The following is a 144179-nucleotide window of genomic DNA, read 5'->3' as shown; positions in this document are numbered from 1 at the left end:
CTGAGGTACAGCATGAAGGTTTAAATTAAAGAGACATCACTAACTTGAAACCCAGTAACTCAAAAAACCCCTTAGTAGTAGTCTCAGGATCTTCGTCAATTAACCTATTTAATGAAAATATTACTTTCTAAATATTATTGATTTTTTTTATTTATAAAGTGCAGGATGTCTGGAAATGTATAAAGAAATTGAAAGAAGAGGGTCATTTATCAAGGTATACAATTTTTGTGTTTTATTTGGAAAAAAATGGACTTTATTTCTCTTTTAATATGACCAGACAGTGTTTTAGCAGTCACAATAAAGGAAAACACTAGAGAAGAAAGAGAAGTAGATAAAAAGTTAAAGGCAAAGTGTGATTACTGCTAGTTATACCTCTGGACACTTCCTCAGCTAAGGCATGTATTTATAAGATGTATTTTTTTTTTTTTTGACAAAAATGTAAACCACACAAACAACATAATTTTTCACTGATGTTTGGTTTAAAAGGGTCAATTTCATAACTGTCAAATAAAAGCCCAATTTTCTGGAATGTGCATAATTAATTTTATGTGTAGATAGAAAGACAAATGAGATTTCATCCTAAATTTTTAATTAAGGAAGGATTTTATTCAGAAAGCTCTCAGGTATTTTTGTTCTTCATTTCTCTGCATTGCTGTTTTAACTCTATTACCATGAAAAGAATCAGTCATAGAAATTCTTATGTCTAATCAATATGAGGCTTGAGAAAGTTAAATCCAAAAGGGGTTCAGTGCAGAAATCATGACAGGTTCTTCAAATAGGATCTGAAATCTGCAGTGAAATATTTAGGAGGACTAAATTTATGCATCATGTTAAACACACTGTAATGTTTAAAAAACATAAAGACAATTCTTTCTCTTTATGCTAAATCATAACTTTTTTTTAAAATGTTACATTGGTATCAAATTTTCAAAATGAATGGACTTATTTTTGCTGAGTTCTTAACTTATATGGCCTTGCTAACATAGGTCTTTGGTATCAGAAGTCCAACGCAGACTTCAGAATAGTTGCATACCTGCATTAAAAAAGTCATGCTAAAAGGATTGAAATAATTGATAAAAACCTGAATATAGCTCCTAAATACTCTCATAAAAAATACCATTCATGGATTGCACTGAGGTTGTGGATCATGAAGCTGATAACAATAAGGCCAAATTTGTGCCAGAAAAACAAGGTGGGCTGTCCCACCCATTCATTTCATTTGAACAGAGACCAGAAAGGGGATGGGTGGGATGAGTTTAATTGTTGTTATCTTCAAGGAATACGCAAATGTTTTGTGACACCCCTGGATTGCCATTGCCTTGATCCCAAGAGAAGCCCAGGTATTTTTCAGAAGAGAATAGCCCTCCTTCACCAACTTGAGATAAACCCTAGGCACCACCGAGAATGTGATGCGTTGGTCATCCTTCCCCTGCGCTTCCTTTTCCTATCCTGTCTGCTTCCTTAAACATCCTCTTTTTTTAATTCCCTATGTTAGAAAAACTCTGATTTAGCTGGTCAAAACTGTTTTCAAACTCCCTTTTGACCAGACAGGAATATCTAAACCATGTTACAAGCAGTGCCGAGCTAGCATGCATTTGCCATTCTCAAGGAGCTGACAAGACCTAGTGGTCTGCCTGTCTTTCCTCCACAGTTTGTCAGGAAATGAAAGACAGGTCTGAAAATATTACCTGCTGTCTTGTCACTCCTTTTCTCATCCCTATTGTATTGTTTTTCTGGTTTTGACATCAGTGAAAGATAGTTCTACCCCACCTTTAGGTAATCTTTTCCCCCTGAAAAAATAACAGCTATTATTATCTCCTACCTATAAAGCAGAAAGAGATTTTACCGAACTTCTCTCTATTAAGGGGGCAGGGGAAAAGACTTATTGCCAAAATTTGTTGTAGTTCTAGTTCTTTAAATACTGCTGCTGCTGCTTTTTCATCTGTATCCTTAAAAAAAAGGTTGAATATGCTTTAAATGGAAGCTATTTGCCACAGAACTAATTCAGCTAAGGTTTATGAACTCAAACTCCAAACTTTATTCAAGTACTTGCTATAATACAATGAGAAGGATCATGTTAAGACCACTAATCGCTCTATTCCACCAAAATCAGCCCAGTGTGAGCCAATACAAGCCAACTGAAATGGTAAAAATGTAATTATTTACTTGTCTGTCAAACAACTTGCTTTCCAGTTCTTAATCAGAAGATGTGGATTTGCAAGACAACTTGACAAATCACCTTTAAATCAAATTAAAACACTGCCAGCACTAAAAAAGGGGCAAGTTGTGGCTTTACCCTGATTAGCTAGTTAAAGAGCAGCTGGAAGGAAGCCAGGCACTGCCATGACAGGGCATGGATGAACCAGTATATCTTTAACAGGGAACATCATGCCCACAGTTTTCCTCCCGTTAGTGCCCTGTGAAAAAAAACAAGCCCTGAAACCACAACAGTCTGGGGAAGATCTCAAAGGAAGCAGGTTGTGTATTTCCAGAAGTATCGCTCTTCCTCAACCTTTCCAGGGTATGTCAGTAACACATTTTCTGCGCAAAGCGTTTTTACTTATTTCTTGTAGCATGTGTCCAACATTAGAGCTGGTGTTTCTGAGTAGTTAATAAAAAGTTATGTCTATAGTAGGACATTTAAAAACAAATAGAATTTTCAAACAGAAGCCATTCAATGAAAGGACACCTTTAAAAACAGAGATTTATTTTAGGCATTGAATGAAGCAATAAATGTTTCATGGAAAGCTTATAATTATGTTAAGGACAGTAGACATTTCTAACATGCACATGTGTTGAATAGCATCACCGTGATTGCTTATGGAGAACAATAATAAATATATGGTAAAACATATACTATCTAAAATCTGCTGTAATAAGAACTGTGTAGTCAGACCAGATACATGTTAACCAGATTTCACTTTCACCATCACTAGATGTTTCTGATGTGCCTCCTTTACATGAAGACTTATAAGCTCATTATTATGCTTTTCTTATGAAGAAAACAGGCATTTGCATGACAACAACAGAAGTTAATGTCAGTTTATGACTAATGGGATTATCAGACTTTAAAGCTACTTGGATATATGTTATTGGTTTCTAGGTACGTATTCAAGACAAGGGTAGAGCAGACTTGAAATAAGGAAATCTAAAAAAAAAAAATACCCGTATATGTATTTTTATCAGATACATTACTATAATGCTATTAGTTTATAGCCAAACGTTAATGTGTTTAGCTAATGATTCCCCTTTCCCCCTCCATTTTATGACTCTCATAAATGCAATGCATTCCTGCTTAGAATCAATAATTTGATGTGATACGTTTCATGTATCATGAAACCTTTAATAATATGAGAGGTTTAATGGCAACAGATGAATCCAAGCCCTTTTCCTTAAGTACAACAAATGAAGACTGACAGGGGATAACAGCATAAAACAGGAACATGATAACTGGGCATTGTAAGATCACGTGAGCTTTTTACTGCTAAGAACTGCAAGATGGAACCAGTACTAAGCCTTCAAAAGACCAAGGCTTCAAAAGAAAACACCTAATTTATATTGATGGTGTCTAAAATGTAAGTAGGACGTGAGCAGTATGCTCTTCAAAGGGTGGCAGGATTTGACTGGTCTGATAAAGATCCTTTCAGATGTGATTTCTATGAAGAGCTGTGAGTTTATGGATTACTGTCTAACAGATGAATTGTCCATTGGAATACTATATAAGATGATTTTCATAATCGTGAATCTTGGTGATACAAAAGCAACAATAGCCAACCTTTGGGTTGAAAAGATTCCAAACTCATATTCAGCCCGAGAACGATCCAGGATTTTACCTATTGATTCTAATTCCATCATTTCTAAAGCAATCAGAACACAACATGAAAACTGATAAATTGTTTCTCTTACTAAAAAAAGGTTAGTATGGAAGGTCAGGTAAATAGGTTCTGAAGATATTTAGACCTGGGGTTTTGTGTCAGGTTTAGTACACTTCTATATTTAAAAGTACTTCAGAAACCGGAGAACGTTCTGATCAGGTTCTGTATTCTTCTTCCATGAGGACCGATGGATCTCAAAGGAAAAATACATTAAAATAAGACAGGCAGAAAAAAAAGTTTGTAGAGACTCTTTCACTGTTATTTTCATTCTAACAACATACATATTCTCATTACAAGTATCAGTCAGTATTATAGATTTTTTAGATTCTATCACCAATACATATCTAATACATGAAATATGGGAAATATTTTTACAGCCACTGGTGAATTATAATCTGTGTTTCTTACAATCTCATTGGAAATTAAAGTATCTTAAGTATCTTATATAAGGAGAGTCTCCATGCAGAGTTAAAAACTATCTTTTAAATGTTAAAAATTCTTAACCATTAGCCAGGTAAAATTTACATCCAGCACACACCCCACCCCCCCCAACTACAATTCCCAACCGCCACAAAAAAAAAAAAAAAAAAAAAAAAAAAAAGAGAGAGAGAAAAGTGAAAAAGAGGAGGGTTTTTTTTTTTTAATGTGGGTTTTCACATAGAAAAGGTCTGCAGTTTTGTTTGTGTAGTTCATTGGTTGTTTTTTAACTAAACATCAGTTACTTCTTAAAACGGTTTTCCTCGTCAAGAAATCTTTATTGTTATTAGTATGCTCCAAAAGAATAAAAAACCCCAAACAATTCAAAACAAAAAAAAACCCAAAACCCACCAAACAACAGAAAACAGAAAGCATAAAAGAGAACATCTTGGCCAAGAAACAGGGAAGGTGACCAGTTTGCTGGCATTAATTGTTTGCTAAACTCTGTTGCCTCAATATTTCTGTAGGATGTAGAGTAAACATGAAGTGAAGTGAAAACTTTGAAGTGAAAGCAGTCATATGGCACTCGTCACTGCAGCATGCTACTTCTGCTCTATAATTAATACAGTTATTATTACAGCAGCCTGTGGGATAGGGAAGTCCTATACTTGAATCTCCAGAACTGGACTATCCTCTGTCAAGTTTTTGTGCCTAACATAGTTATCTTAGAAATCAAGATTTTTATACTATCAGGTAGTAGAAGTTTAAAAGCAAACACTTTTAGGAGGTATGTAGTGATGGGAATATGGGAAATCATTGTCTGTAATGAATAAGCGTAGGTTTGAGGACCTAACCCTGGTGTGATAAAGAGGTAATAAGGAATTATCTGTCATCGTATTTAGCAAAATACTGTGGGTATATGAAGAATTACAAATAGTATTGTAGTAGGTCTTCCTGAAAGCGTGTATGTTGGAAGGAATTCACTCCTATGGCCTGCCTTGGGTGTGCATGTGTTTGGATAAAGTGAAAATGCAAAATTTCATCTTTTAACCAGTAGTAAAAAAAAACAACCCAAAGCAAAACAAACCTGTTCACAGTTTATCTTTCACATAAATAAGCATTAAAGCAGGCGGCACAATTTAATGATCTTATTTCTTAACCTGATTTTTGTAGAGCACTTCTGGAACTATCAACCAGTGTTGCCAAGTGAACTTCTTTGTGGGAAGAGAGATCCAGCTGCGCTCACGGGATGGCCTCAAACCATCCAGTCCTCTGGGGCATTCATACTTAAGGGCGTACTGCCACATTACACAGTAGGTTGTGTTGAGATTAGAGGAAGGCATGAGGTTTCTGCTGAATCAGGCTCCCAACACAGCCTTTTCTAAGTGCGCACAGTAATTGACAGTCAATATTGTGTGCATTAAAATATTTTTTTCTTAATCTTTATGATAAATCTAATGAGATTTTGGTAAACTTTGACATCTTATAGAGGGTTTTCATAATGTTGTCGTCTGAAGTGTATTTGTCTTTGAAAATACAGTAATACCTTCAGGTCAGAATAAGACAAACTGCAGAAAGCAAAAGCTGTCAGCTCAACCAAAATGTAGATGATAAACAAATAAAAATACAGATGCAAACCAAAAATATGTACATTTTTTAAAAGTTTACTTTTGTTATTTCAGTTGACATTTTACTGAATGTCACTGAGAGTGAATAAACAAGCTAATGAGGTTTTAGCTAAATCTCTGCAAACAAGTTGTGAATTTGAAAAAAAAAAAAAAAAAATCACTCATCCCTTAATCCCTGACTTCCTATTTTGGGACTGTTCAAGTGTCCCCTGGTTTGCAGTGATGCATTCATTCAACATGTGATCAGCATCAAAGGCATGAAACTCTGATTAACCATTTTTTTGGTACCTCACCTCTTTCCAGTTTGAACTTGGAATCTCCTCCGTGCACAGACCATTAATGAGGAAATCCTTGCTTATGAATTCAATGCAGAATGAGAGGTTGTTTTTTTTTTTTCCTTTGCATAATGTCTGCTTTGAAGTCAGGCAGTCCAAGAAAGTGATTGATCTCACCCAAGTTCATAACTTTTTCAAAGTACTGCTGATATCATTAAATTTTAATTAACCCTTTGAGCTCCTTCTATGATGTAAAGATGAGGGAACATCAAAGGCTTGTGTGTTAGAGCAGCAGTGAAATCTTTTGAGCTGGCTTAGCCTTATTGAAGAAATCTAAGCTGCAAAATATTCCCATTCTGTAGTCAGCTCAATTCTAGTTACTGCCTCTGCTCTGTGTTGGAAGAGGCAAAGCAATTGTTACATCCTCAGCTAGGGCTACGTATATACTGTCATACTGAGCACATCTTCCTGTAAATGTTCTTCCTCCTACTCAAAAAAGTAGTCAATCTTTAAGCAAATGAATAGAATATAATACCTTATTCTTTCTCTGTTCATTTATGCTTGCTTTAGCTATTATTATCCTGGTTAGTTGTCTTAGAAAAATGCACTGAATAGGGATTAAACAAATAATCCTCCATTAAAAAAACCCACAATTCTAGGCTTCATATTTTAAAATTCATCCTATGCAATTCCTTCTCTTGACTGGGCAATTTCAGTTAAAAGCAAGCTTCATATACTTCTAACTACACAGCCACTTTCTCACAGCAAGTGGATGGGGACCTCCAGAAGGCTTTGAGAGGGGCTATGTTTTCAGGGCAAAGCTCACTTTTGCCTCGATGCTGTGAAATTATTTATACTACTGTGAAGTAGGTTTGAAAGTATTCTGAACCAACTGTACATCACGGTAAAGGAATTCACAAAGCAGTAATAAGTAGGTTTTGCTTCTTAGGACAAAAAGAAAGACCTGAACAGAGAAGCACTCTGCTCTGCTAATGTCAGAAAAGGCTGTTTGGGATGCAGAGAACAAGGTGAGCAAGAGGGGAGAGAAGAGAAGGAAATACTCCCCAAATTCTTCAAATGAGGAAAAGGAAAGGTTGGAAATGGATACCTTCTGCTGGATATGGCAGCCTTTGATCTCATTTCCTGCTGATTCTACTACGGAAATTGCTGGTGAGAAGATAAAAGGGTCTATTCTTCCTTACTAGTCCTGCCATTAACAGTGATTGTGATAGAATGAACTTTTTGATACACAACAAAAATAAAATAGTAGTCAAAGCACGCCACTTCTGATTTAAAAAAAAATGCATTACTTTTGATGATTCATGGAGAAACGGGTATGTGTTTCTGTGGGTTGGAGGATATTTCGTCAGTCTAGGGAATTTCCAAAGAGGATCACTTGCAACTGTGTGAGGCAGGTTGCTTGACAACATTGTGTATTACATTTTCATTTCACCTTTAATGTGAAATGTAGGTTAAACATAAAATGCCACATTCACATTTAATATTATATATACCTGGGTAAAACAAACAAACAAACAAATTACTTGATAAGCCCAGCATGGTTTTTCTTGTCTATTCCTGGCACATGCAGCACATGTTGACTTCAGAGAGCAAATTCTAAGTTGTGGAAAGGCTTTTCCTGCTTTCAGGTGCGTCTGGCATTACAAGTGAATTGGTGCCTTCTGGGTGGATTACATGGGCCGTTCTGTTGCTGTCAGACAGCAAAAATGAAATTAAGGCAACCGTTGCAGTGTTACTTCACTTCAAGAGCAGTAGGCTTAATTTCACTTAATCAAAATAGAACTGATTAAACCAATATATTATCAGCAGGGATGAAAGTTTTCCAAAGGATTGTTTAGCTGGGACAAAACTTTAAACATTCCTTTACTACTTTCTAAGGTGACAAGAATGTAGGTAATGAAGGGATTACTAAAATTACTTTTTCCACTTGTCATCCTTAAATCTGTTTTAGGATTATAGCAAAGAATAGCATTGAATCTGCTTTGTGATTCATGAATAAAAGTGAAGTTGTGACATCTGGTAAATATGGAGTGAAAACAGACATATGGAAATGGAGGATTTATAAGGGACTGTCTCCTTCAACAGTCAAAATTTTCTGAGTTGTCATAATGGCTTATACCTGTGTGTCCATGTCCCCATGCATATATGTGGGTAAACCAGCATTTGTCATTTACTCTTAGTACAATTTTAAAATTCCACAGCAAACCCTATTTTTTCCCAAATGTTCTTACTGTATAGTTATTTTTATTGTAAAAGCACGTACAATGTTTATGTAAAATGTAAAATAATGTTATTAAGTTGGGGAGGGGTGTGCACAGAAAAAATAGAATGCCTTCCAAAAGGGAAAATGAGTGTACAGAGTACAGACAGAGGCAGTTCGAAGGTTTATTTTCTAGGCTTTGATGAAAAACTTTCCTTACTACAGAAAGAGGTGGGTGTTGGTAAGTGTGTATGTATGAATGATCTGGGAAATTAGAGTATTTGTTTGAATCTGCATGATTACTTGCTAATGTTGATTTCTATTTTTTTCCCCTACCCATACCTTGTATCACGCTTATTTCAATAGAGAGGAGAAAACCAAAATATCTGAGGCATTACTTGGTTATATATATATAATTTACCAGTCATAGTTCTAAAATGAATAAAGCTAAGTTTATTTAATAATAGGTAACCAGTATGGAATATAACATATACTAAAGAAAAGCACATGTTGCAGAAGTAGAGAAACTTGGGTTTCTTTTTGTTTGATTAGGCATGTAAACACACATTGGAATATGTAAACACATTTGCAGATTATTGTGGCAAACTTGTTTATATATTTAAAAATCATACTAGATAAGACTTTTAAGATATTATGAAAAAAACAGGAAGACTTCTTTTGGGTGTTGAAAATATTTGATTACTCAGGTGTCAAAAATTTGAGGGATGTACTGCATTTGAATTGAAGATTTATTCCTAATAATAGTTTCATTCTGGCATCTAAACTCCTTTTTGACCGCTTTTAAGGACCATCAAATGGATTCAGTGTTGCAAGGAACAATTCCAACATTGTACAGAAGCTCTGAGACTCGCTTTATCTCAAAGTAAAACTATGAAAATCAAAGGCCACTGGTCAGTGATGAATTGGCAAGATGTAGGATAAGTAAGGGATAAAAACTGGTTTTGCCTAAGCCAGGCTGAAATCACTCCGCTTTTAGTGAGCGTGTGTGTGTCTGTGGTGTCTTCACAGGCTGTCTTTGCCTGTTATCTATTTCCTGACACAAAGAAAGAGGCAGCGGATAGATTCAAGAGCAGTAGATAAAGATACAACATGTTAAAGAGGATATTCAGCTTTTCAGTATTATGGATCCTGTATGCCTAGTTTCCTAAGCACTTTTCTTAGAAGGGGTACCTGAATGTCAGTTGCTGAAATCAAAAGAGCTTCAGTAACACTTATTGTCAGTAAAAGCATTGTTAGTATGGAAAACATTACAAATAAGAGACCTAGAATATCAGAAATGGCTTCTTTTTATTTCATTCATTGCTTTTATTTCAAAACGTGAGTTTAGTGCTCATTAAAGATGGTGGTTGGACAAGCTGGGATGCTTGTGGGGTTTTTTGGTGGGGGAAGGGACAGGGGTTTTTTGCTATTTGGTTCATTTTTTGTCAGCAAACACTACAGTTGCTCAGTGCTAGCCTTCCTTTGTGCATCAATGCTGATGTGGCTAGGTAAGCTAAAATAGCAGCATAATCTATTATTCCATCGCATACATACTTATGTACAGTACCTTAATTATTTATTCTTGATTTGTGATTGCATTTTACATTTTCCTGACTTTAAGAAACTTCCTGATCCTTAGGAAATTAGTGTGTGACTTTGAGATGTTTTTGGATTTAGGCGGCTACGGTCTTCTAGATAACATGAAAATATTATGAGGATGGGGTCTATGTGTAAATAAGAGCTATTTTAATTCATTCTCATGGAGTACTTCAACAGCAGAGACTGAGTGCCAGTAGACTCTATTTAGAAAACAATTTTGCCCTTGAGAAGGTGTAGAGACTTCAAAAAGGACAGGAAGTAAGCAGACTTCATTACAGTAATATGAATTACACTTAGATTGGCTGGAAAACAAATGGCTGCGTTTGCATTTTGCTGCTGTTGTGCATTTCAATGATCATTTGCTGCATTAATATTGCAACTGAACTGCTACAAAGCAATTTGTGTGTAGTCCCAAATAATCAGGTATCCTAAATCTAGCTAATGGCAGTGTTAGCCACGTGATTCCAAACTCTTGCGTTAAGAAGTATAACTAGATCTAGAGGAATAGTTATGCTAATAAAATAATCAAATGACATTCAGTGACTGAAGGACTAACCATCAATGTTGTGCCGTTCAGTTTTGTTCCACGTTCACCCCTATTCTTTAAAAAGAGATCTGTATTTCATTTAAGGTAATTAAGTACATCAATAACAGCTTAAACACAAGTCCCAGTATTGCTGCACATGACTGCAACAACTACAAATATGTCATGTCCTCTAAGTTCAGGAAGTTTTTCTGGTAAATATTCATTTGCTAAGAAAAATGTGAAATTTTAGGGGTTTACAGTGCTTTTTTTGTTGGTCTCCATCACTTTGTACTTTGACTTCTGAGCACCATCACTCTCAAAGTGGTTTTCCCAGACCATAAGGGAAAATTAGCTACCACACACATCGAAATTTCTTTCCTTTTTTTTTATTTTTTATTTTTAATTTAAACAAACTGACAAAATTGAAGTTATTTGTTCTAGCAAAGCTGCACCTGCGTAAGGCTCTTTCCTTTGCATTCATTAATCTATCATAAACAAACCAACAAACCACAACAATCTTTTCCAGCCTTGCATGTCTGTTATTCCTGGAAAGTCCTGCCTCAGGGCATCTTGGCATGTAGCCCTTATAACAGCCATACTCCCTGCCACCCGTTTGGTAAGGTGCTTCATACAGAAAGGCTAGTTTGGTTACGATCCTATCGTTAAGGCTGCATTTCCTACAGAAATCTTTCCTGCAGTTTTGTCTAAGCAATGTTCTTCCTTCTTGTATCTTTTGCTTATTGTTCCTCTGTTTCACCAAGAGGTGGTTGCATTTTGATGGCAGGTTTAACGATCCTTTCATGTAGCAGAGTAGTTAGTTTAAATCTTGGTTTGGAAGCCTGTATTAATAGCATTTATTTACAATTCATGTTTAACTGAAAGACGTAACAGAAACTGAAGACAGTTTTAAAGACAATTATTGTAAATGAATTACTGATTGTATGTAACTGTCAGCCTAGTTTCCTGAAACTGTCAGAAAACTAAAGTTTAAAGAAGGAAGAAATCTGAACTTACAGCATGACGTTTTCTTTTTTTTTTTTTTTTCTTTTTTTTTTTTTCTGGAATAGAGAAATAGAGAAAAAATCTTTCTATGAAGAATGATAAGACTTAAGTATAAATATTTCACAAGTTACACAAACAGTTGCTAGATGAACAATCTACTCATGTTTTATGCCTTATAATGTATTTTTGTTAGGTTGTTTATAACCAATAGAAGGAAAATGACAACAGCAAAAATTACAGAAGGCTAATTCCTCTACTATTTAAAGTCCATTGATATCCATGGAGTTGTACTATGAAATTTATCTCTCAGTTAAAGGGATAATACTAAAGATCAGTATTCAGTATCAGAATAGCACAATTAATAGGCAGCTTTATCAACCCTGCAGGGGCAAAAATACTGCTTCATGTTACAAATGCAATATAGTGTGGATTAAATTGGCATAAAAAGCATTAGGAATATCACTGTACTTTCACCATAAATATGCTGTGTTGTAAAACACAACTAACACTGAAGCACACAGCTAAATATTCTCCTTGGGCTACTTATTCTCTTTTTAAAACATTGTGTTAAAGCAATCTTTGTCGTATTTGCAGTTGCTCAGAATCATGAGTAAATATGATGATTTTTGTATAATATAAAAATTAAAAACATTCCCTGGATATTGTGTACATTATCCATGTGGCACTCAGGAGTCTGATCTACAGGTATTTGTGCCTCTCGTTCACAGTGACTTCAGTGTGAGTGCAGGGCAGGCGTGGACTGCAGGGTCAGCCTGAGACGAATAGTGCTAACAACAGTCATAAAACCTTAGAGCAGAGGTACTGTAGGCAAACCCTTACTGCCTGCTTACTGCGCCCTGAATTGCTAATGAATAGTATTTGAGATATTTTTTTCTCTGTGGACAAAATGAATCTTTAGAGTTAATCTGTGCTGTATATAGCTGTGAAGCGGTATGACCGCTTGGTTTATTCAAACATATATTTTGCATTTCTAACCTGTTTAAAATATATTGTCTTTATTAAAAACCCACAAAGAGGTGGGCATTGAGCTTGAGATGCTTATTGCTGCAGAGCACACAGAGTTTGGGTATTTAGTTGACAATGCGCCTAGCCCCCCACTGGAGACTGCAGTTTGTATGGGAGGGGGAGAATAAATCAGCTTTACATTTCCTGCCCTGAGCTGATGCCTAGGTAAGGGATATAAATTAATTGCAGGTGAATTTTCACAGTATTTTAATGTTCTTCTGAAGCATTACTGAGGACAACACATTGTGAACAAAGAGTTCAGGTTGTTTTACATAATTTGTAAGATATTTGCAAATAAAATAATAAAATAGAGCTGGTTAAGGGGGGAAAAAAAAGCAGTTAGATAAAATGCAAGCATTTCTAAAAAGGCAGCTTAGCTCCTGGCATTACTAGCTTCAAATGATATGCCCACTGAGAGCAGCTTATTTTTATGTAGCCAGTTTCATAAAAGCTGATTCGAGATTTAGACTTTAAGTAGGTCTTAAAAAATGAAAAATAAAATAAAAAGTACAAAACAATTCTGAGGGTTTACTACAAAGAACTTTTTTGGACGCAGTCCTATTTTATTTCTTATATGAAAAGCACCGATAATTCTTTTGAAAGTATTGTTTAAAGAATACAAAACCAGCTGAATGTGGCGTCAAACATGACATGTTCCTTAGGCTGTCAAAAGCTCAGCCTCTGACATTTTACATTTTCACCTCATTAGAGATATGTATTTATTTATTGTAGATTAGCTTTGTCTTTTGCATCTTGCCAAGCTGCTCTATCTAGAACTCAGGAGAAATCAAACAAAAACTGCGGTGTAGTACACATCAATACTCTTGTTCTTGCCCATTCCATTTTAAGGGGGTGTTGCTGAATTCCCACATGATAGCAGGTAGGATGTTTTGATTATACTGTGTATATACACACGCATTCACATACATATATTTATTTTTTCACTAGTGCAGTTGTTACAGTTATGATGGAAAATTCCTTCATCTTTTCCATAACCCAACTGTTCTAATTACATTTATCTAATATTTGGGATGCGTTATTTAACAAACTGAGGTAACTGCTTAAATGACACTTTTCCCATAGCTAAGCTCAACCTCAAATGACACTATCACTCCACAGCTCAACTGCATTTATCCTGTTTAGTTTTAGGGACAAACACAGTCAGCTTACTCTGCTGGAAAAACATTACACTGGTCTATGCAGAAAAGCCAAGTATATGCAAAGCATTCTCCACTTTTTCATAATTACGGTAGCTGCTTATCCAAAGGGCAAACTGTCTACAAAAGATTCAGATCAAATACCCTCTCTTCCAATTGACATTTACCTTTATATTTTAGCAACTATGCTATTTCTGTATGATATAATTTTATATGACATGCACACAAGGAAATAGCATTTCTGCACCACAATAAAAATATGTTTTTGTGAGCCACCAGCATTTTCTGGCTTAAAAGCACTTTGACAGAGAGGAGGCTGAACCAAAATGGTTGAATTCTGAGAATCTAAAGATCTGCACCGCTTACATCCATAACTAAGTTTTATCCATTCTTCTCCCCACAAAATAAATTTGTGTGCGTGTCTGTCTATCTGTTAAAAGCCATCAAATAGGAAACATTAAAAAAGATTGTTATTCACAACAAAAAATTTAAGAGTCAACCTATATAAAGACAGAAATAAACTGAGAACTAACAAATATCTGGCAGGCATCAAATGAATAGCATTTCCTCCAGCTTTGCTAGCCTATAACATATTAAAAGGAGTCTCAAGAAAACATTTCAGTATGATTTATATTTTCTGTATATTCTAAGTCATCAGCTGCCATATAAAACAATGTTGGGTGTATCTTGCTTTCAGATTCAGCCCTTTGGCTATCAGTATGCTATATTTATAAGGTTTCTGATTTTTGGTTTATATTTTGTCTAACAGTAACTGTAAACCATCTCACTGAGGTGGTTTTTAGTATCTGCATAGTTTTGTATGCATGTTTGCATGACAGTACAGAAACAAACTTCATAATTCAGCTACATTCAGAATGAATTCCTAAAACCAGGAAGCATCTTGGTCCTCTCTGATATAGGAGATCCAAATGGTCTTGTAGACCCTTTATTCTTGAGTAGGCTAAGAGAACATTTCTTTCACAGTTAATAGACTTAATCAAAAGGGTATACCAGGCTCTAAAAGTTCAGATATCCAAGATTTTTGCCATTTATGGTAAATGTTTATCTTAAGTACCTACAAGTCCTGTTGAAAACTGCATAGTAGAAATTTTTTAATGACAGACAAGGCAGCCTATGTTGAGCATAAATTTGCTCAGGAACACATAAAAGATGAGGTATTCTAACTGCTATGACTGGTATATTGTATTGATATGTGTAGCTCAACTCAAACTAGTGAACGCATGAAAAGAGAGGATGACTTGAGGATTAGAAGAGTCAGGGAAATGGAAAGGATCAAATAATGAGAGATTATAAAATAGAGCATAGGCATCGCCCTTTTGTGAGTAGCCTCTCTTATACTTCACTTTGTCTTTTAAAATAATTAGGAGAACATAGTAAAAAGGTATTTCTTTTTGCATCCAAAATTATATTTTATACTGATTTCAACATTTGCTCCCAGGAGAGTACTGGGTAGTCTTAGGTTGCTGATACGGCAGACTAAAGAGTGTCATCGCACTTTATGTCTTTATATCCAGGTTTTGCTCCTCTTAAGCTAGAAACTTTCTAGCAATGGACGATTATTATTTTTTTTTTTTTGCTACAGTTTTTGAACAGCATACAGGAATTTACTGTGGGGATTAAAGAAGTCCTGTCCCATTCTGCCCATTAGCATTGCAGAATGTGGCACATGCTTACAGCTACACAGTCATTTCTCAGCACCCGAATCACTATCACAGCAAGGCTCTTGTTTATAAGTATAAGTCCTAGATGCTCTGGTAATACAAATAATAACTACACAAAAATTGTATCTTTTTTTTATTAAATGTCATCCTAAATAGACACTTCAATTAAGTAAGGAATGAGGAAGGACATCTTTCATCTTCTTCCTTATACTGCTGGTAAAATGCAAACCACAGTTTAAAGAGTAGAACTGAATATGTCAATCTTTCATATCAACCCCCTGCTCAAGTGATTCCAGAAATGACTGTTTGAATTAAGGAAATAGGTTTTACCTGTCACCCACCCCTAGACCTTCTTGCTGTTCCTATAGATTTTTTCTTTTTCTTTTTCTCCATACACTTGATTGAAAAACCAACTGTGTTTCTGCCTTTTTATATTCCAGGATTCTTTGACTCTTTACAAATGCCAGTAGTCACACAGCTGTGAAAGAATCTTTTGATATTCACATTTATTGTAATATAGAATTCAAATTTATTTTCATTCTGTCTTTCATGCTTCTCAAGCTTTAAATCCTGTAGAGAAGAAATATAGATGTGAACACAGAAGAAAAAAGAAATCACTAGTTTGAACTTGAGACTGTAGCCAACTCATGCAGTGAGAATTATTTCATTTGGGCTGAGGTGTGTGTGCATCTGTGATGAGATGGATGAAAGGAGATCAAAGTGGAGAGAGACAAGATCTATGTACACACATGTGTCAGAATATGTATATATTTTTTTATATATTCTTCAGAATATGCATATATTCATAGTCTACATGAAACAGTAGTGTACACTATGTTGATAACACATATAAGAGATATTAGGCCAAATTAATCATTTTACTTCAGCATTTTATACCTACAAAGCATCTGGATTTTATAAACATGAGTAGTTGCAACTGTTTATATTTTAGGCGACATGCTTTCAGATTCCTAATATTTAATTATTTTCCTGACCAGTAAGTTGATTTTTCCTGGGGTTTTGAAGACATCAGGCTTGCAACTCCTAACTGGTGACTATTTTGGGGAAAGGAGATGTTTTTATTAGTTTTTTCTGTCTGTGCAGCTGTAAAGGCTAGCTTCCAGTTACCAGAGCGCAATGATGAATTGTAAGTAATAGAGTTTACACTGATTTACAGCACGTTACTGTGAGGTAACAGAAAAGTTTTCTACCACTACTATTTTAAGTGCAGTATACGCTGAATTCATCAATATAGAATCAAACCTACCATGCTCTATAAAGAAGCTGCTGGCTGTGCTATACATGACACAAGCTGGTCATGCTTTTCAGACCTTTCAACTCACTGAAACTTGTAATTTTAACTGAGAAAACTGGCTCAGTTTTCATATCACCATGTTTCAGGATTTTACTCGTGTAGAAGGTTTCCCAGACAAATATTTCAGGTGACGGATGATGTTGTTGTGCCCCTTCTAAGCAGTATCAGCACCCGCTGGTCTGTAGAGAAGTTTCTAATGGCAGCACCCTGCACTCACAGGCTATGAGACAATTATGACTGAGGTACAAACACCTCATTTTTTAAATACTAATTTGTGAAGTCTGTTTTTGTTTAGAAGCAGCTTCAAATTGTTCCAGGTACATTGTCAACTTGAAGTGAACTGTGGGACTATTAGCTTTCTTAACTAAGGACTCAGTTTTTTATAATTTCATTCAAGCCACAGAGAGTTGAGGGGGGAGAGGTAACCTAGGACGGTTTCCAAGAAAAATGGCAAGAACATCTTCATACCAAAATATATTTAATGAACAATAAAAATGTTTTTGCAGTATTTTCTCAGGATACATAACACAGTGTAAAGAAACAATAGTTTGTGCTAGTAGTGCCTGAGAATGTTACAGTCTAGAATGGAGTTATTGTCTGCTGCCAAGGTAGTCTTGTGCATTATAGTATCTGTCTGTTGTACTATTTGTACCTGTCCAGAGAGGTAGGTTATTACACACAAAGAGTGTATCACACAAAGTGATAGTGATAGGCTTTTATAGCAAGGACTAAGTTTTATTCCACCTTTGGTGGCAAAACTTACATTAAAAAAATAGATATTATACTAGGGTCTCAGCTCTGAAAGCGTTTTCCTGGCAAGTGATCAACGTGCAGTGTAACACTACAATTATTTAAAAGCACTTTAAGGAAAGATATTAAATTAATGGTTCAAGAAAAGAGAATGTATTTGTCTGAGGTGGGAAAAAGCCTCATTTCCTAAGGGAAATCCTTCAGTGATTCCAGCATCAATAACATGGTTTGTCACTTACTGAAAATAAAAATAATTAAATTTTATTTAGAGTATGCAGTTTATCTGATCTTTTCAGTCTTTATGGGCACCAGAAGAAGTCATGTTTTCTGTGATACTATTACTAGAGGAGGGAAAAAAATGGAAGTGGATAATAACTGACACTAAAAATCTCATTTGTTATTCCCATATGTTATCTGAAAATCCTTAGCAGGTCACATAAAAAAGGAATATTACATTATGGAACGTTCTCTAGTTATGTAATATTCAAAAGGGCACACTACATTTATTGGATATGAGGAAGAATTTTTTTTATGTTGAGGGTGGTGAGACACTGGAACAGGTTGTGCAGAGAAATTGTGGATGCCCCATCATTAGATACGTTCAAAGGCAGGTTGGACAGAGGTTTGAGCAACCTTATCTAGTGAAATATGTCCCTGCCCACAGCAGGGGGTTGGACTAGATGATCTTTAAAGTTCCCTTCCAACCCAAACCGTTCTATGATTCAAAGCTATTGATGTGTTGTCAATAGTAATGGGAATTGGTGTGCTCTAGAGTTGGTCAAAGTACTGGATTTTTTTTGTTTTACTGTTTTTAATAGAAGTAATAAAATTATGTGATTCTCACTAATTACAAGTATTTCAGCAAAAGAATTCTACAGGACTAAATCCTGAAATTGAATAAGATGTTACTACTGTGTTGCTTCCTGCTCGATTCATCCTGAAGTCACCATATTCCTTCTTGCAAGTATGTCACTCACTGGCAGATTTTATCAATCTTGCAATGCATTGATCTCCAATTCTTAATCTCCATTAACTGTCAATTTTTAAATCCAGAGCTCCAGCAAAATTTCTTATAATTAACAAAAATTATGAAATTATACACTATTACACTTCCTAACTTTAATTCAAGTTAAAAAAAAAAAAATCATACTTCTTTTTTTTTTTTTTTTTGCTTTTTTACACTGTGAAAGAAGTTTGTTCTCTCGGCAAGTCGGTGCAAACTATTTTGTGTCCACCTTTCTAAAAACTAACACCCCTTGAAGCAAACTGGTTGCATCCACATGGATATAACACCTAGCATGGGTCTACTTAACATCCCTGTAGCCCTGAAAAATAAATTCTTTTTGTACGTTTTTTCTATGCAAAGTGCCTGGAATAATGAGAAGGCTGTATCACTGCCCACCGATGTAGTGTTTTTAATAACACATCGCAGGGTTTGTGTTGGAAGCCCTGAGCATTTGAAAGCACAGACCTTCTATGATCTTGTTGTGGCCAAATGGGGGGCATTCACATCCAAGCTGCATGTCTGGAGCGGAACCTACCACAAACTAGATTACTCAGCTTGTTCTGGGAAAGAAGCCCAGAAGCAAACTAATACACATGTTCTTGCAGGCAGTCAGGGGATCGAGAGTTCAAAGTGACACTGGGAATACTGCAAACTGACAGGATAGACACTAAGATGCATTACTACTGTTAATACTTCTGAATCTGAATGATCTATGAATTTCATGAACACCCTTTTTTTTTTACTCTTCTGCTTAAGTCCCCCAGGATCAATCTTTCAGGACCTCCACCTTTGAAGCTCCTTCTGTCCATCCTAAAAATCCAATGTAGCTATTTCCATTTTTAACAATTTACCAGCTTTCCAGTTCTTGTATTAACCTCCCTATCTCCAGTAGTACTATGTGGCAATATGTCAATGCTCCTCTTACATCTAGTTGCATTATCTAGTTTCTGGTTGGTGTGTCTAAAACTCAAATCTTGAGTTACACTGATCTAGGCATTTGAAATCAGGTAGAAAAATTTCTCAAGGTCAGACTGATAAAAACACAGAGAATGAAAGGGGAAATGTGAGGAATGTTGTCTTCCTATCTGGGTGGGGATTACGTTTTCTATGATTGTCTGGGATTTTGCCCAATCCTATAATACTGCAGGGATGCTTTTGATTATTTTTTTCTGCTGTGCCATATAAAAGCTGTTATTTTTTAACTGGATCTGAACTTTGTTATAGGGTATGGAAAAACATGTGTAGCTGCAAAGCATTACTGAATGCAAGCTATATGTCCTGTGGAACATCTTGAACCAAGTGTTTACTGCTTGTCTTTACTGTGATTGAAAGGGACTGATTTAAATAACTTAGGTGGTTCCCTCTGGTTCTGTCTTCATACACTTTTAATGACTCTGCATTTAAGTGATAGCATGATTATTGTTACCTCTGCTGTGTTTTCAGAGTACTCAGTTCCTTGTTCTCTTTCACTCTGTAACAAACAAACAAAAAAACCCCAACCAACAAACCCACAGAAAAAAAAGCACAAAACTTTTAATTTATATTGTTTCTTTCCCTTTGCAAAATCCAGTTCATTAGGATTCTATTCATTTAACTTTTCTGCAATGCTTTCTGACCTATTCTTTTTAATTATTCCTCCTTCAGTGCTTTGTAGATTCATTGCTTATTCTTAATATTCTTTTTGAAAAGCATACTTTGGACCTTCTGTATTTCTACTTCCTTGGAATGCAAACTCCAGATAGCATTGGAGCTTTGGTCTTACAGGAATTCAGCATTTGTTCACATTCAAATCGAGTGAGATTAATTTTTCATACTCAAGCCATTTTGCTCCTTATCTAGACAAATTCTGTTAGTAATTTTTGTGGTTTAACTCTGTTAAATTGGAAACTTCAAATATTGTCTGCTTTGAAATTCAGCATGAACTGCGTTATCTCATATTTAGAACTCTGTTGTTCATAATAATAAAAAAATAAATATATTGAAAAACTAAGAAAAATGCATTTTTGTAGAATAGGTAACATTGTAATTTAAGATTTTTTTTCACGATGGATCACATGGGTCAAGTAATATTTGTTGTTTAAAAGTTCAAAAAAGTTGTATAGATCAGACCCAAATATGCACTGACTGTAATTGCCAGCTGAGTGCATGTTCCCAACAAATGTCTCGTGTGAAAGGAGCATAAATTTCTTAGCAGTAGAATGATATAGGAAACAAGATTGTTCCACCTTTTTGATGTCTGAAATTTCAAGATCTGCTTACACTATTCTTTTAGAACTTGAATTCCAGGAACAATACTGATTTCTGAAGGGACAGTAATTAAAACTTAGTAGTATAATTGGGAATCTTTGTAGGTATTTCAGTGGACTTTGGTCCAGGTCATCTACCTGATGTTGGAAAATGCACATACTGAGTGGATTTCAAGACAGCAGGAACTCCTCAATAGAAAACACAGAGGCTGTGAAGAGTAAAAGGTATACGATGCATAAAAACTTTTTTGTCAGATTTGCTGATTAGATATGCTGTATGCATTTGTTACCTCATATCTTGCTGAAGACAAAATGAATGCCAAGTCATCATGACATAAGATGGCCCAGCAGGTAGCACAGATGCACTATAAAACCTTAAAAACTCCAAGGATTCAAGAATAGCAATACAAGAAGAATTTGTTACCCTTTAGTCACCAATACTTCCTAGATGTATAACACATGGTTAAGCACAACATGGCTAAGAAAAATCTTTCTTGTCTAAAATATTGTCTGATCCAGCATTTCCAGCTGTCCGCTATCTTATCTTTTGACCTCTCAGTCACCCTGTTAATAGGATTTCTATAAACCAGCACAGCAGTGGACTTCGTAGCTCAACAGATTAGTTCATAGGCTTTCATCTCTGGAACCTAGTTCAAATTCAGTACTGACCAAATGTACCATAATCTTTTTTGGGGGCATTCTTATTGAAAAAGGGAGTATAGACTACACTATCTTCTATAACTCAACTGCAAACTGTCCTCTGTACAAATGTCATTGCCTAACTCAGATATAAAACTTTTTTTTTTTTAATTAAAAGATATCATGCAAGCTTTGCAATGCATTTGTTTTTCCTGTGCCTCTATAGATACCAATTATAGTTTATCAGAAGTTAACAGATATGCAAAAAAAATGTTTCATTAATTTTTCATTTTGAAATCTAATGGGATCAAAATAGTAGTATTAGTCAGAACAACCATTTCAAAAAGAATGCTTGATTTAAATTTTATTTTTTTCTATTTTAAACTTTACGATTTCTATTTGAAAATGAGTATAATTATACTTTTTAAAGTGTTTACATATTGAAAATGTCAAATCAGTCTATGGTTTAAAAGCTTCTTTCTCTCTTCAATGCCTACAAGCTTTCTAAAGCTTCAGTCTACAGTGTGTTTGTGTGCATGTCTAACATGATCCACAAGTTGTTTCACTTAAAGACTCTCCATATATGCAGGAACTTGATAGATTACAGCCTACATAATTTTGTAATCTCCCCATACAATGATCTAGTCATTCAAGAAGAGGAATGAAAGGGCACCGATTAAAAAAAAAAAGGAGAGAAAGATAAGATCAAGGTAAAATGTGGTGGCAGAATATGGATATAATGTGGTTAGTAAGATGAGAGCAAATCATTCCTCTAATTGCATTGCTTCTCTATTAATTGTGTCCATACAACATACCTCATTTTCTTTCAGATTTTACATTTCCAAAGTACCAAATACATTCTTGTAAGACCTTGTTAGCACACTTGGGGATAGCTTCTCACATCAGAATTTATAGTAAAAATAATTCAAATATTTATCTGCTTGTCCATTCTCAGCAGGTGCACTTTTCAATTAATTATTTATATTCTGACTTATTTTTATTTGTTGTTTGGTTTTAGGAAAAAAAAATACATACCAATCTCTCTCAGTCATTTCCTACTGTTGAGCAACAAGTATCACATCTGTTCTGTTCGTGTTGCATGATTAGCTGCAGCTCTGATCAGTCTGAGAGTAGCATTCATAAGGACCACAAAATCTTAAGGTTTTCTTTCTGGAAAGCCACATGACAACCATACAACTGTCTCGATGTGAGGTGTTTTCTCCGTCTTGTATACTTTCTCAGGTAGAGACTGTACTTGAAAAATAATTGACCCTTTATAGATGATGTCATACCAGTATACTAGTTGTTCTTCTCCATGTGAAATGTGAATTAACCAGTTAGTCTTGTTTCAACAAATACCTGCAGCATCATGCTGGGCTTAGGGAGCATTAACCATAGATGGAGCTATGGTGGTCCTTCGTGCTCCCTGCCACTTCGATGCAACGATGGAGATAATCACCACTACTAGATGCAAAATGTGGTTAGGAAACTAGATCTTCTTCCTCACAGTTTGATGAGCTGTATCTGTCTCCAGGTGAGAAGTCACACCACACGTACCAGCCAGGAAATCAGCCTGCACTTAAGCTCAGAATTGCCCCTGCAGCTTTCGGCAGGTATGCAGCGTGGAAGGGCACTAGGAGCAGCACCAGGGGCTGGGAGATAACCCTAGGGAACAGGGCAGTTCTTGGGTGTTTAGACACAAAGGTTTAAGAATCCAGGTGTTGTCACTTCCACTGCTCATAGAGTAATTCGTTAACAACTAAAATAGGTTTAATTAGCATTTGATAATAAATCACAAGGAACTAGACTAATTGTATGATGATTTAAATTTAAGCTATTTTACAAGTAGCTAAGCCAAATTTCTCTATTGCATAAAAAATTACTTTATAAAAAGCTAATGTATATTGTGGTTAATGATATTCCATCTAGCATATAATTATGCTAGATCTCTCTTGGTGATATTTTGGGAGCTGTATGGAAGATGTATTTTTCTCTTTATTTTTTGTATAATCAGAAGATACCTCTGAATACATCTATATTGCCAAGCTTCTTATTTTTTATTTTCTCATCTGAACTTAACTTCTTCATTTATACTGTGTAAATGACAAGCATACTTTTGCTCTGATCTGTAACGAACCAAATAATGTCCTCAGCTGAAAAAGCTAACACAGAATAGATTGCCAAAATCCATCCCCCAAAGGCAATGCATAATCCACAGTAGCCACCAGAACTGGGAGTCACTTCCTCTATGCTTAAAATGTAACACCGCAGCCTTTGCTAACTCAACCTTATTTTATTCTTTCTTTTTTTTCCAACTTATCTGATCTAGCAGTCTTCCAACTTCTGATCTAACAATATTTATTAAATACTGTTACTAAGTAGATGAATCATATTTTATTCAATAAATCATACTGATAGTACTTCAAAATTAATTCTGTTTCAATTAAAATAGCAGTGTAGTTGTTTCTGAAGACAGTGCCTTGATAAATTGACATAACTGAGACTCAGCTCTACTATTTTGTTCGTATTGTTCTTTTTGTTCTTACAATATTAAGTAGCTCAAAAAAGGATGCAGACTCTTATTGTCTCACCTTAGAAGCTGTGCATACCTAATAGAAATTCTTATTCATATGTATATGGATATATGTGAATGTGTATGCATATAAATAGAAAATCACATACATTTTTATGCATTTCCTCCAAAAGGCTGACTCTTTGCCTCTCTGACTGATATGTTAATTACTTTTTTTGAGTTCTAATTATTCTGAGGCAGACACACCCTTTTTTACTTTAATCTGAAATCATGAAGTCAAGGAAAAGGTTTCTATTGATGATATAGATGTGCATTGCTGGATTGTACCACTGGTATGTTTTGCTGTAACTTGCTCTTTATTATTACTTTGCATGACTTCACCCTCTTTATTAATTATAGCTATAATGAAATATTTTCATAGTCTCATTTTTGTCTTCTCATGGATTGTAAACAGGTGAAGCTGATGGGGTTTTGGGGGGAAGTGAAGTGTTATGAAGTACATTCAAAGATCATTCAACATATACAGGGTTTTTTCTGTATTATGGTAAAAACATTTCCTATCTGAAGATCTTGTTAGTAAAGAAACATTTAAACAGGCCTTTATTTTTAAGAATATTAATTCTTTGACATTATGAAAGCTTTACAGAATATAAAATGACTGCATAGGAATACAGATCTGTGTTCTCTTGGGGTAAGTGTCCATGCTCTAGAATTGTTGTTGAGAAAGGCCCAAACGTACCTTTTAAAACCATTTTGATCATTTTGACTTCATATTTACTGTTATTTGTGACTGTAGAACTACTTTTACTATTGAAGGGTCCACCATTAACTGGAAGATTTATACAGTAGCTCATTGGTCTGGGAAGAGGCTAGTTCTTGTGCTAAGAGAGCCCCCCTAAAAAACAGTGCATCATCAGGAGGTCAAGTCACAAATAGAGTTTTGGTCATTTAACCAATTACAGTATAACCAGGAAGGGCGTAGAGAAGATTAATGTAACTATATTATTTCATTGCTGCATTGATTTACAAAGGTTCAGAAAACAGAAATGCATTACTTATTGTTCTAATAAATTCTAAAATCTCATGCAGAGTTTTGACACCATTGCTGTATAGTCCAGGATAAAGAGAAATCTCCTTGCCCCAAGTACATGTTGCAAGGGTAAATAGTTTGGCAGCCCTGAACTGTGCGTATCCTTTGCAGAAATATGAGTTAATCTAATCCACTTTTTTAGCATAACATTAATATATGGTTCAGATGGGTCAGCTGTGAGCAACTACAGACAGATAGCAGTGATGTGGGGTCCTTGTGGAGAAAAGGGAATTTTTCCTGAGGCAAGTGACCATAACTGGGTGCATGGACATTCCTACTGTCCTGAAGTATGAGGTAAACAGAGCTGTTTCTCTGTTTCTTCATGATTTTTAGGACAAAATGGTTTTTGGTTTTTTTGGGGGGTTTTTTGGTTTTTTTAATGCCACAGACTATTTTCCTGTGCTCTCCTGAACAGGAGAGTGGGAATATAAATAGCCTATAGCAAGTTGTAGCTAATGTAGAATTCACAACTTCTGGGGCTTTCTTCCCCACACCTTCATGACAACAATGGTAGTATACCTGGTACAATTTTTTAATAAAGGATAAAATAAAAATAAATCATTACATAAATTTACCTCATCCTATATACAATGGCTAGGTTTTTATACAATGGTTTCTCTTCAGAAAAGCAATTTCAGTTCTAGCTTCAAATGTTAATATTAGTCTAGAGATCTGGTTTTGCAAGCTGTTAATAGGCCAGTTCTACATCTGTTGGTTTAGATAAAAATCTGCATGGAGGTAGGAACTTTATGTACATGGATACCTTTGGAGAACAGAGGTTGCAAGTCTTGCAAAGGTTATTCTTGCCAAATGTTCTTGTATTTATTGTGACACTGTCTTTGTTTAATTCATTGAATGCAACTCCTCCCTCACCATCCATTTGATTTGCAAATGAATTCTCTTCAACTGTATTCACACCCCTTCTGTATTTGCTTTCCAACAGTATTCCAGCAAATTACTTTACTGGCAGGAACATTTAGTAAACCAGCCAATTTTAAGTATTGCTAGAATATTCACAAAAAGCAAAATTCTCATTCATAACTATGAGCATTCACACACACATTTTTAAGATAAACCTAATCTGAAAAAGGTAATCGGTGAGTCAGCACAAACATGTCTTATAAATTATGTCTGTGGTCAAAACTAAACTTTGAATGTCAAATTATTTTTATGAATGGCCTTTGTATATGCTATAGATCAAGAGTTACTGGCAGAAATGTCATTAATAAAAGTGATTTCTGTTTGAAGATAACTTCTGATGAGAGAAAAATTACAGAATTATTTCAATTTATCTGCTTGAACCTAGTGTGTCATAAAACAGTAGAACTGGACAGAATAGTTGTAGTGATCCTTACATTTCTTTCTTTATCAGTGGATAAAAGAAAATAATATATAATATTCAATGACCAGTGAGTTTTGGATACTATAATACTGGTTTTGTTGCTTATCCGATTCACTGTGTTTTCATTTTATCCAAACGTGAAGACTTGGATATAAAAATATAGCGTATTTCTTCAAATAGTTAAATCTGCTTTCCGTAGTCACTGACATGACTCAAAATTTCCCAGTGCAATTATTTCCACTTTCTTGAATACTGTGCCTTTATTGTCTGGAAATGCGGTGAAGACAAAATACTGTCCTTTGAACCCAAGGGTTACACAGAAGCAACCAACAGCAATAACTATATGCATGCAGCCTTGTGTAATTTGTGGAGGTCAAAACTCTTTTGTATCATTCCTTCTAGATAACTTTTTTTTTTAGGAGAGTATATCTGGACATATGCATTTTTTTATTTTGAAAATTTTCTGGTTCCTGTCCAACTTTTCTCTTTATCTCCTGCATACCAGCTTCCAGGTATCTGTCTCCTGACGGCAAAGATGTGTAGAGGATTAGTGTCTTGATTGGCAGGTTGGCTAACATTACAGTTCTGTTCATATGGAGCTTTCCTTCAAGTTCTAAAAAAACTACCGCAGACAGGCCAGAAAAAATCCTGTTTCCCTTGTTGCAAAACAGCACATGCAACCTTAAATTCAAAGTGTAATCTGAACTAGGATATCTTTATATATTTAACATACCAATACAGATAGAATTATGGATGAAATAATCATTTTTGGCCTTATTCAATAACTTAGACGAAGCTGTGTAACACAGAGGGAATGACAGAAAGCTCATGATCATTGATGGTGTCTTATACTGCTAAATTAATAGATTGGAGTACTTCAATAAACAGAAACCAGGAGCATTGTTTTTCACAGTGCAATCTATTCTATAGCACTCAGTTCATGTGTGGCTACAGATATGTGAAATACCGAGCGGTAAGCCATATATGGCTATCTTTACATGTATCTCCCTACATAATACCATTTAAACAGGATTCAATCATATGGAAGGTATGCTGTGTAAAACAAAAGTTCAGTATTATAAGCAGCCATCATGAGCAAAAATTTTGAAATTATTTGCTTTTCATAAACTAACTTTCTTCACACCCAGCAGGGAGACCTTCCTAAAACTTAAGACGGCTGTCAGTCCTAATGTGTTCATGATCTTTTCTGTATCTGGGATGTCAGCCAGGCACTGATGTCTCTCAGGTAAAGTAACAAATAACTAAGCAATGTTACTTTAATATTTCCCCAATAATGTGGACAAGAAGGGAGTATCCCTGTATTATACACCACCATTTCCAAGGAGTATCTTGAAGGCAAAACTGTTTCATTACAAACTGATGGAAACAGGACATACAAAAGCTCCTCTCCAGTATGACTGGAAAGGAGCTTCATGGTTTTCTATCTGACTTGCAGATGAATTGTGTGCCTTGTTTTTGTGCAGAATGAACCCATTTAACATACTGATAAAAACAATGTTCTGACTAAGGTCTGCAGACTGATACTGAGAGCTGAAAGACTCACAGTACTATGAGATGATGAGAGCACTCCAGAATCAATAGCTTGTGTTCTGTTATCTGGATCAGAAACAAAAAAGGACTGCTTGGTACAAAAAGCCTTTACCCTCACTCCACATATCTAAATTTATCCTTTTCATAATGCTATTGCATTTCCTACTGTACAACTTGAACACAGCTGTCCTTAACTTCCATCATCTTCCACTATATCATATTTTCTATTTTAGGTCTTAAAATTAGGAAATGCTATCTTCCTTGAGCATTCTGTTAATGTGAATAAAATATCTTAATCACACTTCTCCATGGCGGAATTTTTTTACAAACTATTTCTTTAAAGTATTTCCATTTTTCCCACCTGTAAAAGTATTTTATATGCCCTGTATTAAAATACAGAAAGGAACCAGATTTAGTAAGTTTCTTATCTATGAGCATCTGAGTGACCTGGGTCATTTATTTGGTGTGTCTTTAGTTTGCATTCAGCCTTATTAATTTCTACCAATTTCACAGTAATCTTATCAGTTTTCATAGTATCTGTTAGTTTTATGTACTTATTTTTAGCTCTAAAATCCATGGCTCTTCTGCTGGTACACTCCTTCTCAGAGTGCTCAAGTTGAATGAAAAGAGAAAGTCAACAGAGCTCCTGTTCTGACTTTAATGTAAACAGTTAGTACATTGCTATTCACTGAAGTTTTCTTGTGGGAGGAAATAGTTCTGCTGTTTGGATGATGCTATTTTGAGCTCCTTCACTTGAATCTCACTGCTGGCTAATTTGTAAGAGTTCAAGGAAGGCTGCATATTATTTATACACTTTATGTTGCCAGAAGCCCGCTTACAGTTTTAAGACTGGTAACTGAAATAAACTGAGATCCAAAGTGGAAAGTGGTTCCTTTAACAGAGAATCCATTAGGAGCTGCTTTTAGGAAAATTCCATTAACCTTATCTTTGCAATGTCTTTTCCAAATTGCTTTTTTGCAGGTGGCAATTGCAGTCAAGCTCTTTGTGAATGTGAGGTTCTAACATAGATTTGGTCATGAAAGCCCTATGCCTCTATCTTAGCTTGAACCTCATATCATTGACTCCTGATTGTTGTTTCTGTCAGCTGCTGCTACTCATTCAGAATTCATGTTAAAGGTCTCCTTTGGAACAATGGTAGTAATTCAAGAAACAAAGGCACCTTATTGTGCATTGCTGTTCTCAGACTTGTTTGGATCTGAGCCACTACCTTACTGAGTGGTTATGTGATTTCTCAAATGCATTACAGAAGCAAAAATTATACTAAAACATCATTTTTGACTGTTTGGATTGCAAAATGACCAAATAAGAACATCACACTAAAAAGCAGCTCAGTTGCAACTCCAGATGGAATGCCTACACACACACACATACACACTACCCGCCTCCACCAGATGCGGTCCTGTTTTTTCATAATTGATTAATTTGAATGACCCTTACATACTCTAGGAGTTTTCTGCACCCTGAAAAATTTTAAATGGTGCATCTTTAGCTAGAAAGAGAAGATGCTTTGCTCTTCTCAATAACATAATCAGAACTACCTTTCAGGATTAGAGGGGGAAGCATTGCTAGTAGGAAACTGACAACTAGCAAAATACTGCAACAGTACAAAGTATTCCCTTGATAATTGTCCTGATTCAAGAAGGTAGTCTTAGAGGTGCAGGAGCAGGCAGTCTTGATGAGCCAGCAGGGAAGAAGACCAGCCTGGCTGAGCAGAGAGCTTGGGCTGGAATTCAGGGGAAAAAAAAGAGAGTTTACCACCTTTGGAAGAAGGGGCAGGCAGCTCTGGAGGGCTACCTGGATGTTGTGAGGTTATGCGGGGTGAGGATTAGAGAGGCAAAAGCCCAGCTAGAACTCAGGCTGGACACTGCCATAAAATAACAACTGTTTCTACAAATATATTGGCAGCAAAAGGAGGGCCGAGGATAATCTGCATCCTTCATTGAATGCAGGGCAGAACATTGCCACAAAGGACGCGGAAAAGTCTGAGGTACTTAATGGTTTCTTTGCCTCAGTCTTTATATGGCAAAACTGGTTATCCTCTGGGTACTCAGCCCCCTGAACTGGAAGGCAGGGATGAGGAGCAGAATGAAGTCCCCACAGTCCATGAGGGAAATGGTCAGTGACCTGCTGCTCCACTCGGACACGTGCAGGTCTCTGGGGACAGATGGGATCCACCCAAGGGCACTGAGGGAGCTGGTGCAAGAGCTCGCCAAGCCACTCTCCATCATTTACCAGCAGCCCTGGCTAACTGGGAAGGTCCCAGCAGACTGGAGACTAGCCAAGGTGAGGCCCGCCTACAAGAGGGGCAGGAAGGAGGATGCAGGGAACTACAGGCCTGTCAGCCTCACCTCGGTGCTGGGGAAGGTGATGGAGCAGATCATCCTGCGTGCCATCATGCAGCACATGCAGGACACCCGGGGGATCAGGCCTAATGAGTGAGGGAGAGGCTGTGGCTGGTGTGTCCTGGGCCTTAGTGAAGCCTCTGACACCGTCTCCCACAGCCTCTCCTGCAGCCACCGGCTGCTCATGGCTGCCCGGGGGGCTCTGCGCTGGGGTCAAAGCTGGCTGAGCGGCCGGGCCAGAGAGCGGTGGGGAATGGAGTCACATCCCACTGGCGCCGGGCACTCGGGGGGTTCCCAGGGCTCAGGGCCGGGCCCGTCCCTTTAACATCTTTACCGAGGGGCTGGGCGAGGGGACGGGGCGCACCCCCAGGCGGGTTGCAGGGACACCAGGCTGGGGGACAGCTGATGTGCCGGGGGCAGCAGGCTCTGCAGAGGGACCTGGGCAGGCCGGGCCGAGGGGCCCAGCCCAGCTGGAGGAGGTTCAACAAGGCCGAGTGCCGGGTCCTGCCCCGGGGGCACGACAGCCCCCCCAGCGCTGCGGGCTGGGGCAGGGGGCTGGGAGCTGCCCGGCGGGGAAGGGGCTGGGGGGGCTGGTGGCCAGCTGGGCAGGAGCCAGCAGCGTGCCCGGGTGGCCAAGGAGGCCAGCAGCACCCTGGCTCGTAGCCGGGACAGCGTGGCCAGCAGGGCCAGGGCAGTGCCCGTCCCCCTGTGCTCGGCACTGGTGAGGCCGCCCCTCGAACCCTGGGGTCGGGTTTGGGCCCCTCACGGCCAGAGGGACATGGAGGGGCTGGAGCGTGTCCAGAGCCGGGCACGGGGCTGGGGAAGGGGCTGGGGCACAAGTGCTGGGAGGGGCGGCGGGGGGAACTGGGGGGGTTAGCCTGGAGAAGGCTCCGGGGGGACCTTATCGCTCCCCACAGCTGCCTGACAGGGGCTGTAGGCAGGGGGGGTCGGTCTCTTCTCCAGGTAACAAGTGACAGGACAAGAGGAAACGGCCTCAGTGTTACACTGGGGGAGGTTTGGATTGGAGATTAGGAAAAAATTCTGCATGGAAAGTGTGGTGAAGCATTGAACAGGCTTCCCAGGCAGGTGGTAGAAACACCATTCCTGGAGAGTTTTAAAAACCGTGTTGATGTGGTGCTTAAGGACATGGTTTGGTGATGGACTTGGCAGTCCTGGGTTAATGGTTGGACTTGATGGTCTTGAAGGTGTTTTCCAACCTAAATGATTCTATGATTCTAATTAAGTTGTTATGAAAAAGTCACCAAGTGATTTAAATCCCAAGGGAAGGCTTGCTGGTTTTTTTATGAGATATTCCTACCAATAGCCAATCCTTTGAGCACTCATGAAACACAGTGTTGCATGAGGTGCAAATTAAGATTTGTTGTTTTGAAGTTGCATCAAATAATTGATCAGAAACTATAACTGGGATTATAGAACAAGATCAGAAATGAAATTTAGCAAATAATTGGAAAAATAATTGAAGTTACAAATCCTGAAAACTGGGAAGCATTTTCTTTTAATGCCCACAGGGATAGGTCTCGTGGCTTTGATTAGGATTAACACCAGGAGATGGGGTGAATGAAAAGAACAGAGTGAGTCTTAGGTTGGATTAAAATTATGACATAACCTATTTTAAGAAAGAAAACAAAACTTTCCAATCCTGTATAAAAGGAAATTTTAAGATAAAGGAAAAGTGTTATTTCCATTTCAAAGACTGCAAATACTTTGATCATTTGCGAATGGCCAGCTAGTAAAACCTCAGGTGTCACAGTTCTAGCAGCTCTTTTAGGTTCTTATTTAAGCACCTTGTGTCTGCTTGTTGATGTACCGAGTCTGCTGTTCACTCATCCATTAATACTACATATTAGTAGACTAAATTCCTAGTTATGAGGAAGCAAAGAGATTTTTATTAGTCATTTTTATTTGTTTCATGTTAAGTTTGTCTCAGCTTCCAGTCACTTTTGAAAAATGCTGCAAACTTCACAACAAATTTTGTTTTCAATAACATGATTCCTTGGATTCTGTTGCCAGAGATGTAATCCTACTTTGTTGAAAACAACTGAACTATCATTATTTATTTGAATGATTAGTAATTTAGGCTCGCTGCTATAGATCTGTGAAACACAGTGACATCATGCCAGTCTGCTAAGTATTAGCAAATTTTGTTTGGATTTAATTTGAACAATCTGAGGGAAACTCATCCTGTATGTTAATCAAATGTTTTCAGAATCACACATACAAAAAAGAACCCCAGAAGACATAAAGCTAGAACACATATATTGTGCATAGCCTGGTGCATTTTTATGTATCAGTTTATCTTCTTTCACAAACAATATTGCGCAGGAATAGGTATTGGGTGGAATTCTTGTCTTATTTTCAGCAGCAGAAGTATAAACTAATCTTAAGGATATGGAAAAAGAAAAAACTCCAAACCCCAGAGCAGCCTGTTCAATGATATGGTATCCTTGCCAAAAGGAGTGGGGAACCATTTACCCTCAAATTTATTTCCATTTCCTTTTACTTTTCTGTCACTGATTTTTAAAATTTCAGAGTTGTTTACTTGACTTTAAGTGGAACATTAGAAGTATTCTAACTACTCTTGTTATTTTCTGTTAAATAGAAGTTTAACTGAAATTATGAAGTAATGAAATGAAACCCAATTATTTTTGCCTTGCTGAAGCATTGTTACATTTACTGATTCAGAGTAAGGAAAAACTGAAATTTTCTTGTAAAATATTGTGATCTTGATAAAACAACATTTTCAGAAAGAAAACTGTTCTTTCAAAACATGAACAGTTCTGATCTCACAAATGCTTATTTAACTACATCTAATTCCATGTAATTTGAAACTAGAATGAAATCCAGAGGGTGCACTATGTACCAGAATTTCTGCATGACTAATCCTTTGCAGTTAATAAGGTTGGGCAGCTCTGTGTATAATTCATGGCCACTCAGAGCATATCTTGGGTCTTAAAGTACAGCCTCATCTCTCAGAATTGAGATTTAAGTTTTGGTGTGAGAAACAGCACATAGTTCACTTCTGAACTACTGTTGTTCCTTGAATAGGGCAGGTCTCCAGTTGCTGATGGAAGAGGTAAACAACTTTAACTAAAGATCTTGATTAGAGTAGCCCTTTGACTCTAGAGGTGATCAAAGTTGTAAACATGAAGTTGTCAGCAGACGTTACAATTAATAACACTTAGCTACAAAGGAAAAATCTAGTGGCAGAGAAAATCTGAAACAAATAGGATGTGTCGGGATACATATTAAAAGGGATAATGTCTCATTCCTGTAATTGAAACGCTTATGGAGAATCTAATTAACCTTTCAAACGCTGATTCCGGAGTATTTTTGGCATCAAGTTCTATTTCTTGAGGAAAACATCAAATGCCAGCACCAAAACGTTTTCTTCTGTGTTTCATCTATCTTTTGGGGGAAAGTTTAAGCTCAGCTTTGCCTTCACATCTATTTTGTTATTCTTGGTGTCCATTTGTGACATACAATTCAGTTTAGTGTTATTAACTAAATTATACGTAGTGCTTGCTCTTGTGGCCTGCTCAGCAAACTTCATCACCAGACTTTCCTTTGGCTGAGGAGTCCTGAGGGAGTTTAGCCAACTAAGAGAGATTTTATTGATATTATTATTATCACACCCCACACCCCACCCCACCCTCCTTTCTCTGCAAGTTAGTCTGTTGTTTTCTATGGCTCAGAAAATCTGTAAAATACTTGGGAAATTCCTCCGGAGTCAGGTGTCCTTTCTGAGTGTGGTTCTGTGGACCAGTTAATTAATCCACACTCGCCACCTTCTCCTCAGAAACATGGGGGGGTTTCACCTCGGTGAGGCAAGGGCGAGCTGGCCAGGGCTGGTGAGGCACGCCTGGCCCCGGCCGCTTCCCGCCTGCCGCCGCGGCGCTGAGGTGAGGCGGGCCCCCCGCGCCCGTCACCCCACACATGTGCAAGTTTCCTGCATTTTTTCAGTCAAACGTAAACGGAGAAGCACCGAACCCCCGGCGCGGAGCTCAGAGCTGCCCGCCGGTGCTGCCTGAATTCCCTGAGGAGGGGGGAGCGGGGCTGAGCCGCCCCGCAGCGGGAAATGGTGGGCAGTGGTGCCCGGAGGCGGCGCTGGCAGCCCGCGGGGTAGGGCGCTGCGGGGCGAGCTTGGGGCTGAACTGTCGGCCCGGCCAGGGTGCTGCTGCGGTGACGAGCGCTGGGGGGATTAATCTCGAAAGTTCTGGGCCGAGGGGGTCCTGCCAGCCACCGCCTGAGGCACGTTGTTCCGCAGGCTACCCTCTGCCGAGGAATGAGCACTGCTCCAAAGCGCCCGTGTCTTCCCCCCGCCTGCACCTTCGTTGTCAGGGGGTTGGGTGTTGTTCCGTGTTTGCCGCAGTGTAGATGGATGAATTTTGCCCTGGTTAACATAAGTAGAAAGTTGCATGAGAACTGCATCACAACAACAAAAAAACATACTACAGTTAAGGTCACAAATAGCTGTGAATGTAAAGTGAGCTTAACATGCCTGGGAACTTCTGTCTGTGGTGTATAGAGTAGAAAATAAGATTCAGCTAGTTAGATTTGTTCAAATGCAAAATTTCATGATATTGTTATTTTGCAGAACATTGTATAGTAAAAAAATAACTGGTTAGGACTAAAAATAACCAAATGAAATGGAAGGAAATTAGCAGGCCTTCCACTGGCTTCCATCTCCATTACCTACTTTCAGCCGGCGGACTATGTGCTTTACGGAGATAAGCCGATCCTCAAGCTGCCTCGGTACTTAAGTGGTTAAATTGTCCCTTTTGGATCTTGCAGAACAATATCAGTCATCTTATGTTAAGGGAAAAAATTGTCTAATCTTTGACAGAAATGAATTACTTCATACAGGACAGCTACATTTTGTCTGATACTTGTTGTCAGCTTTCACTGGGAGACGAGGAACTAAGAAATAGATTTCATCAAGTTCTGAGATGGGAGGAAATGAAATCTTAGCAAAGAAAACAAGTTATGCCTCTAAAATGGATTGTACAAGCAAGAAGATCTATCGGGTGAAAACTGAATGTTAAAATCATTTGCCAAAAGATGACTTAGGCAGTGCAGGGGAGACAGGAAAAGGTGAAGGGCCTTAATATTCCTTGTTTATCAAAAGCCAGCTTAAGACATCTAGGTTTGTTGCTTTTTAGCTTTTTTTGTTGTTGCTGGTGGTTTTTTCTTTGGTTTTGTTTTAATCCCTTATAGGTGTTTTCTGATGTTACACTTTTGTGAAACTCACTTGAGTTACTTGTTCGCTTCTCTCTTCAATCTACAACACAAATTTAATGATTGCGCTGTAGTATACCCACCTTTGCGTGTAGTTGTCCTCCTAATGATCTCTTCTTTCTGTTTCCTGTGTCACTAAGAAAGGGACTCTTCCTATCTGTCTCCTGACAGACCAATAGTTTGAGCATACTACTGAGGCGTGGCCTCTTCCCTGGATTCATTTTAGGCTAAATTGAAAGACAGAAAAATAAACAAATCTCTGGTGTTTTGGCCTGAAAAGTATCCCAATTTGTTCAGTTTACAAAAGCTTTCTCATTGCCTTCATATCACGGTGCCTTTTCTCCTAGTATTAATTTTTCTTTATTCAGCTACAAGGTCAGACAAATAAAATTAAACAAAACAAACAAACAAACAAACAGATTTGTTCAGATTCAAAAAAACTTAAAAGTTCACAGTATGAGGTTAGTTTTTATTTTTCTGCTTCACTTCACCTCTTCTTGATAAAGTATTTTTAGCTCTTCATGACCTCTGGAAGATGGAGCAAAAGGGAGACCGGGACATGATTTGGAGAACTTGGCAATGCATTATCCAGTTCAACAAATATAAAATCTGTGAATGAAACGTAGCTGTTTTACAACTGAGGCCATCTTTTCTGAAGGATAGCGTGTGAAGTGTTTTCCAAAAGGCAAAGGCAGAGAAAACCTCCAAAATAAGTTAGTTTCCAAATGTGTTAATTTTCATTCAGTGTTAGTTCAGAATGTGTTGTCCTCATGGCCAGTGAAAAATAAATTGTAGTTGTCATCACACACAAACACACACGTGCGCACGCTGCCTCCTGCCCACCCCCCACCCCCCACCCCCCAAATTTCACCGTGTGATACAGGATCTAGATTGAGTGAAACTGTTGTGTGGTTTATTAGTTTGTTTTCCATCAGTTGTGAAACTTGGACTTTGAGTAAAACATGAAGCATGTTAAGAGGAGTAGATTGTCGATGTGTTAATTCGATGCAAACTAGAGTTCAGTTTTGGTTTTGCTTCTTGACATCTGAAGGTAAAGCTGAAAATATTACTAGTTCTCATTTTTTGTCCTGCTGCTTCTAAGACGTTACTTTACTGAAAGTGTGCATCACATTAGTTATTTTCTGCTTAAATGCTGTTGCACTTACAGAAAATGCACATGCTTGGGAAATGAATTTTTCTCTCTCCTAAAACCAGGACCAGATTCCTTGAGTGACCTTCGTGTTTCCAGTCAGCTGGTCTCAGAGGGATAAAAGCATGGATAACTTCAGTTGTTGTCCTGTTTTACTAACTGTTCTCTCCCCTGAAGAGAACTGGTGTTCCTGGCTGAAGTGTCAGAGTGGAGGTGGGTGGGTAAAATTGCTTTTTTTAGGTTTTTTACTTATAAAAAATGTCCAGGTTTTGTTGCTCATCAAGACAGAAGTAATTCTGATTTATTTACAGGCTAAGTAAGGCAAATAAGACTGCTTGCACTAAGGTTTTAAGGTACTGAGGGGGGGGGAGGGGGAGTTACAGCATATTTTGTATTTCTTAGCAGGATAAAAAAAAATAGTGAATGTTGTTGTTTAGTTCAGTCTGACTGAAACAAGCAGCAGCTGGGGAATTCATTTTGAAATATGGCTTACTATATGAAATATTCTACATTTTCTGCCTGTGTTTGAGAGCTCACGTAAGTGCCTAGGGAATTATAGCACATGAGAATTATTATCAATATACTGTCAGAAACTGGGAATGTAGTAATATAAGCCTGTATGGTTAGCCTGTGTTTCAGGATACGATGTGAGAGGATGGGTCCCTGTTCTTCATCACTTGAGGAGATTTAGTTGGGCACAACTAAAATAGGCAATTAGACTTAGTGGTTGTGTTGTCTTGTGCAGCTTATGCAACAGCTAGGCAGAATATACCCCGTATTAGCTCTTCATTCAGTGCAAGAGACTAGGTGCTAACGAGTGGACATTGAATTGGTAGGATCATTTTGGATTTTCTGTGCAGTTTCACTGTTTGCTGTCTCCAAGCATGTATTGTGTGCTTGTTTATGCGATGCTTGTTTTACTGCAAATTTGATAAAACACTGCAAAAGTTATGTTTCTATGATTTTATACACTGTCTTTTTGCAAATGAATTTGTGATTGAATTTCACTAAAAGAATCTCTGTTGGTGTTCAGTTGAAGAGTACTAAGTAGAGCTGCAGTCTAACATACCACTGCAGAAAAATCATGATTCAAATTGCCATGTAAAATGTACACAAAATATCAGAGAAACTATTTTTTCTATTAGTATTTTGGGTTTTAATAGTACAAAATTAGTGTGAAGAAATACAACCTTTCTCTGCTGTTAATGTTGTCCAGAAATGTTACAGCAAGAGCAAAGTAAGTGTCAAAACCTGATAACCAAGGATTGAAGGGTGAGAAGAAGGTAAAAAGGAAAACAAACAAAAAATTGTAGATTGTGGCTGATGAGTACCCTGCAGCTGATTGTATTTGTCAGAATGCATAAAGCTTCTTCCCTATCAGCATGGTAACTCTTCTCTGGGATTTACATTATGGTACTGTATTTACTTATTTTCTCATCTCAGGTTTGCTGAAATAAAATATTTGGGTGATCATGATGTTTAGGAGTATATCATTAGATTGATCTAGAGAGTGCAAACATTTAGTAATAGCTGAACAAGGATTATATATGGTACTTGGGAAAATGTATAATTCTCACATCAAAAAGAAGGCTACAGCAATGCAAAAGTGGTGAGAGTTTCTTTCATTTTCCTAAGTTTGGCTTAAATCTGTGATCCTGTTGTGTATATCTTAGAGTTTTTAATGTTTGATTGTCATAATGCCAGACTTTTGTCATGCACATTACAACTTAGTTTTTCAGTGGAAGCATAATCATTCTAATGGAATAGTATTACAGCAATTTAATAATTTCAAACAACTATTTCAGATATATAGAATTATTTCTTAAATGGACCGTACATATGTTGGTATTCTTGTTAACCATTGTTAAGGCAACAATATTGAATTTATGTCTAACTGTATGTACAGTATGCAGGACCATGCATACCCTCTTACACTGGGTATCTAAATGCTCTATTCTGTACAGCTTTGCTAGTTCTAAGGCTTAAAGTCTAGTGATGGGGCAAAACAGGAAACATTTTGAAAATACAGACTTTCAAAGCAGATGAAAATTGCTGCTGGGGGAAAAAAAAAGAAGAAAAAAAAGAAAAAGAAACAAATTAACATATCCTAAGGTGTCATAAATATTACCTAAAACAATTGATATGTAACTCCTAAAATATAGGTCAGTGTCATTAATGTTGACCAGTGCTGTACTCAAATCCAGCTGAACTATATTGTAAACCAGCTTTGTGTCATACTCCGGTTGTGCCATCAGATGGGTGTTTTGGTGCCCATTAGTATCTGGCTTGCTCTACCTACAGTGTCTTCTTGGAAGACCTGCAGAGTATTTGAAGTTATTGGTCGTTTTGTAATGAGACATTGATCCTTATTGCACCTGAAAACATTGATCTTCAGAAGAATTTGTCTGAGTCTAGCCTGTGTAAGAAGTAATTTCTCATTTGTCATAGTTGGCTATGTCTTTCCATTAGGACAGAAAGTGTTGGTATACCCAAAAATACATAACTGTAAACTGAGAGTCTTGGACCGTGTACTGTCCTGTGATTTCTGCAGTGAAGATTGTTTTGGTTTATTTCCTTGTTTTACGCATTGTTTCTTAAGGGTTTAGGGGTTGACTGTTTTTTAATGTTTCTGTGGTAAGCATTATCTTGTGCTATCTGTGTAGTTAGTCACATTCAGCTCCTGACATTTTATTAGTATTTCATATTTTGATCCTAACTGTATTTTCACACTTCCAACAACTGCCAGACATACCTTGTAATATTAAAACAGCTTAAAGGCTATGCTTGAGTCAGCACTTCTTTGGCCTCTTGCTTGTGCCCTGTCATTGACTAGCAATTATACCTGTGCAGGTGCTGCAATGTCCCCTAGGCATAAAATCTGAATGAACTGTGGCTTTTCTTTCTCTTTATAAATCTGCTGAGTGCTCCTACCACAGAAGTTTTCTTAAGTGGCAGGGTCAATAGAAAATGCCAAAGAACTAAGATTGTGGAGTGTTCAGCAAAGAATGTGAATCGGCGGTTTCAATTCTGCTTCTCTGAGCTATACATACCTGAATAGTGTATTCAGGACCATGTGATAAGAAACATCGCTGCTTATTGCAGAAACTCTGATACCTGAGAAACTGCAGAAAGGATTCCTTCAAGCAGTATCTGGTGCTTTGAGAAATGTTGATAGTGATGGTGTGGATCAAAAGCATTTTCTTTTCAAAACTACTGTGAAGTACATCTGTGATAAATTTAAGCATTAGCAGATGACATCTGTAAAATCTGATGGGGGAGTATCTGTCTCCAGTTTCTGAATATTTAGGAAGGGTGGGCTCAAAACCACCAAACTGATTTCAGCTCAATACCTCAGACTGCCGGGCTGCTAAGAAGAAAACTAAAAGAAGGGGATTCTGACACTTGTGAAGTGAGATGAATGCCAAATGAAATACTTGGAGCTGAATGAATTGCAGATTCTGAAACTATAATGTTGAGTAACTCAAATGTCTGAGGTGAATCAGAAAACTTTCTCTTTGGAGAACACTCATGGAAGAGGCCATCTAATTAATGTAGTTAGATTGAGCAGTTCTTGTAACTCAAACTAACACAGAGATACATTGTAGATTTTCTGTCGCATATGTATTATTTGTACATATTAGCCATACTAAAATTCTGAATGAGAATTTGAGTGTTCTGCCTGTCTGTGTAACAAGGCCCTTGCAGACTCTTGTATTTAAAAGCAGAATTATTATTTTAAGCCAGTCTGTGGAAGATTGAAACCCATAAAAGCCATTAAACTGATTATCATCCTGTAACACTGTCAAAAATTATCTTAATTTGTGAGCCATCATCAACTAACAGCTTTTTCTCTTTAATTGAATTTTTGCCAGATCAGTGTCATTGAGATTTTATAATGAACATTTTTGTTCCTAGGGTGTTTTTTGCTCAGATGTGATGCTGGGGGGTAAGACAGTGTTTTATTGTGGCTACTACTGAAGGACTGCAAGTTTTCAAGTGATTAGCATGGTAGCTGATAGCAATTGAGAAACTGGTACTGAGAAATTTGTCCTGAATTGGTGGTGTTTGTCACTATCTGCTAGTGTCTTGATGCTGTGTATTGTTTCTTCAGCACTAGGTGCTTCCCATTTATTTTATTTTTATGTTGATTTTTTTTTTATTTATTTTGGGGCAGAGATGTGTGAGGAAGGTAATCATATTCACAGCTGTGCCTCTCTTCTCCTGATTGCAGCTAAGAAATGTGTTATTCAGACAAATACAGCATAATCTTTAGACCAAATTTGCTGTATCTCCAGCTGTTAGTCTTTGTTTGCTTGGGGTTTTGTTTGGGTTTTTTTTGTAGTTTTTTTTTTTTTTTTTATTTTTAATAAGTTAGCCTGTCAACTGATTTAATCTGAACTTTTTGCAGATAGGTCCCAAAGACATAGTTTTTGTAATAGCTGGAGCTATTGGAAAGTTGCAACTTGCCTTGTTAAGTTCCTATTTTTTCACTGTATTTTGACATTGTTTGACCATACTTTTGAGAAGTGGTTTCATTTGTGGTCAGTTTCTGGAATGATCTGGATGTCCTGCATCTTCCTATCTGCAGATTCATACACCTGGATGGAAAAAAAAAAAGGTCTAAATAGATTCTTTTTCTTCTAATATGTACAAAAAAAAGGAAGGTCTCTGTGAAATATTTTGCATTTTCCTTCATTCCAAGTAGACTTTCATAAAAGCCTCCTAGAACCATTACTTTCATGGAATGGCTTTATTTCATAGATCAATCAGAATGTCTCAATGCATACAGAAGGTGTCTGTTTTTCACTTGCCAGAGAGCTCTTGCTTTTGTTTGTTTGTTGGGTCATTCATATAAATTCCACCAGTGGAAATTTATTACCCCTTCAGGGCAGATTATGTATCAATATGGAGTGACAATTAATGGTTGTAATGGTAAAAGTTTGCCATTTTAACTTCAACACTTGCAAAAAAACCCTCTAATATCTACAGACATATGACCTGGAGAACAATATGCTCTCACATAATGATATGATAATTATATGTGTTAATATTTTAGTGCCCTGTTTGCAACAGGAACAAAGCAGAGAAAGAAGTACAGAGACTTGCAGGAAATGAAACCTTAAATTTATTCTGCTTTGATTTTGCAGGATATGTAGCTATTTAATTTTGTTAGTTGTGAATCAGAATAGAGTTAGATGGTAATTATTTTGTCAAAATTTGTAAATTTTTCTGTTCTGGTCCATGTTTACACTTTTAACTGTAGACTTTTCAGCTGGAAGTAGTAATATGGCCTCTTGTAGGAGATGCTGCATGTCTCTTAAACTGGGGATAGAGGAAGTATTTTTAAACGTGTTCAGAAAAATTGAAAATTCATTTGATTATGTCACTTAGTTTAATTATAGTGAAATCCAGCTCTATGACCTGTTGGTCTGCCCTGCAGATTGCCCCTCTTTTTTGCCTATCTTAATTAGGTTTGGAATCTTTTTTGTGGCATTTTGGTTTTAATATCCCTAACCTTTCTTTTTTCTTCATTTCCCTCCCCCCTCCCCCCCAAAGAAATGGTACGCATAGGAGGTTTCTGAAAGTAAAAAAAAATAATTACAACTTTGGAAAGGTTCTGATTAAAAAAACCTGACTTGATTCCTATTTAAATAAATAACAATATATGGACTTGATTAAAGCACTGTATGTATCTTTGATGCATTCATCATGCACATTTTCACCCTTGTAAAACATGTTGATTCATTCTTTTCGTTGCTTTTGTTAAGGTGATAACCTGCTAAATGCTACAAACCTTCCTCAGCTGTTAACAATACTTTCCTGCAGTGAGGGTTTAGTAAGATGTAAATACTGTTTCATTCAGGGCTGATACCATCTTTATGATAAGGTAGCATTTGTATGAGGGATGCTGCTTGCACTGCAAATGTGAATGTGCTCATAAATGTAAAATAAGGTGGTTGGATCCTTTTTGTTGAGTAAATGTGTATGCTTATAATCTATCAATGATATATTACAAAGCATTAATGATCATTTTTCCTGTTGCTGCATACTACAGGATGGAAAAATACACATTTCTGTAGCCAACTTTAAATTCATTTGGGATAAAATGCTTACATAGGAAACATTTGACTTTAATTAAAAGGGCTGTGCAGCTGCTGCTTTGAAGTCCCTTTCTAGACTTTTTTTCTTTAAAAGTGTTTTAAAGACTTAAAAAAAAAGTAACTTCAAGTATCTGAGGTAATGTAATGTTAACTTTTAAATGTTGTGCAAACTAGATAATGAATAACTCCTCAGAGGAATTAAAATAGCTTCTGTCCATTCATTTTAGCTGAGGTTATCATTGAATTAAGTGAACCAGTGGTCTCTGCAAAAATACATCAAAAAATGCAGTGTTTGTGTATCATGCTACTTTAAGCACTTCCTAATTTTGATATAATTAATAATCAATTATGTTCACTATTTTGATGAATGAAAGATAAATATTGTAAATTCTATTAAGTTTTCTCTACACATAATTTGATCTGTATTCAAACTGAAATTAGCTTTTTTAATTCCTTGATAGAATGTACATAAGGCACTCGTTATGAGTTGTATACAAGACCCTAGAATTGTGTGGTGGATTTTTTTTCCTTTTAGTCAGTTTGTGTGGTCATAGACGTCATGAAGAACTCTCAGATGTAAAACTTCCAGATGTCAAAGTAACTTTTTTTTGGAGAATATCATGCATGTAGTATAAAAACACACTTGTAATAGTATGAAACAGTACTTGCTATACAAATATGCCTGAAGTGATGTAAAAGAGAGGCTGCTTTGGAAATAAACTGGAGACTGTGAATAGCTGCTTTGTATTTGGAGATTAGCCAACTCTTGGGGAAATGTAACATGTAACTTGTACTATTTGCTACTTGTTAAACTGTCACCTGGTGAACATAAGGTTACACTGAATTCCAAAGCTTACTTGGCAGTGGAGTACAGCTGTGGCAAGTTGGTATTGTGTAACTAGAAAGATTTTGTGCTTATTATAATAAATAAGAACACTTCCAAACAGCAAGTGAGCTGTGCTGTATTAGTGAAAGTTGCCACTGTCTGTATTTGAAATTCGTACAGCTGCTACACCATTCTCTCTTAAACAATACTGAAGGAACTGTGAACGAGTCCAGCTCTTTAGTGTAGCTCCATCACAAAAAGTGCTCCAAGTCATTCACTTTTTACCATATTGTGCTCACAAATACCACAGCTGATGGAACAGGTGTCAAACATAATGCTTCAAGTGTAGTGGGTACAACTAGAGACAGATCCAAACAGTGCATAACAAGTTGTTTGAACAGTACCTTTTATTGTCCATTGCTGTGTGTTCTTTCAGTTACTGTTACATATGTCAGATAGTATTTCTTTGTTCTCTTTGCTACTCCTAAACCACTTGTGTGGAGCTCCAGGTCTGCATTTTTTTAATTGAGTATTGATGAGGTGTTTATAGCCAGGGAGCCTCCAGTGCCAGGTCTGTGTCTCATCTCCTATGACTCCATTCCTGTAGCCCTCTATGTCACACCCTGTGTCTTCACTTCTCAAGGCCTCAATAATCAAGGTCCCTAAGTGGGTCCGTTTCAGACTATAATACTTGAAATAGCCTGAAATGGACCACTTATGGACCTTTTTTTCTTGCAAAATGTAAAGATACTGTCCTAGGTTTGACACCTACTCCTGAGATGTGTTTGTCTGCAGGCAGATCAAAGCAAATATTCTTCAGTCCATGAAATATCATATAGGGGATTAATTCTGGTAGAGGACGTTCTCAGTTTCTTTGAGTGGAGGCTTGCATAACATCTAGTTTCACTCAAAGTGAGGTCTGAGATTATAATGTTTGTGAGGTAAAACCATGGAGAATGCTCTGCAATCATAGATACTCTAATAAAGGCAAAGAAAAAAGCTGCATGCTGTAGTAATGTATCGCTAATATAAAGGAGAGATATTTACATGTGTTAGAGTTGTGTACTTGGAGCTTTTTCACCAGTCTGTTAATCACGATATCATGAACGATGTATTCAAAAAACAAATTGTTTTTCGGCAACCTTCCAGCAGTTCTAAGTGTGCCTCAACCTTTACCAGTACAAAAGGTTTGCAAGTCCATTTACAAATTACAAAAAATTATTTTTAAAAAAATGCGCTTACTATGGGCAAACTTTGACTATTTTGCAAAATGAGTGTTTTTGTGAATGTCTCCGTGACCCTTTTATTAAGCAACAAGCTGTGCTCAGTAGCAAAAGTGTTTTTAATTGTTTCACAGCAGGTGAAATGATTTAACCTGAAGCAGAGCAATTGTTTTTATTAAAAAGGGCACATACCTTTCCTATGGACTTTCTTTTTCCAAATATAATTATGGCTATGAAAATGCAAATGCAATTTATTTTTTTAAACAAAATTACAATTTCTGAAATATCCTACTTGAAGGATGAAAAGATTCTTTTGAGCATAATAATAATTCAAACCCCAGTGTATACATGGCATGAAGTAAATTGCCTTAACAATATAATCAAGAAAAAGGCAAATCTGAATATGTAATGTTGTAATTTTTTTTCTCCTGATAAAGTTTATATTATCAAGCATCTGATGAAGGCTTAATGATTGGATTAAGAACCTCTCCTTTAAAAGTCCATTTGTATAATAATTGCACTGCCTTGCTTACTACTGATGTCCCTCCATCTACCAGGCAGCCTTGGTAGCAATCACTTGTGTGCACTCAGACATTTTCTTTTTGCACACAAAGGCAAAACGAGAACTAGCACTGAAGTCTGTTAGCATTTATGGAAACATTTGTCAACAGAGAACACTTGGATGGTGACATAACTTTTAAATGCAGCCTTCTGGGAAATTGTCCAAGCTAGGCAAAACCAGCTTGGCCAGGATTTCAACAAAGCTCAGAAAAAGCATTGTAAACATGCAGTTCTGGACTGTGTTTCCTTGTGACTGAGTTTAGCTAAAAGACTTTGTTCCTTTTGAAATTAGTTTTTCCCAAACCGCATTTCCCTCTTAGCTTTCTCTGACCACTTTTACCATTCTTAATGTCTGTGCCAGTATTTGAGACACTGGGGAGAAGTGTTGTATATGGGGTTTTGCGGGGGGGGGGGGGGGGGGGGGGGGGGGTGTTGGTGGTTTTTTTTACAGACACTGAACCGTTATAGCGTAGAAACCATATAAGAGAAAAAGATATAGACAGTAAAGAATACAATACATTGGAAGATGTCTGATTAAACATAATATGTTCACATCCATCAACTCTCCTTCTGCATTCCTTTAACTATTAAATGTCACAAGTGTAGCATAACTTGCAAGAGGAAGAATACAGAGATTTAGTCATTCGTATATAAATATGAGTCTAATAATGTAATTAGGAATAAGATAGTTCATTTCCAAATCCTACTGATTTTTTCAGTCAGTACAGGAAACTGAAAAAAAATCTTGACTGTATTTTTGTATAGTTTAGGATGTTGCTGTGATATTTTTGATTTTATTTTTTTTTCTTGTTCTTCTGATCAGATGGCACAACAGAAAAACCAGAAGGGAAATGTCTTTAGTTTGTACAAGCTAAAAAGAATGACGTTACCAGTTGGTTTAATGCTAACTAGCGCCCTTGTTAACATATTGTAATTTTTGTATCACAACAGTGTATTGAGAGACAGGCATACATTTAAACAGAGCTACTGGAACTATCATTTCTTAGTGATATATCTTACTGCAGAGGAATGTCTTCAGAATTTTCACACTTCTTCGTAAGTCTTACAGACACTCACTTGAACATATCTGCAGTCTAATTATTTGTAGTTCTTCCAATAATAGTGCAATGTCTCGTTTATCAGAATCCAGCTCACAATACATTTAAAATCAGTTTCTCCACCTGCATATTTCAAGTATTTTAGTGGTAATAAAAGAAAAAGTTTGGCATAACTGAGACTGAAAAGTTTTCAGACACTGACACCTGCTTTCCCAGTCATGGTGCATTACAGCTTTAAAGGTTAATTTAAAAGCCTGACATGTCATGATGGAATTTGTGAAATTTTAAAACTTTTTTCCTTACTGAGTACCTGGCAGCAACTTAAGCTTTAGATGTCTCTTTCAAATGTATTGGATATATATCTGATGACTTTCAAACAATTCAAAAATGATAAGAGTTTTCAATGAAATAGTGATAAGCAAGTGGAAGCAGAAAATCCTAAATGCATTTCAAAGTTCTATGGAATCTTACTATATCTAGGATACAGTACAGCCAAGGAAAAGAAGTACTTTCAAAAAGGATGACTCTAGTTCAGGAGTTATCTTCATGAACTCAGCAGAACAGTTATCCTCTCAGCCCTCAGTTGTTTCAAATCCAGCATCGAGAAATCTCACTTTGGCTGTTTCCACCGTGCAATATTGAATAAGCGTAAGTTTAAAAATTGCACTATTAATAGTTGTGCAAATACTTGTGGTTCTTCTCAGAGTAACATCAAAACTAAAAATGTGGTTAAAATTGCAGGGGTTGTGGTTTGTTTTGTTTTGGTGTTTGTTTTTTTTTATTTGGTTTTGGTTTTTTTTTTTTTTTTTTTTTTTTTTTTTTTTTTTTTTATGAAATACGAATTTTTTAAAAAGCTGTTGTTTGGTTTTTTTCCAGTCTAACCAAGAAGTTTCTTCTAACATAACTTACCTGTCAGAAAGTAACCCCCTCTCTCTGAGCTGATTTGTTCAGGTAGGTTTTAAAGTGTGCGGAGAGACCAAGAAAGAAAGGTACACCGAAACACAAAATGGTTATTTAGTCTGACAGACGCAATAAGAAGCTAGTACTGGCAAAGCTAGTAGGCTGATGTTGTGGTTTAACCTCAGCCAGCAGCTAGGTACCGCACAGCCGCTCGCTTACTCCCCCTGCCCACCTCACCCCAACCCTGTGGGATGGGGAGGAAAATTGATAAAAGATAAAACCTGTGGGCTGAGATGAGAACAGTTTAATAACTGAAATAGAGTAAAATATAATGATAATAATAGTAAAAAGGGATAATGAAAAGAGAAAGAAGAATAAAACTCATATGAAAAACGAAGTAATTCACAGCAGAATTGCTCACCTCCTGTTGACCGATGCCCAGCCAGTCCCTGAGCAGTGAGTGGCAGCTCCCAGCCAGCTCCCCCCAGTTTATATACTAAGCACGATGTTCCATGGTATGGAATAACCCTTTGATATCCCTTTGGCTAGTTCGGGTCAGCTGTCCTGGCTCCGCTCCCTCCCAGCTTCTTGTGCACCTCCTCGCTGGAGGAGCATGGGAAACTGAAACGTCCTTGACTTAGAGTAAGTGCTACTTAGCAACAACTAAAAAACATTGGGTTTTTAACAACTTTATTCTCATGCTGAATCCAAAACACAATACCAGTTCCAGCTACTAGGAAGAAAAATGAACTTTCATCACAACCCAGACCTGGACAGCTGGGTGTTTATGTGAAAGGATTGGCCTCCACTGCTCCTTAGAACAAATGAATGTCAATGTCGTTCAGTTGCTCGTTTTCCAGTTCTTCGCTTTTCTTCCTTAGGAGTTTTATACTCTTCCTTGTGAACATTTTTCTTCAGCAACTAAATATTACATTCTCAAAAGCTGGCATTTTCTTTTTGGTTTTAGTGCTTTTATCTTGCATTCCCTTAGATCACATATACTCTCGTAACTTAACAACAGTTTCCTTAGCAGAAGTGAGGCAAGGTCACATACCTGTGCTGCACCAAACTGGGCCTTCATTTGCAGACAGCTGAATCCCTGGGTTGAGGGTTACAAGAATGCTTCATTTATCAAAAAAGAGGGGAAAATGTTTTTGCTTGAACACCTCAGGAGCAAGCTTTTCACTGAACTTGGCACATAATTTACAGTAGTTCTCTGGACTCCCCTCTTCTCCAGCAAAGGTAATGTTTGTTCAGATTACTTCAGTCATTCTGTTGCTCTCTGAAGTAATATACAAATATGGGAGAAGTAGTTTTGTTTACTGTTATCTCATAATTATCTTTTTTTGTATAGCTGAAAGAAATGAAATGTTTGAAAGAAAAATGCAGGTTTTCACAATTGGCCTCTAACTTGGAATTCTCACTTTCAGATTAGTCACAACACTTTCTGGCATGTGTGCTAGTAGTTTTGTTCTGAGCAGAAGATTAATACATTGTGTAAGTAATTGTAAAAACCTTAATTTGGTGCAGGACCATGGTAGACATCCATATATTGAATCTTTGCCAAACACATCTCCCTCAAATGGCTCCTTGAGGTTAGCTTCAAAAGTGCTGTATAAATCTGTTGTTTCAAGTTGCTCCATAGCTCATGAAACTTTTGAAGATACTTGGGTTACGTGCGCTAAAACACAGCTATATCTGATTTAGAAGACTTGTGTCTAAAGGTATTCAAATAAGTCAGCTGAGCAAAGTATTTAGTGTCAGGACTTTGGAATCCCCATAGCCATCTGATGTTAGCACAGGAGTTGTAATTGGTTATCTTCTATAGAAATATCTTTGTGGAAGATGGAAGATCACTGCTGACTTTATTTTACTCCAGATTTTTAATTATCGGTTGTATTTTGAAGGAACTGAGGTGAATCACCTGCTTTGTAGATCTGACCCATTAGTGTCAGGGATATCACTTTTCCTAAGACAAAAATTGGTTCCAGAATTGTATCTCATGCATCTTTGTCCTGCAATATATCTCTGTCTTGAATTTGCATATAGATTGTGACACATGTAACAAGCTCAGCAGAGATAGACATGATGTTTCTGTTGTCATGTTAGCTAGGTTTACTGGAACTGGTATTTTACTCCACCCTAAAATAAACCCAAACAAAAATACTCAGTAGCTGCTTTCCGTGTGAAGGCCATTATGTCCAAATTCTTTCGTAGATATTTGACATAACTTTATGCTAACATGCAAGATAGCTTTATTATTGATATATCTTTGTGAATGGAGTTTTAGTGTAGTAGCCTCACCAACTCCAAATGGCAGAATGTAGTTCCTTTGGAAAGTCATGCTTTGAGATGTTTGGTTCATTTCAACAATGAAATGAAGGCAAAAAGAATTGGAATATCTGTCTCCTATTTCAGTGTTTCTGAAAAGGGATGCTGGTTTTCCTTGATAAGACTATTAAATCTGATATGATCTTCCACAGAAAAAGTTCTTAGCCTGGAATCGTGCATAAAAAAATTAACGTTTGCCTTCCAATGATATTTTATGTGAGCTGTTAGCTCTCACGACGTGCCAAATGAAATCAAAACCGAATGTCATATATACTTCATTACTGTACGTGTTTTTCTTCAAGAAATAAAGTAATTGTTTAGTGGGCTTACTAGGCAACTAACAGAGTAAGTAGACTTAGTCATTCAACAGTCTCTGAAATTAAGTCTTTGCCTAAGAAATGAAATGGTTGCTTATTGCAGCTGAGCTGTGAGGGTGGATGAATGGAATTGAATGCTTAGCCAGGTGCTGGAGCATGATCTTCCAAAGTCTTCATTTAAGAATCATTTCGGTTTCAGTGATTCTAGTGGCTGTTGAAAACACCGATAAGCATTGTGCTACATAGGCATGTTACCTGAAGTGGATTGACAGGATCGTGAAGATTTTCTGTAATATGACTGTATTAATTAAAGAGGAGTTGAAAGAAACTTCTGAATTGTTCATCCCCATGGGTCCAAGGATGCTTGGGATAAATCAAGATGGTTTTAGGCTTTCTTATGCTGCTTAACACACTACATAATGTGGTTTATTTCTGACTTTACAATCATTTACACAGGTTAAAACTATCTTTTGCTGATATCATATAACTTGGTTTGTGAGTTTGACACAACTGCTTAGTTTCCTGGAGCTTTTTTTCATATGAAATTCTGTCTTTTCAATATTCACCTTCATCCACATATTTGACTTTTTGAGACCAATTTTCATCCTGACCAGCCATAAAAGCGATTACTTTTCTAGGAGTTAACTGGTAAATAAAAAATAATATTTTCATAGTGGCTGGTTTAATAGTATTTACATTGAAATAGCATTTCAAATGTTTGTCAAGTTCTAAATAATGAACAGGGGTCTTTGGGGTTCTATTTTTTTATTTCTCTGGGGGGGAAGATTTTGTGGAACCTTTGAGGAAAAGTCATACCTTTTTATTCTGGAGAGTTATTTCTAACTAGCTAGATTTGTCTGAGTCTCATTTTAATCTGCATGTCTTGGGCTTTGTGAATGTGTTTTTTTGATAATTGCTTTGTTAGTCCTCTGACACTGAATGACAGTACTTTTCAGTGCTTGACAGCCAAATCTATTGGCATACGACAGTCCTCATGCACAGTGAGGTGTTTTCTTTCTGGCTGGTGACAGTAAGAGCTTCCAAGTTGACAGAGGGAGGCAAAGACGTCTTTGCAAGTGAGAAGAAAGCTGAGAGAGGATGAGGAGGTTCTCTGTCAAAATAAAAGCATTCATTTAGTTCATCCTTCCTGCATAATGAAATAAATAGGAGATCTGATAGCTACATGTTAAAACAAAGTTTTATTTATGTGCTGCTTATAGAATATTTTATCACTTAGCTTACTGTCAGGGTCCTCATGACTCCAATTCTTACATTAAAATTAACAAATAGTTTTTCTTCTAGTAAGGTGATGGGTAGTTTGATGTAGAAAGAGTATATTTGCATGTAGAGATCATTGCAATACCCTCTAAGAACCAATCTGTTCATTATGTTTTTGTAGTTAGTATAGAATATATATGTATTTAGGGGCTTTTTGTATACATTCAATTTTAAAAAAATGTTTAAGATGAGTTTGAGAGCTGTAAATGTTTTACAGTACTCCATGTAATTTGCTGCTTTCATTTTATGCTTTTGACACTTTCCCACTAGAAAATGGGTTGGTTAGTCAAAACTTCTCTAATAAATTCAAGACATTCTAAGAAATTAGGTAGGTAATAGGCAAAAGGATGCCTATGCTAAAAAAGTGCTTGTTGTATCCATGGGGATGATAATATTAACTGGTAATATTAACTTGCTGTCTTTAGGGGAAAAGAGGGGATCCAAAACAAAACAACAAAAAACCAAGCACACCTCTGGCTGAGCTTACTCACTTGGCAGTTAATTGCCCATCAGGAATAACTGTTCAAAGAATCAGAGATGAGTGGTTTATGTGATCAAAGGGAAAGAGGTTATTATGGATGAATGAGGTTGATTACTGGCTATTTGTTCTGTTTCTGGATGTTCTACTTGGATATTCAGAGAGCATCTCTACTGATTTTTCTTTGCAACTGGATTCCATTGTATCAATATTTCATTTGTATTTGTCCCTTCCATTCATGGTTGTTTTCCCTTCCCGTTAAAGTGCAAGAGTTTAGACATGTTTGGGAGACTGTCTGCAGCTTCAGTTATTGATGGACTCTAAGATCCAAGAATACTTCTCAAATACACTTTATGTGTGGGGGTACACTCAAAGGTATGTTTGGCAATGTGCCTTTCATCAAGTAGTTCTGGTATAGATGCCCTTAGTTTGAGCTCAAATACATGGCAGCAATCACCTCTTTTACAATTTTAATTCTTGAAGTACTTTTTACGGAGGACAGGGATAAGTTACAGGGACACTTCCCCCACAATAGGTGTTAAACCACATTTTATGTTCTTTTACTTCTAATGAAGACACTTAGGAAAAGCCTGTATGCTTTTAGCCTGTGTAATACAGCAGTTTTACAATATTCCTGTATTGTAAAAGAATGCTTTTCTGAAATTAGTTCTATAATAAATCTGTTAGTGTCCTTACAATAAAGCCTGATAACACTGACTTCTGTCTGACTTGAGTGCTGCTGTTCCTCACATGCATCTAATCATTAAAAACTTTATGTTATCAACCTTCATGGTATTTTGCAGCTCTGAATTTCATACTGCAGTTCTTAAGACACCTACATCAAGGGTGCAGGACAGATTTTTTTGGTGGGGAATTTATAGTCGGGCTTTTCTTTTGCATCATTTTCTAAAACCTGTTTTGTCAGAGTTAATACTAATCTTAACTCAATTTTGAAAACCTAGTCCATTCCAAGAAAATAACAGGTGATTTAAAAATTTATTTTGAGGATATATGATTCTGTATCTGCTCAGTTCTTTGCTATTTTGAAATACCTGAAGACTTTGAAATGCACATGGACTTCAAATTAAAATATCCTATTATTTATGCCACACTACTGTCTTAAATATTTAATGTTTTTCACAGCTGCCTCCATTTTGACATCATTCTCAACCCATTACTCCCACTTTTCCTTTTGTTTCCCATTTTATTTCAAGCTTAGGCAAGTATCACAGGTTGGTCTGCCAGTTACAGTTATTTTCAATAGCAAATTAGTTGTTCTTGAATTAGTGGAAATATTAATTGCTAAACGATAACAGAGCATGGCCTAGTGTTTTAAAAAATCAGACTGCAGAGAACCTAAACCAGCTTATACTGATTAAAAAGGCAAGAATAACATGTTTTAGACACTGTCACAGTGATAGCTCCATAAAATATACAATCCTTCTCTGCTGCTTTAAAAAAAAATCCACACAAGTTTAAAACAGGCTTAATTTTTTGTTGCTCACAATTATGTAATTAAGTCTTCAGATTGATTCATTCTAAAGAATTATTTTTTTTTTATTTCTGTATAATTTCTGTCTGTTCCCAAGACATCTTTGCTTGAAATGTAATGTTTTGTAAGACTGAAGATAACTTAGAATGATGTCATTTTTTCAGGGCATGTGCTTAGGTTTTTTGAAAACGAGAATTTAGTTCACTAGTAGGTTTTGAAAGTGCTGCTGTGCAAGTTGATTATTCTTTATGTTCTTAGGCTTACCTGAGTTGCATGTAAGCATGTAGAATTCTGTGGAAAATGTGTGATTTCACCTGTGCCACTTGAAAGAAATTGGCTTATTCTACTCTGTTGTTTTCATTAACCACATAACACTGACATAAAGGTTTGGAGCCTTGAAATGTCCAACATGTTTTGTCTTAGTGTGGTTTAATTTTAATTGCAGTTTAAGAAAGAAGTGGCCCTAAAGCATCTTGCATTATGCATTATGTCAATTACCTTGGTGGAAGAAACACACAAAATATATTTAATTATAGGTCATAACCCAGCAAATCACAAAAATCCTGTTCTGAAATAACTTGTTGCCACTAATTAGCTCTCCTCTTTGCCAGTACTACAATAAATTCAATTCATGTCTTGCTAATATTGTTTTTTTTCAGTGAATCCAAAAGACATAAAATACTGATGTGTTTGGTCACTGAGGATTTTCCTAATACTAAAGGATATATAAATGGAAATCTGTTCATAATAGCTTTAAATACAATATGCTGAGGTCAATTGTCTTTTACTTTAAATTAAATCCATGTTTAACCGCATTAAAATCCAGCAAAGGCATGTGCTATTTCAAGTTTTGGAGGTTTTCTTTTTTTGTTGATGTTTTATTGTTTTGTTTGTTTCTTGTTTTTCTGTGGGTTTTTTTAAAGTAAACTTCTTGGAAACACCTACTGCAGTGGAAGTTAAGGAGTAGCAAAACTTAGATATTTAATCAAGGACTGAAAGCAATATGACATTGTTCATAATTGGGTAACAGATATTTGACAAATTAAATCAAAAGGATCCAAAGTACAGAAAGATTAAATAAATCTGCACGGCATATCAGGGACAGTGGTTTGGTAAACAGTGTGGGGAAAATCCTAACTACTGTCCATGGTATTTCACTCACTTTGTGTGAACAGGATTTCTTGAGTCTTTTTTTTTTTCCCTTTTTTATGTTTCTTTTTTTTTTTTTTTTTTTTGGCAGAACAACTCTTGGAAGTGCTAAACTGGCTTACTATCTGATCTGATTGTCCAACTGCTTACTTAAGTGCCAATGAGAATTGCTGATATAAAGCTAACACAAGTGAAAGGACATACGTACAGTACACTTAGGAGATGATATAGATGCATAGTTCAATAAAAGTTATTCCTGGTAGAAAACAAAATAGTAGTGTGCATACTGATCAAAAGTTTGAAGTGGCTAATGTTGGTTCCTGAGATTACTGAACTGCATCTCAGAATTAGAGATCTGTGTGCGGTTGCAGGGCCATGATTTCATTGTAATTACAAAAAAGTGATGGGATAGCTCGCGTGACTGGAATGCTCTTATAGATGGCTATGTACTTTTTCGGAAAGACAAGCCAGCAAGGAGTGGTGGTGGAGTTGCTCTCAATGTGAGTGAGCAACTAGAATGTATCAGTTCTTTCTTGAGAGAGAACGAGTTGAGACCTTATAGGTAAAGGTTAAGGGGCAGACCAACATGGGGGGCACTGTTGTGGGTGTTTGCTACACGCTACCTGATGAGGAAGAGGAAGCTGACAAAGTCTTCTACAAACGATTGGAGGTAGCCTCATGATCACAGGCCCTGCTTCTCATGGGGGTCTTCACCCTTCCTGATGTCTGCTGTAAAGACAACACAGGCTAGGCACAGGCAGTTCAGGAGGTTTCTGCAGAGCATTAATGATACCCTTTTGATGCATGTGGTGGAGGAGCCAACAAGGTGAGGTGTGCTCCTAGACCTTGTACTCAAACAACGAAGGACCAGTTGGAGATGTGAAGGTTGAGAGCAGCCTTGGCTGCAATGACCACAAGATAGTGGAGTTCAGGATCCTGCATGGAGGAAGCAGGGCAATAACTAGGACTGCAATCCTGGACTTCAGAAGAGCTAACTTTGGCCTATTCAAGGACATACTTGGAGGAATCCCATGGGTTAGGGCCCTGGAAGGTAGGTGGTTCCAAGAGAGGTGGCTAGCAAGCATCACTTCCTCCAAGCTCAATAGGTATAACCCTATGAGTAAGAAATCAATCAAAGGGAGCAGGGGGTGTGCATGGATGAGCAAGGAGCTTCTGGCAAAACTCAAACAGAAAGAGGAAGTTTATTGGATGCAGGAAAAGGGACAGACCACTTGGAATAAATATATGGATCAATTACTTTTTCATCAGTAATTGTTCTTAACTTTTTTGGTACTACGTTGTAAATGTCAGAAACAAGAAACAGGATGAAACATTGAATAGATTTCTGCTGTGAAGTAAAATACAGAATACAGACATACCAAAAGTAAATGTATATGCAACATTTTTGGTTGGCAATAGGTAGTGGTAATGTGATCTTTTTTAAATAACAAAAGTTTTTTTAAAAACAAGAAATGGGAAGCTTTTTTTGTCATAGCACAAAAAAGGAATGTGAGTAGAGGCAATGGGACTGAATTAATAGTTATGTAGAAAGTTGTCAGCTCTGTTAAGTCATGGAGCACCTTTTTCAAATTATTGTGTGCATTGAGTCTATCCTGTAGTACACTCTAGATGTCTTATTTTCGAAGGGTTATTTGAGCTGTGAGTTCTATGAATCCACTAGGCAACTTGTATAACATAAATAAAGTTGCTACCTAAATCAATACATAATAAAATCAAGTCCAGTGTAGCCTGAAGTACAATGATAACGTGTTATCATGTGGAGTTCACAGATATGGGAAAATATCTTTAGCCTAACAAAATATGTAGTCATAACTAATCCCAATATCTGAGTGGCAGTAAATACTTCACATCAGTTTCTTGTGATGCAGTTTTTAGTTTTCATTGGTGTTGCTGCAGATTCACATGGATTTATTTAGGATTTTTGTATTTTAGGCCTACTCTGTAAGTTCAGTAAGATCAGTGGAAGCCATCTCATGTATTGAAGTCTCTGCGTAGTTAGTTGGTGACATAAGAAGAGGCAGAAAGTCTATCAGAATTCATGAATGAAAGCATGATAGGCCAAAAAAAAAAATCTTTCCTGAAATAGTATCTCAAATAAAATGCTTATAATAGAAAATAAACTGTAGGTTTGCTTCTGCAGCCCATGTTTACTGTCCAGCTCTGCTCCTTAGCAGTATTGGCACTCTGTGCAATACACAAGGCAATATTTAATGATGGTTTGGAATATTTTATGGTAGTGTTTTACAAATTACTCAAAGCAGTCCAACTGCAGTCTTATTGAAGCTGGAAGAAGTTTTATAGAAGATGTGAAATGGCTCAGTTTGCAAGTGGTGAGTGCTTTTGTAAGATAACCGATAGTGCTGTAGTGTGGGTTTGAAAGTCATCCAAGTTTTATTATTGCAATTTACTTCAGCGTTTACCCTAACAGACAACCTTTACGGTTACCGGTCAGTATGCACTCAGGATTCTGTACTGTTATGAAAATTCACACTCTGCTTTTGTCCATAGAGAAAATCTGCATTTGAATGTGGTCTGGATGGTGGTGGTTTTGTTGTTGTTGAAGATTTGACCTGGTCATGTGTGACATTTCGTACTGTTCTCTTAAAGCGCCACAATTCATTGTTCTCAAGTAAGCTTCAGATAAGGTCTAATCATCTTGCTATGAGAGAAAGCATAGCAAAGGGAAGTTGTCATTCTGCCTTTCAAAGAGACATCAGGAATACAAGGTAAAATCTCTGTCTACTACTGCTCTGGAAGGGGCAAAGATAAGTTTTTTTGAATATCCTAGCTAAATGTCCCACAGAAACATGCTGTATAAAGTAATAGATATTTTGTCTTTCTACACTTAATACTGCCATGCACATGAATTGTTGAACCTAGAATTAATGTTTCTAATTATATTCCATTTCTGACTGTATGAAACACCTAGATATTGAGGTGATTACAAGGCTTATACATTCTTGCATTGGTGACCTTGATAACAGAATAGAATCTAGAGGATAATCTAAAAAAAATGTATTCTATTTCTTAGTGGAAACAGTAGGTGAGTTCAATGTCTCTTATTGCAGAAAAAAACCCCAAAACTAGAAGAGAAGATGGGAAAGTTCAAGATGAGAAATTACAGGGCACTGAACATGAAGTAATAAATCAACCCTTACAGGATTATAGCTACTTCTTTAGGAAAAAAAATCTATGTTAATCCATGTAGGGAATCCAATATCGAGGGACTGGAAGGACCAGAAACAGGCCAGAGAGACATCACCATCTTTAACATGGATTAAAAACTGGAGGCATGATCTGTACTGCTGAAGTAACTTTTGGGTTTTGATGTCCAGAGAGGTGTTGTCACCTTGAAGATGACAAATCCATAGTTAAAATAAGTGATCAGCATATTTGCTCAGTGTTTCTGAGATTTCCAAAATAACATAAAGGATAGACTATATAAAGTTATGGTGCTAGAAGAGAATAATTGCAAGAGGAATATATAGTTGATTGATACTGAGTAGGTTCATTCACTCTTGGAACAAGTTAAATCATACAGCAGTTCATAGTGAAAAAAATAGTAATGTTGCTAGGTGGAGCCAGGACTCACTAGGAAACACTTTTTTAAATTGTACAAAAATACAGAGGAGAAAGTGAGGCAAAAGATGTATTATGTGAGTTATTTAACATGTTTTAGTGATTGTATTTTTAAATAGATAAGGGAAATCGAGAAGGAATGATTTGGAAGTTAAAGCAAGAAAGCATGCATAAGGAATCTTGTTTAGTGCTGGTCTGCTTTGAACCCTGCTGTATAATGGTAATGAAAACATGCAGGGGCTGTTTGTTGAGAGGGAGGGCTAGATTCAAACCCTTTGCAGGCAATTATAAATTTTTAAAACTTTGGAGTCTTTGAGTTTCAGAATTAAAAACATTACAAAAATACGCTGTTGGCCTCATGTTGATAGGGTAAGTGATGATCTTGGACGAGAAAGCAGAGCAATATTTTATTGTAAGTTCATGAATCTGGATGGGTGCTGCCACCTTAGCTAGACACTAAACTTTGCAGACTCTATGGGATGAAGGAAGTTGGGATGAAGGAATTTATTGCAGACAGGAGTGGATAATGCATGGGATTTGATAACTCAAACTAGATCTACAAGATTAATTTTCATATCTGCATTATTTGAAATCTTTCTCATACGGTTTTTCCTTCTTGTAGCAAAGGCAAACAGCCCTTTACATTGGACACTACATGCTGGAGACTATAGTAAAATAGTTTCATACTCCCAGGTCTGTGTAAGAAAAGACCAGTCTCCTAAAACATTATTGTTTGGTGGAATCTAATGGGAAAAAAATCGCATGCATTTGTATTGGTTGTTTTACTCAGAGATGAAAAGTGAAATAGATACATTTAAACTACTAAATAAAGGCTATCACATGGTGCTATTTTATATTTTTTGTTTTCCCTCTGAAGTGAATGAAAGTGTGAATTAAGGGTTAATTTAGTATAGATAGGACTAAAATCAGTTAATACTAAGGGGGAGGGGGGAATGAGATCAATTCAGTGGCATATTCTGTATCAAAAGCAGGAAATTATTTAAGAAAAACAGTATTAGAAAAGAAGGAGGAGAAAAGTGCAGCATTACTCTATATGAGCATTTAGTGCTAATGGAAGAGTATTAGTAACAGGTTACTGCCAAACATTTGAAAAAACACATCTAAGGCAATACATGGACCATTTTGTTTTGCAGGTTTATGTGTTCAAAGCACCTGAGAAGCTGTGTTAGATACTGATAGGATTCAGAATTTGAACCCTAAATGAAATTGAAAACAATAATATAAAATTTGTTAGGCATGAGTAGATCATTATTTCAGAGTGCTGTGAAACTGGGAGTTTTCTGACCAGGAGTGAATGTTCTTCAGAGAAGGCAAATGCTAGCTTTAGAATAATAGCAAAGTATGACAGAAAAAAACCCCATAAAACCAGCAAAAGTATGAACGTTTTACAGAATCTTTGGATGATTACTTAAATGATGATAACACAATGAGTTTCCAGTTCATCATCCAGGTTATGTTATGTATTGCAGATTTTACAAGTTCTCCAAATGTGTTATTCGTTATCACTATTTATCCTCAGATTCATATCCTGTGTGGGCTGCAGAAAATCAGTCAATTAGTAGTGGTAGGTGGGTAGATGTCTCAGGGATTAAGGCACTCAGATATCTATTTGTTAATCACGCAAATAAATAAGGAAAGGCAGATGCAATGATCTGTTGTTACCTAGATACCAGGGACTGTGACTCAGAAGTTTTTGATCTTTTATCACTGCATAGAAGTTTTTCCTCTGGGTCTGAAAATAACTACTTTTAACTTTTAATACTTTATTGGCTTTTTTTCTGATAAGAATTAAAGAAGAGTAACTGGTATTATTTGTGCAGATAAATGATAACTCTAATCATATTTTAAAAGCTGATTTCTTTTGAGAGTTTCCCTGTTCTCATATTATTATTTTTAATCCCTGCTTAAAATGGGATTTTTGTCAAACAAGAATAAACTTAAGTAAAACCTGTATGTGTTTTTGTCCAACATCAAATTGTTATGTTTAGTTCTTCCCATGAAAATAGTACTATAATCTATCTTGAAAGAAGCTGTGGTTATTACATATGAAGGACAAGGAGAAAAAATTAGGAGGTAAACTTAAGAGGTACAGCTGTATCTTCTACTGTAAGTTTATTCTCACTGACTGTAAAGAATACAAGAATTAGAGATGAAGAACCAAAGGGAGCAAAACCTGCAAAAATCTGCTGGAAGATAATACTGGAATTATTGTAGTTTATGAACTTTGAGTTAGGTTGACTTGTATAAATGGCATGTCAGTTTTTGTCTTAAATATTATAGTCCCCTCCTCTTCAAAGGATCAATGTCTTGTTTCTTTATTAGTATTGTTTTCTCACATAGCTATTGCAGTGTTTAAAATTTTTGTTTTGCATAAAATCAAAAGATAAATTGGAGCCTGATGCAGGAATTTAACATGGGAAATATCAAACTAAGCTTCCAGAAACAAGGTTGCATGAGAGACAATATGAGAAAAATATTTTTTTTTATTTTTTTAAAAAAACAACTTATTTTGTAGAGCCAGTGATGTCCAGTATCTTAGGAATTCTTTCTGGGGCTACCAATTAACAGTGGTTTCCACTGGAAATGTGATTAATGCTGTCCCAATACAGAAAAGAAAGTGTTGAGTAGAAAAAGAGAAAAGCTCTTGTCGTAAAGCTCATTTTTAATGTCATAGTTCCACTTGGGTTATAAAATGCAGGAGAATGTGTTTGTAGTAGGGATATGGGAATAACATTTTTCTGATAGTGTAGATTGCCTGTCACCTCAATGGAGATAAGCTGAAATCTCTTTCAATGAAAGACAGAGTATGCAAAGGGCAAATACTGGAGACAACTTTGATTCAAGTTCAGGATAGATTATTAAGTTTTGGGTTTCAAGGGTTTTGGTTGGTTGGTTGGTTTGTTTTTATTGTGAAGCAAGAAAAGAGGCATCCCAAATTAATGCTGGGAAGTTTCATGCCATATGGTCTATATGTGCCAGAATTTACTTTTTCTTTAGAAAGTACAACTATAGGGTGTTTCTAAAGTTTGGTTTTTGTTATAAATCTCAATGTAAACTATCTCAGTACACAGGCCTCTGAAGAGTTGTGGAAAAAAAATAAAATCAGAAGATTACTGCCTCTATTTGTTCCAGTACAATAATGTTAGGAACTTGGAAGCTTATTAGGGTGAGACATTTAAGGATGGGAAACAAAGAAAATAGTCTATTCCTACTTATTTACTGATGATTTATCTGCCATTTCTCACCCAAAAAATGGCTCCAGATAGAGCTATAAAACTACCAAGGAAGTCAAAATTGTCCAAAAACCTGGACAGTTCTAATTTTATGTCAAGGAATTGTCACTGGAAGAATCTGAGAGGAGGAAGACATCTCTTTTATTTCAGCTGGAGGCTGTTACATTGATGTGGAATGTTAGAAGTAATTGGTTTTGAAAAGATGGGAGGGGAGCGGGAGTACAAAGTTTTACTGGTTTGTGCTCGTTTGTGTCTACCATCCATATGGATAGGTCAGAGCCTGCTAATTTTATTACTTGGATGAGTAATGCCAGACAGTTAAGCTACTGGATTGAGATCAGCTGAATCCAAGTAAGACAGTCTTTTCCCTATTTGTTTTCCCATGATTTCTAAGGCTAGGGAACTTAATATTGGAACACTTGAGGGGGTGAGGGAGGTAGCTAATAAATAATAATAATCCTGTCACACAATTTTTATATTTTTTGCTAGTGTATCTATATATGTGTGCATCAGGTATGTAAAGGGAAGTCTTATATCAAGTCCCACTGTTGATTTAAATTCTTTGTAGCTCTTAATGTTATTTTGAAAGGGCAGAGAAAAGGCTTTTTTTATGTTTAGCTTTACTTAAGATGTCACATAGGATGACCAGTGAAATGCCTGCTGAATGACAAATAAAAGTTGGTGTGCTACAAAGAGAAACAGGTTACCCCGACAAAATCCAACCTCTGAAAGAAAAAAAAAAAAAAAAAAAAGTTTGACCTTGTAGTGAAAAGTTGGATAGTAGTGTCTAAACACTTCTTGTCATTAGTATGACTAATTCTCCTCTCTTAAATCACCAGGTGGATGTCTAAGTTCTAAATCTGCTTTTACAAATACTTTTTTTGAAAACATGTCCCTTTATATATATTTGCAATAAAAGCCCTTTTGTTAGCTTAGTCAGAAAAATCACCTATTTTGTAATTATCCCATTTTCATTTCAGTATAAGCTTAACTCTCATTTCATAGAAGTTGTAGATTCAATAACTACTGTTCTATTTAGGGTATATGTCAAAGAAATGTTACTTAACTTTTAGAATAAGTCTGTGGATCTTCCAACTGCTTGGCATATTTCCTTAGAAAACAGCAAGGATTATTTCTACCAGGAATAAAACCTCAACTCTGTAATGGATGTTCTTTAAGGGTCGGTGTTCTAAAACTGAAGAATATTATAAGAGTGGTTTGGTGTTGGGGTTTTTTCTTTCTTTCATTCTGTGATATCTTAAATATAAGGGGAAATGTAGACTTGAAAATAAATTATAAAGGTGCAATATTTTTGGGGGCTGGAAGACATCTGGAAAGATGGTAGTATAAGCTCATGCTTCTTATGTTTGTGGTTAAAGAACTTACCAGTGTGTTTGGTTACATTTAAAAAAAAACCCAAAAACACAGCTAAACTTTTTTTTTTTTTTAAAAAAAAAGTCATCCGTCAATCTGTCATGTTATGTCCTCCTAGTATTCCTTTGAGCTTTTAGGTATCATCAGGTTTATTTGTCACATCTTCCATAAAAGCTCAGTACCTTAAATGCTGGTTTTTTTGTTCCTTGTCCCAAAATACACAATTGTATCAGGAAGATTTATTTATATGTTAGCATTAAATAGAAAAACATAACTGAGGTTTATATATATATGTATATACACACACACACACATATATATATTAATTAGCTTGGCTGTTGTTGTCCAGTTGTACAATGCGTTGTTTTTCTGAGCTACTTTGTACCTTGTTTTGACAACCTGTATGTTTGAAACATTTAGACCCACTCAGTGACCCGGTTAGGGTCTTGAATGTCACCACGGAGTGATATACAATTGTACATCCTAATGGTGCTTCTCATATTTTATAGACTTGTCTCTTTCTATAATTGTTTTCTTAATGTTCTTTGCACTGCTGCTTCCATATGTGACCCTGGGAAACCACTGACACTAATAGTTAAACTGCTGGCAACAGGAATTGTCTACATGAACATGAAAGCTGTTTCTGGATTGCCAGCCAATAGGAATTTCTTTTTCCATTAATAGTGGCGGTTTGTGTCAGTGTTGCCTCCTCCACAGGACAAAACAAAAAGCGTATTGTGTAAAGGAAGTAATTAGAGCATAATTAAACTGATTTATGTGTTAGGAAGAAACTGTTTGAAATGTGAGAATAACTTTAAAAATAACACAGTGAAATTAACTGGAGAATCTCTTGAAATAATTGTCTCTGAAAGCTGCAGCAAGTAAATACTTTTGGATCAAAATACTGTTTGCAAAATACCACCAGATTACCTGTACTTGCCAAAAGATTCAGATTTAAGTAAAGTGAACTTTGTTTACTTCAGTAGGCTCTATTTGGCTATTCAGATTAAGTAGGGGGAAAGACAGAGACATTTTCTCCTTTTTCAGTGACGAGCATTCCCAATTAACACTTGTAAAATGATCAAGCATGGATTCCTTTTTTATATTCTAAAAAGGTTAATTTTATGGAGAGGTTAACAAGACTGGTTGGACTTTTTAACCAGCTTAGTTGTGAGTCTTTTTTTATTAATCCCAGAAAATACAAAATATTTTCTTAGAAGTTGCTCATTGTGCATTTTAGTTCATTTTGCAACACTGAAGTTTGAAGACTGTAAGCACACGATCCTCCTACTGTGGTGAAAAACACAGAATACTCCAGTGAATCCCTGCTATGCATTTGTCAGTTGTGATAGTACTCTCCTTTGTCAGTGTGCTGCAGTCAGATCTACAAGGTTCTCTACAAAATACTTCCCTTGCACTGTTAATCTCAGCTCTGTAATAAAATCTCTAAAATTTGATTGTGAAGTCAGGGAAAGTGGAGTGGCAGCTGTCTCCAACTGATTATTTTTTATTTTATTTTTATGTCCAAGAGATTAGCAGTTGATCATATGAAAGTCATTAATAACACAGTGGATGCATTAGACACGTTTGTTAAACCCACCTAGTACCTGCACTGCAAAGGTTTTCCATACTGGGACTCTGGACATGGCAATTTGATACCAGTGTACTTTGCAAACCAGTGGTGAAAATTCTTGAAGTCAAAGTAGCTGTGGAAGGAAACCTTTTCTATGTCTACCTTTCTGTGGCTTTATTTCACTCTTCACACCTCTTTGCAGATGATTAGCTTCCCTTCTTTGCCTGACATGTATTCAATCAACCCATTTCCAACTGATGAATGCAGAAAGTTGGAGCCCATGGTGACCGAAGCATTGGTGCGTGAAGTTCGTGCTCATTGTTTAAGTGTTGTGCCATACATCTTATTCCCTGAGGCAACCAGAGAAGTGGTTTTTTTTACATACTGTCAGGCCAAGTCACCGGAGGGAGTGCAGGGCATACAGCCTAGCTGCTAATGTAGCACCTGTTGAGTAAGAGGTGAGCCAGCCTTACCTCCTCACTCCTGGGCAGCTTTAGTGCTGGGTTGATGCTGGTCTGGGAACTTGCTCTCTCATTGTTTTTTGGTACTTGGGTGGGAGCTTTTTCCTGAGGGGATGTGGGGAGAGAGGAATTTCCCATCTCCAGCCTGCTTTAAGAAGTGTCATTATTATCAACAGGACGTTGATGTAAGGTGAGAGGACCTAGAGAGCAACAAAATTAGATGAAGGTAAATTCTCTTACACACACCCACACCAAAACACCTATTCATGTCCACGAAAAAAATAATTGTATTTATATTGAATATAGTCAATTATTTAATCTGCAGAAATAGAAGTTTTGTTCTAGATGAAGAATAAAACAATTTTTTTTCATTTTATGAAATGTTGAAAAAAGAACCCAAAGCAAAAATTATTTTGTTAAAATTCCCTTCCCTGTTAGCCATTTAACCATTTAAACAAACAAAAATTACCATGTCTGTTAGCAATCTGTCAATAACCTGTCAGTCTTCTTTGTTTCTACACATCATAGGAGCTGTGATAAAGAAGTTGTCTTTCCCAGTAAGTCGAAATGTTTTTAGTAACAAAAAACCTGATAATTTTAATTTTTATTAATAGAAAACTCTATAAGATTAAGCATAATTTTTTAATATATCGAAATCATAAAACATACTGTCAACATCTTCATGAAGTAAGATTACTCCAACGTTGTATTCTCTGATCCTTCTGGTCTAATGCAACACCTAGAGAACACTTTAGCTACCGTTACAGAGGGGAAACCAAAGTGTCATAAATTGATTTATACTTTCAAGAATTCTGCTTCTTTGGTTGGCAGCCTTTCATTAAGAAGTGTAACTCATCACTGGGCTGAGCTTGTAGGAGTGCATCTCGTTTGAGTTCAAAGTAGTACGAAGCTAACAACATTCAGAATGAGTGTGCAGGGACTGTGTGTGCCCGTGGGGGTGGTTTTGGGGTTCTGTTTTGTTTTTTTAACAAATGTACTGTTCAGAGTTTGGACCAGTACTGCTTTCTCTGTTCATTTCATGTGAAATACTGGACAGGACCTGTATGTGGGTAATAGCTTCATGCTTTTACATAGAAAGGTTAATTAACATTTTTGAGAAAGTCAGTTTTCCTTTTTTTCACATGCTGTCTTTTTTCTCCCAAAGTAAAGAGCAGAGTGGAAGGATGTTTCTCTTTGACAAGATAGTCTTCAACAAATTATCTAAACTGTTCTATAAATCTTTGTAATATGAGATCATTATCTTTATGGAGGTGGTGGTTTTTGTGTGTGTGTGTGGTAGCAGGCCAGAAACAAGGTAGTATTCTGAAATACAGGAGAAATATAATTTCTCCATGCTTTTCAGAGACATCAAGGATAATATAAAATTATTCACAGTTCTATATTAAAGCATATAATTAAATATTTAAAAAGCAATTTTGTTATAATATGACAAAGCAAGCAGTGAAGACATTGGGATTTAAATGGTCACATGTGCAATTATACTAAAAGTAACTGCCAAATAACTTTTGCATCACTAATGTTTATTAATTGCTATGTAACTGTATAGTTATATACAGCACTCATAATTTTCATGCAGCTTAGGGCGTGCAAATGCTTACATCTTTAATGTGAGTATTTCTGTTTGAGCAGAACAACATAACTCTGTGGGCAATTTTTATGCAGTGGAATAGTGGGGAAAACAAAACCCAAAAAACCAACAAAACCAAAACCACTGAAAAAACACTGCTATTCAGAAAGCATTTAACAGCAAATGTGGCTTGAAAATATTAATGTCAGGTTTCAATACCATGCAAATAAAAGAATGAATTTATAAATCCCTAAAGAATCAAGATTCTAATAAAAATTTCCAAAAGAATTTTAATTTCAAAGCAAATATAATAATGCCTTTTATGTAACACCAATAAATATCAAGCAGTCCTTGGGGAACTAACCTGTTGTAGTCAACAGGACTTTCTCTGTCACTGTTTGCTTCCCTTATCTGAAAGACGCTCAGCACCCTTCAGTTCCAGGGCTGAATGGTGACATGCCATCGTTGTCATTGTATTCCAGTATCACATATTTGAAATAGGGCATTTGTGATCACTTTGTGATCTGTTTAGTTTTATTTAATGATCCCCTTGTTTACCATATATTCCTCCTGTTACCTTAAAGGTTTGTGTGTTTTTTTCATATTTTTTTTCCACTTCTAGTAACTGAGACAAAGGTTCCTTTGTGCAGGATTCTACGGCTGCCATGTAAGAACCTTAAAATACTCACTCAGAAGTCCTATCAAACATTTAAATTATACTAAGATATTTCTGTTGAAGTACACAACCTTAATGATTTTGTGAAGCTCTTCTCATTAACAAGAAGTGAAAGTCACTGCATTTTGAATATCTACAATATGGCTTAAACAGTCGCTTAATTGTGATACATGTCTGATAATAGGGCCGTGTAGAATTGTACCTGCAGAAGAGTGCCAAACATCATTTAGTTGCTAATTGTGGAGTGTTCATGTCAAACTGCCTTTCAAAATTCAACCTTATATTTCTTTTGGCAAACGTGGGCATTTTAATTTGACATCTGACTTCTTGTCAGTTGTTCTGTGTAGTATGTGTGTGTACTTCAATATTGGAAGACTGTGAGTTAGCCTTCCCGTTAACTTAAACCCTATAAACTACACATTTTTGTAGCGTGTCATATCTTGCAGTCTTTTCTAATGTTTACTTGAAAAGCAGAGTATTTATAGAAATGTATGACTAATCCTTCCAATTTCTAGAAGTCCGTAATCTTCAGGCTAATACTTTCCTTTCAGGCTTGTATTTATTGCCTGGAAAGCAAAAGTAGTGTGCAGGAGGAGTGGGTAGGAATGGGCATGCAAATAATGCTTGTCTGTAGTGTTCCGTTTAGCTGCCCTTATTTACACCAGGCACTGATACAAAAAGTACAGGCGGTCCTGTATGTGCTCAAAATGATCATGTAACTGCAAATAGCACACAGTAGTATTACATAATAAACATTCCAGCTCTGTGGCTTTTTATATGGAATTAAGATGGTGGAAAATTTTGCACTTGATGAAGTGTATACTTCATAAAGAAGTGTTGTGATCTTTTACTCCATGCTGGGAGTTTGGCCTGAATTATGAATAGAGTCTGGCCCATATAGAATGCACTGGGAAATGGTTTGAGACATTAACAATTTCATAATATTTAGTGTGAGCAGAGAAATACTCCATAATTACAGACAGGTGGTCTAGAATTGGACACTGAATTTGCTTACATAATTGTAGATTGATGATGTTTTATTGTGTATCCATTTTGATTTTAACATCAATTCACTGGTCATCACATAATTATATATAGAGACTTTACAAGATACCTGTTATTTCCTGAGGATCCATTACAGTCCATCAGACAAAATATCACTTCTGTTTTTAAACTACATATTATAATATAAGGATTTTCAAAATAAGGGTTGTTTACCTGATAGACTGTAAAGATTTCTTTGGAGTCACTGTAAATAGATACTCTGTTCCTGGTTGGGGAATTCTGAGACATATGAATTGCAATGAGTTGTTCCCATGTAACAAAAACCTGGCATTCTGGGGGTTGGGGAAGGTTCAATTAATGCAAGATTTACCTTGATTTATATCAATAATCTGAAATACAGAGCACCTGCTGCCAGACCACAGTCCTGCATATGTGAAGAATTTCACTAAGTCCGTTGGAATGAATCATCCTGAAAGTGGAGGCAGCCAGTCAGTTCCAACAAAAGACCGAGACAGTCCCAGAATGTCTTCAAGGCTGACTTTCAAATCTCAGCTATTTAGGTACTTTTTGTAGTTGAAGATTATATATATGCTCTTGAGCCGTTGAGTATGGCTAAATTAGGCAGTGTCCTGTTTTAAGTTGCCTCCTGGAGAAACTTTTTTCTGCTTTGACTGTAGAGGCAATCTGCAGATTTGTGTCCCTGTGCTAAATTTAGATTGATAATAGGTTGTCTTCTTGCTAGATACACTGAATGTTACTTAAAGGTACATAAGTTTACATTTTTGTAGGTGTATTAAAGGTCTTATTTATTCTTAAACTTTGCATTTTCAAAATAATTACATTTTTAACAGAAGAACGTTACTCTTGATGACAAACTATAAATACATAATCTATTGCTATGGATGATGATTTGCAAATCTCCTTCAGTAAAAAGCAAGACTTTTTTTGTTTCAGTGTCACCAGTAATGCTAAAGCAGATTATGCCCTGGGGAAGAGAAATAACTGACATATTCATTTTTATTTTCTAAAAACATGTGTAGAAACTTTCCTGCATCGAACCAGATATGAGTATTTTTCAGATGTAGCATATTTAAATGAAAAAAAACACCGACCCCTGAGTTTTATGAGCAAATGATTCTGCAGTGATCAAATGTGAAGAATCTGTCCTTTGACTCCAAGATTTCGTCTTCTAAAAGTTTGCTGCATCTTTGAAAATGTTAATAGAGAATGCATAATTAATTTCCCAGCACTACAGAAGTCTTATTTAATGCGTCACAAAAAATCTCAAAAATATGCTTTGTCACTGACATAAGGGGGTTGTGCAAATACCTATTTTTTTTTAGTTGTGGGGTTTTTTTGGGGTTTTTTGTTTTTTTTTTTGACATTGTGGTGCATTGCAACCAAAGCAATCTTGGCTGTTTTGCAAATATGGAGAAATAGTTTTGCAAAGTAGGGACAGATAGTGTCATTCATGCAGCAGACTAACCCTTCGTGCCCTACAATGATGGTGAGGGACCATTGTGCCTCAGGTAGTCTTGGCCTGTCTTGGTACTGTGCTGTCTGCTGCCGTCCTGAGACAGAACCATAGTACTTTCATCCGCTTCCCTGGGGAAATGGGAACACGTATGGGAAACTATCCTACAGAGGTTTGTATGCAGGAGAGACCCTGTACAACTGCCCCTGTGCTGAGTTAAATAATCCTTATGCTGAAGTACTTGAAGTGAAGACCAGAGTATGTCCCACTTTAATCAGTAGCTCGTGGACTGATGATGATCAAAATAAACATCAACTGGAAAAGTTTTCTAAGAGTTTGTAGCAAACCTAAAAATGATGGATGTCAAAGTCATAGAACATGATATCACCAGTTATGGCATCCCCTTTTATATGTGGTAATTTTATTCATTGAATGAATTGGAAAAGGCTGTGTTTTAACTTTAATGAGCCAGTATGAAGTTGAAATAACTTGCCAACACATTCATGCATTTCAGTTGTTTTTTATACTGCATTTTACATGAGGGGAAATTTCAAATAGTAAATGTCAAGGATTCACTTGGGGCATTACAATTTCAGAGGCATGAAGCTAATACATATTTGTCTCATTACTGTCACCAGATTAAACTTAGCCCATGGATGGCAAGAGCTCATAACTCATAGGAGACATAGCTACAAATGACCTGTGGGAGGTCAGATACCACAACTTCCAAAATTCATACTACAAACATGTCATTAATAAGAAATAAGGGAGATGTTGTTCATCATCTTTCAAAAAGCTGGTTTTTGCTGAAAGATAGGTGAAAGTTGGTGAGGTTTTTAAATATTTTTTTTTTTAATTCCCAAATCTGTTGATGACATCTCTGTAGATTATCATGTATGGGAGTAGGAAGGTAATGCCATCCTGGATACTTACTGAAGTCATCTGTGATCTTGCTATATTAATACAACTATTACATTGCACTATGTAATTTGCCAGTTGATATTTTGCTTAAGCATGTCTAGAGCACTGAGGGGCAATGGGTATTGCATGGGAACTTGTAAATACAACTCGTATGTAGAAGTTTTTATCCTCTTCCTTTTTTTCGCTTCCATTGAGATCTCAAACTTAGAGCTCAGCTATAGTAATTTAGAGGGTACATCTCAGCTATACAATGTGTGTGTGTTGCTACTGTGTTAGCTTAATCAAGGTAGCACAGAGAGACTGAAAAGCCTTCTTAAGATGTAGTCCTGCATCTGGAATCAACTGGATATAACTTTAACTGAATTCACCCAGTCTTTCACAGAGTTGTTAAATGATGTTTAATGTTTTGCATATTTAGGATAGCCAATTAAGATGTAGAATAATATAACCAAGCTACATTTGCTTAGCTTGTTAAGACAATGTGGATCTTGGACTCCTTTTCATTATACTGCAGTAATGTGCTTTAGATCACTGTCTACTTAAGAGCCTGTTTAGAAGTTACCATTTAGTGTGTACATCTGCACACTTTAGCTGGTTGCCTGCCTACTGAATGGTGAGAGCTACAGTTAATGTATTAAAACATTAGTTTGACAACTGCATTGTCTTTGTAATTTTAGGTGCAATTTCAGGTGTCAGCTTTGATTCATAAAGCCACACATGGTTTGACTCATAAAGCCATAGATAGGTATCCAATAGACTGCTTCTCTTCCTGTTTGTAAGAAAGGCGTGACGTTAGGGTATTAATTCATATCTTCAGTCATCTGGCATGCAAAGGATTGCAAAAGCTGATAAGTGATGTCTGGTGGGAAGATCTGTAATGAGCATACATACAAATAAATATTATTCACTGTCACAGTAATGGATAACAACCAAGTGTTTCAGTTCATTAGTTTAAAGCTGATTTTTTTTCTGTGTGTCTGACCAAAGTGAATCCCACTTTCTTCAGTTCAAGGAATCACAGAGGTTACTAAATTATAAACTGCTGAGGACTTAAAAATACTTTGTGCACTTTTTCAGCAGACTGTGTTTTGTCTCATCTTTGATGCTGATAATGTAGCCCAAAAGCATGTCTTCAGTGTGAGGTGTTTATATAAGAAAGGAGTAACAATGATTAGAAAGATTTGGGAGTGAAGTTTATAGTTCTCTAAAGTGGTTGTTAAAAACAAAGCCTGGGAGAAATTTCATTGTACACACAGGAATTTTCTCTGAACATAGTACTGAAATGCTTGAAATTGCATTTCAGTCTGCTTACCAGGTTTCCAGAAAAATTATGGAAAAAAGAGAGAGAGAATGGGGAAAAGCATCACTGAGGATTGGAAAGAAAAAACTGAGTTAAGAAAAACAGAAGAAGACTAAGACTATAGGCTTTCAGAGTACTAACTGAATTCTGAGATTGTAGGGTGTCAAGTTAATGTAAATAGATCAGTTTCTTTGAGGTAGAATGTAATTTTTAGGTTATTTTACATACATGATTATTGTACCACTTGAAAGCAGAAAGTTTATGGTGACTGTGGCAGGTTCCTAATAATTAAAATAAAAAAGAACATGCTCCCCTTTTCAGCAGGACAGGGAGGAGGATTTGGGGAGGTACACAAGGGACACTCGCAGGAGGGGCAAGAAGCCAGCCTAGCAAAAGCAAATTATGGCTGATCAACCTAGTAGCTTTCTGTTACAAGATTACTTGCTCTTGTGATGTTTTTCTTGACTACATCAAGACTTTTGACAAGGTGTAGCCTTATAGCCAACGTGGTTAGATATGTTTTGAACTCGTGACTGCAAGGTATGTGGAAAATTGGCTGGACTTCTGGCTGCATGGTTGGTGGCTGGTTATTAGCAACAGCATTTGGGAACAGTAGTGCCAGTGGTGTTCAAAATCTTTATTAACAACTTGAACGCAGGGGATGAATGAGATGCTCTCTGCAAGTTTGCAAGTGATGCCAAACCCGGGGTAGCAGTGACGCTACAAAACATTGCTACTATTCTTAACAAGTGGAGACATGGTGTGACAGAAACCTTATGAAATTCAGTGATAGCAAATGCTAAATCCTGCATCTGTGATAGAATAACCCCATGCAGCAGCTGAGGCTGGATACCAACAGGCTAGAAAGCAACTTTGCAGAAAAGGACATGCAAGGGTGTGCTGTTGGACAACTAATTGATGACCTGCCTTTGTGGCAAAGGCAGCCAGCGGTGGTCTGGGCTGTATTAGTAGGGTATGTAGACAGCACGACAGGGAAATAGACCGGTGTTCACATCTGGGGTACTGGGTGATGTTTGGAGTTCCCCAGTAGAAGAAAGACAAGGACATAGTGGACTAAGCCTGGCAAGTTCCCGGGCTGGGAGCCACCTGAGCGGAGGCCGGAGCACATTACTTTTTAGGAAAGGCTGAGCACTGGTTCAATTGATTTTTATAGGGGTCAGGGGAGCCCTTTTGTTTAAAATAAAATAAAATAAAATAAAAAATCAAACTGCAAAGACCCAAACCAAACAAAAACCCTACATTCCCTCCCCCCCAAAAAAACCCACAAAACATAAACAAAAAAATACCACAAAAAAACTCCAGAACATCCCCCCCCCCAATTGTTCCTAAATCTTCATCTCATTAATAAAGACATTGAATACTTACAAAGTATTTCCATTACAAAAGTTTTTAGTGTCATTTGTGCCTTTTTCAACTAGATCACTTTTTTTCCTTGCAGATGGGAAAGACGACCTTTAAAATGTGCCTTATTGCTATGATAACATATTGTATCTCTCTGTGCTTATGTTATAGTCAAGGGATTTTGTAGAATATAAATTTCTGTCAGTCACTTCATTTCTATGAATTGGTTTGCTTTTTAAATTAAGTCTGAGCTCTATAGATGGGTACCTCTTCCCAGGCTGGAGTGTCTAGGTGTTTAGATTTTAGGTGGATTTTTGTTGTTGTTGTTGTTTGGTTGTTTGTTTCTTTGGGGTTTTGTTTTGGGTTTGGGGTTTTTTTTTTTTTCCCTGTTGTTTTTGGCTTTGGTTTGCTTTAAGAAACAGAAATAGGGATTCTTGACTGTGTATAATGACCTAACCATTTTAATTAAAGAAAAAGTTGCAAACAGACAAACTACAAGAATGAATTCTATGTACCTTTAAACAAACAAATAAACCCACTCTAAGAAATTGCAAAATATTCCTATATGGCAGAAATCTGAAACAAGATAAGGCTTATAAAAGCTGTATTTCCTTGCCTGTGTTAAATGTATTTGATGGCAAAGTGGATTAGCTCCTTCAGAGCTTCAGCTTTGGCCTTTTGTGACAGAGGGGAGAAACAGCTTAGAATTTCTTAGGTTTGCTGGGTAAACAATTTTGTTATTTTTTTTAATAACATAAGGAACAAAAGATAAGCATGTAAAATTGCTGCATTTTCCAACCGTGGTGTGGTGGTGTGGTGTGTCAAACCAAAACTTTGTAAATTTCCATGCAAATCCAAACTAACTGTCATTCAATTGAAAATTCCTGATATTAAACATAAATTGTAATAATAAGTCTCAGTAATTTAAGAGATTTGACTTACACCTGCATCAGAAAAGTCTGTGTTACATATTTGTAATGTTAAATGTGAATGCTTCAGATCATGAGAAGGAATGTGGGTGTCAGCCTATCTAGATAGAAAAAGGTAGCCTGTATAAGTAGGTACAGTCTTTTATTTACCCCAGAATAGTATTGTAGGTCTTTGTGATCTTTGTAATCTGTTTTTCTAGATCTTCCGGCAGAGATATCAAAGCATATTTAAAGTTAGGAATCTAAATTTCTCAGTATTCTAGAACTGAACAGAGCCTGTGATTTTAAGATGTGAAGTAAATGTGAGTGCTCCCCTAACTTTTTTCTATAGAAATCCCAAATTAATTTGTTGATTAAAAAAAACCAAAAACAAAACCACAAAAACCCAAACCCAATTCATTACACTTAACAGGTTAATGAACACTGTCAGGTGTGTTTGTAGAGAGAGAGACAACCCATCGTGGACTCTTGGGATTCCGGAGCAATTTGTCTGTTACTTCAGTCTTCCCCTAAAAGCTTTAAGGGACCTATAAATACTTTCAGTTTCTCTCAGCTCATGCTTCTTCTTAATGCACTAGGAAAGGATAACTTGTACTTGATAAAATAAAATTGTGAAATCTTTCATTATCAGTAGCAGTCCAATTGATTCAATCCTGAAGAAACTGTGAAGAAACTTCAGTAGTGCTCACTTATAAATAAAATCTTACATGTTTATTTTGGTAAGTAAAATGTAGTGTTCTTTCTAACTATTATTAAATATGAAAATTTATGCAAAAACATATGCAAATGTATCCGTATGACACTTAGGAAATAGTTTTCTTACCTACCAGACAACTCCAGTCTAACACTTGTAAGCCACACACACACTATCCTACTTTTTACCAGTTTTGCATATAACTTGAAAACTCTCAGTTGAGTATTCTTCTTGCTGAGGAAAGGCACCATCGGCCAATCCATATTTTATTGAGTCTTCTTGTATATGAGGATTCTCAGATTGATGAGTCACTCTTCATTTCATTTGAAACTTTGCATGTGTGTATTTTTTTGTCATGTTATCTGTCAACTAAAAATAACTCTCTTGCAGAAAAGACAGAACAAATTTTACAAAGAAATAGTAAAATCTACTGCTGTGAACATGTCACTTCAGGCAAAAACAGTTGCTTATGCTGGCTGGAATGTTAGTCTGATGTCTTTAAATAACTTCATTAGTCAATAAGATATGGTTTAATTATTTAAGTGACAAAAAAGATGAGCTTTTGGTATTTACATCTACCCACTGTTTACTTTTTTTAGAGTATTTCTTTATATTAGAGCTGCAAGCACTTGCAAACCCCATCTGGCTGGCAAAATATCTTTTTGTTTACAAAAACAGAAGCTGTTAGCCACTGCAAGCTCTTGAATGTTTCCTGCTGGGATCCCAAGCTAACATTTTTTGCCAGCAGGCACCACTTTCAGCTCATGGGAACCTGCTGTCACCAAAAGAGATTTTTTCCCCCTCATGTGTCTTTCATTTTTATTGCGACATCTGAGGTGACTGATCATTAGGAGGACCCCACATTTTGTCTTTCTGGAAAACAGTCCGGTATGCACTGTGTATGTACTTTTTCTGCTTGGACTGACATTTTTCAGTCTTTTTGTATCAGCCCTCTCCTCCATCCAGAAAACACCTATTTCTCTTTAGTGGCATTTCTTCAGCTCAGTATCGGTTTAGAGAGTCTGTCTTAGAGGATGAGCTCAAATAACCTTTACAACATGTCTGTCTGTCATGTCAACACAGTATACTTGGGTGGCTGCGCAATATCTAAGCTCAGTTTATTTACAGAAGCAATGCGCAGTGGGCAGGGTATGTAAGTGAGCTTATTTGCAGGAATTAGGATCTTTACCTGTTTCAGTGAGCCAGTGGAGCTGCTACATAATGATGCTTACACTTCCCTGTCGAGCCAGAAGTTGAGCTGGTAGAGAGTTTGGGAGGCGGGAGGGGGAAGAGAAAGTGCTATGGCCAATTGACCATGAACAAAACAAATTTACTAGTTTCTCTTGGGTTTTTTATTATCTTAAAAACTGTCAGAAAATTGAAATGCTTTTCTGCTACCCAAATTATTCTCTGTTATTGGGACGATTACCAGACTGATTTTTATCCTTATTTTTTCTTTTGAAAGAAAAGGTTAACTGAGGTAGAAACTGCAGATTTTGAAAATGACAATGTATGCCTCAGTTGCACTGAGTGCACAAAGATAAAATTATGAGAAGGTATTATTTCACATCTTCATTACCATTTTTATCATACATCTCTTAATTTAATCTTTATTGCACAAGAAAGATAATAACAATGACAGTGTGGTTTTATACATGATATTTTCTCAAGGAAAGAAATGAAAGCACTGTTAATTAAATTATTTAGGATGACTAGAAAAAAGATCTTGAAAGTATTTCAGGCAGGACTAACTTGACTTGGGTAGAGTAACTTCCTAAGACTTGTAAATGGCATATTGCATAGTCTTCGTCCCCACCTCCAAAATATATTTGGCTCTCATTTAAAACCAAATTTATCTTTGCCTTCTGTGGAATCAGTGTTAGGAAAATACAATATTCTTTGGAATATTTCTGCAAATTCCAGTAATTCCAAGATCTCTGTAGCATTTACCATCTGCAGCAAACTTCATTCAGGAGGTAACAAACCTGCTCCTTGAAATTTGCTCAAAACACTGAGACAGTTTTGCCCCTGCAAAGAAACTTGTAAATGGTGTTTGGTCTGAGGCTTATTTTAGGACAGTAGCATACATCTTTTACCAGAACACAGCAGTTACTTGTAGAAATGTAGAAAAATATTTCAGAAGATGACCTGATATCACAGTGTGTGAATAATATTCTTTTGGGGCAATATATGTTGCTATTGTTACGTGGTTCAATCCATCCATTTGTTTTGCTTGTGTGCATATACCCTTCTGATTTTGTAACTCCTCTAGCATTTCAAACAGAACAGCGTTTTTGCTAGTCAGCTGCAGGATCAGCTTGTTTGAAGCAGAAGTTTTTTCATTTTAACTCTAAGTCTTTTACAGTACAAGTATTCTATACGGTGGTAGTGCCACTTTAAGTTTTTTGGACTGGGATGTGAGTAGTTGGGCATACTGCAGACTTAAGCAGTTAGTCTAGGTGCATAACTATTGTAGTTTCTGGTTTTGCTTTTGACAAAAACCATTATTCAGATCCGTGGATCAAAAATAACAAGGTTAATGAAATTTTGCTGTCTCTTCTCAGGAAGATCCTAAAATATTCTGTGAAATAAATATATAAGTAGCTTTCTCCTAGCATGGACACTCTGGCTTTCTGGAGAGAAAACTGAATTTATCCATGTGCTGAGCAGCTTTTCATAATGGTGACAAATGTTAAGTCTGGTTTCCTTAGTAAGTATGAACAGGAATTAAAGGCTGCAGGGGATGGGGAGCATGAGACCCACAATCAAGGACATATCCTTAAACTCAGAGTAATTTTACTTCCAAAATAGATGTAACCTGCACTTCTTGAAGACTTTTTCCACCATGGGGGTGTCCCCATTTCCCTCTGTAAAATGGTCCTTATATAGCAAACTCACATTCAGCAACTGCTTTTTTAGAGTCAGTAGAACCTGCCTTCATCAAAAGGGCACTTTCAAGTAGCACCTAGTTCTTTACCTAACATCTGTTCTCAAACAGCATTTTTAAAAGTTTCAGTGTTAAACCACCTTTTCTTTTTTCCCCCCTCAATCATTTTGACCCCATTGTGACAGACCACTGGGTTATGAACCAGTGTAACTGAAGCTTATCTGATACTTGGCACTCTTCCTTCCCAATCCCGTTTTCCGTGGTTTTGAACCTCTCTGTCCTTCCCAGGAAGAAGTTGTTTCTGCAAAGGACAGAATCACTGTGGGTGTCAGAAGCCATAGAAGCTTGTTTTTCCTCATCTTGTTGGACAGAGAAGCTTCAGCAAGAGATTTAGTAGGGGCAACTATAGTTGTAAAGTTGTGGCGGTCTGTGTTGAGTCTTCTCACTTGCCTTTAAACCTCAAGTTTCCAGAGTGCAGCAGGTGATGAGTCAGGCATGCTGAGCTCTTCTCCCAGTGACTTGGAACAGGAATATGTCTCCATAATAGTACTTTTCCTTGCATTAGTGCTAGCATTTAGTAGCGTCAGGCAAGAGACACTATTACTTTAAACACTCTTGAAGAAACAGACTAAACAATGCTAGCTGGACAATTTGTCTGTTCCCACCAATGCACTTATGGGTTGCTTAAATAGCTTTGTTCCCAGAAGAAATAAGTTACTGACTGAAAAGCAATTAGCTCAGATTTAAAAATAGGTATCACTACGAGGGGGGGAACTACCAGTGCTCTGAACAAACCTTTAATCAAATGCATTAAGTAGTGAAATTCTGGGTAATATCTATAGCCTGTTTGAACACATCACTGAGAATTTGAATAGCTTCACAGTCTTCAAATAATTGTACTCTTTCCCATTAAAGAGGAGAATTTTGTTTCTGTTGTATTCCTACAGATAGTTTATCAAAGAGCAAGACGTTATCAAAGCGCACCTAGCAGTACATTTAATGTAGTAATTGATTATTTCTTTATTTATAATGATGAAGTGGCAGAATTCAGGTAATTCCTTTTGGATCTGTCTATACTGACCAATTTACTATGTGGTATTGCTGGTCCACTTCCTTCCAGATAGAACCCAGTCTGGTGTCTCTATATCCATCCTTTGGATAGCTTCCATCATTCCATCTTTCTTTAGACTGAATAGAGGAACTTGCATAGATCCCGAAGATTTAAAAATCATTCTTGCACTCGTACTCTCTGTCACTGTGAGATAGGGGATCATTACTAAGCTTTTCTTCCATACTGCATATTGAGAAGCTTGAGCTAATTCCTTGTAGTTCTCTCTGTTTCTCTCTCTTTTTTTTTTTTTTTTTTGCAAAGCTGTGGCAAGAGGAATTGTGATTTCATCTTCTGATTATCTGTGGTCATCCCTATGAGATTAAGAGGGCATTGCATAATAAAGTAACTGCAATAGAGGTGTTTCTCTTTTTGCTTCTGCTTTGAATAAGCTGGTACTTCAAAGGATACACCATCTGCCTCATTTCAGAGATACTTGCTTCAAAGCTAGCCACATTTAATAAAAAGGCAGGTAGTAAAGACCCTCCAACACCCCTTTCAGTTCTGAAAGGGGAGAAAAAGCCCAACAACAATCTCTGGTTGAGTAGTTAGATTCTTTAGTAGAATCGTGAAGCGTGTGGTACAGTGATATAATTTAATAATATATCAGAAAAGAAGATATGCTGTTTCATCTTCTTGTCCAACAGATCATTCCTTTGATCAGTTCTCTAGGCAAATTCTTTGTCCAGAAACAAAGCATTATCAAGGAAAAGGTTCCTTCCTAGAAACTACAAAAGGTGTTTAAATATATGAGTTTAACTTCAGACTTTCCTTCCCAGTCCATGAGATGCGGTTGATAGAACTGTGTGTGGTTTTATGCCTAGCTCAAAGGAGTTGAGGTTTATGATTTTCATTGTCATTTTCTCACTGATAAAAATCAGCCTTGATTCTGTGTGGGGCACATACAAGCTGCAAGTACTTCAGTGTGATATTTGGCCCAGAAGACTTGCTTTCTGTCGTTGGATCTTGGTTAAGTCACTAACCCAAACTACCGATGAATTACCCACAAAGTAAACTGTATGAGAAATGCATTGTGTTTTTATGAAGGTGTCACTACATCTGATTGACGTACCCTTAAATGTATCTTTCATTATTCATAAAAATGAGTAATCACACAGTGTAGTGGTTTGTACTTTAAATCTAGATCATGTAGTATGATTCTGCAATGCTGGGGGTACAGGTGGCTTTGGTTTCTTTGGTGTTTTTTTTTTTCTTTCTTCCAGCAGATTTGGCATAATGTTATTTACTTAGTGGCTCCATTAGCAATGTTTAGTTTATTCTTGTCTGGCTTTCTTGTAATTTGTAGTGGTTCTTTCCATAGTTTTTGAAGACTTATGGAGGAGAGTTTTCTGCTTCCTGTACAGTCCAAATGCAGCTTATTTACAGTTTTCTCATGCAGTATGATGTTGTGCTATCAGTCTTATCCTGCTAGTATCCGTGCTAGAACTACACTTCAAAAATTTTGATAATTGGATGGCACTCCCAAGATTGAGTTTTACTTGGATAACAGAAATAAGAATTAAGTCAATCCATGCTAAAGACTCCCAGCGTGTTTCTTTGTCTCCTGAGATTATTTTGTTTATTGGCATTTAGGATAAACTATGCTATTTAATTCAGAGGTTACCTTACTTGATTAATATGCCTTGCAAGTGGCAAACACTCTTCTCAATGGAAAATGTGAAAGTGGTGCTTTATGTGTATTTTCCTTTTGTCATCAAATTTGCAGTAATTTCAACACAGAGATGCAATTTGTAACTGCTGAATCCCAAAGCTTGCATCTTTGTTTAGTTTTTTGCAGACTTCCACCAGTTTTCTTTTATAGATGATATGAAAAAGGATTGAGAAAAGAGAGTGAAGCTGGGCTGGGAGAGAGAGCACAAATGACTGATACAAGGAAGAAATATAGAATGACTTTATAGAGAAAGGAGTCCAGTTGCTGAATTTATGCATGTGAAATTTCTGTAACATCAATGTGTCATTCAGGAAGCCAATTCACCACTTCTCTTAAATTGGGTGTTTTGGCAATCATGTCAAAAGTCCTGTAAAACAAATATTCTGTCTTTCTTCACATTCTATGTTAATGGTGTTTCTCCATGACCTTGCCATGCAATTCAGTATTGTTTCAGTGGCCTTTTGATTTGAAACATCTTACTAGCATTTAATCAGGATTTTTTACTGTAACTCAAGACAGGAAATAATTATCAGGACATGAATAAATGTGCCTGGTGGTTATCCAGTGGATTTTTCACCATTCTTACAGTGTTTTTATATAGCCCTTGTTTTTGCAGCTTGTGCAAGACCATCTTGCTAGATAGGGTCACGAGGTTTACTGAAGTCAGTATATGACGTTTCCTACTTTCCTCTTAGCTACCAGGTCTGTGTTGAAGGAGGTTGATTGATCTGTCAGACAATTGATTTGCTATTAAAAAACCCATGTTGGTGGTTATTAGTTTCATGGTTATTCTGCAAGTGCTTATAAATAGTATTTGTTCCACAAATTTGCCTAAGGCTGAGGTGAAACCGAGCAGTCTGTAATTCTGACTGGTCTTTGCTTTCCCAGCCTTCTCACACAATCCCTGATCTCTTTAAAAACAAGCAGTATCTGTTTGTTTGTTGTTTTTTGTTTGTTTTTTTTATTAAAAAAAAAAAGTGTCTCTCGGGGAAGGTCCGTAAGAACACATTAGCCATGTGATTTGTCTCAGGAATAAAAATGGAGACAATGTCCTCTTAACAAACATAAACATCCAGCATTAGTTTCCCGGTTGCATTTTCCGCTTTAGAAACACTGGCGTATTGGCACAGAAAGGTTATTTCTGAATATATAATTTAATAAAAGGTGTATTTTCCTCAAGATGATGTTAAAGACTGTAGAATGCTGAGGAGAAGCTCTAGAAGGTCAGTGAAGAAAGTCCAACCTGCAAGTTTCTGCAGCCACCATGCAACACCCTAAATGTTCTTATTAATGGTGGTATACCTGTGCTGAGAAGAATTACTATGTACAGCTGTGATCTTCCAGACAGAGAATTGACTTGTCAATAAAGGGCTGCAGGTTCTTACATTGGCTTACCTTAAGCAAACTAAACACCTCCTTGGCTTAGCTTCAGTGAAGTTACAGCAGGTCAAAATCCAGCCTGCCCTTGTGTGGTGATGTGTTTGTATACTTTAATACTTCAGAGGTTATTCTGCACTGTACAAGACTTACAATAAAAGAGCAAGCACGGTAAGAGACTTGCACGAAATAAATAATACTGTTCTTAACAATTTCTCGTGTAGTTCATGTTCAGACAGAGGGAGATATGTAAGTGTTTTGGTTCTGATGATCAGCCTGTTCTTGAAAACTAATGTGTGTGAAAGAAGGGCCAATTAGCCAAAATGACAAGCAAGGGTGGGCAGATTGTGCTCAGTACCTGTTCTGAGATTTCAAAGGGAAGGGTCCTTCAGCTGAACAGGAGTGTGGTAAAAATCTAAGAGCTCAGTATCTCTCCATGCCTCAGTCTATATGACGCAGTCAGGAATATTTGCCGTTTGTGTTATACTTAATTCATTATCCACAAAATGGAAGCAGTAGGCTCTATTTCAATTATATGTTGAAATTCAGGAGGGCACTGATAATACCTTGAATGTTTTTTGAGACATCACAGGAGATTCAGGTCAACTTCAAGAATTCCAAAAGAAATAAGGAGGCACAAAAGTCTATACACCTCCTCTAATTTGTGTTCCCTAAAACTAGTGTATTTTTGTCATGAGTTATTTTCCAGGTTACAGAGTGACTGAGGAGACAGAGACATTTGTTCTGTCCCACTGTGCTCAAGCCACTTTTCAGCAGCAGAACTGCAATGTTGCCTACAGGATATGAAAAACAGTCTGTGGGGTTATCTCTTGTTCAAGACATCTTTTGAAACCCACATGCATAAAATTTGGTCTTTTGAGTCTCTTGGACTTGTTCTATCACTTGTGTTGGGCTAGAATTTTACATCCCAGGTTTAGAAACCTCACTTTCTTATTTCCAAAATAAAAATATTATACCCTGTGACTATGCTATGCATAGTTTTAGGGAGATCTGATTTCTTTAAAAGCTGGTTGTGGAATGAAGGATAATTCACGCTGTGCTTATGTTAAAGACGTCTTCTGACATAACTAAATATGTTCAGTGATTATTTTAAAGGAGTTTGGATATTGTGTGAGAGATTACTTGGTACGTTTCTCCATAGACTGCAAAAAAAAATAAATAAAAATGCACAACTGGTCCTCTTGTTGGCATTGTGAAATAGGGGATTTTCTCTGTTGTAGGTGGTATTGTGTATTTGATTTCTGCCTGTGTATTAAACTTCTGTGATCTCTCCCCCGTAGAGCAGATGACCTCAAGTTCCCTTGAGGATACTTTCTGATTCTTTAAATTAAATCACATTTAAAGCTGAAGTAAAATCTGTGCCAGAGAGACTAAAATTGATAGGGGGAAGACAGCCATAGAGGGAAAATGTGGCAAAACACTAGAAAATAAATATCTTATTAAAAAAGTTACAATTACCCAGTGAGATGAAAGTTGCTGAATTTGTAGCAATAGAAATATTAAGAGAAATTAAACAAATTTATCTCTGCACTGATATCCTTATCTTATACTAAATTGTCTTCCCTCTGCTTCATCTGAGAAAGAATTCTGTGCTTTATCAGTGCAAGCACAGCTTTTCAAAGCAAACCAGTTTTAAATATTTGCACTATTCGATCACAACACATGCAATTACATAGTTACTGGAAAACCTCTATTTCCAAATTCCAGGAACTCTACAAAGCATAAAATTCCCTTGCCACCAAACTCAGATGTATTTAAAACAAAGTATTTGTTTTAGTTAAAAGAAGAAAATTAGTTACGGGGGAAGGTATGGTCAGGCTGTGCTAGGAAAGAGACTGCAAACCAGGAAGTAACCGCAGGTACTTCCAGTTCTGCTGTCCTCAGGATGTACAAACTTCTGGACTTTTGCAGAAGCAGTACTGCTTTTTTATCTAATAAGAAAAGTTTCTTGTCTTTGGAAGCTAAGAAATGATGCCTTTTATATCTAAATAAGGTTAATGGAAATGGTATATCAATAACAGTAATGAACACATTATGGGGGTGATTATTCCCCAGTTTACTGCAAGGAATTTAACTGTGGTGTGTCATAAGTAGATACTAATATTTATCATTTTTTTAGATAAATACTGCTATCTTTTCTGAACGACACAAAAATTTTAACAGTAATAAAAGAAATTTGAAATAGAAAATGTTAACTTGGAAGGAAACTGTCCTTTCCTGGGTCAGCAATATCTCCTAATGAAGGAATGGTTTAGGTACTTTGTTCCACTGAGGTTATGCTTCCAGTCTCCAAGTCTGTTGAAGAAATCAAGTGGCATTTTTGTAGGATGATGCCATACTCTAAACTAGTAAAGGCATGTATTTAATACCTGCAAGTCTTTTACAAATGCAGAAGTTGCATTCAGCTCAGTGGACGTTCTGGAGTATGAGTGGGAGTTCTTTAACAGAAAGTAGTAAGGGTCGTCTCTTTGTTTTTATTCAGAAGTTCTACAAAATGTGAGTTATTTTTTGACATAAAAGACAGGATAAATGAAACATCCTCCACCACTATTGAAACAGAAAGTGCCAGTAATTTCCAGACACAACTCTTTTTAGTTACATTCATATAAGAAACCGAAGGCAGCACTGCACAGAAGAAACTGCATTGGTTATTGGCTTTTGCATTCAGCTGACTTTAGGTGGTTACTAAAAACCCCCCACACCTGTGTTATAACTGCACAAGAATTTTAATGGCAACTGTCTGCTGTATTACAGGAATTAGTGCAAAGACCCTATAAAAATTCAGGATCTTGAAGCTTCCTAATGTATTCACAGCTGACTGTTGTTCCTGTTGCCTGTAAAAGGGCTCAGGTAATGGAATGTCTGAGGCAAAGATTTCCCCACACCTTGGTTCTTTTCCAAGTGATGATGCTAATAGCAGATGTACTTGCCAGTGTTAGGTTATACAGTTTTGCTGTTGTTTTGTTTTCTGTGAAGCACTTTTACATGCTGAACCTATAAATAAGAGCCTCAAACTGTACCTGTCTTAACTTCAAGGTGTTAAGAAGCATATTGTTTTGTTTAGTATTAGTGCCATTAGGGGTACATTTTTGAGCAGGAAAACAAAACCTGCTTTTGAAAACTGTTTTGTAAAAGCAAACGAAAATAATTCAGCTGTCCACTTATTAGGATTGATCTTCATATTTTGGAATATTGAGCTACTTCAGTTATTTATTATAACATTCATGGCTGTCCTACCACAGAAATATAAAAGAAAAAGCTAAAAGCCATAAATTTCCTCTCTGGGTATCAGGTAGATTCAATGTAATGCCCTGTGAACTATTTCAGAATACTCCCTGCAAAATCTCAGTATGACAAGGTGTCAGTTTTGACAGATCAGTGGTGAAGATTGCACAGACTTGAATTAATAAAGGTCAGAATCGTCAACAGGAAGAGATGCCTGGTGGCATGTCAGCAAGCACTCATACATAGTATCTGTAATGAAACTGCTGATACAGGCTAGAAAATGTAGAATTTGGGGAAGATCTAGGTCTTCGGAATGTTTAAATATATTATGAAATTTTGTAGGTATTTCCAAAATAAGTTGAGGTAAACAACTGAGCTTGTAAGGTAAAACAGTAATCGTGAAGTGACTGATGAGCTGAATATCCAGTGATAATTCAGAATATAACTTACACAAACTGACAAATTCAAAAGTGGTCATTGTAAAAAAGTTTTTATTAAGTTAACTTTGACAAAAGTGAAGAAGCAACTCTTGCTTTCAGCTATAGAGATGAAAGTTGCGTCTGTGCAAGTTAAACTGAACTTGGCTTGATCTCTGTTTTCATGTAATTCAGTAGTAAAAAGTAAGTTTAGAATGAAGATTTCTTTAAAGAAGTGATGCATACAGCCATCTCTTACCCGTTCTCCCTTTCTTCTCTATGAATGACCTTATTTTTCTATTTCTATACCTTTTCTTTATTGGTGCTGATGCTTATTCATTCAGTTCAGTCTATAGCTTTCTCACTTTTTAAGGCTCCCTTTTCTGCCTCACTTCCCAGTCTTATTATTTTGTGGTGCTTAACTGACATTACCTCTTCACTTTTGCATGAGTGAAAATGAATTCTTCCTGTGTTGCTTTTGAGCTGAGTTGTCTGTGCCCCCTTGAAGTCCTGTCCAGTGTTGATTGTTCTCTTGTTCTTCCATAGGAGCTTCTGGTGTGCTCTTTTCCTTTGCAGGCTCCCTCTTTCCTTCATGGTCTCTTTCCAATTTTCTTTTTGTCCCCTTCCTTCCTGACCCACGCACTTCTACACAATACAAATACTTGACAAAGCTTTTTATTGGGCTGATTGAGTACTGGTGGCATCACTAGTGTGAATTATGGTTGTAAATGAAAATGACTGAACGTACCAAAGAAATTGGTTCTTCTTTTAAAGCCCATTATTCCTCCGTCTGAAACAGCATGGTGCAGACTGTAAACTTAATTTTGCTCAGTTTACCATGATGAGTTTGAATCTGATGAATTTTGCAGTTTGCACCACTAAAAGGTCATTTGAAATAACTGGCATATCAGATGCAGGCTAAATTTTCTTTGTTTAATTCTGTGCTTTCTACAAATGTATGGCCATTCATCTGACTTGTTGACTCAAGTAGCTATTTATCTGCTTAGCTGTCCATCTGCCCATCTGTCATCCTGCTTAATATATAACCTTTCAGTTGTGAGAACCGAACACTGGAAGCCTTAACACATAGTTAAGGAAGAGGAAGGACCACTTAGGAAAATGTGTACAAATCTAATTCTTTGTTCCCCCAACATTTTTTTATATGTATATATAAAATAGTTAATAAGTAACTGGCGTGATATAAATTATATAATGTGTAGTAGCTCTTTCTTAAATTATTATTTATATTTTTTTATATTTAAATTCTCTGTGGTAACTAGGTACTGTTTTAGTTTCATAAAAACTGTCTAGCCAATGTTATCCCAATTTACAAAATGGGTGCAAGGGAAGACTCAGGGCACTACAGACCTGTTAGTCTAACCTCAGTTATGGAGATTATACTGGGTACTGTTGAAAGGCATTAAAAAAATAATGTAATAGTCAGGCACAGTCAACATGGGAAAAGTTCTGTTTAACTAATTTGATTGTCCTTCTGTAAGGTCAACCACCTTGTGGATGAAGGGAAGATGGCTGATCTAGTTTTTCTGAATCTTAGTAAGGCTTTTGATACTGTTCCCCAGAGCATCCTTTTGGACAAGTTGTCCAGCTGTGGGGTGGGTGGGTTCATGGTGGGGTGGGTGACGAACTGTCTGAAGGGCAGTTGGACTAGATGATCATTGTAGGTCCTTTCCAACGGAAATAGTCTAGTTTATTCTAAAACAAATGTAATGCCACCTATAGGTGGATTAAATAAAATATTGAAAGCAAGTAAGTGCACTCTCACCGCTGGAAGAATAATAATTTTCTAAGCTGGAAATTAACTTGAAAATGATGAATACGAAGTTCCATTAAAACCAAGCCACTTGATTAATAGTAAAGTCTACAGATGCTTGGGTGACGTGGCATACTGAGGGGACAGGATCAAAGAGAAAGAAGCCAAAGTCACTTTGTATGTTTTCCTTCCTTCTGATATCTTTCATAGACTTAAATACATTATTATTACTGTATTATGTGGTTTTTTTGGATGTGGTAGAGTTCCTTTCGTTAAACATCATGAACAGGTGACATTTGACAGTCTGGTCCCTGACATGCTATCAGTCTTATCTGTAAAGTATGAAAATTGCTTTGGGCCATTATTATCTCACTCTTTCCTGTTACCCATTGCACAAAGCTAATTGAGATTTAGTATTGCAGTGAGACATTTTGCTCAAATAATAGATATCACTTTATATTCCTTAATTTCCTTTTTTTCTTTCTCCTTAGTTTTCCCTTTCCTGTTTCTCCTCAGGCTTATTTCTTTAAATGTTTGTCTTGTGAACACACAGATACTGAGATACCAATAATACCAATAACACCAATAATTCAGTTCATAGAAAACGTATAAATGTGCTATATGGTACCTTGAGGAATTCTTCTTGAATGTATATGTGCACGTGTGTGTTAGTAGAGATTTAATTACGGGTTCATACAATGAAAAATTCAATAATGAAGAATGTTTCATGTATTAAAAGCATAGGTGCTGTTAGAGAACAGGACATATACTAGAGACTGGAATTTATTTTATATCTTCTTTTTCAACAAGTGCTATAATGAGTAGTGTCATCTTTCTCAGTTTTCTATTAAGGGACACCACTGCATGCAGTCGTCTTTGACTGTGGTGGAGTACTGGAGGGATGCCAGAGTCCTCTGTGCTGTGCCATTTGCTGGTTGAAACCAAACAAATTCTCAATTTCCAGCACCATAGGTAGTGCAAATAAAGACCAAAAGTCTGAATCTTGTGCAGAAAACTAATTTGTGTATGTTTGGGTTTTATCATTGTGAAGTGCCTTAATTTTTTGAGAACGTAAAATCTTCAAAATCAGAATTATGATTTCTGATTTCTACAGGTTATTCCAGAAAACTGTGGTGAAGCAATACACCGAGTTCAAGCCTTTGTGACACTTTACTGGTGTGCTAACCTGTGGATCATCATTTTTCCCAAAGAAAACAGGATAAATGGTAGATGACTTTCTTGCCTGTGGACATTAATAAATTTTATTTTTTTTTCATTTCAGGGGTGCTGGTCCACAATGAAAGTGCTTAAATTTAAAATTAGGAATTAGTATGATAAACTAATCCCAGTAGGAAGATTGACCACTGATCTTTCCATTGCAAGCTGGTATTTCAGACAGTGAATTGCAGTGGTAGCTATTAGTTCATGAATGAATGATTCATAGGATTTCATTCGCTAAACCTTAGTTCAACAGTTGCGTAAGTCAAGAGTTTTGGTTGCAAATTTATTGTTCAGAAAAGTAGGTATAGGTTTCACAGTTGTGCAGTAGCAAGATGAACAATGATGTCAGTGAGTTTTGTGGTGTTAGACTAAATTTTACCTTCTAGCATACCTGTTGCTACTGTAGTAACCAATATCAGAATGAAATAACGAAGACAGGGGAGGGGGTGGGGAACCTCAAAACCCTGCCAGACCTTTTATGCAATCTCTGCCTCTGTATATATACAAGACACATTGTTTAAAATGAAGCACCTGAAAATGAAGAATTTTCTGTAAAAATCTGTTTAAAATCATTAACTCCTGTAAAACTGAATATTAGCTGAACCAAATCTTTTCCAGTAGAAACCTATTATCATGATAATTTTCAAGCTGTTCCTACAACATTTGAAATATAAAACTTAGCCACTAGATATAACATTGTTTGTACACGGCTTTTTACAAGGGGGGTTGTTTATCAAAGGGGACTTACTATGACATGGTATGTCCTGCTCGCTCAATGTGTTGTGCATGGTATGCATTTTGTGTAGGTTTCATTCTTTTCATACTGTTCAATGGAACAGTCTTGTAGTAGCTGGGAAGGAACCATGGTTTTGATGTCCAGCTGCTCTCCACACTGATGGAACTTGCCAGAACCCAAGTGTGTTAAGTACTGCAAATCTGTAGTAAACTTTCAGAAATGAGTAAGATGATGCATGCCAAAATTATCACTAACCTTTCAGTGTGTAATAAACCACAAAGATTTTAAACTGTTTGCCGCCTTCAGCCAGCAGGTATAAATGTCAGATGAAGGGCTTTAATTTGTGCTGTTTGAATTTAGAAGAACATAGCAGGTTTTCCTGAAGCTTTCTGCCTACATAGAGAATTTCACCATAGAGGCAATGTTCTTGAAATAAATAAATGAAAATTTATTAGGAATTGAAGATTATCTCCACTCTACATCTAACACAGAGTTGGTAGCTACTGAAATTCAAAAGTTGGAGTGAGTATACATAGCAGCTACTGTATCACATGATTGGTAACGTTTATGGAACCAGTTTGTCCTACTGTGAAGGAACTACCTGTCTGCCACTTTGAAGAGGTGCGCAAGCCTGGTGAATCATGTTGTTTTATTGATCTAGGAATATAGCACTGATAGCATTGATCACGTGTTGGTTTGTCTCCAGTTACAAAGAACACCCATAAATACTTACTGTGACTTGTAACTATATTTAGTATGATCATGAGCATTACAGATTCCAAATTATCTTTAAGATACAATTTAGATAGGAACCTGAATTTCAGAATTCAGAGAGCCTAAACTTACTCAGTAAGATTGTGTGTGTGGTGTTTGTTGGTTTTGTTGTGTAAATTAAATCTCAACACAGTTGTGACTAATTTTGCTCCACTTGGCTATTGAAGGTTTCAGTGTGCTGAGCACTAGAACTAATGAAAAAAGGCTCCTTCAGCTTTTATTTCATCCACCTGACATTTCAGCAGAATAGAAAACTGGTGGAACAGTTTAAATGCAGACAAGGCGAGTAACTGAGAGGAGCAGGAGATTGCATGGGGTGTGTATTGAGGGAACAGAGACAAAGAGTTCAGAGAAAAGAGGAATGAGGGGAAATCAGAAAGTGGAATATACATAGAAAAGCCCGGGCTCACTTGCTTTTTAGGCTTGTGGTTTCTTATACAACCAGCTCATTTATTAGAAATATTTTCATGTTTCCAAAACCATCGGTTTCATCTGAGCAGTGCATTTTGTACTGCATTTTCACCCTTATTTCAGACCACGAAGGAAGAAAGCAGATGGCTGAAATCTTGTTTCTCAGGCTGGTTTCTTTAGTGTCTGCCGATGAACCAAGTAATTATCAATATCATTCTACAGAGAACAATTTTATTTGGAGATGTGCTTGTATTGAATTCCTTGGTGGGGGGTGGGGTGGGTTTTAAAAAAGACTGCTTTAAAAGAACATGGAGATCATTAAGATTCCAGTGTCAGATACCCAGATGACTCTTCCTTATAGGTATGCATTACAAAGCAGTTCTTATTTAACTTGGGGGTTTTGCCCTTATCCTCTTTCACTGGATGAAATGGATAGACTGTATTTCTAATTTATTTTCCCAGTATTACCAGATTAAGATTGCAGAGACACCTTTAATCTCCTTTTGATGTTTGGTTTTAGATTTTGCATCTTTAAACCATCTTGTTTCGTTTTCCTTGTCCCGGTGATCTGTGAGAGTGTGGAACCACAGTGTGGATGACGGTCTTTACCTGGTAGCGTTTAGATCGTCCTTCTGGTCATTACAAGGAGAGCTGAGCCTATTCATTAGGTGCTTCTCAATGAGGGAAAGATGTTAAAGGATGAGCAGAAGATTAGGCTTGTTTTACAGAACAGTTACATGGGTGAAGAGTGTGGAACCTGAGTTTTACACAAGGTGAAAGAAAATTTGTCTTTTCAGGAAGATTAGGTCATTTCCTTGGGGAAATGGAGATTTCAGTTTCTATAATCCTAAAGTTATGCACTATTAAAGTGCATTATAAATATAAGCTCATCTTTCAGTCTCTATTTATTAATTTATATTACCAGTGACTAGTGCAATGTATTCTTTCTTACTGACTTTGTATTTCTCATTTTGTGTGCCAGGCAAAGTGCTGAGGAACACCAGCCTTTCCCTACAGAAACTCTCTTTTCTTTCTGTTTTTTATGTTCTCTCATGCTTCCTTTAAAGTAAACAGAACAAAAGACTACTTTCTAATCCAGTAAGAAAAGTTGATTAATTTATTTCTGCACCTGCAAACATATAGTTTAAGCTCTCTTCATCACATTGGAGTGATTCCAATACTTGTAAAATATATTTAAAAAGCATGTGGTAACACTTTTTTTCTGTTGAGGAAAAATGATGATGCTGTTTGAAGTAGGTGCAAACTCTCCTAGGTGCACTGATTATTTATTTCCCTAAATCATCACCAACCTGATTATAGCCTCTTGAAGGAGATAAAGTTATACTAAAAGTAAAAAGAATTTTATTTAGGTTAAGTTCCATTTTATCTCTTAATTAATTTGTTTTACGACTCACAACAAATGGTAATTTTTTCCTTTAATACTTCAGAGAATAACACAAGACTATATAGCTATACTCTCAAGCCTCTGTAGAATTCAGAAGGCATGGTACAGGCTGGAAACAAAGCAAAACAGTTTCTAAGAATTTCCCTTTTCAGTTAAAAATTGCTTCGTGGACAGTACGCTGCACATACTAGCTGCAAGAGCAGTAGCTATTTTCCAGAATATGTATTAAGCCAGTTCGCAAGAACAAGGTTTTAAAATATTCAGGTTTACTCTATGGTTATGCTACTACATGAGCAATCCATTCAAGTGTAAGCAGCAGGGAAGGAAAACAGGAAAACACAATTTCTGAAAGGTTTCTACTTCATAGGTCACCATCTCTTCTTACTTTAAGATCACTCACAGCACTGTGCAGGAATTGAAAATTCTTCCACAGTTTGTGGATGCTATTCAGTAAGCTGCCTTGTTAAAGATTACTGATGCAGTATTGGACAGTAAAGAAAGCAGAGGATTTATGAGAAGCTGCTTTTCTACAACCGTTCAGAGGTTGAGAGTCAGAATCAAGATGGGACAGAGCCCACAGATTTTAAAAGATATGTTCAGCCTTGGAGAGATATTTTTTAAAGAGGAGTGAAGGTCAGATGTATGGATCCAGTAGGAAGTTTAAATCCAAGAAGCTTATTATCAGAGAATTAAGTGTTTCAGGTGAGACAGGTTCATGCAGACTGGAAAGTATGGATTTTAGTCTCATTTCTTTTCCCCATGTTCTCTTTCTAATAGAGAAGGTGATGGAGTGGGCTTGAAAGAGGTAATGCTCTGAATGGCTGGTATTTAGTCACAGTTTACCATCCACCATGGTGACCTAAGAGGACAAGACTTCATTCATCTGGACCTGAGGAAACCTAATAGATACGTAGTGTTTGCATTACCAGCTTCAGCTAAAGTGGGAGAGTTGCAGAATACTGTTCTTTGGTGATAAGGTGATCATTGTTCTTGGTCAAAATATTTGTGAATGAGAAAGGCATTTTTCAGGATAGGATCATTCCCAAGCAGCATTGTCAAGGTTTGCAACTATCTACATTTGAGAAATGGGGAAGGAAGTATGTATATCTTCTGTTTAAAAAAAAATTCATAGGGTGCCTTAAAAAACAAAACAAAACAAAACAAAAAAACCAACCAAAAACCCCTAAACTTATAGGTTGGTTTTGGTCCCCCCTTTCCTAGCAACAGAAGACCTTGTGATTGGTGTAGACGAATCCCTTATACCGTATTGGTTTGTTTCCCAATATGAGGTCGCGATGTACCGTTACAATGAAGATACTATTCACTGTGAAAATCCAACATTGGATTGTGTTCATATCACTGAAACCCAAGCACTGCCTGATGAAAGGGCGGAGGATATAATACACTGCACCAGTAATCAGGAACTGAAAGTAGTTTTGCCTGCAGTTCACCAGGATGCCTTTTCCTTTTTTTCTCCTCTGAAATCCTTCTCTCTCTCCAGTCTTTTTCTACATTTTCCGTGTGTGTTAGCTGATGTTATTTAGCTATGGTAATTGAAGCAACAAATTTAATAATATATCTAGTCTTATATTTTTTAAATCTCGGTCATTAAGTTTGCTATTTTTTGCTTCAATATTTTATTTATTTGTGTAAATATACAAATAACTTACAAAAAATATGCTTATTCTACACTGATTATTTTTTTTTCCAAGTTGATATCACGTATGCTGAATTTGTAATTTTTGCCCTCCTTATGAGAAGTAGAGTGAATCTGAGGCATGGCTACAGCAAATGATGCCATTAAATGTATACAGTTCATTGGAATGTACTAAATCACTGAAGTTTTCAGCCATTAGTTCATTTGAATTTTCCTCACCTTAGTTAACCATTTGTATAAGTATGACACTTCTTGATAAAACCTGATCACAGTATTACGGTCACAATCCTTTGATGTGATTTTTCTTGCAGCTGTTAAATACAAACATACCTGATTCTGGATAGTAATAGATAAATGTGCAGTGATATTAGCTAACATAATCTGTGTATCTATTAAAACAGTATTTAAACATTATTTCTACTGTCAGTCTTATACACAAGAAATATATTACATAAAAGCAAAACTTAATACTTAAATGTAGACTCCTAAAATGATCTCATCTTTCAAATGCTGATCAATTACACAGCCCTCAATTAATTCATAACTCTGGCTATATCATGTGATATAGGAACATCCAGTGATACAAGTCAGTGTTTAAGGTGGTGTTAAATCTTTCTCGCCTCTCGTGTTAAATCTGTGGGTTAACTAAAATGTTTGTATACACAGTGCAGACATGTTGGTTTAGCCATCATAAGGCAAAAGCAGTAAAAAGTTTTTATCTGGAAATATGTTATGGAGACTGTCTCTCTGGTCTAATAAAACTACACTCTCAGAAGACGAGTTTGTGATTCAGCTATGCAGTTAAAGTTAACAAAAGATGATTGCTATGTACAATACTAGCTCTGTTCAAACAAACAGAAATAAGTCACGTTTACTGTATAAACTGGTAGCAGAGATACTGCAATTGATTTGCTGTGCATTAATATGTTTATATTACCCTTAAAATTGTATTTTTTTCAGACATAATTGCATACTGCAGTTAAAAGAGCTATTGACAATCTACTAGCAACTGCTCCTGTTGCTAGAATTCACAGCAAGACAATTGCCATCAGCTGGTGCATGGCAGGTGTTGATTTACTGAGGGACTTCACAAAACTAACAGTAACATGAATTTTCCTACACTCCATATTTTCTATAACAATTTAGTAATGTGTCATGCAACTAAGGACACATAGGGCTCTTATTCAATAGTTTTACAATGAGAAGGCATAAAATACAGTCAATGTCATTTTAAGCTTAACCATCCTCACTATGTCAGTTCCTAGACAGTCTGTTCCCTTTCTTCACTCCTGCCCTACTTTCAGATGCAATTTAATCAGACCTTCATTATCTTCAGGCAAATTTAAAACCTTTCTGCCAAAATTCGTTGTAAGGCACAGGCAAGTGCTGTGATGATGTACAAACTGAAGACCATAAGTCAAGTATTAAAAAACACAATGCTGTATTTGCTATTATATCAGCTAGTGATAATGGCTAATCCTTCATGTAGTTCACGTAAAATCATTTCTGTGACATTAAGCTCTTATTTAAACAGTTTAAGTTCACAGAAAAATGAAGAACTAAAAAAACCTACAAAATTTAAAAACTATACACTTTTGACTTTTTTTCTTTCCTCTGGATCAGTTAGAAAGCTCTCTTAACATGAGGTTTTCAGCCTCCGCTGACCATCTTAAGCTACTGCGTTAGTTAACTGATAGCAGCTCCTTACCTAAGCTAACCCCGTGTCCTAATGTCATAAGGCTTCAGAATGTTTTGTGGTTTTACCCTGGCTGGTTAGTGAGCAGCTAAGCTCACTCATTCCCACCCCGTGGGATGGAGGAGAGAACTGGAAAGGTACAAATGAGAAAAGTCGTGGGCTGAGACAAGGACAGTTTAATAGGTAATGCAAAAGCTGCACATGCAAGCAGAGCAAACCAAGGGACTCATTCCCCGCTGCCCATGGGCAGGCAGGTGCTCAACCACCCCCAGGACAGCAAGGCTCTATCACACTTAGCAGCTACTTGGGAAAACAAACACTGTAATTCCATACATATTTCCTTCCTTCTACCTTTTATTGGTAAGCATGACATCATGTGGCCTATTGTAGAGGAATGAAGGCAGTGGGTTGATCAGCATTGATAACATGCAGCTGTGGCCTTGCTTCAAAGGCAGTGGGCTGATTGACATGGATGATGTGCAGCTGTAGCTTGTTCCTGCTAAGTGGTTAAATAGCCCTCAGAAGCCTGGAAGCTGTGGCTGGGTGGAGGAGGAGACGTCACGTCACGTCACGTCACGTCACGTCACGTCACGTCACGTCACGTCACGTCACGTCACGTCACGTCACGTCACGTCACGTCACGTCACGTCACGTCACGTCACGTCACGTCACGTCACGTCACGTCACTGGAGGAAGGAGAAACAGCATGGACAGTAGAATTTGATCAATGGTAAAAACCTTGTTGCAGCCTACTAACCTGCCAGTACTGCAAGGGTCTGTTTGGTCAGTGGGGTCAGCTGGATGGGCTGTGTCCCCTCCCGGCTTCTTGTGCACCCTCTGCCTTCTTGTGGGTGGGGCAGGGTGAGAAGCAGAAAAGTCCTTGATGCTGTGTGGGGCTGTTCTGCACTACCTGAAACATCCCTGTGTTATCAAGGCCATTTTCATCACATATCCAAAATGTAGCCCCATACAGGTTAGTATGAAGAAATTTAACTCTATCCCAGTCAAAAGCAGTATACATGTGTATTTGCAGAGTTGTCTTAAAATTCAGAGTTGGTTTGAGACTGGAATTTCCTGCAGCCATCATGCCCTATCCATTGACAGACCTTCCCTTTTTCTCTTCCTGCATTATGGATTTTAAAACTGGCGTGAGACAAACTGAAGATGAGAAGGTCAACAATATGGGCTATGGTTTTTTTGTCATCTGTTTAATGAAAGCGTGTCTCCACTTCCCTAACACGTAGTCTAGCTACATGGTTGTGTTTTGGGGGGATTTTCTTGATAACTGTAACATAAAAAAAAAAAAAAAAGTATTCTTTCTAATTTTGATTCGGTGCCAGGCTCTAATAAAAGATTCAGTTGAAGAGACATTTAACCACTTGCATACAGCTTTTGTTGTTCATTAAAATAAGATGTTACTGTAAGAAAATACACTAACTTGATGCAGATGAAACTACATTGCTCAGTATTAGGAATTGTGTATATGTATTTAGCATCAGAATATTATTCCATTGTTCAGTTGCACCAAGATAATGTGATAGCTGATTGGGCTTTTCTAGCCCGCTACATGACTGTAGCTGGAACATACAGAAATTATACAAATATTGGGGTAAGTAAAAGGAGACATTTATTTTTTTTTTCTTAACACTTGCTATCATTCGCATATCTCAGTTATGAGATGTGTTTCAGGGTTTTAACAAAAGTATAGTTGAATTAACTTTCTGAATATTTTAACTATTACTGTCAACTTTTCTTTCGCTGATAGCTGTGGTTCTAGGTAAAGCTGCATGAGAACAATCTCTATTTCGGGACAGATAGATCGGGAACAAGGCAGGGGAAAGGCAAAAAATTTGAGTGCTGGGAGGCTAATGGTAAGAGTGGAAAAGTCTTGAGCTAAATGAAAGTATGCGTGTGAAATTGAGAGCTCTACAACCAGGGCTAAAGCAGAAGGTTTGCCTTGTTAGACTAGGAATGAAATGATATTTATGTGTTATGCAGCTATACTAATTGAATAATAATTTTCATATAATTTCAGGTGTGGGGTTGAATATCTTAAATTGTTACTCACTGCCAATGTGTTGATTTGCTATCTTATAACTTTCAGGCACTTGAATTCCTTCTCTTGCTTAAGTGGTGAAAGGATTTGTACAGTAATTATGTTTATAGAAAGGGAATTAAAATCAAACGTAGGATACCTGCCCAATACAACTTTGTTTTGGAGGATGGAGGAAAAATAGCCTGACAACTAAAAGATGATAGGGATGAAAAGTACTGTGAATACAGCAGCACTGAGTTTTTAATTCTTCCTGATTTTTTCTGGATTTACTTCTGAGTGAGGGGAGATAGAATATAAAATATAAAACTTACTTAAAATATGCATGGATATGGATACAGATAGAATGATTGGAAGTTTTCAGCATTCAGAAACCTTTTATGTTTTACTGTAGCTTCTTGATTTAGTGCTCCAGCAACTTCTAAATGATCAGTTTATTTAATCTGGTTATCTTAATGAGGTAGACAAAGAGTTTTCATAATGTGTGTCTCTGAGATTGTTACCTACGGTAAATAGGTAATTTCAAGTCACAGAAGTGTCAGACTGGCTTGGGTAACCCAGAAGTTAAGCAGAATAGGTTTTATAAAAAATACTCTAGTAAATTTATAAAGAGTATTTATAGTTATTATTAATAGGATCAATTCATAGATTAGACTTACAACCTAAGAATGAAAAAGTAAAGATGAGCTTGGAACCTCAAGGACACTTTCTCGGCAGGACTAAACGGAGCACTAGTTATGAAGGAGCAACACTGGAGCAAATAGGGTAAATTAGGCCAATGTAGGGACAGAAATTATTGTTAGTGATACAATAATTTAAAAATAATTAAAATTCTGTATATGTAAACACATAAATGAAAACACCAGCCATTTTCTGTGATCACAAACATTCATTTAATATCATATTATCTCTTCAACAGTAATTTATATGGGATGCTTAAGGAGAGGGTATTAAAAATGCATGCAGAGGTAATTTGCCGAGTAACTGTACCAGCCTCCACCAACCTGTGGCCTAAGGGTCTCCTGAGCAAGAGTGTGAAGGTCTGTCATATCTTTAATATTGCTGGTAGACACACTGTGCTTATGTTTTCTATATCTCTAGTTAGCAAGTTACTACAGAGTACTTATTAAATGCCATGATTTGTTCCATATTCTTTCAAAAGTGGAAAAATTATTTGAAGATTACAAAGTGGTCATTCTAGTGCCTGTCCTCTTTCTCCCCTTACATAAAGATGAAAAATTCAGTTGTTGCATTTTTATTTGGTAACCTAAATATCACTTGGAAATTACTGGACTGTAATTGTTTGTAACTTCCTCAAAGGTTCCTTTTTTTTTTCTCTAGTTGCAGTTGTAAATGGTCCTCAGCTGCTGGTCATTTTGTACTTCAATTTGGTCAGAACATTTTAATGGCTTAAAAGGCTGTCATGGATTAATTCCCAATTAGGTATTCAGATAGTCAAAAAAAAAAAAAAAAAGGAGGAAAATTGGATGACCTCTGTGGCCATATTTTTTATATTTAAGGAGATACTGAGTTAATAATGTTTTGCCATCTCATCGACCTTTGAACTCCTGTGCCTGATATTACATCTTTTATCCCACCTGCACAGAACGCCATACTTTGAAACTTCCGTTTTGAACAGGTCATCCTTATTACTCTCTGCTGTCCATTTCCAGTAGCTAATGCAGCTATTGTGTTATAGAAAACTCCACAAAACCTTGCACTCCACCCAAAATGGCAGTGCTATTAAAGTAGTGCCATATGCCATCATTATTTTGAATCAGAAATCATATTCACAGCAAAATGTTTAAACAGAAGCCTGTAAAATTGTCCAGTGGTATTGAGCAAGGCTGCTGGCAAGGCTCTCTGACCCATCTGCAGTGCTGCAGGCTCTACGGGGCTGCCTTCCAAGCTTCCCATGAAAAAGAGGAGGAGGGAGGGGTCTGGGAGTGATTTGTGTGCAACAGTGCAGCACTGTAAATACAGATGCGGTATATATATTTATAGTATAACAGAGATATGTTACACAAGCAAGAAAGCATTCTGAGAGAAATGTCTGTTGGTTTAGAAACATCTTTGGACTTTTAAAAGCTTCTTCCAGCTCTTTTTGCCTCTTTGAGGTAGGGGCAGGATGGTAATATTTTTTTGCCTTTCTAATCAAATTCTCCTTTATAACCATATGGGGGTGTGTGTCTGTGCGTGTTGCTTTTGTTTTTTAAATAGCTTCTCTCTGCTGTTATCTTTAGGCCTGCCAAGTTTAAGAGTATTGATTGATTTTATTATTATTATTTTTCCTAGGCAAGAGCTTTGGCTCCGAATTGGTAAATTGGAAGTATGAGGTATTTTATCTTCATAAAGAAGAAGTTAAAGCATCTCTTCTGTTCATGTTGCTATGGGTTAGAAGTGAGCAACATTCAGTCCACCTGAGTTGCTTTTTGGTTTCCAGCAGAGTCACTACAGTACCTTTAAACTCCATCTTGTTTCTGTCACAACAATCCAGGATGCACTGTTTAGGCTCCCATGCTTCCTATCCTCAGACAGGTAACCAAAAAACCTTGTGAGAAATGGTCTGAATCTACCGTACATATAGGTGCGTTCAGGGAACCCCCCCTTGCCTGGTGATATCCTGCATGGGTTAGAGCACCCCATTCCCTTTCTCTGTTGAGATTCCGGAATCTCAAGAGATTCAATTTCAAGAGCTCGGAGCAGGCACCTGACAGTCTCATCACACCAGCTGGTGTCTCCTGCATTTTGGATTTCTGCATTTTGTTTTCCATTTTTGTTCAAAAATGCAAAGAGATCATTCAGTCTTTGAAAAGTTAGATCTTACCCCAAGGATGTCCTTATTGTGGTCAGGGGTGCAGAAGTAAAACCTCAGAGAAGTTTCACTGGCAGCTCAGGGGTCTTGCTACCCCCCTCCTTGAAACTCTGAACTTCTAGAAAAAGCTAACAAGGGCTGATAGATAAGCAGGTAGCATATTCAAGAAGAGATTTGAGGAGGGAAATATCTAAGGTTCTGTTCTCCAATGTTGCAAAGTAAAGCCACCGGTGAGCTTTTCTCCTTTTTGTATTGCATTATTTCACCAGAGGAAGGGGATTATCAGTAGCAGGCCTGGAGCTGCTAAAGAAAAGGACTTTTGGGAAGAGCATACCTATGGGGGTGTTCTGTTTTTGTTGGGATATGTGGAGTTGGACACTGTTGCACAGCTTCAGTGTTGTAAACTGAGTTTACACATGCATGCTGTGTTTGATCTGAGCATTCTGACTCAAAGGGCTTTGATATGTAAACACACTTTTTTTTTTTTTTAATTGGGAAAACATTCTTTAGACTCTTGTAACTGTTTTTCATAAATTGTAGCATCAGTAAACTGTGAATCTGGCCTCTTCCTTGATTTTTGTAGATTTTGCATTTGACAGTAACTATGTAGATGGCAAAATCAGTATAATGGTACTTTGCCTACACCTCATTCCACTTCCCATGTGTTTCATTAGCGCTGGAAAAGCTTCCCATTTAGGCTGCTTGTCACACACTTGCTGGCAATGTTTTTGTGAGCTTGTACATTAATTAGTACTGGCAGGAATAAGGAGGATACAGGAGAGGAGACATGACCCAAAAATGTGTTTAAGTTATGTTCTCTCCTTAGATGCCTGTTCTTGCAAAGTATATCTTAATAACATCTGTGTCTAATGCCATGGTTTATCCCCAAACTCAGTGGGTTCAAGCCGAAAGATTAATAACAATTATTTCACTACTACTGTAGGAATTTCTGGTTACCTAACAGCTTTTACTTTACCTTCCTGTATTCTTTCCTTTAAACTCTCTATATTAGTACCTTTTTGGTGCATTAGAATTCTCCTCTACAACCATGAATACTGTAGCCATAGCCATCATTTTTTTCCCTTCAGTGGTTTTGGAAAACCGGGTTTAGTCTGTCTGCTTAAGCATTGAGTACCTGACGGCCTGGGAATGTGATCATCACTGATGCTGCACCTAAAAGAAACAAAAGTTTAAAAACAGATTGACAGTTCAGTCCAAATAAAAGAAAACCCTTGGAACTTAATCACAAGCCTTAACTTTTTGAAAAGGCACTTTCCTCTCAAAAAGACACTTTCTTCTCTTGCAATGTGTTTGCATTTCCTGGATCTGAAGATTAGCAGAAGGCAAAATAACAAAACACTGCAATAAAGGGGTAATACTGAACAGACATTAGCTGTAGAAAGGCACCAAGGATTCCACAAAGTAATGTGTTATCCTGAGATATATATATATATAAAAGTGACTAAATATGATACAAAGCAACCTTATAAAGCTTTTACTGTTGTTTCTATTGTAGCATAGCTCCTCAAAAAGTACGCAGAACAATCCTAACACTTGGAGAGGATCAATATTGTGCAGAAGCTATTTCTGTCCTCATCAGAACACAAATCATTTCCACAGCTTTTGCTGAATGAATATCTAAGGGATTCCGTATTACAAATGACTCTGCTCATATGCTATCTCTGTAACAAAAACCTGCTGTAATATTGTAAGGTCTCTTAGACAAAGCTGGAGACTATATGGCTTCAGCCATGGGGGCTTGGTAATTTAAAAATCATTTGTGGCATTTCACTTTTGAGATAAGAAGCATTTTAGATCTGTTAGTTAGACTTTCGGTCCTGTTTTCCTTTATTTTTTTCCAACATTCTTTTTTTGTCTTTGCTTTGCTACATGAAAGAATTGATGTAGGTAATAAACCTGACCTAGTTCTACTCTTAAAACTGCAACTGACAGTAACTTGTTAGGGAGTTTGATCTCCTGTGAACTAATCAAGGCTTAGGTGGTAGCCTCTATAGGAAGTAGATGGTATCATAAAAATTCCTCAACAGGTAACTTTATAAATTGGAATGAAAGTCATAAGAAGAATGTCAGCAGAAATGCTTTCTTAGATCGCAGGAAACTGATATCTTTGACATACACAATGACACACAGTGGAAATGCATCAGAGGCACAGGTATTTCTATTTCTTAGCAAAACCCAGAAATAATTATCAGCTTCAAATTATCTGTGATCCAGAAGAGACTGTATAGGAGTTAGTCTTGCAGTTCTTGGGGCAGGGAGCAGGGGGAGAATACAGCTCACAACATACTCAGTGACTAAAGGTCACATCAAGAATGAAGAAAATTTAATTGGTGAGTTTCAACACCTGACACACATCCTTTCTAAACCAGGAAGAACTGCTGCAGTGAAAGTGCTTCTGTCATTTATAAGGAGTTCACCTGCTAACTATATTGACCAGTGAACTAAGCAGCTTTCTGTGTGGCTTGTTGAATTATGATTAAAAGTGAAATGTAAAACTTTAAATGGGTCTGTGATAAAAAGCAATATATAGTTGGCATTGGAGATGTGCATCAGTTACCTGGTGCTGTATATAGCAACCGTGATACTTGTAGCGGTTGCTAAAGGATCACATACAATATTTGCATGCCTTGGGACTGAAATGGTTAAGTAGAAGTCATTATAGATGTGATGTACTGTACCACGATCCTGATCCTGATCATGCTTATTACCCTGATGACTTTCACTGTTCCAAAGCAAACTTATGCAAATCCAAAATGGTGTACAGCAGTGTGCAGGGTTGGGGGGAAGAACACTGATGGCTCCTGGGCTAAGGCTGCATCTGCTTCTGAAAAGGGCTGTGCATGTTCAAAATAGTCAGAAAAGGACTTGATGGTGGGAATACAAAGCCAGGCGTTTCTGCTTCTCTGCCTTCCTGTGTGTACAGGGAGCGGGGAGGGTACAGCGCCAGTGCCTTGCATGCCTGAGCGAGCAAAGATGCATTTCTGTGTCATCTCACATATACTCTGCCCAGTGAACATGCTAGATCTGAGCAAACCAACAGCTGCGGGGCTGTGGCAGATTTCTTCCACTATGCAAGAGAAGAACTGTAGAGTCATTAAGCCTAAGAAAAATAAAAATAATTAAGTTTCTATGGTTTGAGCCTATCCATGCCTTCCCTGGCCTACTGCTGAGAGAGGGACAACTCCAACTCAGCTCCTGTTTCATGTTTCAGGTATGGTTTGGTTTGAACATCAAGTTTTAGTCAAAAATACAGCGGTATGAAATTCGGAGTTTTGGAAAAGTTTATGAGTGGAAAAGGTACATTTAGATGCTTCCTTCTTAAGGTTTCTGTATGGTGTAATAGATGTATATATGTCTACTGCCTGTGGGCCTTATCTGAACCTCATTGTAATTGCAGAAGAGACTACCATTGACTACAGCACTCTTTAGAGCAAGCCTGGTGTGATCTGTGGGTAACAGTATAGCTTCCATGTTACTTCATTTCTTGCCTTTTTTGTAGAAGTTACAGCTCATGCATTGTAAAGTACTAAACCTTTACTTAATATAAATGCTACAAACCAGAAGAAAATAAAGCATAAATAACACAAATTTTGGAATGAAGCCTTTCACTTGCATCTGAATATTTTTGTTATCAAGACTCATGGGTTTTTTTCTACCCTGAATTATGTCAGATAAAAAGTTATAGAGAATTCATTCATTCTCTATGGCATTTATTTATACAATAATGCACACAAAGCAATCTTTAGCTATCACTGTATAGGATATCAAGTTATCTTTAATTATCACTGCTGAATGGTTGCAAAATCAAATACTGTTGGCAATCAACGTTCATTATACAATAACATGATTGCATCTGTTCATACTACTAGATAAGCAGGGAAAATCAAAACAGTGTCTGATATATCCACTAAAACTGTCTGAGCAAAATATTGTATCTAACTCTCTTAATATTTCTCAGTGACTTTGATCTGATTAAAGTCCAAAGACACGTAACCACAGATGCAAATTTTCTAGTGCCTCAGAAATTAAACACTGATATATTTCAACAGAGTGAATAGCTGGAACCATACTCCAGCTGACATGATTATAGGCACAGTATAAACTTATGATAAAGAGCTGTCTAAATCTCTGAGGCCGCAGGTGCAGGATTATAGTAAACCCCATTGAAACATACAGTATTCTGCCTAAATACATGAGTACAAAATTAATTAAGCAGTTGATCACATAATAAAAGTATGATGGATAATCTAATGGAAACTACCAGCTCAAAGTCAATAACAAACTTGATTCTTTTATTAGATGCAGCTGATTTTCAGTTCCTCTATTTACAGGATTTTGTGCTTAATAGAAGATAAGAAGAAAAAAAAGTTGGTTAGTTTTTTTTTTCTTTTTGAAAATGAGAGCTCAGTTACAATATTTATCTCTGTTGGAAACTATAATGTGTAAGCAATGTAGAATTTGTAGATAGACATATCTGCAAGTAATTCTTTAAGATACTTGGCTGAAAAGCACATCAAAGCACGGTGAAATAATGAGACAGGCTCCAGCTGTTGGATTCCAACAGCTTTTGATTTGTGCTCTAGTAGAATCTCCAGGTTTTGATTCTCTGTTGATTATTTCCATGGCACTGGAGATGATTTGTGCATTATTTAAAAAATAGGCAGTAGATAGCAAACAAGGGTGAGTTTGCAAACTGCATCTGAAAAGACATTTTGCTTCCTGATATAAATTATTGCTCCCTATTCCAGTGCTCTCCATGACCAGCTGCCCTGGATAAAAAAGACCTTTTAAAATATATATGTAAAAAAAATTGATGAAAATAATAGGTAAAGTCATCAGAAAATCATGTGACAAAAAACGTCGTGGATGCCAGTGTGCAGGCAGCTTTGCCGCTTTTTGTGTAGAGAAACCGCTGAGGAAAATTGGTTTTCAGAGCCTTTGCAGAGCATTTTTTACCATAAGTCTGATGCTGTCAAGCAATTACTACCGGTGGAAAGCAAGTATCTTGAAAGAATTTTGGAGGCCTGATGGAGGACATGAGTTTAAAGTAAAACACATGCGTCATATTGCTATGTCAATGTACTGATGTCACGGTGCAGATAAAAGTCTTCTTCTGGAGGGAATTCTGAAAAGTCTGGTTCTGAACTGCAGTCTTCCCGATTTTTCTTTAGAATGACATAATAAGAATTAGACCACTTCAGGGAAAGCGTTGTATCTCACTTTCTCCTTGGATTAAGGTTTACATCTGTTTCTACTATAAATTTTAGACATAGTTTATAATTTGGTGATGCATTATACAAAGGCTGTTGCTTGTTACTACAATGTCTAAATTCAACTAACTATACTGGAAAACATTTCTGTATTAATGTACCATGATTTTTTTAAGTTTACTCTTTTTCTGGTGCAGATCAGAATGATAATTGGATATCTAAGGGTATAATTGCCTGGATGTTTCTCTGCAGTTTAGCCAAAGCCTGTGGTCTCAAAAATATATAAAAGAAAATAATAATCCCTTGTTTTTAATGTAATCTGATGTTTTCATTGAACTAGATTTCTTATTAGAGCAGATTTTGTCAGAGGTTTTGAACTTCTATCTTTACTTACAAGATGAAATCAGTCAGCAAACTTTGCATCTGTGGATGCTATTTAACAGTAGGATGTGGCTATATTTAATATGCCTGCCTCGAGCATTCACTTCATAACAAGTCCACTGTAATTTCAGTAAAAAATGTAGCAACAGTCTGAGGAGTAGAAGTCAAATCATATGTCCTACTGAGTCCTGTATTTCTTGTAGCAGTCTAGTGTAGAGGAATTATAGAGGACTGTATGAAAAATTAATTTGTAAAAAGGTTGTAATGATTGTTAAAAACATAAGGTATGAAAAGTTAAAAAAAAGGGGGGGGGGAGTGTAGAGGAATGAAGCTGGGTTAATTAGCATTGACAATATACAACTGTGGGTTGGCTTCAGGGCGGTGGGTTGGCCGATGTAGATAAGGTGCAGCTGTGGCTGGTTCTGTTAAGTGGTTGAGAGCCGATGAAAAGAGGCAGCCGAGGGAGAAGGAAGAGGAGAGGGAGCACACGTCCTGGATGAGGCGAGGAGAAGGTAGCAGAGGGCTTGAATGAAGAGTATGTTGTTATGAGATGGTTAAAGACCTTGTTGCAGCTGGATAGTTTGGACATGCTGCGACAATTGGTGCCCTGTGTGAGGCCTTTTAGATTATGAGACTGAGTGTAATGATGTTTTGGAGAGTGCTGTGATGGTCTAGAATATTTTCAGGTTTGAGATTTGAAAGTGTTCACCATCAGACTAGTTTACATACCTGTTAGTTTGTTCTGCTGGAAGCAGTTTGACATCTGGAGTTTGAATCCCGTCAATCTAAACAGGTTATTTAATCTAAGCATCCCATGTCCTGTGTGTGTACCAGCTGCTTAACTAGGCTGTATTATTCTCAGAGTATTCTCTGGCTGTGCATTAAAAAATTGTCTACCAAAACATTTTGTATGGAGCTCTGGGTGAAGCTTATGCTGAAAGTAACTATTGGATTGATTTTTTCTGAGAAGGCTTGGATAGAGGAATCCTTAATTTCTGCTTAGTTTAGACCTGTAGTAGATTTGAAACTCTACAGTCCTGCCCAAACCTTGAGAATTAGTGACACAGAAGTATGTGCTTAAAATCTTGGGAAAACTTGAAAATAAAAGGCATGGTGTTTAGAGCTGAGCATCTAGACTAGTAGAATAAAACTAGAAGCATAGATCTGTTACAGATGTGACTCTGCTTTGAGAAGTCTTTGAACAGTGTGTTGCAAATATGTTAATCATATTAAAGAAGAGGTAAGCTACACCTTGCAATCTTGATGTTCTTCAATTTAGTTTCCACGTGTGATAATTATTTATTTTTACATTCTATTCTAAATGTCTGACTTCACTGTCCTTGGAAGAAGCCTCTGTTTCCATTTTTTATTGGATGTGGGGGGGGAACATTGCCACAAAGGGTGAGGAAAAGGCTGAGGTACTTAATGCTTTCTTTGCCTTTAATATTAAAACCAGTTACCCTCTGGGTACTCAGCCCCCTGAGCCGTAACAAGCAGTAGGACAAGAGGAAACAGCCTCAGGTTACAACAGGGAAGGTTTAGAATGGATGTTTGAAAATATTTCTTCGCTGAAAGGGTGGTCAAGCATTGGAACAGGCTGGCCAGGGAGATGGTGGCATCTTCATCCCTGGAGATCTTTAAAAAAACGCGTAGATGCAGTGCTTGCGGACATGGTTGAGTAATGCACTTTGCAGTCCTGGGTTGACAGTTGGCCTTGATCTTAAAGGCATTTTCTCACCTAAATGATTGTATGATTCTGTTTAGTAGTAGGGTTTGCCTGGTTTTGGTTTTATTTAGTGTTCTTGTGGTTTTGGTAATATTATCCTGTCCCTCTGAAATGTAAATTGTGGTGAGACAAAGAAGATGATGAAGGCCCATCTTAAGCAATTTAGTCAGAGTCTTAGAAAGTTATTTTCAATCGACCTGATATGAGCTAGTGCTCAGTAAGACTGAGTAATGTTTTATTGGCATATTTGCAAATTAATCCTGAAATCTTAAAAAATTATCTAAATATTTCAGGGAATGTTCCTACGGCAGTGTGTGCCACCGTAGGGACAACAGACAGGAATCTTAGGTTAGATTTTCCAAATTTTCTAGCCATGGGTTTTTTCAGTGACACTGGCTTGTCTCTCTGACTCTGGCTTTTTTCTTTTTTCCTTTTGTGGAAACCAAGTGTTTCCTGGCTGCTAACTATCCTGTCCAGCAGCGTAGTACAAATACCTGTTTAATTTTGCTCATAGCCAGTACTTTGGCTAGAGAGAAACAATGTGTGCTCTACTCTTCTCATGCACACAATTAACTAAAATATTGTTGCATGCAGTTGTATCATTTTGTTAAGCATCCAGTTTTGAAAGGGAAGATCCTTCAAAAGACAATGTCAGCAAGTTTATAAGTAAGAACATAGCCACTAAGAAGTATGTCAAACTTATTCCCCACTGTGTCATTATTTAATCATTTAAAAAGCGTAATCGAGGGTGCCAAAAGCCATTGAGAACATTCAAAGTCAGCACAGTTTTCCTACTAACAAGGAGAAGCTGCCAAAACAACTTATAGCTCACAAGTATGTCTGTAAACTAGCAGTAAAGAAATTGAGTTTCAGGTTTAAATTCCTGGGTTTAAGGGTTAAAACTCATCCTCTGTGTGCTTGTAATTCAATTTCACTTGAAAAAAATGAATGGGATGTATCTGTATGTTGTACTGATAGCTTATGTGGGAAGCAGCGATACCCTGCACACTTGTAAATAGTGATGTGCTAAGCCCAGTTTGGTACTAATGCTTGTCAGGTGGATTTCTGAGCACATCAAATTGTACTGCATATTAATATTCAAATAATGAATATGCTATTGCTATATGCCTGCTGGGCACTGTGGAGGCTAAGCTAGGTATCAATTTTTTGTTTTCTAAAAATGTCCTTGGTTTGATTTTTGTGGGTGTAGTTCATCACTTCCATACACCGTGTTTAAATGATAAATGTAGTACCTATGAAAATAGTGACTAAAACATTAAGGTACATACCATCCCAGAATGCAATAAATGCAATGTAAGGTAACGAATACATAGTCAAACGTCACGGTAGTAACAGAATATCATCTTAAATATCAAGATATTTGTCAGGAGAAAACAAAACAAATGGCGCTGTCAATTAAATAGGAAAACAATAAACTAATTTTTTTATAAGAAAAAGCTGAATTAGATTTATGCTTTATATTTAATAATTTAAAGCATCAAATCTGTGAAGATTTGTGTTCTCAAAGCGGTTAACTAGTCAGTAATATTGGCTACAATACTGCCATTTAAAAATGACCTTTTAAAGATGCTCTACGAAATTAAATTTTAATGAGTGGTAATAAATGGTGATACTTCTATAGGAGGAAACACAATACTAGCCTGAGGCTTTTGCTGTATGCCATCAGCTTGAGTACTGTTGAATGTATCCTCTTTCATTATTTTCAAGCATAGCAAGTATGATGATAATATAGCACTTTAAAGAAATGAAAACACTTTTAATAATATACTTAGTCCGAGCTATCTTCGTGGCTGAGTAACAGTGTTTCTGCTGCTTTCATGATGCTTTTTCTGAGAAACACTTTGGTTTTTTTTTTCAATAGGGCAGGATGCCGTTTTAAGTTTCTTACATTTTCCTTTTAACTTCTTGAGCAAGAATTGTTAGTTGAAGAATAATTTTAGATGAGCAGTATCAGAACATAGGTGTGTACTGATGAGAAAGAATTGTGCTGTCTTTTTCCAAAAAAGGGAGGAGAAACTTAAAAATTAGTGACCCTTCAAGGATTTAAAAAATAAAAGTTTTGTGAGGGGCATGAGGAGATCAGAAGGGGAAGCAAGGAGAGAGGAGGGGAAAGGAGTGCCAACTTGCATCATTAAACTGGTAAATGGTACTAGAATATCAGCCTCCCTACAATCAGCAATGACTGGAATTAATCCAGGAATTCAGAATGGGTCTGTAAATGTGTCTTCAATTCTAGCCTTTGGCATAGATTTATATTCTCATTCCCTTGGGCGCTGAATTTCATTTCCCCATTTGCTAAATGAGAACAATTTATCCTAAATCAACGATAATCAGAGTAAACACTATTATTAATTTATTGTTTCCAGACTAGGAAAAAACAGTGAAATGAAGCTCTCTTCTTTTATCAGTGCTTTCCCTACCCCTTTTGCCCTGAGGATCCTATTAGCAGAAAGCTGAGCAACTCTATTTCATCAGAAATAAATTATGCCTCACTTTTTTAATGTAACTACTGAAGGGTTGTAAAGATTAGAAGTACGTTTGAACCCGCTATCACTTGATGTTATTTTCCTTGATGTTCTGAGCTTCTTTAGGGGAATGAAACAACATGTTCTTTTGAAAGCCAAGAGCAGAGTTGCTTTAAAAGAACACCAGCACAGATTTTGGTTCATGTACAAATAAATTCAAAATTTGTACAGAAAATTTGAAGTAATGTATAGGCAGTCTGAAAGAGAGCTGTCAATTTCTGGCGTGTGTAAGAGGCAGAATGTTTGCAGGGCAAATAGGTGGCAGAACTAGTCACCCTCATTTTTTAAATGATTAGAAAACTGTAATTCCCTAGAAACAGTAGGCTAATTCGCACTTTCTTCACAAAGGAGCTAAGGATGAAAAAACACCTTTAATTAATAAACACTGCTGGCACTACTTTGGTAACAAGCTGCTGTAAATGAAACTCTTAATTGCCTCAGAACAGCGTATTGTATACAAATTCATTTTACTCTTTAAGTGCTGTTCTTTGTTGTTGCTACTTTACATTTTTGTAGGAAATACAAGTAGCTTTGCCAGCCTCCTTGTTACTGAACACAGCTCCTGTCAGCTCTCTGTTCGTGGGGAGCACTGAGGTTAAAAAGCAACCCAAAACATTTCCTTAAGCCCTCATGATAGCTAGAATAGATAGTTCTCAGAGCAAGCGAAGCCCAAGCTAAATTAAGCTGTGTATGAAGCGTTTGTTAATGAACTGATGCCTGAAATTCTGTAATGAAATTGTATGATGAAAGAAAATAAGGAAAAAAAAAAGTATTGATTTGTAACCCAAATATAAAAGGACAGTGTATATGTATATTTGTGTATATATATGTCACATTTTGGCACAAATTGTGAAAAGGTATTTTGACTTTTCCATAAAGGTGTGCAGATCATTTTCAGATTAAGTTAAAAAAATAATATTAACTTCTTTTGGCTATAACTGTCAGAGCCTCTGAGTTAGGCAGGAGCTGCATTTTCTGCATTTGTGAAGAAAGCACCAGAGAAACCTTACTGGCATGAATCTGCTGAATGTCTTGATCCTTTGGGTTTTGGTTTCTCTGAGCTCTTAATTCCATTATTAGAAAACTTGGAAATACGAAACTGTAGATAGTCGTAATTTGTGAGGCATACTTGCACTGTGACTGTAAGGAAGGGGCAGGCAGATGAATCCGTACTTAAGAACTGAAGAGTTTTAATAAAGAGGACTGGAGTAACAGAAGTTGTCTCCCATAGTCATCTTCAAATCTATTGCGGTGCTTTTGGTTATGGGAAAACTGGTAGCAAGTTGTAGAACACTGTTCAACACTTCCCCCACCCCGCCTTGATACTTATATTGACCTTGACACCTGAAACAAACATTCCTGCTTTCTTCTTTTTCAGAATTACTGAATGAGTGAATAGTTGCCACTCTTGAAGAGAGTAGAAGAAAAGACTGGTAAGTAGTAAGACACTTATTTTTTAATCTAGAGTGCAGAATACATATTGTGAAGGAAAAAACATTTGGAATTGTACTTGCGTGATCTGATGGTTTAAACAGTTCAGCAAAAAAATATTTTGTAGCTTAGCATAGGGCCTTTGTGATGCACTCTGTGTACATACAGACTTGAGGATTCTTGGTGTGTTTTGATAGGGTTTTTGGTTTTTGTGTGCGGAAACTGGGTTTAGATGCAGACAGCTTTATGAAGTTCATCCTTTGCAGAAAAGAGGCACTTACACTTGGTAATAACAGTCTTTGCCATATCAGTTTGTAACGGGATCAACAAGTATAAAGATGTACTGCTGTTGATTTTTTCAAAGTTACTGGATTAAATAAAAAAGAAAACAGAATTTAAGGAGGCCTGTCATTTTAAATTTATTGGCTGAGCTTATGAATGTTGTTCTGGCACAGAACACATCCTTGCCAGCCAAAGGATCCAGTAGCTTCTTATTTGTAGATGTCACCCATTAAGAGTATGTCCTAGTAACAGGACTTGACAGTGGAGACCTAGCATCCCAGGTAAATCCCTGCCTCTTGCTCCTCCCTTTGGGTGTGATCTCATTGCTCTGAAGTCAGCGTAGTTTTGAGAAGTAATGCTCATTCTTGTTCTAAATTAAGTGCTTTGTACAAAGTAAAGCAGATGCAGCCTTTGTTGATGTTGAATTCCACACAACAGATGGAATAAGGAGATCTATTGCAGAATATTCTGGAATGGTTATGACAGATTTGGCTTTGAAGCCCTACTTTCAGGTAGGCAGAGAGAAGCTTAAAAATTAATTCTCCAACCACCTAGAAGTGGCTTTTTGACCCTTAGTGTTACAGAGAGGGCATAGTGCACCCTACTGTCGGATCGGCTGCTACTGGTACAAAAGACTGAACGTTTGCTAGTAATAAAATTGGTGCATGTGACGCTCCGCACTCTGATAGTTAAGACACAGACTACTGCAATGTGAGAAAATAAATGAAAAACCATTGAGGTCAGAACATTGTGACCTTTCTTTCTCATGTTTGCCATTGGAAAACAGCATGTTTGAAACACCAAGAAAGTGGGAATGTAATTTCCTAAGTTTATTATTCCATGCCTAACCTTTGAAGTTCATATTTCTGTTCTTCGTTTTTCCTTGTTTTCTTTTTTGTAATCATTCTAAAATTTAATATGGTAGTGTGCTAGCTGTTGAAAGCGTGATCTATCCTATCTAAAAACTAATTGAAAGGAAAAGTGACACAAATAGCATATGGAAATGAATACAGGGATATCTTGTCCAAGGTATCTTAAGGTTTCTGTTATTCAGAAACCATCAGAACAAATTTTTCCTTTAGGAATAGGTTTGAGTTTGCTGTTGCTGTGTGGCTCTGTGGTCAGTATGGCCAGTGCATGAGGGGACAGAGGTACAGAGTAGCCCAGCAGTGGCAGCTTTGGGTACTCCTAGGGCAGCTTGACCCCACTGTGGAACTGCTCCGGAAAACACTCTGAGGTCAAGAACATCCAAAGAACTTCTCTATGAGTTAGAATAAATAAATAAATTATGGTGTAAATGTTAGTTTGTAAGCCTCTATGATTCAGCCTCCTGTAAGATACAATTTTAGTTTTATCTTTAATCAGAGTCCAGCAGTACATATAACTGGTGTAAATGGTGATCCTTCTTTGATGAGTGGCACTTACTAAATACTGCAAATATCATTAGGTGCACTTTCACCCACACGGTCACCTAATAGGGTAAGTTAGCACCATAAAGGTGGCGTGAGGTTTGTAGTAATCCTCACATTTACTGTTTTGCAAGCAGAATACAAAAGGTACAGTTCAGACACTTTTATTAACATTTTAAATTTGACTTTAGACATTTGATATTTATCTTTAAACACATTTGCATATAATTAATATTGTCATTGTAATGTCAATACAAATGCATTTTCTGAAGTCCAGGAGCAGTACAAAACTCCAAGAACTGCATATTTAAAAATAAATAAGCTAAGTGAGGATTACAAATAAACAGATAGTGTTTATATCTTGGTGCCTAGCAGGCAAAAGTTTGCAATCCTGAAAGTGTGCATAACCATTTATGTTATTCAAGGTCATCACAGTAAAGATAGCAAGTAAATTTCAGAGTTATCTTTAAGATTATTAGGACTGTTGGAAAATCAAGTCCTGACATTATCTGTGTAAGGAATAAAATATGAATAAATATGAGCCTAGACATGTTTGTGACAGATAGTTCTTATTTAAGACAGTTTTTCATGTAAGTAACTCTTCTGTTGCTCCATGAATCAAAGATAAAATGAGAAATAAACATTATATATATGTATATTACAGAATATTTGCTATTGCTTCATTCCATGAAAAGTAGAAATCTAAAAAAGAAACATTCTGGGAATTATAAAAGAAATGCTCTGGGAATTGCCTGCCTACAAATGACTGTAGTCTAAAGAAGTAGTTAAAGACTTCATCCAAAATAAAAGCAATGTGAATACACGTCTCTTAGTGTTGTGTTTTTTACTATATAGTCAATTGCAGAATGCACATATTACTAATCTACATTTCATTAATTTTAATAATTAGTTGGTAAGATCCATCCAAGTTGTTAGGTGTCCTGTTGTCAAGAATTTTTAAATACAAGATTCGCACTTGTTTACAGCTGAGTCATTCGCGATGTATATCAGTCAAGTCTCAACAAAATGCTGGTGGTATAATTTTAGAGGGAAAGAAAAGAAGAATATTTCAGCTTAAAGAATGTATTGGACTAACCTATATAAGGTGTAAAATAAATATTTTCCACATCATAGGTAACACTTGTGATTATATTCATTGTAGTTTCATAAAGTTTCATTGTGTAACATAATGTATCACAGTAATAAATGCTTGGAAAATAGTCTTTAAAAAGAGATCTGGCTAATTTTGCTTATAACAGAAAGCATAAATTAAAAGTGTTGAATAAAATATCTTTCACTACAATTACGAATCAAAATAAGAGATGCGTTAAAAAATTAACAGAACATTGCCTGGAAATCAGCTACTCTCCAGGAATGTCTTCCCCATTCAATTTCCAGGAAAAGCGTTTCCATGAGTTACAGTAGCGTTACAGAACATTAAATATACAACAAAAATGTTGCACCATCCTTCTGTTGAAGAAGTTTCTCTGAAATGGGAAACTGATTTACAATTTTACAGGGAAAAAGGAGTGCGGTGTGTATTTGCATGAGGTGTGGTAGTTTAGATCTCCATAAACTTACTCTAGAGATGCCACTCTTGTTTAGGTCAAAGTCAGACTGTTGTTGGAAGGCAAGTGAAAACGTAGATGGAAGGGAAATCAGTACAAATAAACAGAACAAACAATTAATAAAACAATGTATTAGTAAAAAGAGGATGAAAATGTGATAATAGTTCAGGTTTGATTTTCAGTCCTTGGTCTTTGAAATAATTTGGGGGAAATTCTAAGATGACCTGTGAAGAAAGGATTCTTACTGTTGCAATGGCGTTGTTTTACCTGCGGTGCGGGGGCTGCTGCTTGCTTCCTGAAATGATGCAGCCAGAGTTACCTAATGAAACGCTTGCATTGTGTTGGTTTCTTGAAAATATTCTGGCACTTTCTTACCTGTGGTTTCTCCACACAATGTAAAGGTTGCTCAAATGCAAAGGTGTGATTAACTGTCTATTGGAAGTCACAGTTCTGTGCAACAATATGTAGCTTATAAATTATAGATATCTGTATTGCAAAGATCTAATAATCCAGCAGTGACAGGCAGCTATAGTTTGGAATGTTTTATAGTGCAAATTGGAAATACTAATTCAGGTGCACTTGAATTTAGGCATATTTAAGATGCCAAATCTCAACATTGAATGCTATGAATATTCTGCAGGATGAAACTCTTGGTTTTCTGATTATCCCTAAATTATTGTTCCATTTCTAAACTTGAGGCTTTAAACAAATACCTGCTTCTTAGTATTATGAAACTAGAATCTTTTGTGCACATGTGAAATAGTGTTAAATAAGAAGCAGTGAGAAACATAGCTTAATGACTTAAGCTATTCCTTTTGTATTTCAGCATGGAGGAAATGTTTATTTCTTTAGCCTTAGAAATTACTATTTGATATCAAAAGCAGATTGTATTGGGTGCTATATATACACAGAATAAACATTTTATATTCACAAGAACTTAATCTGTAAACAGATTTTACTATTACCATGTTTAATACCATGGAAGATTTTGAAGTTTCATGGGGTTTAGTGTCATTAAATGGTTTTACTCTTTAGATTCTCAGTCTTTAAGTAATGATCAGGCTTATATACTTCAAATTTAAAGGCTTTAAATACACAGGAATATTTTATATTGCTAAGGTAGCTGAAACAACTTAATATTCCCTTGTGATCAAAAAATTAATATTCTTTAATATGAGGAATTCTTTTCCAATAGGTATTTTTTATTCAAACTGTTCATTGCTAGAAGTTGATTTGCTGTGTAAGAGCAGGAGTGGGGAATGGTGGACAGAAAGGAAAATGGGTTTTAAGAAAAAAAATGAATGTATCCTAGCCAACTGCATCATGCATGACAAGGGCATGATAGTGTTTCATGACAAGGAGTTAGAGAAGGTGGAGTAATTTAGTGTAATCCTATGTTTCTCTAAATACAATCATTCCAAGGACTAATGAATTCAGGTAATACAGGTTTGTCTCCTGTGCTTGTCAGGTCCTGCAACTGACTAAGCATCATAATGCTGTGTAATAATAAATAATACATCCTACTCCATTATGCTTTCTGTCTTAACTGTTTTAAACTACACTTATCAGGTCAAAAGCTAATGCATATTGTGTGTGTGAACAGTAACCTATTACAACGAGTGTATTTATCTTAGTTGCTTAAATAGCTCCCGTGCCATATACTCCTAATTGTTGCTGGTGACTTTTGGCACTTGTAGTGTAACCACTACATAATAACAGGCATAGAATTTGGTGTATATATAAACTAAATGTCTTCTGTATATCTGAGATGAATAGTGTGCTTTCCTTGTAAACAGTTTTGCTGAAACTATACTGTCATTTGAACACCATATTTGCATGAGTATTATTTTGCTGTAATCAAAAACCTTTTTATAAAAGGGGTGTGTGTGCGTGCCAGGTCAGTAACATGGAGTAGTATTGTTGAGAAATTAAACTGAATAATTAAATAGAAAACAAATTTTTACATGAGATCTAACTGTGAAAATGGAGCATTTTCAAAAATTCTCTTTAAAATGTCGATTAAATACTGAAAAACTGAGACTGTCAGCTAAACAAGCCTGTATAACATTCTTTAAAAATTTAAAGGTTACTTTAGTGTTTGGTGTATGAGATCCAGATTCTCCAGTTAAGGAAGTGGTTTCTCTCAAAAAAAATTCTACTCTCAAATCCTCTTCAGGATAGTTCTAATAATTTCTATCTGGCAAGAAATATAATGAACAACCAAGCCATATTTGAGTTTTTCTCCTCTAAACCTGAACAAAACAAAGGAGATATAGCCAAATGGAACTGAATTTTTTGAACTTTCTTCTTCTTCTGTTAGTGCATGCTCAGAATGTTTAAAAGAACACAAACATGTTTCATTTGCAGTTTCATTGAATCTGTTTTTACTTATTTGCCAATTAAATACGGAAATTTGAGAATTTTTTTAATGGTAGCATTTCTCTTCTTTTTAACACTCCCTTTCTTTCCAGCTGTGCTGACTTATTTTTAAGATATCTATATAAAATTTCATTCATGTTTTTCACCTTCTCCAATGGGAAAAATAGGGTAGTAAGACTGATACTTGCTTTCAGAAACCAGTTTTTCTTTCACCTCTGTTTCTCTAAGGGGAGTAAAAGAAAGGAAATGTAGAATGCACAACTGGAAAAGTTAGGATTTCACTACTACTACATAACAACGTGCTTAGTGGGGCAGGGGGATTATCCAGAGTGCTTCTTTCTGAAAAATAGGAAGTTGTCATCAAATCGCTATTTCAGAAAAAAAAATAATCAATTGTTCCTTTCTTAGAAGAGACCGTTTAGTGATAAGAGTTGTCTCAGTGATCCCACTGTGTAAGAAGTGGTTGGACTTTTGTTTTAATGGTTTTAGAGCAAAAACGCAGCTCTTTAAAATTGAATTTATACTTCCGCATTCAATGCAACCCCATGATGATTCTGCAGTGCAACCTTTGAGGTAACATAGACCACAGCTAGTAGTTCATATTAGATGGAATTAATCTTTGCACTGTTGATGTTGTTTTACCTTTATTATGTTAATTTGTCTGTCACTCGTATTGAATAATTTTGGCAATATAAATGCTAAAACTTAAACGGGATTCTATTTCTCCAAATATATTGGTATATACATAGTTTAATTACTGTCACTAAGAAATTATTTTTCTGGGTTTTCGAGTTCAAGAACAATTAGTATTCCAGATTAAGGAGAAAACATATGAAATACAAGACCTGCTGTGATATCCTTTGCCCTTTATGTGAAGTCTTCCCCAGTTTAATCAGAAAAGAGCCTACTAAACATGCATGCTAAATACCACCTTCTCTGCAAAAACAGTGGAAGCAATAACTGGAAAAACTCCTCCTTGTTCCTTCTTCCTCAGCCTGTTCCTCTTCCCTCTTGACCTTTCCTCAGTTCTTTGTAATATTTCTGTGGGGTTTTTTCAGCGAAGTAGACAGTAGAGATTTTGATTTTCATTCCAAAATGGAGTAAGCAGCAGAGGAGGGTAGAGCAAAGCGGTGCCTGTGAAGGGCAGAGCAGAGGCCAGCGCAGCACTAGCAGCGGTGTACACATGGCACTCTCCTGCTCGCCCATTACAGGCCCCGGGCTGATGAGCAGCGTTTTAGCTTATGGTCAGCACATCCATCTTCCTTAAGTATCAGTTGTTGAAGCAAAATGTATTGTAGAACTTCTGCAGCTTCACCAACGTACAACATCTAGGTATCATATGGAATTGCATAAACTGGAAAGTATAAGAGTTTATAGTAGTTTCTTATACTAAGTCCCTGTCTTTTGCCTGTGAACAATCCCCAGGTTTGTTGTACTCCCATACAGGTCTTCACCTGCACTGCTGGGCATCGTCTTACTGAATTGTCATTCAGTATAATTTATTCAAACCAGTTGTCAGAAGAACTAAGTATTTGCTTTGAGAAGTAAACCCCAAACTAACAGAGCTTGGTGACTTAGGAAGTGTTTGTGTGCAGCTGTACTGAATGCTTCCAGTAGCAAGCAGACGTCAAGGAAACACTTCCACAGTGAATTTCAGGCATTTTGGTTGGTCGTTGTTCCTGGTGATTTCGTAGCCTAGCTGACAAGATTTACAGCAGATGAGACTCGGGCACTAAGATGGTCTCTCAGAGACAAAGACAACCGTTCCTCTCCAACAGCCCCTGACCCAGTATCTGTGCTGGCACCGGAAGCAAAGGGAGAAGACAACGGTCATTTCAGACATAGGAGGTAGCAGGCTGGACTATGGAGGCATGGCAACCCGTCTTGCCCTGCCTTCCTGAGTAGCTCATCACCTTTGGGCACACCTGTCCCCATGAGCATTTCACAGTCAAGAAGTTTTATTTTATATTTATTTAATTCTAGCATATGACTATTTGCATGCAGTGTCGTCATCCCTCCACCCCCTGCCCTTTATTCCCTCTAATCAGCTTTCTCCAATATACACATCATTTCTCTAGGCTGTGTATTATCTCCTTTAGGCTGTCTCACATTCCTTCTGATTGCAGTTCTTTTCATTTCATGCAGTATGTTACTGTTCCTTACCATCTATAATACATTGTAACCATAGATACTATGCACAACTCAAATGTGAATCTTCAAGGCTTCACTTTTTCTCTTGTAAATATTTTGATGAAAAGAGTGATTATAATTCAGATCAAGGCTTCAACAGAATATTGGTTAAAAACATTGATTAAGAAAATTAAAACTACATGCTCAGCAGTGTGCATCCTTAAAAGTATAGGATGAAGTTGGATCTGAGACTCAAAACTACTGCTTGTCAGCATGAAGTGCTACTGAAAGGTACTTTATTTTTGTGTAAGTGATCTCTCAAGGCCTGATCCAAAGTCAATTGCAATGAAGGTAAGACTTTCTGTTGGTTTTAATATGCCTTGGAACATAGATCTTTTATAGTTTTAATTAATAGCTTCAAAAATGTGTTTTATGTAATTTGTGAAGTGCTCAGGATGAATCTAAATGTAAAATATCATTATTCTCCATTCCAGACTGAGGCAGCTTTCACATTAACTGCTTTGAGGGTATTCAGCTGTGGAAGTAGTTAACAGCTTTTTTTTTTGAAGGGGGAGGTGGGGGGAAACCCATGCTTATTTTGAGAATATTTTTCTGTTTAATATTGTCCTTCATGTTGTTGGGGAAATTGTTCCTAAGGATTCTTTTAAAAAAGTTCTGGTTTTGTATATGGCTGTTAAAATCATTATACGTTTTTAGGAGAAAAGAAATGCATAATGCAGCACCCTTTTATCAAGGGCATATACCACGCACCAGATGGAAAACAAACTGTGTTTACAACATTACCACTATCGCCACTGACACTACTAGATCTACAATATGTTATAGCAGCAGCTCCATTAACCTTGCTAGTTCTGTTGGAGTTGCCTGGTAGTTTGCCCAATCTGTATTTGTTGTCAGCAAACTGATCAAATTAGGAGATTTTTCATTCTGTTTATTGACCTTTTCCCCTCTTCCTCCATTTAGGGCATAGTTCCTTCAAAATTGTTCTGATATTGCTCTGTGAAGTATTGCAAATGGGTATCTGTGGATCTGTCCTACTGCATGTGTAAACTGTATTCTTACCTCAAAAATGAAACTTCAGGAGAATAGTTGATAGTAAATATGCTGTAAAACCCCAAGTTCTTCGCTAGACACTTCCCCTGGTGCATGATGTGACTTGTCTGAACTGACCTGTACCCGTACTCAGGCACACGGCTCTCTCTCAAGCCAGGCTTGCACATGAGGTCTTTCACTTTTCAAATAATGGCAATCCTCATCACTCCAACCAATTGAATTAACATAGTAATAGTTATTTGTTTGAAGTTTTGGGGGAGCAGGTGGGAAAGTTTGTTTCTTTTGGTTTGTGTTTTTTTTAATGAGTTAAGTAGAAGATTGATTATGTTGCCCTTTCCTCGGTGCCTTTGCTCCAGGCCAATGAAAAGATGCTTAGTTTCTAACCTGTGGCCTGTCTTGATGGAGGAACTTCACACCATCATTCCATTATTAGTGCAGTTCAGCAACGTCCCTAGGCATTGCTCCTACCCTCTGTTCATGCTACAGAAGTTCACCCACAGCCACATGACACCAGTAGTCCGTGAACTGGTCCAGCCCAACATAACTGCTGCGTCTGTGACTTTGAGCTCGGTACATTTCCTACCTCAGCACTGACTGCCAGAGCACTTCCACCACATGGGAGAAACAGATCTAAGTGCCTTTGGGTGAATAAAAGAGCAGAGTGACCCCTCTTCTTAATGGTGCTTGCTAGACTAAACTGATTGTGGACTAAGATGTGACATTGGCAGGAAAATCTGAATCCCTTAGGAAGCTATTCTCAATTAGTTTACTATTGAGAATGAGGTGATGTCCTCCATATACCTACTGGAAGACAACTAAGCCATTTTTGGCATTCTTCATCTCTTTTTATTATTATTTTATTTTCTTCTCTTTCGCCCCCCCCCGGCAGTTCGGTTTGTTAACATTATAAAGGAAACAAACTGTTGAGGCAAGAAAAATATTTCAAAGACTGAGACAGAAGTAACCTGCTACTGGCTTTGTGCCACCTCCCTTCCACTTCCTTCCTGTTGTGAGTGGGGCCGATCAGGCAGTTGTGATTTAGATCAACACAGCAAGTGGAATAACCTCCTGACCTTTGGTTCTATTGTGATACATGGGTTTCATTTTCTCTGAGCTAAAAGCAACTCCTACTGAAGGGAAAACGAGGCCTGCTTCTCCGTTTAGAAAAGATTCAAGATATTGCATCAGGCAAACTGAAATGGTAGGGGTTGTTCTACCGCATAAAATATGTCAAATGTAAAAGTTAGTTGTTTTGTTGGTACCCTTACATTCTCCTACATCGTGCACAGACAAAAAAAAAAAAAAGTTTAGATTGCTGTAGGAGAAACAATGAAGGAAGAATAAAAACTTAAGCATCTAAAAAATTTCTGTATGTGTAGCTGCAATATCCCCATTCTTCTTAAAGCATGGGTCAACATGTCGTGGCCTACATAAGAAAAGCCAGAGTAACACGTATGATTCTGAAATTTACCCCCAATTTATACTTTCAAATTTAAATAACATATACAACAGTTTTTGAGTCTAACAGTCATAACAGCAATATTAGGGATTAGCAATAGACGGAGGTTATTTTCTCTATCCATGAGTACTGGTTTTACACCTTAATGCAAAGCTTATCTTGCATTGGATCTGGAATTTTGTTGCATAGGCTAAAGCAAAAGTAAAAGTCCTTTCAGCTTCAGCCTAGTTCATCTTAGTTTGAGTGTGCCTTAGCAGAGTAGCTCGCTGTTTCAGATGAGGTGTGACCTAATGACTCTGAAAACAAAGTCCATAATAACCATCACTGTTAGTAGGAGCAGGAAGGTAATAGATGTAAATGAGGATATGTTGAATTATGAAATTTTCAGTACATTGCAGTTATTTCCGTTACCAGCATTGGTACTACCCAGGGGTAAGTTGTGGCTATATGCTTTCCTGGTTTTAGCAAGGGACAGCATTTGGGATCTAGCTTATCCCAGTAGCAAGTGACATATATATGAAGGTGGTTTGAAAGCTCCTCTCCAGCTCTTATTTCACAGATGGCATGATGATGTCTTAGACTATGGTACATAGACCACTAGGCTGAATCGTATGAATCTAAACTTTCCTTTGTAACACCTGTAGACCACACATTCTTTCTGTAATGTATCTGCATAAACAAGTCAGCAGAAGGATCCTTTATACTTTGTCAGGTTTAGTCTATGGGTGCCCTACCAGGAGTGTAATACTGTACCAAGAGAATCAGAAGGTTATACAGCTTGTATTTGAGGTAAAACTCAGAGTTGGTTGTAAAATCAGTCCAGTGATGCCTTACTGGCATTTGCTTGACAGAAGGTGTACACTTCCCCAAGTAAAGGTGACTGCCTGAGTTTGGTCTGCTCTTGAGAATTAGAGAAGACAAAGTGCTGAGAACTTTTTTTCCAGTTTGTCTTAAATAAAATATTAATAAGAGTAACAAACATTACATGCATCTTTGTTCTTCGTGGATATTAGAATTATTACCTTAAGTATGTGTTTTTTAAGATATTAAGATTAAGCAGCAATAATATCTAGTACAGGCGAAAAAGCAAACATGGAAGATGCATTTGCATAATACATCTTATGTGTTTACAAAAGTTTGGTTTTACCTGAAAGTATTATGAAGAGGCACAGTGTATCTGCTGCCTATGAAATTTCTTTTGTGTTTACTGCTGGAGTTGGGTTCTCTGCAGAACTGTCAAAGCAGGTGAAGCCAAACAGTTGTGGAAGACTTCATGTGAACTGTCATATTTACCTTTAACAGACTGCAGCATCAGGCTGAAATCTGGGATCTCCTGTCAGAGCAAAGTTGAAATAATACTTTTCTGGGTACCTGATAATAGAAAAGGTCACTTTTTAGAACAGCTTACCTTACAGTAAATGGTTTAAGAGAAGCACTGGTGAGCCATCATTCATTCGAGCCTGTTACAGACAGTTTTTTGTCTATAAGAAGACAACAGGGAAGCCCAAATTGATAGCTGAGTCCTACTGATACCACTTGTGCATTCATTCCTTCATGTACTTTGACTGCAGTGTTTCTGAAAGATAAAATAGTGCTTAGGTTGATGAGGAGAAGGGGATAGGAAGAACATTTTTATTAGCTGTTTGGACATAATGAGAAATAAGATATCTTAAAGTAGAATCTATTTGTTTCTCTCTTTCACTGACACTCCTGACATGATATTCTTCTAGAGGCTCTTTTATGAGTGCAGTTTTATGCATAATGCATATGGGCAGGTATGTAAAGGAGCAACAGATGGGAAAGAACAAAAAAACAAAAAAAAAAAAAAAAAGAAGAAAAAAGAGAGAGAGAGAAACTTAACAGCCACAGAGCAGATACCAAGCTTCTGTGAAAGCTTCAGTCAGGATGGGAAATGAGAATCTTTTCTAACAAGGAAAAAAAGCTGTAAAAGAGAACTTAAGGACAAATAAAGGTTGATCCTGGTTGCTCCAATACAGCTTGGTATCGTATCTTCGTAAGTCTCCCACTCTTTCAGTCATGGTTTAGAGTAGTAAGTTTCCATGCAGAGTATTTGCGTTTACTTAAATGTTATTGCCATTGTGCTTCTGGGCAAAGCTGGGGAATCCTGCAGGAAGGCCAGCAGTGTATTGACTTCATTGCTGTCCTCTCTTGGATTGCCAGCATAGGTAGAAGTTGCAATATTAAATAAGCAGCCGGGAAAATGCATTGGGCAGAAAATTATTGGTCACTTAATTGCAGCTATTTTTCTGTACCACCCACTGTGACCTTGCCCTTGTTCTTTATGCTTTTATAACATCTTTATTCCATTATTGGGATTCTGTCTTTATAGACATGCCACTGAAATCTATTCACTTCTTAGTAGCCTTTGCAATAAAGAATAAATTAGACCTGTTCAAAAGATTCATTGGTTCCCAGAGTGCTATGTATACTCTATTGCTTTACAGTTCGGGGTGGTTCGGGCCTTAGGGGACACTAATTTCTGCCAGATTTGTTACAACTTGTTATTCAATATCTTTACCAATGATCTGAGTCTCTTAATTGCTAATCAAGGTTGCAATTGGCAGGAGTGAATAGCAACAGAGGTGAATAAAAGACATGAACACAGACCTGCAGTGTAACTTAGTTAATTCAGCCAAATGTACAGTGTTTCTTTCCAGGAAAAAGGAGTGTAGGTCACAATTACTAGATTAGGGAATGTATCATGGAACTGGTTGAGTGAAAATATATGGCGAGATCAGAAGACAGCAAAGGAAACAACATAATGGTGGGCTACAGTATGTGTTGATGCTCTGTGTGGGTCCCTAAATATAGATGCACAAAAAGGGATACCTATGTATATATGCCATAGTAATGCATGTAAGAATGAATCTTACCCATGGGTGATGCATGAACAGAAAATGTGCATAAGAACATGTATAGATAGGAGTAGGAAGAAGGTGTTGCATGTCCTTAAAATAGCATCGCAACTGTTATCATACATTGTTTTCAACTTCTGTATTTTTTTCAACAAAAATGCTGCATTTGGAAATAAAAAATAGTAAGAAAAGAGTTGAAAAATTACTTGAAGTATGAGTACTTGCTTTTTATAAGTAAAAGGTAAAGAGAAAATGCTGTGTTACAGTAAGAAAACACATTCATGTCTTGTGGAAAGAATACAATTTTCAGTAAACTAAAAAAAAATATTTACCTTGTCATTATTTTGCTGCATAAAGGATGTTGAGAAAGGCTCTGTTAGTGGCTTCTATAGCTGATGGCATTTATGAACAGTGAGAGTTAATTGGGGGGGTAGGGGACAAAACCAAAACCCCAAAGGCGGGGAGAGAGAGAAAAGGGGAAGACTCTCCAGTGGAGCTGAAGTAAGAACAACCCCAGACAAGTGTTCTTGTCTGGGTGTTCTCCCTAGTGCAGTAAGTGGTGATGATGTGTATGACAATAACTTCTACTATGATTTATCCCTATTACTGCATACCTTTCATCAGGATGTGCTCAAACCCCATTGTTTGTGCCTATTCATGATGATATTAACATTGTCTGGAGTTTGCTTAATCGATCGTGCTCTATGCTGACTGGTCCATGCATATATAGTATTGGATACTACTAATCGGATGAATTGTAGTAAATATACTAACAACGTTTTCCACTTTGTTAGGCCAAAAGTTTTGTGTTTTCTCTAATAGAAACTGCAAACCTACAAAGTTAGGGGTAAGGGAAGGAGAGAAGGGGTGATTCTCACACCATGGTTGCTTCTTACCACACGAACAATAATACAAGATAGACTCATGTCCCCAACAATGCTGGGGTTTGCTAGTGCAGAGAATAACAGCATGAAAACAACAGTATGAGAATAGCAAGCACAAAACTCTGCTATGCAGGCTTTGGTAAAACAGATAAACAAGGTACAAGCTTTAAGAGCTGTTAGGAAAAGCACATTAGAGAGATTTCAAATGCCTGTCCGTTAGCATTAGAAAGGTTAAGACACCTAAAGCACTATGCGCTCCTGGCCACTGTTCAGAAGGACCCATGTATTGTGACTAGCATACAAGGGGAAGAATATTGCAACCTGGTCTGCTTTCCAGGGCAGCCCCGCAGTGTCCCACCTTTGCCTAAAGCAGGGGTGGAGGACCAGTTGCACGTGGTAAAACAGATTTCTAATCTCCGTGCCGGTATTATGTGGCGGTATAGCCAGCCATGTGGACATCAGGACTAACACAACAGATGTCAGTGTCACTGCTGGGGGTAAGGCTAAATATCAGTGAAGAGGCAGACCATCCACTGAGGGTGTCAGACCAGTTAGAGCTTAACTTTCTTGTAGCCTTCTTATCTTTTCCCCCAAAGTAACGTTCCTTTTAGAGCTGATGTACACCATCAGTTATAGACCCTGCAAATAAAGTGCTGTGCATCTAAGCCTTTCTCAACATCCTCTGTGCAGCAGAAGGCATATTATTTTACCCGTTTCAGACAATAGCAATTGTGGAATTCAAGTCTTTAATTGCCATGTAGTTCTGTAGCAGTCTGGCTTCTTCCCTAGCATGGGCCAGCTAGCATGGAAGAGTTTTATCATCGGGAAGCTTGTTCAGCTGAGCTGACTTTCTCCTAGCTGCTTTTTTTTTTTTTTTTTCTCCTTTGCAAATGCAAGAGTCTGGTACTGTGTGGTGCCAAAAGCTGCAGTCGATAGGAAGTTAAGAGACAAGGTGACGCTCTGTTGTTCTTTCAGTCTTTAAGAGCATCATGAGAACTGGAGCCCATGGGATAGTTTGTGATATGTAGAAAGATGGGACAGCAATAAAGTGTGACTCTTAAGGATTTTTGTTTATTCTTCCATGGAATTCTTATGGGTCCCTTTCCTGGTTTAGGCTATTAGTTGCTTTGAATTTGAAGGAGCAGCCTGATGGCTTTGCCTTTGTTTAATAACCCCCATGTGGGATAAATCCAAAGGGAACTGAAAACTTTAACTAAAACTATGAAATCAGCACCTTTTCAGTACAGCTTAGAATGAGATTTCTTCTATCGGGTGAAGATCAAGGCAGGCAGGGGAGATCTGGCCAGCTCAATACTAACACTTTACAAGATGAAGGATTTTCCTTGTGAATTGGAAAATTGTTTCTTAGTGGGAAGTCCTACATATCCTGACTAGAGATATGTGAGCTTTCTATGTAATTTAAAGCCAATCTGTAGATTTTGTAGGCTGTAATTCTTTTGTCTTTTGAAATTAGAGCCTTTTCACATTTGGAATTTTTTTTTTTAAATTGGAATAAGCTGTATCCTCTTCTTTTCAGAAGACCCAATTACTCATCTCTCTCACTGAAGTCCCTAATCACCGTCAATCTTCATAAACTGTAGATCATAGGTGTTGTAAAAGGTAACTTCTATAGTGAGCTCTCATTTCTATTGAATTGTGCTGTTTTGCAGCTGGAAGTCTATAGAATTTTAGACAAGGCATTAACTAACTGAAGTATATAGCCTCGCACAGAGGAATATAACTTGTCACTAGTGGTTCTAGGCACTTCCTTGAAAGAAGTAACATTAATTAAAATGGATAAATATTGGAATTGTTTCTTCTGATTGTTTTGATTTTAAAAAGTTAAATCAAAATTTATATGGAAATAAACATCTAGTCTTACAAAAATGCAACTAGAGGTACAGCTGTACTTACAGGACACAGCTAATGACAGCTGTGGCTTTTTGTGACATCTCCTTCGTAGGTTTCAGAATGACCTTGTCAAAGTTAAAAGCTCATAACATTCATATTTTGTTTTTATGGCATTGCGATTCAGCATAACAGTGCTAAAAACAAAAACACAGTATAATTATACTGTCAATCAAGCCACCAGAAAAGGCATTTTCCACCAGCTTTGCACCTACTAAACTGTAAATAATTTATAAAATTAGAAGTCATGAGCAAGTGGAGGCATTTTGGGGATAGTTAAGCACTTGTCATAGCTCTGTGGTTTAAGTGACCCCCCACACTGAGCTCTGGTCGCTTGCTTCTATCCTGTGAGTGCAAAAATGGTCATTTGTTCTTGTATTGCTGCGCATGCACCTAATAAACATATCAAGCTGTCAATAGAGCTATGAACAGGTGTACAGTGTATGTTGTAATGATGTTTTATTCATCTGAATTTCCAGCCCATTTAGTCTCATCCAACGAACAACAAAAATATTTTCTTCATTACCTCCAATTAATGTAAATGTCAAATGTTTGAATATATTATCACACAGATAGTTCAGTACATTGGTTGATTTGTGGAGTATTTGCATTAAAGTGACAATTAAAACAACAACAAAAAAGTAATCCAGACCACGTGTTCCTACCCGTTGTCATGCTGTTGTGGAGATGTTGAACTTGTTTCAGTGAGATATCCTTTTGACACTGGTAAACAATTTTCTTAAAGCCTTTGAGTCTACCATCATTTATATCTATTTTTTTTACAAAAGTTAGTAATTGATTTGTATTTATTTTTAAACAAGGTTTACTAGCTGTCCATTGTCTGTTCAGGTACTATATAAACATGTTGTCCTGATTTCAGCTGGGATAGAATTAATTTCCGTCCTAGTAGCTGGCACCACTGTGTTTTGGATTTGGGATGAGCATGCTGGTAACACGCTGATGTTTTAGTTGGTGCTGAGCAGCACTTAAACCAAGTCAAGGACTTGTCAGCTTCTCAACCTGCCCCGCCAGCGGGGAAGCTGGGGGGCACAAGAGGTCGGGGGGGACACAGTTGGGACAGCTGGCCTGAGGGAAATCCCGCACCATATGCCATCATGCTGAACAGTAAAACTGGGGGGAACTGGCCAGGGGGTGGCAGCCCACTGCTTGAGGGCTGGTTGGGCATCAGTCAGTGGCTGGTAAAGCGAATGCATTGTGCATCATTTGTTTTGTATATTCTTTTATCATTATTTTCCCCTCCTTTTCTGTCGTCTTAAAGTGTTTTTATCTCAAGCTATGGGTTTTACCTTTTTTCAGACTCTCTCCCCATCTCACTGAGGGGGAGCATGTGAATGGCTCTGTGGTGTTTAGCTGCCGGCTGGGCTAAACCACAACCCGTGTAAAAGTTTTGTTCACATATACTAATCTTTCATAGTGGAGCTGTTCAGAGGGCAGAAGACTGTTTTATAGATTTATAAAAAATAATGTGTTCCAATAGGATAGAGGCAATAAAATAATTAGCAGATGTTTAGCTTTCAACAGCATTCTCTCCTTTAACTTTTCTTGTGCTTATTTGAGACTTGGTCTGTGCCTGACTGCTCAATTATAATGTGGAAATAAATACTTCTCACCTGTTTCTTAGTGCTGTCTTACAGCTTAATTAAACATTTTTATAGTAAGTTGGACTGAAACTCTTAAAAAACCCAGAAAATATTTCAAAGGCCTGAAACACAGGTCATAAGTCAATGATGCCTACAATTGAGCTTTTTAATTTCAATTGAAAAATTTGAGTAGAAGTTACTTCTGGAGATGCAAATATGGTGTAGTTGTCACTCAAAGTAATAAAGATACTATTCCTGTTGGTTGGTTCAGTTTATCACATGGTAGTTTATTCATCAGTGCATGTTGCTTTTGGTCCTGCTGCAGCATCCCGCTGGAGATGTGGGCTGCATGCCCCCCAGCAGCACTGTGGCGGACATTGGCTCAGGTCCAAGGAGCAGCATAGATCAATCAGCTGACACTTTCCTCCAAGTTTTGCATGTGATTCAAAACGTGCTGTCTTGGGAATATTTGGTATGTTGAGTTTATTATTGTTAACACTCATGCAAGTTTCCATGGAAAGTCATTAATGACGGCAAAGAACAACAGAAATATCCAGTTTTATTTCCCATCCTTCCCCCCACTTGTAGAAAATAAACATTGGTGGCGTTTCACAATAAAGAAATTGCCCTCCATGCTGGTCAGCTGTGTTTTTAGTAGAATTCATGCCTGTGTCTAAACACAGCATATCAAAATTGCAATGTGCAATTCCATCCATTTCTGTTTCACAAAGAGTAGACCTGTATAGGAGTTCTGAGAGTGGGAGACCCCTGATTTTGGAAGAGGACAGTGGCTATGGGAAAGGTATGACTTGGCTATTTTGTAATCATATAGTTATATCTATATAATGTGCTGAGATTCTGTACTTTTTCAGATTGGTGAAGCCTGCAGAGCTGTGAGTAGGATATGCTACTTGTAATTTTCTCTCTTACGACTAAATCAGAATTAATTATTATTTTTACAGTCCCTGGAATTCCAGGGTTTTGCAAAAAGTATCACTCTTAATATCTACTTTTTTTTTTCCTGGTGATCCTCCTCTAATTCTGGTCTGCATGCTCTGCTCTGAAATTATCATATTTGAGTTTTAGAATGACAGAATTTTACATTTCCCCAGCATCATGGGAGGAAAATAATTAGGGAAGATGAGAGAATTCCAAGAGAACTGGATGATCTGGACTGTAACAGATGTTGCAAGAGCATCTGTACTACAGTTAGTTTAGCTCAAAAAATATGAAATTAGATGGAGAGTTGGGGCATAAATTGTAGGTCTTGGATTCAGAAGATGGCAAAAGCTGGTTAGTACCTCTGATTTAAAAGACAAAATAAAACTGAAATACTAGATATGATGAAACAATGATAGAAATGTAGATAGGGAAATGCTTAGAGTTTTTGCATACTTCATGTATGAGTTACCTGACTGTTGCAAGAAATAATAAACAGTTAATGTTGCCCATTCTCAAAAGAAAGTCCCCATCTCTGTGATCTGACTTTAAAGCTGCTTTTGTTATGCCTACAGTGGTTCAAATCAAATTCCTGAATTTTTAGAGGTTGGTTTGATTTGTTTGGTTAGCTTTGCATCATCATAAACATCCAGAGAACCAAATAATGATCCAGCAAGGTATAAAGTAGTTGGCAGTATTAATAAAAGTAACAGGAGAGATGTGAAGGAGAGCGGGGGTGGGGGGATAGTATTCCTTGGAAGACCATGCTTAAAGTTATTCCATTTCTATAGCTGATGTCACAGGGGACTGTCTTGTGTGGTAAAGCTTTAATGCTTCATGATCACACAGAAAATTTAATCCCACTCTGGTAAAAAATGCCAACTTCATGCTATTGCAGAGGGAAACATAGAGCTTATGAATTTGTAGAAAAAAAAACAAGAAGAAAATATTACAAAATGTGTTCATGCAGGCTAACTGAGTTTTAGAATAAATTCACAGTAAAAATGTGGGTAATAGCTGAAACTTACTGTGTAAAATTAATGCAAATAAAGACATGGGTTCAAGGTGTGAGATGATCAAGCAATCTGTTGTATAACAAAGCAGTCCTCATAAAGAGATAGCATTATACAATCCTACACAGCCTCATATGTGTGTAATATATGGAAGACAATATACTCTAGTTGAAAGGGAAGGAAATTTTGATGCAGCAGGCAAAATCAGAGGTAGCATAAACCAAAATAATAAACACATCTGTACATTTGAGCAAAGCTTTATGGGACAATGTATTTTAAGTTGCAGAGAAGATTTTTTTTTCTCTAACAGCTTGCTAGCTTGCTCTAATTTTATATCATGGTAAAATAAAAGTATAATGAACCTTAATTTTTTATCTGCAGACTATTTGGAATTACAAAGGGGGGAAGGCAGGTGGGAAAAAAAACCACAACCCTTTTCTTAATTCTTCAGGATTATTATTTTTTTTTTCTCTCTCTCTCTTTGGAAGTTTCACTTAATTGGTTTCACTTTGGTTTTGCTAAAGCCTTGGCTTGTAACTCATTTAACTCATAAAGTCACTCCTGTATCGAGCAGTGCCACAGTCTCTATGCACGCCTTCACTGCTGGGGAGGTGGGGGCAGAAATACATGTAAACCTACTGCCCTGCTACCCTTTCCTGTCACCGTATCTTGAGGTGCTTTATGGAATAAGAGTGATTTTTATGACAGAGAAAGCAAAAATGCTTCCATTTCATGGTTGTTTTGAGTCACTCTTTTTATGTTCTATCCCTTTTATCCACGCTCTTCTGTGTCACTATCTTGGCAGTTGTTCTGCTTTGGGTCAGGCAAGCATCTCAAGAGACTACAGTTCAAGTATGCCCAAAAAAGAAAAAAAAAAAAGTGTTTTTTTTTTTAATATCACTGAAAACCTTTCCTTTTTTTCCTTTTATTTCTTTTTTTATTTTTTTCTTCTTGCCTAACTTAATATAAACTTTAAATTCAGGACATTACATGATTCAATTTCAAGTTTCAGTGGGATTTTTTTTTTCTCAAAGCAAATTAATTGACCCATCCCTATTTAAAAGTAATTTTTTATTCCCAAATTCTCTATTGGTTGTAAATGTTCCAATGATTTTCTCAGATTTCTTGGAAGTTAGGGATATGTGTAAATAATTGGTAATAAAAGGAAAAGATTGCAGTGGGTAATGGGAATTACATATCTTCCCAATTCATTTGGGGAGTATATCCTAAAGAATACACTGAACTTAAGCTTTTAGAATACTCTTATGTACACCAAACAAGTTAATCTAATTTCCCCACAGTCGTCATAACCAACTTTTATCAATGGGTTGAATGAATAGTCATGACCACATCCTAGCTAACACATCTTTCCATGCACAGTCATGTCAGTTTTAGGAGCTAATGGCTCAGAATTCACTCTTTATAATTCATATTTGGAGGATATCAAAGCCTCAATATACAGTAATTTTTTTGTAATTATTGACTACCTTTTCAATTATATTTTTACATCTAATCAATTAATAGTGTCAATTACTTCTGCTAATTGATAGTGCAACAGAGAAATACAGATAAGGGGAAAAATAAAGAACATATTTGAAGATTATCTAATGAATTGTTAGTGTTCAGTCTCTACTTAATCAATGGGTATGTGAAAAAACCCTAGACACTGAACAAGAGTAGGAAAAAAACAAAGAAACCTAAAAAATATCTTTCCTTCTGTACTTTCCCAAGAAGAAATAGCAAGGAGTGTCCAGCTCCAATGTATTTTAAGTAATTGATGAAGAACATTTTTCCTGGCGATTAGTTTTAATGTCTATATCTCAGTGGGTAATAATATTTGAGCCTCGGGCTGGGTAATCATATCTTCTGCTGTCTGCATTAGAAAAAATGCTTGGATTCATGTGGTTAATTCTATAGTCCTTGCTCACTTTGTAACATTCTGCATCACAGCAAAAATATATTTGAATAAGTATATTTATTTTGCATTTTCTCTGAAGTTATTTTAGAGTTACTATACCCTAGTATGCGCAGAGAGATAAATAATCAGAATGTTGTATCTGGTGCTAAAGGGCAACAGAAGTGTGCGTGAGTGGAGACAGATAAGCTTGTGCAGCTTTGAGAATTATTAAAGCCACCGTGTTTGGGGATTATTTTTTTTTAATATTAGAAAATTATTTCTGGTCTGCTCCTGAAAATGCTGTGTTAATGAGATCACATGCAGCAGGAAGCTCAAATATGATTCGAAAAGCAGAAAGGTGGTATGGTTTGCTCAAAATTCTTTTAACCTGTTTTCCACAGTGATGACTGAATGAGAAAGGAGCCTCAACAGCGTCTTTCTGCAGCTCGGTACTCTACAGCAAGGCCAGCTAGCAATCCATTTAGTAATTCCTGCAAATTAGGACCGCTTTGGGATGCGACGTGTCCCAGTGGCCAACCCAGCAGATGAGAGCAGTTAGGAAGTAATAACCCTCTGCTGTTCAGGGGCAGGGATTTATGATTCTAGAAAGGGGTAAAGGATAAGTGAAAATTGTCTTTCTAGATATCATAATAGTAGTAAAATGGACATCTTGCTTAATGTCAGTGGGTGTGCTTCTGACACCTGCAACACATCTAAGGACATCTAAGACCAGATTCACAGATGGACAATCATCAGCCTCTCATGTATTGAGTTTTTTTTCTCTAAAGTTGAATTTCCTTTTTAATTTGTGTAGCTTAAGCCTGCATGTTGCCTATATGGCTATGCACATATATGTAGATAACATTCATAGGTGTGCACTGCTCTGCTTGGAGAAAAAAAAAAAAGGTAACCAGTGTTCTGTTTATAAAGCTGATAAAACACTGGAAAGTAGAAAGGTTTGTAACATGTAACAGTGCTGAGTTACAGGAAATTCACCTATTGTACTGTGTGTGTACTCACAGCTGAAAAAAACTTCACACGTTAGCAGAGCCAACAGTGTTTTGGTTCATCTGTTTTTTGGTGCTTTGGGAAGACTATAAATGAAGAGTTAATTGAACAACAACAAAATACGTATCAAGACAATCCCACAACCCATTTTTTGATAATTGTTTCTTCTCTTAAGAGAACATTACCTCTCTCACAGATGGTCAGAGTGATGCATTTGGGGAAATCAGCCAAACTTGGCTTTCTTCCTGGTCTCTCTGCTTAGTAACTGCACCATTTAACCCCAGAAGTATTATTTAACTTTGCTCTAGATACCATTTTAATCAACAATACTAGGCTTCGCAGTTGGAAAACTCCTTTTAAGGCCTCAAAACACAATTTTATTTATTTATTTATTTATAGTGTTTTGGACTTATGGAAACAAACCCTGCCGAAGTAAAGTTTGCTTACTTTCTAATCACTTCAAAAAGTATTCCTGAAATGTGACTTGTAGAAAGGTTTAATGAATCATGCAAAAGTCATATTACTAGGAAATGTTTTTCCAACAATGAAATCAGTGGTGTGAAGGAAAAAAGATTTACTCCCACCACACACATAGGAAGGAAGATATGTTAAACGGTTGAAACACTCATGTAAGCTGGGTGATCTGACTGTTAAGTTGAGCTTCTTCTGATACTAAAGTCCCAGACTTAGTCCCTCTGTGTTATAGTACCTTATAATCATAATAGCATTTTCATAGCGCGTTGCTTTGGTGGAAACTCGAATGCAAAAATGGTGAGGTGCTCAAGCACTAATAGTGTGGGATTGTTTAAGAACAGCTTAATATTTCATATACGTCTGTGTGGTGGCAGTGGGGAAATGGAAGTTGTACAGGGTTCGGAGTAGGGGTTCCTCCTGCCCTCAGGTAGAGCGATCCTCTTTGGCCAGGAGCATCCCCATGGGCAGGGGGGCAGGTATAGACAGAGGGGACGTCAGTCTCGTCCACAGCAAATTGTGTCAGCACAATAAAGGGACTTGACATCTAACCTGTGCTTTTCAGTCTCTCTTGGGTGTTTGCGAAGGCTCAGAGCTTCCATGAAGGTTGTACAAATACCATTTTCAGAACAATATGAAACTACAGTTGAAACGACCATATTTGGTGACAACAGCTTATTCAGTAGGAGCTGAGCTCTTGCAAGATGGGTGGAAAGTCATCCTGTCATGGCTCTTGGAAAAATGTTTCTAGAATATTTCAGATAACCTGTATTTTGGGGTTTTTACCCCAGTGCTGTTCTATACCATGCAGGCCGAGTTTCTTCAGAAAGAAGTTTGCTTTTTTCTCAGACATTTTTTTTGTGTGGAGATTATTCTCTTTCTCCCTGTTTCTAGGTGAGCTGGCCTTCCATGCTGCAGGGTACTTGGGTTTTGGCTCCAAGCCCAGCATCTCAGCACATTCCTCTTAATGGAGTTGAATTTTTCTGTCTCTGCCTGCTTTTCTCTTTGCCGTCTGTCTTTTAGTTCAAGCAAAAGTCTATTTGTATGATAAGCATGAGTAGGCCGGTCCACCTCTTGCACAGCTAGAAATTTCATTTTCTTCCAACTCTGCTTTGCTTCCCCTCTGTGGAGATGAGATTAAGCCAGTTCCGATACTGTCACACTGCAACATAGGCACGAGTAGGGAGCCTAGAAAGGCAGAAAATATTTTAATCGTAATTGAGCCAGAATATTTAAAAAAAAAAAAAAGAAAATTCTTCAGATAAAGCTATATTTATTTTTTGGAAAAAGTAGAGATAGATTATGTTTGTTAAGGTTTAAAAAATCAGCTGTTTTAAAAGATCTTTTGCCAAGAAAAGGAAATTACATATTTTTTTAAAAAAAGAACATGTTAACTAGCTCCTAAAACTCGGTCAACTGCCAGGTGCAGTTTGGGCTACTTGTATTAACTCTTCAAGTGTCTTCCAACACAACCATTGTTCTTCCAGAAGTGAAAAATTCTATTTTCTTGCCATACTGGGTTCCTTTCTGAACACTTCAAACTGTGGACAGGTCTCCTTTACCAGAACAGGTTGAAGCAACCTTTCCCACATGCCACACGTTATCACTCTCTGACAGTTGACAGCAGAGCTTTTCATGTTTGTTCTCCTTAATCTATTTGAGTACAAAGATCTGGTTTAGTGAAAGTGAGCTCTTTCTAAACTGCTTAAAATAACCTGCGTGTTACAGATTAAGAGGTTATGGAACACACAGGCGAACAATTCCCTGGCAAATGTGAGGGAGTGCTGCTCTGATCTGGAGTGGCAAGGCAAGTGCCTGTCCCCCTGGAAAAGCTGATTGCATGGCTGCTCATCTGTTAACACCTCTGCTGGCAATTATCCAGAACTTAGTGCAGGAAGGGACTGGTCATGGAGAAAGCAGAGAGAGTGTTACAAAAAAGGATCATAGGTATAACGGTCCGGCAGCTGAAGCAATTCCATATAGTTAGATAAGCTATAAAGGAAGTTTGTGTAGGATGCAAATGTAAACATTGGTTAAGCAACCAAATGTTAAAATAGCCTATTTTAATGGATTAAAAATAAATGTCTTGCTGTAGAGATAATCCTTACGTGTTAGCTTTTGTAGTTGAGTTTATTTCAGAGTAGCTGTAATACATTAATGCAGGAAAATTTGTGATTTGTTCAGAACAAAAAATTCTGTTTGCTTCTGATGTTCAGATCCCTGTAAAAAAAAAAAAGAAAAAAAAGAAACAAAAAAGTTGTATCAAGAAACTGATTTTACTAAATTCCAATTATAGTAATAATAGTGTTTAATGCCGACTTCCTAAAGACCAGTATGGTTTAGTCGTTACCTATTTAGGGTAGCTGCTAGGCTGCCTATGTATTGGTTTATGTTAAGCACAAACAGTGTATGCTTGAACAAGAAAAAATATTTTGTGCTGGAGCGTAAGTATTGTAAGTAGGCAAATGGAGCCCAGCCTTCTGAAAAGGGGGGTGGTCCCCCCTTGTCCTGCCATCGGATGTGCTGCGACACCAGGCTCTGAGCTGGGGGGGCACTGCACCTGGCAGCCGGTCATTTTCTTCCAAGTACATTATTGAGGTACCGGGAGCAGCTCCTGCCAGCTTCTTGTGCCTCTGCAGGAGAGGGGGCTGTTTAGCAGCTGGTAGTACCAACGGCGCTCCTGAACTTGGAGTCAAGGCACTGTCCGGTTGGCATTCGTATCCCTCTGTGTTTTGGTGACTCTGTAGTCACTGTTAGGTAATGTCTTTGAGAGGCAGCCAGGAACGGGTAGGATGTTGTGCATAGAAACATGGAGCTTCAATTATCTCTGCTCCCGCAGGAGTTTCTTGTCTTGTCTCTCTTACTTCCCCAGATGTAGCGCTCTCATTTTGCCTCTGTATCACTCAGACTCTTAGAGGTCCTACCCTCTGCTGGTCTGCAGGGCTTAGCGATTATGTCAGTCTCTTGCTGTGAGCAATAGCTTCTAGTTCCAGTCTCTAGCGTTTTTAAAAGAAAAAAAATAATTTTATTTTATTTTATTTTATTTTTTACTGGGATAAGCTGGAAAAACTAGGAACTCCATACTCAGAAACTTTTTTATTTGGCTAAAAGTTTTAAAACAAAACTCATGGAGCTTAACAAACCTGAAGGCGGGCAAGTCTGTAAGAATTTTTGGTTCCTTGTGGTTTTTTGCTTGGAGTAAAATGACTGACTCAAATAGTTCCACCACATCAGATTGGCTTGTTACTTTAAGAGGGTTTTAGAAATTTGCTCATGCCCTCTGATAGTTTTATTGTGTTTATATTTTCCAAAGAGAAAAAAAATCAGCCTAATTAAAAATAATGTGCGTACAGTTTCTTTACAGTTAAGAGATCATCTTCATTTTCAAACTAGGTACAGTTAGGCTGTCTTACGCCAAAACCATCATTTTTCAAAGAATAGCTCCACTATAAGCAGGGGTTTACAATGACTAGATTTTTCTGCTGTTGCTCCAGACTCTGGAAATATGGGCACACTGTGTATGGATGAACAGCTTCTGAAATACAGGCTCTCCACTTCCCTGGGGAAGGTAAAGACTCTAAGGACAAACAGATGGAGGTTCACTGCATGGTAGTGGCAGTGAGATCAGAGGCTGAAGCACCACGTTCCTCAGGCCCTAGCTGGAAGTGGAAGAAGTGTGCACAGAAATTAGGAACGTGGCTGGGTCCTTTTAAACTTTCTGACTTCTTTCCAGTGAGCCACAGAAAGTAATTGTAGGCTCAGTCGCAGTTGTGTCTGAGAGCCTTGTGTCCTGCAGCATACCTGTTTTTTAGAGATGACTACTCTGCCTATCACCACACTGGAAAGGGGCCAAAGGACAAGTTTCAGAAGCCAAGGATATTCCTGTGTTCTCTCAAGGCTGAATGTGGAGAAGAAAAAAAGTGAAATGCACAATGCTGCATTTTCTTTTTTTTTGCAAAAATAATAGAAAATTCATAAAGAAATCTAACTCCCTAGATGCTGCATAGCAAAACAATTTGACGTGAATATAATAACAAATAAAGTATGGAAAATCCCCCTTTTTTTTTTTTAAAGACAGATTTTATTTTGGAAGAAGAATGTCTGCTTCAGACTATTATTTCCAGGTCTGCACCTAACCAAGAGTTTCAGTTGGTCTAAAAAGCATCAAGACCTTGGATGATTTATCAGGATTGAAGAGGGGAGGGAAGCAAAAAGAAAAACAGGCAGGGGAAATACTCATATACACAGGAAGCATTTTTTGTCAGCTAGGAAATAAAATTAATCTGCTTGTCAGGTAGCATATACAGATGTTACTGTTCATGGCATTAAATAGTAGTTTCTATATTAAAAATATGTTCCTTTATCAATTCTGAATAAAAAGAATATATTTTTTTGCCCCTTTGGTTCTATTTTTAATTTTTTTACTAACAGGCTTTCTCCAGCTGTGTTTTTATATGTGTATTCTGGAATATATTCACTTCTTAAATTTCTGCTCTGCCTTCATTGTTTCTTTTTCCACATACCATAGTCTCATATTTTTCCTTGTAGTCACTTCATCTTTTTATGCCTGTCCCCTTTTTAACTCTCTACATCTCTCCCCTTTTGTCTTGCTCTGGTTTTCCTTCTTTTCAATTATTTCATTTACTTTCGTTCATTTTGTTTGCTAGCAAACATCTGTGGATTATTTTTGCTAATATATATCCTGAGTTTTTGCATTTTTTATCTCCATGATGCTCACATCAATCTCATGATGGTCTTAATTTCTTTGAACTCTAATTGCAGAGGTTTGAAAAATTTCCTAAAGTCACTGGGCATTTGATTATTTCAAGAAGATTGAGGCAGTAACTGACGTTAGTAAAAAAACTTGAATAGACAATAAGAAAACTTCTGTCCTTTCTTAGTAAATGTCTACTTTGTGGGCTATTTATCCCAGATTTTGGCAGATTTTCTGTCACAAATAACATTAATCTACTACGCCATGTAACATGCTTTTTTTATGAGTTCATGTCTTAGAAAAAAAAATTGTCATGTCGCTCTATTTTCTTCAGTAGCCATCAGAAAATATTAACTGCAATGAGTATGGAGGCAGACCTGGTTGGGAGGGCTGAGTACTGGAGTGGTCAATATGTCCTAGAGGTTTAGGCTGCAGTTTTCTCAATTAATTGCTGCTCAGCTTTTAAAGTATAGCACAGCTCTAATACAGAATAAAGGTTAGTATGATGTGAAGTGATTTTACACAGTACTGCTTTATTTCTTGTTGGTTGGGTTGGTTCTTTTAGTTTGTTTTTAAACATGATGATTCCCATTTTCATTCATTCTAGACACTTGACACCTTGCCATCGTGGTGCATATTTCTTTTGGAAAGTGGGAGTTGCCTACTCATTTTTTCAGAGAAGAATTAAACCCTTTGTTTGCAAACATAAGCCATGCCCTTCTGCATCTGTTAAATGCATTACTGCCCACAGCATAAGAAATCCTCTCCCGTGATTGCCGGGGGGTGGAGGTGTTCTCTGGTCCCTTCCAAGTGCAATGTCAGCCAAGTCAGCTTAACCAGTTTTCCCCACTACTTGAAGCTGGAGTCTGTCATTTAGCTGAAGAGGCGATGCACTCCCAGTTCTTTCTGGGACATTATTACCGGGCAGCAGCAGTACTGTTTGGCAGAAGTGAGGCGGCAAGCGTGGTACATGCTAAAGCACCTCCAGCTTCTCCTGATGTTGGAAATGGAATATTGCCTTTCTGTGCTCCAGTTTAGCCAGTGTTACTTGTACTGAGAGGACGATATCTTTGTCCCGACACCAATGGTGAGTACAAATTATTGGAGAGGAGAAATGTGCTAAATGCAGTTTACAGACCCAATGTCAAAGTCCTCTCATCACTAGAATTTAAAAGTTTTATGCAACGCTCTTTTACTTTAAAAGGTGCAGACTTCATACAAAATTACACAGTTAATGAACAGCATTGTGGCTTGCAGTTAGAGGTCAAATAATTGGCTTTTCTTAGCAAATATAAGTAATTTTAATTACAGCGTATAAACCATAAGGAATTCTCCAGAGTGGTTTACCTAGTATAGAGGAGAATGCCACGTGAGGTAGTGAAAATTATTAAAATGCTTCAGTTACTGAATGTGTAATGAGAAATCATAGAAACTAGCCTGATAATTTGGATATGCTGGGAAAGGTAAATATATTTCTGTATATTTATCTGACTGTTTGTTTACAACATAGTGGTTTAGAACCAGAAATGACAGATCTATATTTATATAGGGCAGATTCAAGATAAAAGAGAAAGTTTTGTTTCTCTCCAGAACAGGACATTTTAAATTAGTTAACACATTTTGGTTCTTGAAAGGGCCAATAATTGTATATCTGTTGTCTTGGCTATATGTGTGTACAACCGCAACCTGAAATTATGCAGCTGATAAAGAAAGATAAAGAAGATGAATAAACTAAACTGTGCTTGTCTGCTGTAAATACAAAACATTGTCCACATGCCTGACCCTGTTTTTTTCTAGGAACCTTTCTGGTTTGTACAATATGCAGTTTTATGTATCATATTTAAGGGACAGCTCCTCAGTCAGTAAAACAGCATCAATTTCCATCTAATTCTGAAAAGGTAGTGAATTATGATGTTAAGTTTAGCATATTTTTTCCCTATGGATTGATCCAAGGAAAGGGATTTAAATGTGCCACATGAAACTAGTGTTTCTCCTTAGCTCTTGTTCACTAAATGATGTTAGAAATGTATTGCAGGCCAGATCATCAGCCTGGATGCCATAAGAGGTAGGTAGACTATACATAGCAGCGGTAGGAGATGTGTTTAACCTTTTTGCTGATGCAAATCTAAGGTGGCTGAGAACGTTAACACTACTCAGAGAAAGCTTTGTGCCATTTCAGAGTTATGTTGCAGAGTGCACCGCCACGTGTGGTGGTGTTGAATGTGCTGTTGTACACCCAGAGCCTGCTGGTGAGCGTTCACGGCGTGGCGCAGCATATGTGCTTAAAATTTGCATCCCTGTACTGATGCTGCAGCAAAAGATGTTCGGTACTTGTGTTTCTATTGGGAGCAACTCGATAAATTGTAGCAGACCACCTGTCTTGTCTCAATTTCTTTGGCAGCATTTTCCTCTCTACACATCTATCTAGTTGTGTTTAAGAACTACCTTCTACTTTATCTCCATTTAGTCCAGGATGACAAACTATTAATTCACTGGATAAGCTGCTGTTCGGTACAGAGAAACTGCTGCCAGTTCCTCATGTGTACTCTGGAACAGGATTCCCACACTGTGGAAGGCATCACACAGATTCACATGTGCAGGTACTCTGGGATTAACAACAATTTCTCAAGTATGTCCAAAATCACGTGAAGAGATTTCCCAGTTAATCCAGTGCCTGAACAGTTGATTGTGAGAGGCTGTACTGCTATGGAAAGAGGATGCAGCTCTCTTAGGGACGTTGTTTCTTTCCTACTGCCCTGCCAGGGAATTGGGTTCTGTACCTGGGTGAATCAGCTGTCAGAGGTGATGGAAGCGTTTGAGATGCTGGTGACCAGCCTCCTTACTGACGGTGGGATTCAAACATGCCTGATGCAGTCAGGCCGTGGCCATTGCTGACTTTAATCTGTCAAGCCAGTTGGAGAGAACTACTGTAGTCAGGTTTTGATGTCGAATCATTCTTTTAGCACCCATCTTGAATTACGCATACTTGGTAGGAGCAAGTTGTACAGAGAGACAAGGAGAAGCTCTCTCAGCTTTATGTAGCATAAGGAAACTAAGCACAATACGGATGTAGGGACTGCCTGTAAATACTTTCGGTTGCCATTAGCTTTGCATCTAAGTAGCCAATATAGTTGTTATTCAGACTTAAGCACTCGTGAGGAGGTCCATATAGTTCTGTACAGAAGGACAAGGATTTTCAGCTAAATATTAGATAAGGTTTTTGGCACTTCTCTGTTGTAATATTTTGCATTCTAAAGATGAAATCCCAGCTTCTTCATCGGTAGTTAAACTCCTATGCATCACAATAGAGACGGAGTTTTATTTGAGAAATCCGTAATTTGGAGACACCCTTTGTAAAGCTGAAAACATCCTCAACTATGAATTTCGTATTATTTCCTATTTATATTAAAAGCTTGTAAAAATCATATAGCACTGGCATTGCTACTTAGAAATATCATAAAGTAATTAGAGAATTCTGTAAGGTATTTCACAATAAAATTTCTCTGCCAGCTCCTGCCACAGCTGTTAATATTTTCACACTTTTTAATTATTTTTTTTTTAATTCTTTCTCCCACTGGTCTTTAAGTAATACGTTTCTCTGTTGCCTCTTCAAATTAAAGTCGGTAAGGTAAAACACACTAGAGTTTTAAATGTTCTGCTGTGCTTGCTGGATATACCTGATTCTGATTAGAGAGCAAAAGCAATGATGCTAACTGTCTTGGCAAGTTTTTCTCAGCCAGGTGTGATTACATGTGGATTTAAATTTTCTTTACTTTCTGGATGAATGTATCTGGCCAATATTAAATTAAAGTAGGTGGTGCTAAATCATATGGAAAATTTCAGCCACTTCTATTTTGATACATATGTGTGCAAGATGAAAATAAAATACCTTTCTGAAAGGAAAAAAAAGTAATTACTCAGTTTTAAGATTCAGCTACCTTTCCAAATACATGTAAAGGGAATATATCTACAGGAAACAAATGTGAAGGTAGTACGCATTATTATCTTGCCCCCCCCCCCCCTTTTTTATATATATATATGGCTACCAAACTATAAAATGTTGATTCTTAAAGTAGCTGACCAGATAGAGATTGCCTGTCTTGCATGTATATGTGAATCCCTATATGATATGAATCCTTATCCCATCTGCTATCCGTTCCCTTACAGCTGTCCTTTGGTTTTTGCTATTCCTGCCAAGTATCCCTAAATCCCACCATTCTTTACAAACCTAAGCAATCCACTTGGACAGAGAAATATATTTTTGAAGGATTTAGCTTTTAAAACTTTACTGCTGGAAAGAACACCTTTTGGGGTTTTGTTGTTTTGGGGCTAGTTTTTTTGGGGGTTGGGTTAGTTTGATTTTTTAGTTCTGTCTATTGAGTACATCTTTCCAAATATTTAGACCTATACATAAAGTCTTGCTGTGAATAAGGGTTTTTTTTTTTACTTCAACCATGTTGTCTTTGGGGTGTCTCACTTATGTTATAGGGATTTCCTTTGTTTCTTCCCTTTGTATAGCACACAGTGTGATTAAGGACTCAGTACAAATAAAGAGGCTGTGGCATGACTTAGAATGTATTGCATTTATTAAAGTATTCCAAACTCAAACTTTAAAAAATAGTGATATCAATTTCAGATATTTAAGGGGATAAGTACCTAGTGAGGATTTAGGGTAAGGTTGATTGAGGAAGTAAATCTACTTTCTGAACGTCTATAAAGAAAAATCAAACGAGAAATTCAGTATCAAAAACATCAAAGACAATAATGCAGTTGCTTTCATCTCCAGTGTGTGCTTGCACTTCAAAGAAAAGCAAAATGCTCACCCTTCCGCCAGTACCCCCGAAGGAGGATGAGCCTATAGTTGAAGATAAGTCTCCATCACTTCTTTGAGAGAACAGGGAAAATATAAGTACAATTTAGAACAGAAAAAAAGCAGCTTTACACTTTCTTTCACTGTAATGGTTATATCGCAGGACATTTCCTGCACTCAGGAATCCTCTTGTTTCATTAAGATTCGCAAGTAATTATGTACCCCTCAAACACTGTTGTTCACTCAAAAAAAAAATTATTTCCTTTGTTTATCTCTGAAATATGGGGATAAGGCTGTGTTCTCTGAGTTAAAGTAATATTCTTCATCCTAATTACCACTTTTGCAAAATGTGCTGATTACACGCAGTCGAACATGTACATTTGCTCACTCATATTCTCCTGTACTTTTTATCTTGGAATTGATGATACTAGATTTAATTCTATAAAACTAATTTGTATCACCAGTTTTGTGAGGGACATGTTAAGTTACTCTGGCAATGTGGAGGGAGAGAGGTAAATCAACCCGTAATGCCTGTCCAAATGGTTTGCTGTGAGACAGTCAAGTTTTAGGGCTGACTGTGCGATAGAAAATCATGCATGTAATGATTCCCCAAATTTCGGGAC

Source organism: Falco biarmicus, chromosome 8, assembly GCF_023638135.1.
Source record: "Falco biarmicus isolate bFalBia1 chromosome 8, bFalBia1.pri, whole genome shotgun sequence".
In the NCBI taxonomy this organism is placed as follows: domain Eukaryota; kingdom Metazoa; phylum Chordata; class Aves; order Falconiformes; family Falconidae; genus Falco; species Falco biarmicus.
This window is presented reverse-complemented; position numbering follows the sequence as displayed.